Raw genomic sequence first — 138,171 nt, forward strand, 5'->3', positions numbered from 1 at the left:
CTAATTTAATTATTATGGCATCATTTTTATTCTATCTATATACTTTTACTTTATTTATTCAATTTTCTTAATACCTTATAGCAACTTCCTTAAAATGCAACACTAAGACCTGAGACGTGCATGTTACAATAAAAAATGTTGTGTTTGGTTACCAAAACACGAATTAATTTCAATCCATTAATTAAAAGATGACTTCTTCTTATAATAATTAATAGTTCGATATAGCGGTCAAATATTATTTTTATTCAATTTTTTATTATTACTCTAATATATCTAAAAGGTAAGAAAAAGTTAAATTATAACATAATAAAATAAGATAATCATTTTTTACCTCGTCGTTTATATTTTTATTACTTTTAAATTGGGTAACTCCAATTATATAAATTTCAATTTAATTATATTTTTAATTAATAAGTGATCTTAGAACATTTTAAACATAAAATTGATATATTTAAGTGTTTTAATAGCGAGTAATACTCTAGATTAATCTTATTAAAATATACTACAAATCTATAAAACTAACTAATTTATAATATAAGATTTATATATATATATTATGATTTTATTTATAATTGAAATTTGTTCTTGTTATTATCATTTTTGTTATAGCAATTATCATCTGATCATGGTTAAAACTATTGTTACATAATTATTGTTATTTTCATTCTAACAACTATTATATCATCAGTCATAAATAGCTATAAAATCAAACTATAAGGTGGCAACACAATGAACAAGTAATCCTCCAACACCAAAATGTGAAGGTTCAAGTTACCGTCAACCATCATCATAAAGAAAGCATTGGCTATTGTGAAAAAAAATCATTAAGGATCCCAAACTATTATAAAATAGAATAGAGATAAAAAAAAAACTAAAAAGAAGACAAATGATATAAGAATGAATATCACTAATATTATTCTATTGAGATTAAAACAAATAATTTGAATATGTACAAGCAGTACACTCATTCTAGGTCTAGTTAAATAGAGAAATCATCAATTAAATAAATACTAGAATCATAACAGACAAAACAAAATAAATGTTATTCACCTATATAAAGATAAACAACTAATAATTAGAAAAAACAACACAATTAATATTAAGATCTTCTATTTCTATAACTCTGGTATCCATATCCTTTTATGCAAACCTCGCCTCATGAGCTAGGCTAAAGTTCACTTTGTAATATGGTATCATATCCATTTAAAGCCTATCCTAGCGAGTATTTGTTGAGCATATCGTGTCACCCGCTATCGAGCCGGTTTTATGGGGTTGAGTTAGACTTAAAGTCCACTTCGTAATATGGTATCAGAGTCACTCTCGGCGTGAGGGGATGTGTTGGAGATCTCACATTAATTAGAGATTAAGACAATTCATTGTATATAAGTGGGTGTAGACCTCACCTCATGAACCGATTTTATGGGGTTGAGTTAGGCTTAAAGTCCACTTTGTAATACAAACCACATGTGAAATCCATCTATTGCGGAAACACTAAATAATCCCAGGAAGATGTGCCATATAAAAAAGTAATCAGGGTTAAGTGTTGGGGACTACATTGAGTGAGGAAAGTTGTCTCCACTAATGGCAAGCTTAGTTCAATAGATCAAAATTCCTTTTACATAAACAATCTTGAATCCCTAAGGGTACAAATTAGAATCTCAATTAGCCACAAAGTTGATTTAAACGAGATATCAAAATCAACGGATTTATTTACCATGTTGTGATAAGGGAAAAGAGTTGTCAAAAAAATGTGAGCAATTCACTCCTAGTTACTCTGAGTATTGTTTGGACATCAGTTACTCCTGACTAAAATTAAAAAATTTACAAATAAAATGATATAAAATATCATTAGTTTGTTCTCTAAAAGAGAAGTTACGACTTATGATGGATACAATATTTTGTTCACTCATTTTAGACTGTTCTTGAATGCAAACATTGTTCTTTCTCACAACTACAAAAGTTAAGGATAACTTAAAAACTTGACCTCATTCTTTTTTGCAAGAGTTTCATTAACATTTCTTCTTAAAAAAAATCTTTTATATAAAGAATTTGAGAAGAAAAAAGTTGTTGCACATTCTTTTTAGTCGTGTGAGCATTTTTTTTCTTTCTAAACATATCTTAAATTTTTTTAAGAAGCATATAATATTTATTATTTAAAAAATTTACAACACTTTTAATAAGAAATTAATTCTTATTATTTAAAATGTGACCAGTTAATATTATCCAAACAATTATGTAAAATAAACAGCATAAATATTTGTTTTCAAAATAAATATATTTATTAAGTATCCCAATTTCTAAAACCCACTATAGTTAAAAAAGAAGGGAGGTTTCATGTATAAAAATAATCAAGTTAAACATATAATCTCTTCAAATGTTTTGATTTATTAATAATGTGTTTTTATTTAACACCGACCTTGTTTTAATATTTCCCAGTACAATAAAATGTCAAATATTTTAAAGAATCAAGTTTAAACCGTCATTAAAAGGTGAAGATCCAAGATTAAAACTATTAATGATAAATATTGATGAAAATTATAGGTACTTAAGAATTGTCCTCTCTAAATATAATATCGTAACTAAAACTTATAGATACCCACTGAAATCTTAAGTCAGAGGTTTAATATTTTCAATCATATTATTTCAATAATATATATTTGGATATTTTATCCATTTCTTTTACTTTACTTCATTTTATTATTTAAATTTTACTTTAATTATTTCTTATATCTGATATCTCTAGTAATTTTTTTCGTTTCTATAATGTAATTCATGTACTTTGTCTCATTTTTCTTACATATTTTTTTACATAATCTTGAATAATTTTTTGCAAATAAATATTTATAAACATTCTATTTATAATAAAGATTAACACATAGATACACTATGAAAAGTCTATCATGAAAATACTTGTATATTTTTCTTTAAACGTTTGTTGATGAAAATTTAAAAAATAAAAAGAATTCAATTGAGAATTGGCATGGCTTTGCCAGTACTATAACAAGAGATGGTAATACTGTTCATGGGTTAAACAGTTACTTACGCCACAAACATCAAAATTAGAAACTGAAACTTACAAGCATATTTTTCATTGAAGTTCGTTTGACACGACAATTGTATGATATTTAAAGAAATCAATTTATAACTTCTTTTAAAAAGTTCATATTTTCATACAAAGTTTAACATTTCACTAAAAATTATTCTTTCTTTTATTTTATCTATTGGGTCAATATATCAGTAATATTTTCATTATCTATTGTGATGGACGGAGGTAATTTAACATATTTTTATCCAACATCTAGTAATTAAATTAGATATTATTTTTCTAAAAAAAATATTATTATTAAATAATTTTTAAATTGATATCTAATTATCTATCAAGATTTTAACTACCAATTATTTAAATTATAAATTTAGTATAAAAATCTTAAAAATTATTTAATAATAATAGAAATTAGTTTATAAAAAAAAATTTAAAATAATTTTTAATTTATTCATTATAGCAATTAATTATTTTTATATTTGAAATTGGTTTTTTTTTTTTTTACAGTGATAACATGATGCTGGTGGTGGTGACCAATCATTTTCCAATTTTATGTGATGAATCAGAATATGGAAAGCTTGAACTCTTCAAATGATACTGTTGAACCTGTGTTGCTAATTAATTGTACAAGCAGATAATTGGGTGTTAGGCACCGTATCTATGCTCTGACTTTGATTGCCACCTCTTTTTCTTCACAAACTTCAATCACTCACGTCAAAACAATTTTCAAAGCTTTACTCATTCATCTTTACCAATGCCCTTCACAGGTGAAACGGTACTTTGGTGGCCCCTGCAAAACTCACTGTCACATGCTCCAAGATCATAGAAAAATATATAAACAACCAAACTGTTGCAGGTGGATGGGGGAATAATTGTGAAATGGATACACAGTGTAATGAATCATTCTTTATCATGTTGCATAATAAACTAAGAAGCAAGGGTTAATACTTAATAATTTGAGACATGACATGTGACATACCACTTCTAACCCATATGACATATTGCATGATCAGATAACCATTAATGGAGATCATGTTATAATTAGAAACAGGCACCAGAAGTTAAGTGCTAATACCAGTGGACGTGACTTCAAACACTATATGGGCAAATATATGATACTTAATTGCTTAAGTAAGATTTACAAATATCTAGTTACATGTTACAATATTAAAATACCTTAAACTACTCATATCTAATGTCTCTCAATACCCAGAAAACAACATCAACCACTCTTTTTTTCTTAAGAATGTTGTGGTCTGAAGTTTATCTGCAATGTCCCATTGCCTAAAGTTAATGTTGATAACAAATGGGGCCACAAGACTAAGATTTATAATTGAGCAACTAGAAAATATAATATAATATAGTCATGTTTTCTTTATACTGAAAATATTTTATTAACAGGTAGTTTGGTAAACATTGTTTTAATTTTATCTGATATTCTGATATTTATAACAAGGAACAAGGATTTAGGATAACCAATTCAAAGTGGACGCAATCAAGGGAATGAATGAGTCATTGGATGGTTTCATAGGAGAACATGGACGGCTGTCTACTTTTGGTCTAGCTTTTAGTTTTAGTTAGATCAGCTTTAGATGTGTTAGGTAATTTTATAAAAAAATTAATAAGTCACTTTTAAATCTGCTATTTTTTACTACTATGCAAATGTTAAGGACACTTGTTAAAAATAAAAAGACTAATTTTTTTTAATACACATAAATTAATGAGATTTTAATTCTTTGATTGAAAAACAACAATTAGTAAAATTTTATATTTTTTGGTTGAAAATTATTATATATAGTGTGACTCTGCTTCCTATTTTAGTCCATCACTAGCTATTGATATTACTTTTTTTTCATTTTTATTTATTTATGTGGCAATATTTTAATTTTTTTTTTTGTATTTTAAGATTATAATTTTGGTCCTTTATAACTTTATTTATCAATTTATACGTGAATTTTATTGTGTGGTAAAAAAAATGAGAGGATAGAATAAATAAAAAAACTTCATAACTAACTATTTCATTAATATTAACATGTTTTATTATATTTTATTTCTACACACAGAAAAATTATATTTTTAAATAAATTTCATCAACTATCAATTTTGAAAAAGGCGAGTCTTATTATTAGGGTTTTTTTACAAGTTTCTTTAAGAATTTAAAAATAAATAAAAATGCTCAATAAATTAAAATTAACTTATACACATGTGATCTTTTTTTATATATAATTTTATGAAAAAATTAGTTTGTAATTTATAATGATAATTTTAATTCATAAAAAAATATTATAGTTTTTTCTTCTTGTTTTGTTTCATTCTAAGAGTGGTTACATTCTGGAAGCTCATTAGAATTTGATAAGAGACTGAGTAAAGAGTGGACTCATATAATAAACGTGTTGCTCACTTCCTGTCCTCCCTCCCATAACCCCCACCAAATGTTAAAAATAATCTTTCTTTTAATTTTAGGTATTATAATATTTGTGTGGAGTGTGCAGTGTGCAGTGTATTGAATGCAAACTTTGATTGGTGATGATGGAACCAAGTTTGATGAAGATTGAAAGGAAGAGTCTAGCATATTCAAATGTGTAGGAGACAAATTCATGATATATTTATTGGCTCATGCATTAATTATAGATCAAGTTGTTGATTTTTTTAGTTGCCCTTTAACTCACCAATGTAAGATAGATCTACATATAAAAGGTGCTTAGAAAACATTTATGAATTGTAGTGTTGATGACAGGGCCAGCATGTTAATCTATCTTCATAAAATCCCACATGTTCATAAGACAGGGAATAGTACATTAACTTTGAAATTGGTTCAAACAAGTGATAAACAAAGAAATCTATTATTCATGTTTTGCTACATAAAATCAGAATCTATATATCTCTATAAATGAAGAGTGTTTTTCTTTTTCCATGTTCTTCTCCTGTGGCATGGCTTTGGTAAAAGCAATGGCTTCAAGGTCTCATCAGCCATTGAAACGGCCAATAATTAATCCATTGTACAATTCAATGGGGGTAGGGCTCTGGATTACAATAGAACACATGTGCTGAGACTCCATTTATTGAACACCACTTTCCGAGTTCAACATTTTCAATACCCTTCATTTCAATCTATTTCTGAAAATCAGTTTAAACAAATTTTACAGCTTATAAAATCTTTTTGGTATTGTATAACTTAATCATTTTGACACTTGATAAAGTATCTAATTTTAGTAATATTTCATATATTAAAATATAGACACTTTCATATTAAAATATAAACACTTGTGAGTATTAATTACTAAAATAAATATAAAATAATCCATAATATATTTATGAATTTATACCTTTCTACATACTTTATGATCTTTATTTGAATAAGAATATTTTATTCCCAAATCTAATATTAAATTCGGGTTTTAGGAAAGAATGAAGATGATTGGACTAAAGAAGAATAATATAAGCTAAAAGAAGAAAGTTGGAAGGCCTCAAAACGCACAAGTACACGAGAAGTCCAAATCAGCATCAAAGCATCTTGCTCAAACGAGCTCATTCTCGCTTGAGCAATAATGCTTCAAAAGCATTGGAAAAAACAATTACGCTTTGCTTGCTCAAGCGAGCTATATCTCGCTTGAGCAAGAAAGCGCCAGAAACATTGGGCCTATGTTTTACTTAACGAGCCCATTAGTGTGACGTAAGAAGTCACCTAATCCTAGCAAATTAGGTTAAATAGGAGCACAACACTGGTGTGCCAGATTGAGAGGAAAATACCATTGAGTGAATTATAACCCAATTGAGGGAATAGGAAAGTGTGTGAAACATTAGAGGAGGCAGTCGTCATGTGTGGGTAGTTCTACCCTTTGGGATTGAGAGTAATTTGTTCAAACTCTGATGTATTGAGATGATATTTTAAATATAATATTTTGTTCTTAATTGATTATTGATATTATTGTTTTGCTCCTAATGTATTGATCTAGAATCTTAAATCTGACTAGAAAGTACTTTTATGGTTCTGACCTAAACATTAAATTGTTATTAACATCTATTCATAAAGCTAAGTTATAAATATGCGAGGAATCGATATTTAGGTAACACCTTAATAATTTTATATGCGAGGAATCGATATAAATGATTTTTATACGACATCAATAACAATCAGAAGAGCAAAATATTATAATGCTAATAAAAATACAAAAGAGTGAGAAAGATGAAACTCAATCCCTATTTTTCCAATTGAAGCAAAAACTCTTTGATTTGTTTTCTTGTTAATTCTTGTCATCATAACAATTCTCAAACCAACTTTAATTATTCTGTTTTTATATTTAGTGAATCTTTTATTTGAATATTCAACGGTTCCTTGTGGGTTCGATATCCGTCCTTAAGGACACATTATTACTTCTGATAATGCGATTCACTTGCCGTAAAAAGTCATTAAGTTTTTAGCATCGTGGTTGGGGAACAATTTGATTTTTGAGTATAAATTCCTAAATATTGTAAATATTCTAACTGTTTTTATTTTTTTAATAGTTCTCAACTTTTGTTTATATTAGATTATTGTGTTTATATTTGTTACTGTTTATATTTTGTTTTATTTACAGATTTTTTTAATTTATTTATTTTATTATATTACATACTTGATTTGATTCTATTTTAATTTGCAAATCTGTTTTAAATTTTGTTTATATTGCTTTAGTGTGTTTATTTTGTGTATTGTTTGTTTTTTTTATTTGCATATTTGTTTGAATTTGTTTTTATTTATTATTTTTATTTGTTTTTAAATTTTTAAGAAAAAAAAATATTTTGTTACTGCTAGTGAATCCTTGTGCTAATCTTTGAATTAGCAGTTTTATATGATATTGAGAGTTAAATTCCCAAAGACCAAATATTAATTGAATCAAAGATTGAAAGGGTAGTCAAAAGAAACAACAAGACAAAGACAAAAGAAAGACAAGGAGACACTAAAGAGTAATCCTTAACCACTTTTTATTTTCCCATTAATATTTTTTCAGGAGGAAAGCAACATGACAGAAGAACAAGCACCATCTCTTAAGAGGATACTTGGACATTATGTCATGTACCGAGGACCAAGACATTTTTCTAGTATTGTAATACCTATTACCAATAGGGCCTTGGGGATAAAATATGCTTTCCTTAGTCTCATCAGTACCCATCAATTCACAAAAATGGATCATGAGGATCCATATACACATTTGTCTACATTTTATGAATTAGTGGGAATAATGGGCTTTGAATCAGGTGATATTGAAAATGTTTATATGCGCTTGTTTCCTTTTTCATTGGTAGGAAAGGCTAAAGAATGGCTCAAATAACTTCTAAATCAGAGCCTCATTAGCTGGAAGGATGTAGAGGAAAAATTTCTGCAAGATTTTTACCAATCACTCGCTACATCAAAGCAAAGTCTGAAATTTCTATGTTCAAACAAGGAGCAGATGAATCTTTTTGTGAGACATAGAAGAGATTTAAAATTATGCTTAAAAAATAACTAAATCATGGGTTTGAAGATATTGTTCAACTGGACATATTTCTTAATGGTCTCAGATCTGACACTAAGATGCTCCTAGATGTTGCAGTTGGCGGCACAATGATGGCTCTTGATGTAGAACAAGCGACAAGGACTATTGATGCATTGTCATCAACTGATTATCAAGCCCAACATGATAGACAAGGTATTCAGAAGAAAAGGTTGTTAGAAAATGCACTCTTGTGTCAAAATAAAATTCTAACACAGCAAATTGAGCAACTAACCACACAAATGGCTAAATTGCCCCAACAATTACATGTTGTTCATTCATCTCAAAGCCAGAGTCATCCAATAAGGTGTGATTTTTGTGGAGGTGATCATCCTAATGGTCATTGTTCTTATCAGAACAATTCACCTGAAGCTAAGGTAAATTACATGGGTAATCAGGGAAGGGAAGGTGGTTTCTTCAATAATCAAGGTCCTTTCCAACAACAACAACAACCCCTATATCCTTCAGATACTGCAGGGTTGAATAAACTTGAAGATACCGTGGAAAAATTCATAAAAGTCATTATGGCCAGTCAAAAGAATAATATGGCAACAATCAAGAATATAGAAATTCAGATGGGACAGATGACCAAACAAATAGCAGAAAGACAAAGTGGTCAGTTTTCAGTCAACGCCCAAACCAACCCAAAAGAGTAGTGTTCCTCTGAAAGTGGTAGAGTAGCAGGAGAAAGGGATGGTAATAACCTAGTGGCTAAAAAAGAAAAAAAAATGAGACTGATGGGAAGAGATCTGAGAAAGAGAGAGAAAAGAAAAGAAGTGAGGAAGAAAAAAATGAAAACAAGGAGAGAGGTATTTTTGAAAAAGATTTATCATATCCTCATGCTCCTTAAAAAAAAGGATAATTTTGTTTTTGACAATTCGCTCCCTAGAAATTATTTTGTAGGAAATCTGAAGCACGATTCAACATATGAGAGATTTCTGAAGAATAGGAGCTATATTGAAGAGAGAAATAGAGAGTTGGAGGCTACGGACAGTCTCATGAATAAAAAAGGCTTGCCTAAAAAATTCAAGGACCCAGGAAGTTTTAATCTTCCTGTGTCTATAGGTGTTTTATCTGTGGACAATGCCTTACTGGATTTAGGGACGAGCATCAATTTAATGCCTTTGGAAATGCTAAGGAAGATAGGCGATTTGGATGTTCAACCCACCAAGATGCAACTACGGTTGGCAGACAGATCCATCAAATATCTTTATGGTGTGGTTGAAGATGTTCTTGTGAATGTGCAAAAGTTCATATTCCCTATGGATTTTGTTATAATGGACATGAAAGAAGATGAGGAGGTTCCCTTGATACTTGGCAGACCCTTTATGAAGACTGCTAGAATCATAGTGGATGTTGACAAAGGAGAACTTTAACTTAAAGCTCAAGATGAGGAGGTAACTTTTAATCTTTTTTATGGTCTAAAAAATTTTAATGCAGGGAAAGAATTTGTACAAAAGGATGTAACAAAGGGAGTTGTCCACCTTCAAAAAAACATTCGTCAAGCTAGATGACGTTAAACGAGCGCTTACTAGGAGACAACCTAGTCCACATTTTAATTTTTTGTTGTTTTGTTATCTTTGTTTTGATTTTACCTTTCAAAAATTTGGTATTAAAAGAATTTAGAGTCTATTCTTTATTGTTCTATCATCGCACCGTTATAGAATCACTCATAAATCTATAGTCTCACACACCTAATAAAAATATTAATAAATTAAACTTTCTTAATTATAAATAAATAGTTCAATGTCTATGCACTAGCGACATTTTTTATATTATTAATCAATTAAACAATTTTGTTAACATGATTCTTAAGATAACTATTACTAAAATTAAGAATTTTGTTGGATATTGATTTATAATTAAACAATAATATAAAACTGTTTCACACTATTTATTATATATATATAATATATATATATATATATATATATATATATATTCTGACAATATTGGTAATAATTGTTAGTGTCAAAAAGTTTTATCATGATTTTTTTTTTATTTAGCATCAGCAATATTGTAAAACAGATTGAATAAATTAATCTTTAAATTGTTAGAATTTTTAATACAAAACATTCATAAATTATTTTTGCAACTTAGAAAACTATAAAATTGATATGAAGATAGATCATTAGTATATGAGAAGTTTTTTAAGATATAAACTGACTATGCAAAATATTTGTATATTACCATCTAATTACAATTCATCATGTTTGTTGATTTTTATAATTAATTTAAAAGTTACAGTGAAGTATTTTTTTTAAAAGTAAAAATAATCATAGAAAAATATAACTTTCTTATTTAGCATACATTTAGTCAGTCTTAAAACACCATTCATTGATGACTTTACCAGTTTTTATGCTTTTATTATACATTCTACCTTAAATACTCCATAGACATAATCGAAATTTGATTCCACATTTTCTAGAATGGCCTAGAATCTAACAACTAATAGCGTGGCCCAACACGTAACTGGGAAGTTGTTAAGTTCTGATCCAACATGTATTTACAAGCATGGGCTTCTTGTCGAACCACTTACTAAAACAGTGTTCACGTTGTGCAGACGTGCAACTGAAAGCTAACTTCATTAGCCTCCAGTTAACATAGAAAAAAGCACGTTTGGTTAGTAATACTGTTGGGAACTCTGCTCACCTCAATAACAATTTGGCAAATTCTCTCTTCACATCCATACATTTTTCTTCTACTTTTATATTTTTTTTTTAATTCCAACAATCCTATTAGGTATTGTATTATGGAGAATCTGATGTATTTTTCTTCATCTTTATTATTTGTGGTGGTTGGTGGTGACTATCGTTAATGTTGGTGATTGAGGTAAGTTTTATTGTATTTTTATTAGTGGTGGATGTGTTTTTATTTTTTTTATTTTTATTTTTTAAAATCACAAAATTAGAGAATGCTGAATACAATGAACTTTATTGCAATAACTATCACACATATACTTTGATGGAACTATTCTATCAAACTTTGTGATTGAAAAAAAAATGAAAATGTTAAAACTGAAAGATATTAAAATGTGAGGAGACTAAATAAAAAAGATGATGTTACATTTTTCATTTAGAGTTATCTAAAATTTTTAGAATGATTCAAATGGGAGAATTTTCAGTACCAATTGATATTTTTGTCCCCAACGGGTTTTGGGCCTATTTTGGAATTCTATTTTAGCATGCATTAGATTTTGCTATTGGAACCCCCCTCGTTAAATTTACTAATTTCAAACAATATGTAGATTAAAAGAGTAACCACTTACTAAAATTCCAAAAAAGATTGATTAGTTGTGAAAATGATTAAAATTAAATTTAAAAATATATGGAAGTTAATATGAAGTTGGAATGGTTTGAGAGAGGAGAGGTGAGGGTGTGGATCTATAGCTTACAAACCATTGGTTGCTTTCTCATCCAAAAACCAAAACCAAAGATAAGAGGATAAGGCCACGTGGCAAAAACCCACTACCTCTTCTTCCTTCTCACAACCACAACACTAAAACTCTCACCTTTCGCTCACTCTTTCACCTTTCTCCAACGCCATGGCTTCCCCAACACTGTTAACCCCAACCTCCACCCCCAAATCACTCGCCCCTATCAAGCCCAAACCAACAACCGTCGTCTCCGCCACCCTCACCCCAACCACCGGCACCACCCAGCCACGCCGCCGCGAATTCTTGTCCCTGACCGCCTCCCTGGTCTCCTCCGTGGTTCCCCTGGCCCCGGCAGTGGCTTCCTCGGACGATGAGTACGTGAAGGAGACAGAGGACGTGATAAACAAGGTGAGGACGACAATCACCTTGGAGAAGAACGACCCGAACGTGGAGACGGCGGTGGCAGATTTGCGAGAAAGTTCAAACTCGTGGGTGGCGAAGTACCGGAGGGAGAAAGCGCTTCTGGGAAGGGCTTCGTTCAGGGACATGTACTCTGCCCTGAATGCTGTCTCCGGACACTACATTAGCTTCGGCCCAACCGCTCCCATTCCCGCCAAACGAAGAACCAGGATCTTGGAGGAGGTGGACACCGCCGAGAAAGCGCTTCTCAGAGGAAGATGAGTAATGCAAACAACATTTCCTTAATTGCTTCCTTTACTTTTTGTAACATCATTATTCTATTCAAAACTCGAACCACGGCATGTATGTATGTATGTATCTATGCAGTCATATCATAGAGTCAAAGTAAAGAATGGAGCCATTTTCCTATTATGACATCATGATGCCATTATTATTACTATAATCCAACCAATCACAATTATTATGCTCTCTAATTCTCTTTTATCTATCTCACTCTCTCTTCCTCACTTCTCATTTTTTATATCAGATTACGTTCTATGGTGTTCTTACATGCAGAGACATTTTTTATTTTTGTCCAAACTAGTATCAACCAAACTATATATCATCTATAATACCTATAGTTTTTGTCATTTATTTATTTTTTCATATTGTTTAATTATTCATTTAAGTTTTTTAACTCATTACTCATCACTTCTTATGTTTGTTATTCCATACTATATATTGCTTTAATTTCTCTCTTAATTTATATTTAGTTATTTTAGTCTCTGAAATTTTGGGATTTAAGGACTAAAGTTAATTTAAGGACTAAAGTTAATTTAGAACTATAGTTTCTACTTCCTAAGTATACTAATTAGAACCTTATAAAATAACAAGCTGTAGGTCTGATAAAATATGGTTTAGATAGATTTTACTTTAAAATAATCAGTTGTTTTTTAAGATTAGTTTTTATATTTCGCATCAATCAATTATATAATACTAAAAATAACATTTTTTAAAACTATAATAACCAAAAGATAAAGATTATGACCAAATAAATAATTTAGCATTCTCATAAATTGAATTTGGGGTGTATGTGATCTTTAAAGATGGGGTCACATGTTCTACAAAATGTTAAGTTAATTAGGTGTATTGTTTTTTGGCTAATGCAAGTTAAGGTTTTTTAACTCAATAAGTTATTTTTAATTTAACATTTTTTAGATTATTTATCCATTAATTTAGATTTATTTGTCGGCTGATATTTATGAAGGTTTTCTCTATTAATATTGCTAAAATTACTTTTTATAGTAAATGTGAGATGGATTTTTCCAATTAAAATTTATTAATGTTTGTAAAAATTATCTTTTGAAACACACTACTAGTATTACTTGGTGGTAACTTCTATATTTATTTATAATTGAAATACACTACTAAAAATTTAAATTTGATAAATCTAAACTAAACCCTAAACACAAATATTTAAAAAGTAAAATAATTTAGAATGAAATTGATTAATTTTTTTAGAACTTTGACAGTTTGTTAAGTTTCTGTCAACTTTCTAATGGTCTATAACAGTTATGTTTTTATGTTTCGATAAAAAAAAATTAACTAAATAGTTTATTTGTATCTTAGTTATTATCTACATACAATATTCACTATAGACGATTGAACGTGTACAACATGTATTCACTATAGATAATTTAATAAGAATAGTTGATTGCATAACAAAATTAAAAATTTAAATTGAATATCTTATTTGTTCTTTGAATTATATGTTTTATTTGTTATTAAAAAGATATAAAAGTGGTTAGTGAAAGTTTCATTATACATTAGATCCTTTGAATGTGTATAGTTTTATTTATGCTAAACAATATGATGAACGTGTTGAATGAGTAATAGAATTTTTATTATAACAGTTAAATGTAATCTTCTAAGTACATATATCTACTAAAAGCACATTCAATCAAAGAGATATTATATCAAAAAATGATTTCAATATGCGTATTTTGTAGAATGTCTCTATTTGACCTTGTTTTTTTTTATATATATCTAAAATCTATCTTTTCCTAAACAGATTTGTTCAAATTAAATCTTGCAAATATATTTTTAATATATTGTGAATATCTCTAAATACTTTTTAAATAGAAACAATTTGAATAATTCAAAATTTCAAAGACTTTGTTTTTAACATCACATATTATTCTAATGCGTTGATCTCTCGTTACACTTATTTTTGTTCATGCCTTAATTTTTACTTTATTCTTCTCATTAGATAATTTGTTAGACAGTGTAACTAGACGATTTGATTATACGGTCTATTAGACAATAAACAATCTATCTTTATCTACTCTGAAAAAGAATTCATGTTTCATTCAACCCTCTTTTGAAGTCAGTTGTACCTGCAAAATTGAATGCCTTTTAAGTTTTCTAAAAATTTAAAATTCTCTTTTCCAACATAATGTAAGGGAAATTTTTGTAAGATTAATAAAGAACATAGATTAAAATGAAGTTAGTATAAGTATAATTTGACCTATATTTTGTATTGCAAGTCTGTTCTTGGAGGTTTTGGTTTGTAAAGAATGGTGTGACCAATCTTTTGAGGAGAAACTAAACTTTTTACAGGCTGAAGGTCCAACATAGGCTTGCTTAGTTAACTTGGGTTGAGGATAGGGGTGGTAATGCGGGCTAGCCCGTCCCGCACAAGGCTCATCCTCCGTTTGGCCCGCAAAATACGTGTCGGGATGGCTTGCCCAGGGCAAGGAGTGTAGACTCATTTCACTAGCTCGTACCGCATAAGGGGTAACCCACGAGCTAGCCTGCATAAGATTTTATTTTTTCAAAAATTAAAATTTCATTAATTATAAAAAAAATATTTCTACTACTGAAAAATTAAAATTTTATTCGTGTTTCAATTCATTCAATTAAGATAAAAATATAAATTCAAGTATGAGGGTTGTTAGAAGGCTTGATTAAAAATAATTAAAGTTTTGCTTCGCATCTATTTTTTTCTATATATGTATGTAAATATATAAGAGTAACTTATCAAAGTTTTGCTACAAAATATTTTAATGAAGATGACTAACATTTTAACTATCCTATTGAAATCTCTTCTTTATATTATTTTTTTATTAACAAATTTTAAATATAAGATTTTATTTAAAAACTAAATCCATTATCACTCCTAATACTAACTCCTTTAGATTATTAAAATAAAACTTTCATTTTTTTTAGTACATTAAATTCAATTTTTCTAAAATAAAATAAAAATAAAGGTCACACTGCAATAATGGTTCAATGAAGTATGATTTCTTTTTTTACAAAAAAAAAATAATTACTTTTTTTATTTATGCAGGCTAGCGGGTCAATTTGTCACGCCCCGCTATTGGTCCGCGCGGGCTGCAAATTATGTGAAGCGAATCAAAGCGGGTCAGCAGACTAAATTAATGAGCTGGCCCACACTTTTTGATAGTTGGTTGCGTCATAGCTGAGAAGTTCTGCTATCCAAACCCCAAAAAAATAAAATAAAAAAACTAAAACAGTTAGTTCTTAGTTAAAAGAGAAGTAAAATATTTATGTATATAAGTGATAAAGATATCAATTAATCATTTAAGTAAGACATTAATAATCATTCACTACAAGAAAATGATTGAATGGTAACTAATTTAGAAACTAAAAAAAAATAGTTTCTATAGTAACTAATTTAGATACCATTTTATAAACTAAAAATTATTGGTTACTAAAATGGTATCTATTATTAATAAAAATTATAATATAATTAGATACTATATTTTTGGTAGCTAATAATAAAAAAAAAAATTATAGAAACCAATTTTTTAGTCTCTTGTTAAAATGTAACTGAAAACCATTTTTTTTTGTCACTTTTAATCTATTTTAGAAACTAATTTTTGTCTCTAAAAATAATAAAATTAGAAACTAATTTTGTAGTTTCTAATTATTTTCTAATTATTATATAATTAGATACTTAAATTTTTAGTCACTGAATTTAGATAATAATTTTAGACTAATTAAATTTTATAAAATTAATTATTAATTATTAATTTATAAAATATTTTAAATTAATATGAATAAATTTACTACTTTATTAATTTTAGTATAATATTAAAATAATTAATATAAATTTAAAAATTACATTTAAAATAGTATTTTAATTTTTTAATTTTATTTAAATGTAAAATTAAATTAATAATAAATTTGAAATATCATTTAAATTAAAAATTTAATAAATTAATTTAAATAAAGATGCATATTTTTTCAAAACTTATTTAATTTTTTTAAATTTGAGAGCAAATATTCTTCAGCATCTTGAATTTCAAAGTTTATCTCTCTAACTTTTTTACTCATCTCTCACTCTCAGCAAAAAAACCCTAAACACTCTGCAACCAGAACCGCACCCTGCGACGGCAACCTGCAATGGCAACGTACTCACGACAACAACGTACTCATGACGACAACGCACCCCGTTACGCCAACGCACTCTACTTATCACTATAAGTTTCATTCTCGCTCCATTAATTCATGCTCCATTTTCGATCTTTGTCTTTTATTTTTTTCTTGCTCATCGAAGCTTCACAACTTTACTCATTATATCTTCCCCATCTGAAAACCCTAAATTATGTTATCATGTTGTATTATCCAAAAATACCCATGGAGAGTTAGTTCTTAAGGAGAACTAATGTATTTTTTAATTCTTAAGAGAAATTAGATTTGATTGAAGATACAAATTGATAAAATGCACCATCAACATTATATCTATTATGATACAACTTGTGTTCATGGTGCTTCTTGGATGTAGCTGAAACCATTAACAGACAAAAATCTCTTTTCAACTCAATAGGGAATGATCTTCGTTCAAGAATAATTAGAAATTATGATGGTTCAAATGTCTAGTTTCATACGCCTGACATTTGATTTCAAATCATTTTTTCCTTTTATCTGTCATACAATATTTTTTCCTTTTAATTCCCTTTAATATTGAGTTTATTTGATATTACAAAGTGGACTTTAAGCCTAACTCAACCGACTCATAAGGTTGAGGTTTGCACCCACAATATACAATGAAATGTCCTAATCTCTAGATGATGTGGGATCTCCAACACACCCTCTCACGCCGAGAGTCACAACTCGTGCATGGGATAACATATTATGGGTGGTCCGATAACGGCCCAATAGCGAGTGGCCTAATTAAGCCCACCAAACACTCGCTAGGATATGCTATAAATGACTTTGATACCATATTACGAAATTGACTTTAAGCCTAACTCAACCTCATAAAACCGACTCAGAAGGTTGAGGTTTGCACCCACAATATACAATGAAATGTCCTAATCTCTAGTCGATGTGGGATCTCCAACATTTGATGTGTAGATTAAATGTGCTACTTTGCGGTGACAATCACTTTTTGATTCAGGATCTCCACATGTAATTTCAATGCTAGGAAATTCACTTTCACAAAGTCATGTTCAAACAGTAAATAACTTGAACTCTATGGGGATGCTAAATGATGTGAATTATGGTGACAGTTCACCTTTTGATATCAATGACTTCCCTCAACTGACCACTCATCCTATTTCTGCTGGTGGGCCTCAAGGACAGTTGGGTGTGTGAAGGAAAATGTTGTTTTGTTTGATACATTGCTCACCTTCCACACAAAAAAAAAGAATAATGTAAACTATAAATTTCAGGTTCTTTACGAAAACAGGGTCTTGGAGTTAGTCCCATTGTCCAACAAAACCAAGAGTTTAGTGTTCAAAAGGAAGACTTCCCAGCTTTACCAGGATTTAAAGGTGTTGTATGTACATTGTTTGGTTAATATATGTGAGCTTATGCATTCAGTTGGAAATTTAGCCAGCTTAATCATATTACTTTCTTGTTTTGGAGATTACAAGAACGAAAGCCTTATTTCACTAGGTGAAGTTGACTATATGAATCATACAATGCCATCTATCTAGATTAAAGACCAAATCTTCAGAGATATTATTCACCTTGAGATCTCTCTTAACAACTTTTTCTAGTGTCCTTTTATGTCTCCTTCCCTTCTTCATATGACTAAAAACCATACAATGTACTTTCCCTATTGGTGTTTTCGATGACCTTCTTTTAACCTGTCCAAACAACCTTATAACCAATTTTCTGCCATCTTTTCCTCAATTGATGCCATAATATTATTTGTATTTTCATTTTGTTTTCTGTCTTTCTTGTATGACCACATCCATTTTTAACATTCTCATTTCTTGGACCCATCTTTTTCTTTGCTCCTTAGAGTGCAAATTTATTATCAGAGTATAGGTAGAGGAATTGTGAATACTTGTATAATGAAATTTATGCTGCTTCTTGTGGAAGTGCTTCTGGATGTTTGCATGTACATTTACTATTTATGTGTAGCATCATTAGGGTTTTGCACTAGGTTCTTTACATGGTGCATTCTACATCCATGGTTTGTTCTCATGTTCTTCTGATTGATTTTTATATGAATAATGGCTCTTTTCTTTGTGTTTAGTATATATGTGTGACCAGTCATACATTTAGTAAGGATGCTTCAATCGTTTTTATTGTTGTTTGTATGTGATGACATATTTTAACGATATCTTCAAGTTTGCATTATGAATATTTGATTGCTTGTCGGGAATCACGTCTTAGTAGTTTTCTGTGTGTGATGTCATGAACCATAATCAAATTGTTCTTCAAGATAACAAAGATTCTGTTATCTTAGAGGCCAAACTTGAAGAATTTGAGTTTTCTTTACAGTTTAATCATCAAAGGTTGTTGCTTCCTTCTTGCTTCTCTTGGAAATTAAGCACTTGTTTGTGTTTTATACTGTTTGTGGCAAATTACTTTGTGCACTCTGACGGTTAATTATTACTATATCCACTTCATTAACCATCCATTTGTCAAATGCGGAGTAGTACGGGGGTTTCATGTAGTTATCATGTTTTTATATTAACTTTTAATAGTTACAGGATCAGAAAAACATATATAAGGCTCCAGAAGGCATCGATTCCTCAATTCTAGAAGATGATTCTTCAAATTTGGCTGCTGAAAATCTAGACAAAAATTTAGAGGTGTAGTTGACACTAACAATCCATGCTACTTTCTATTTATTTTTTCTTCTTGGGATTGAATTGAATTGAATTGAATTGGATTGAATTAGTTTCAAAAACATGCAAATTATATGAAATTTATAAAGATTTTTTTTTTCTCATATGTTGCAGCAATTTGAACTTGAAAATAAGATTGATGAAATGAAGTTGATTCTAAAGTCTCTGCATAATCTTCAATTCACAGTCAAGTGGTGAGTCAACTTTCACTTACACTTCAAATGCTTATCTGTAATTCTGTGTCACAACTTACTCAACTTGTTCCCTTGTTCAGGTTTGAAGTTGTCGAACAGATTGAGGATGCATTCACGGGTCTAAAAGTGCCTGCATTTGATGAGAATTGCATTAGGTTGTGATTGCATACTTATATACCAACATTTGAGGGCATTTCGTATCAGTTGAGTGTTCAAAAAGATACCACTGATGTAGTTGCGCTCAATCATGAGTTATTAATTGAAGTTACTTAGCATGGACTAAACATAAAAAATAAAAATAGGTGATAGTACTAAACATAAAAAAAAAAATAAAAAAAAAATAATAATAATATTTTATAATAAATTATATTATTTAGATACCAATATAGTGAACATTTTTTTATATTTATATATTTGGTACCTAAATGAGTTTTTATATTCTATATAATTGGTTGTTAATTTGGTTTCTATATAATTGGTTGTTAATTTGGTTTCTATATAATGGATCACTAAATTAGTTTCTATATATTTGGTCACTAAATTAGTTTCTATATATTTGGGACTATTAGTTTATAAATTAGTCTCCAATTAAGCTAGTGACTAATTTTATCATTTTAGAAACCAAAAATTTAGTATCTAAAAACACTTTTTCTTGTAATGATTTAATAAATAATTTTAATTCATATAATTGACTAATAAATTAATTGTGGATTAAATGTTTAATTTTGAAAAACTGAACAATTAAGTTTGCAATAAAAAATTTATAAGAAGAAAAGTTATATATTTATAGGAAAAAAATGAATTTAAGTGAAATAAGTATAATTATCGAAGATAATACTAGAATTAAAGTGTAATGGAGTTTCTACACTAGTAGTAAAATTTTCATTTCCACTTGGCATCGTATTTAAAGTAGAGAAAAGTTAATTTCCTTTTGCCACTCAAAGGACCTCTCAATCAAATGAAGGGCTTAACTATTTTATGTGAGATTTATGTGTCACCCTACAACAATGGTTTATTAACTATTTTATTCAATCTTTCTTTCTTTTTCTATTTTTTTTTCTATTATATTACTTAAATAGATTTTTTTTTCTTAAATAACACTATTTTTATTTTTCCATCCAACATCCTTTGTTTTTATTTTTCTTTTTAGTACAGTTTCTGACTTTTTTTTCCTTAGATAACACTATTTTCACTTTTAAATATTTATAAAACTATAATAAATTTAAATATTTCTAAAATTAAAATAGAAGAAAATTTTAAAAAAAATCAAAATAAATAATAGTAAAAATTAAATAAAATTGTTTGGATATTTTATAAAAAAATATTAACTAAATGATTTAAAAAATTATAATAAAAATTAAGTTATTCATTGATGATATGTATGTAATAATAAAAAAAAATTAAGTGAATAAATTTATTATTAGGTTTAATAAAACAAATAAATGTATAAATTATAATTTTAAAATAAAAATTAAGAAAAAAATATATTTAAATTGATTGATTATTATAAATAATGAGTTATATATAAATATTTGTCATAAATTATAATAACAAATATAATTTTATAATACTTCTTATAATTTTTTAGGGTTTAGGGGGGTTATGAGTTAGGGTTAGGGATTATGGTTTAGGATTTAGAGTTTGTGGTTAAGGTTTAGGGTTTGTGGGTTAAAGTTCAGAGTTTAGGATTTGTGGTTTAAAGTTTATGGTTTGAGGTTTAGGGGTTTAGAATTTAGAGTTTAGAATTTTCGTGTAAGATTTACATTTATTTTATTCATAATATTTACTTACATCAAAATACTTATAAAATATTTTATTTCATTCTCTTTGTATTGATATTTTTTCATAAAAAAATTATATTTTATTTTTAATTTTCAAATTTTCTTCTATTTCAATTTTATAAATATTTAAATTCACTATAATTTATAAATATTTAATAGTGGAAATAGTGTTATCTGAAAAAAAATCTCATAAATAATGCTAAATAAAAAAATAAAAAAAATGTTGAATGGAAAAATAAATGTGAAAATAATGATATTTGAAAAAAAAAGTTGTCCAAATATATTCAAATATTATAATAATATTACGTAGCTCTAATATTATGTAGCTCCATTAATTAAAGAAGAGAAGGTTGGATAGATTCATTGCGGTTTTCCACGAAAATTACTTATTTTTTTATGAAATTTACTTATTCGAGTAAATTTTAAAAATCATGGATTTGGATATATTGTTGTTGGACCGACTATTTCATTCTAAAAATTCATTTATTTTAAAAATTGTCACTAACCATTTAATTTTAGTTTAAAAAAGTTATAACTTGACTTAAATGGTGATTTTCTTTTGTATTATATAAAAAGTTGAGTTTATATTTGTATTATAGATATACAATTAAAATTATTGACGCAAATGAATTAAAAGTACTTGATTTATATATTTCAATTATAATAGTATTATTCTTAAAAAAGTATATTTAAATATTGAATTGTTTTTATAATGTACTTGGATTTTGTAACGATTTAGATTTTGAAAGTATTTTTTTAATTTGGACTTAGGTTATGTAATTTAAAAGAAAATATCGAAAATAAAATAAATTGATTAAAAATATTCAAAATTTATCATTTAAAAACAAATTAACTACATATTTTAAAAACTAAATCCCTAAACAACATTTAAAAAACAATATTATAATTTTAAAATATAAATTAAATGCTTTTAATTAATTACATAAAAAAATAATTTATGTATTTATAATTATTTTATAAATCCACAATTCTTTTAGAATTTATTTAAGTGCTAAGATGTAGACATGGTCAGGTGGTATGCTATCTACAAGTGATCATATTGCATTATAGTTGACTTATTGTAAGCGTATTTATTAAATAAATTATATTTAGGTCACTTTTAAAAAATAATAAAAACTATTTTTAGTTGACTTATTGTAAGCTTATTATAACTTTTAAAAAATAATAAAAACTATTTTATAAGTTATTAAAATAAAATAGATAAACTTTTTCATATAAATATAAATAACATAATGATAGTGTCATATTTTCACACCCAATTTGACATAACACAAGTGAACATCAAACAACGAGTCAATGATTTTAGTATAGCTTTACGCATTGTACAACTTGTATAATTATTCACTAGGAAGATTCATCACTTGAATAGTTGATTCCTAGTTGATAGTTCATGAACATTCTCCAAATGAAAAAGTTTATCTTTAATGTTACCTTAGCTTCACATAACACTTTACATGCTCTAGTATATTGATTAATGGATTGTTGTACTTGTAATAACTCCTATCACTATAAAAGAAAATATTAAATAAAAAATAATTTTAAAAAAAATATAATTAGTTTTTAATTGACTAAATTAAATATTATTTTAAAAATTAAAAAAAAATTATTAATATCTAAATTAGTTTCTATTATTATAAATAATTTTTAACTTGATATCTAATTAGTTATCAAAATTTTAGCTATCAATTTTAAAATCTAATTAGTTAATAATTAAAACTTTGGTAGTTAATTATATATCAATTTATAAATTATTTATCAATAATAAAAACTAATATAAATATTATTAATTTTTTTAGTCTACAAAATAGTATCTAATTTAGTTAATATAACAATTAATTATTTTTTGTCTCTAAAATTGATTTATATTTAATAATTTTCTAATAATGTATGCAAATTTCACACAATATTCTTCATTTATGGTCTTTTTTCCATTTTCACATAACTTGTTTTTTTTAACTTAATAGTCACTCTACTTAGGATATTTTCCAACTTCCTTAAACAAATAGTTGACATTGTTTTTGTTCCACACATTTGTTAGACTAGAAATTCACTTATTTCCATATCCAAGTTTTCTTGTAGTGTTTTCATCAAACCAACCTTTTTTTATTTTCTTCCACACACATTGTCCTTAAATCCTTCAATTATATAGAAGTTTGATGTGTATTTTGATTAATTTTACTCACATCCCACTCTCCATACTTTGATTTGGGGATCTTACTCCAAAATGAATTTTGTTGTTGCAATAAACCCCATTTTCATAAGCTTTTTCATAGTCAACTTTAAGTATTAAGAATTATTTTCTCTTACTCCATGCATTTTCCACTACTTGATAACAATCAATCTATTGTGTAGTAGATTCATTCCCCTACCAAACACACTATGATTTTGGTCAATTAACTTTTTCATTCTTCTTTTACCACCTCTCAAAAGTCCTTATCCTCCAACCAACAATCTAAAACTCTAAATGGTTTTGGCTCTCATCTTTAAGAGGATTAAGGAAATGGTTTGAATAGTCCCACTGCAAGACATATTGTACACTGGCCCTCCATGTGTCCAACCATTATGATGAAGATACCAACATTCTATTGATTCTACTACTTCCACTACCATTACGTACATTTATACCATATATATCTACGTCCCAACAAAGGTATATCTTCAATTTGTATTTCTTCAATGAAATTATTAATCATCTCACTTCCTCCATGCTCCCTCATAATCTCTCATCTATACATTCTTTTTCTTGTTTCTTTTATGCAAGTCACTTCAACCTTTTCACATTGGATAAGCTCTTATATTTTTATTTTTTTGATACATCTCCCCAATCCCCCTTACATTATTTAAATATTAAATTCTCATGATAAAGCTATTATATCCCCCTCTTTCTCTTGGCCACTTTTACCCTGTGTTTTGATTTTCCAATATACTATTTACGTCAATAGAAAAAAATAGTGAAAGTGAAAGAACAAGACATAAATTACGAAAATAAAATAAAAATTTTCTCTTATAAACATTTTGCTGTTAAATATTGTACAACTTTAATAATGATAATGATAAAATATTTATCACATAATCGATTATATTTTCGCTTTTAAATATTTTACAACTTTTACGTTTAACAATATTATAAATATAACTTATTATTTTTTAATAATTATATTATTAATATTTTATTTATATATTTTTTATATTTAATAAAATAAATAATTAAAGTATAAATAAAATAAGTCGAGTCAATCCAGACTCAAGTCGAGCTAAGTTGGCCCGAGTCAAGGTTTAGTCGAGTGGGTTCGAGTCCATGTTGAGCTGAGTGGATCTGAGTCCATGTTGACTTGAGTCAGCTTGATACCAGGTCGAGTTTGTTCGGGTCCAAGTCGAGTTGAGTCGGGTCGGCTCGACTCGGCTTGACCTGGGCTCGAAGAGACTTGGCTCGACCTGAATCTGGGTCCAAGTCGAGCTGAGTCAGCTTGGTACCAGGTTGAGTCGGCCTGAATCCATGTTAAGCCAAGTTGACCCGGGCCCAGGTCAAGACGAGTTGGTATGGGCCTAGATTTAGCTGAGTCGGCCCAGATCCAAGTTGAGTGGGGCCATGTTGAGTTGAGTGGGTCCGAGCTCATGTTGAGCTGAGTCAGCCTGATATCAGGTCGAGTTAGCTTGGGTCCAGTCGAGCTGAGTCACCCCGGGCCTAAATAGAGCTAAGTCCACTCGGACCCAGGTCGAGCCGAGTTGGCCTGGACCCATATCGAGTCGAGTCGACCTGGGCCCATTTCAAGTCGAGTCGACTTGGGCCCAGGTCGAGCGTAGTTGATCTAGGTTTAGGTCAAGCCGAGTCGGCCTGGTTCCAAGTCTTGCTAAGTTTACCCAAGTCCAGGTCTAGCGAAGGTTGAGCCAAGTCAACCCGTGTCTAGATCGAAATAGATTTAATCTAATTGACAAAATGTATTTAATCTATTTAAATGAATTTGAAAAAATCCAAATAAATTTGATATAGTTAAAATGGATATGGATTTTAAATCCAATCCATTTTATTGGATCTAGATTGAATCTAGATTGAATTTTGAAAAATTCAATCCATGACCACCGATCATCCTTTATGATCTCACTCTCCTTTATCTCATTTTACTCAATTCCTACAGCTTTCTGGCTTCCTCCTGTTTGTTTCAAGAATGGAGTAAAGTGAAACAATTCTTAATAACACTCTTAGATAACATATTACAAAGAGAAGGCATAGTGGAACAATTTCTATTACTTCTCGCACCCCTATGCTTTCACCACCCACTTTGTCCTTATATGACGACTTTTCTTGGCCCTCTTGTTCTGGCCCAAACCCTGACCCCTGAGATTCACAAATGGGTTCCTTTTCCTTCTTCCCTCCTTCCTTGATTCTACCTTATCACTACCTCTGCTCCTCCGTCATCTCCTCCCTTCAACTCTATCTTCTTCAACCACTCACCCATCTCCAACTTCCTCCCACCTTCTGCGTCTTCATTCCTCCAACTGTGACCTCTCATAACAAGTACGAGTCAAAACTCTCTCATTTCAACTGTTTATTACATTTAAGATACGAATTCGATATTACTAATTAAGCTAGAAAGATAGATATTTATATGTAATAATTGTTTACTAATTTAATAATATTTAAAATAAAGATAAAATAATTCATTAACATAATAATATAACAAAACAAATGGTATCTTATTTATTCCACCTTCCTTTGTGCTAAAACCTAACTCTGGGGCACACTTTATGAATGTAGAGTCACTCACTCTTCCCTTCTACTGAAAAGCAAACTGAAGAAAAGCAAGTAGACCACAGAGTTTATGGAAACCCATGTTTTCCTCTTTTGTTCCTGGTCCCCCTTGGATAACTTTTAAACTTTGAAAGGAGAGTGATAAAGATGAAATGAAGTTGACAGAATTAAAGTTACAAAATTAAACTTAAACATTTTGTCCACACATTCTTATTTATAGCCATAGGCCTTTACAGATACCAACTGGTTTTCTAAGTTACAAATCTAGTGTGTAGACTGAGTTAAGCCAACCAACAAAAGCATGCATTCCAAACTCAAATCTTCTTTAGTACATCAAAATTCAAACACAATTCACAAACTAGTGCTCTCCAAAACCTCTGCTCCTATTCCACTATTCCCACTTGTCCCATTTGATACAACATCACTGCCACATTATTTTTTGCAGTTGTTTCTACCAACAGGATCACAGCCACGGAACTAAAAAACAAACGGATATCTCGTGACAAAACATAAACCTTAGCCAGGCCAGCCTTGCACCAGCCACTAAAGCCAACATAGTAGAACCACACTCCTATATTTTTCTAACTATTCTTAATTTACTATTTTTTTATGTCTAACTTTCTAACCTTCTTACACTAATTATGGCATCTAAAATGTGTTCATTTTAAACAGATATAATATTTTACATGGAAAAGAAATAAAGGAAATGAATACAACAAACATTATTATAAGGTAGCATGATGTTTTTAATTATCCTCAGAAACAGTTGGGTTGACTTGCAGTGGTTGCGGGCTCGTGCTCCCTTATTCTATTTAATGGAACATAAATGACTAGGGTTTGTGGTAACTTCCCTCCTTTCATTTTCGTACTTTTTTCGGCCAATCTTCTATGAGTTGTATAATTGAGAGTTTCTCTCTCAACAAGGGTAGATTTAAAATTAATGTGACCATGCGCAGATCGGATCAAACGCTATTTACCTAATTCAAAAACACATCTCACCTCATCTCGAGAAAATTGTATATTAGTTACACCACCATAAAATTATTAATATATATTATTATATTATTAAAATAGGTTAAATTAGTAGTGTTTTTGTCTGTGTCAAAAAACATTTTTCTAAAACAAAACGCAAGTAAATTAAACATAAAGATAAGATCACCAAAATAAACAAGGAAAAATTGAAAATTTGGAAGATAGAAAGGGTTGCCAGAAACGTCATTATGCCATCTGAATTGGAAGAACCTGTGACAGAAATGAGAACAGATATTGCCCTCTCAACTTTGTCCAATTACCTTTGCTCTCTCATAACTTTGCCCAATTAACTCAATTAATTCACTCAATCAACCATGTTGCCCAATTAAGCAGTTTTAACAGTAACGTTTTCCCTCTTAATCCTCGCGGAACTCAAAGGCCCTAAATACTCCATCAAAACCATTCACAACCAATGCACAAAATGAAATTCACACCCAAACATAACAAAACACAAAGCTGCATTAATTTGAAATCACCAGCCAATAATCAACACAAACAAATTCCCAAATAAAATCACCTCTAAGCGAATTCCAACTTAGCTTTCTCCTCCACGACCCTCCACGCGAACAACCAATAATCAACGCTAACAATAAGTGATTCAAATAAGAGAATACTACATAAAAAATGTCGAAATTAGAAAAGCAATTACAGAATCAAATTAGAAGAATCCACAATCAGGGTTTCAATTTTAGGAGTTAGGGTTTGAATACTTAATTGCATGTCTTTGAAACACCCAAATGGAGCAGCTTGGATGGACCTTCGAACACCCTACAGCTGCCAACCACCAAACGTCGCTGCCAAATCTTGCGGTTAATTCCAAATCTTGCTGGAAAAGCTTGAAAAGACAAACGTACAAAAGTATTGAGAGTTTCACCTTTTTAAATATACTGTAATTATATATATAAAATGACCATTTTCAATTATTATTTATTTAGCATAGAAAGTCCTCTCTGGTCAACGAAAATAACCCTATAAAAAATAAAAATTAATTTTAGAAAAAAATAATTAATTATTATATTAAATAAATTATATATTATTTATACGTTAAATTTTTTATATTTAAATTAATTTTATTTATTAATAAAAAATTATAAATTAATTTTTAAATTGATATCTAATTAATTATTAATATATTATTTCATATTTTAAAATTAATAACTAAAATCATAAATACTAATGTTTATAAATTTTAGTTAATAGTAAAAATTACTTTAATACAATAATTTTTTTAATTTATAAAATACTATCTAATTTAATTAATATAATAATTAATTATTTTATTTATAAAATTATTTTTTATTTAATAATTTTCTAATAGTGACATGAGCAAAATATCCTGATAAATAAGTCCAGGTTCCCTACTTATTATTCAATCTCTATGGAATATTTAAGATTTTTTTATAAATCATATATTTATATAACTTCTTTTGATGAAAAAACATAAATAAAAAGAGAAATAAAAAAGATAAAAATAAAATTATGTAAGATATACAATTAGAAAAAAATATCATAAATAGTATTATATATATACAAAGGAAATAATAAACGAACTCAACTTATTACACTCTTAGCATATATATTTTTTACAATGTGAACAAACAAAAATCATAATATAAACGACTTTAAAAACAATATAATTAAAATTAATAAACTTATTATAAGAATAATTTATAAGTAAACAAGTACATATATTTCTCTCTCTTTACACTAATTCGTGGTACATACAATTGATTCTTTTATATTTGAATTGAATTTGAAAGTAAAACATGATACATTTAGGTGGATGTTAGTAATTAATTAGTATTAATAGCTATGAATAATGTTTTGTTTACTTCCCTTTTATTTATAATTAAGCAAGTACGTAGTAGTAACTACTTAGAGCATGGTTCTGTGCTTCATAGTTACTTCTTTTTTTACACTTAGCTTTAATCCACTATATGGATAAATTAAGTTAATACTATGTCCAATTTCGGATCCTTTCTAATTGGGAAAGGGTGTTGCTTTTTATGGAGAGGAAAACAGTTAATTATATGTTTAGAGACACTTTAGGCATGTAATATAAATCATATATGATAAAATTTTAAGAATTAGTATTATTATTTTAAACAGATTATTTCTATATATATATACATATATATATATCTTAAAAAACACTATTTTTTTTGAATTAGTTACTTACTTGAATGACGATTTTTTTCCAAAAGTACTATTTAGTTTTTGCTTGATTGAAAATAATTTATTTGACCAAAAATTAAATTGAAAACAACTTTGGCTATTATCTCAACTTTGTCTGAATAATAGATATCTCACTTGAAAGAAAATTATGTACATTTTCATTATTCAATACAAAAACAACTCATTTTTCAAAGAATTCAAATTCAAAACTTACACTTCAATTAAACAACTTTAATTAAATTCAATTTCTATATATACTTAATCTAATTTGATCCAACAAAGTTTATATATACTTAATCTTTATTCAAATCAAAATCTCTCATAATGAAATAAAAGTAAAATCAAAATAGTTTAAACTCAAACTCCAATACAAGAACATTGATAAACACTTCCCAACAATCTTTCTAATATTAAATCATAATTAATATATCACAATTATCATTTCTAAAACACAAAAGTCAACAATACACATCAAAATACTATTCCTACATAAAATATATGAATGTAACTAAGTCATTCAGATAATCTAGATCTTCTACCTTGTTATCAATATTTAACTAAATTTTCTTATCTCAAAACTCCATCTATTTCATCCAAATTCCAACAAGTCTTGGGCTTTAGGATATGAAGCTCAAACTTATTCATACAAATCCTAATAATCAAACTGAAGATATCATTACAATTTCAAATTAGTAGATTCATCTTTATCCATTACATCCCACATGCAATTTTCTACTTTTAGATTGCAAACAACCTAACATGCATGAAAAATAACAACGAGAAACTTACTCCATACCGAATTTTAATTGGTAAATTATCTTCTTTTATTTGGTAATATCCCTATAACAAACATAAATCTTGAAATGATAAATTGATCCTAAGAAACATAAAAAAAAGACAAAAAGTATATTTGTAAAGAAGTGGTATTTTTTTATAAAATTTAAATAGTTAATTTTTTTATTTATAAACTTTTTAACTTGACTAATAAAATATTAAAAAAAAACACCTCATTTAAATCACTATAATCTTAGACAAGTTAATTGAGTAGTTACACTTAACCTAAGAAAGAAAAAGGCATAAAAAAAGTAAAACAAGAAAAAATAGCAATTTTTTTAAAAAGAAATTACAATATATGAGTATTCTAATTTTATTTAATATAATCTATATAACTAAAATAAAATTAGTTTTTTTTAATATTTACAATTGCGTATACTTTTAGTTCCAATAAAAATAATTATTGATTTTAAATTTATAATATTTTACATTTTGAGGACGGTTAAATATTATATAATAAAATTATATCATTATTAGAAAATCATTAAATAGAAACTAATTTTAGAGAAAAAATATAATGAATTACTATATTGACTAAATTTGGTAAGGCGCGGGATGGTGGTTGAAAACCCTGCATGTTGCTTGTGTGGGAAGGTCGATGAGTCGTCGAGTCACTTGTTCGCCGTTTGTGACTTTGTTTGGAGGGTCTGATGCCTTTGCTTTGAGTGGCTTGGAGTGTCGTTCGTAATCCATTTGGATCCAATGCAAAATTTTATTCAATTCAGGTTGAGTCAGGCATCTGTTTCGGTTAATGATGTTTGGGGGGCAATTTGGGTTGGAATTGTGAGTGAAATTTGGAAGCATAGGAACTCGATCGTTTTTAATGGAGGAGTGGCGGATGTGTTAGAAGTTTTTGCCTCAGCACAAGTAAAGGTGTGGTCTTGGATTGCTGCAAAATCCCGCGAAGTTTATTTTTCCTATCCCTGTTGGGTTTTGGATGCTTTGGCCTGTATACGGCTGATTCGGTAAAGCTAGTTAGCGCTTGGTTTGGTTGGTCTTTTGACCGACGATTTTGAATGTCGAGTTAGGAGTTAAATTGTATGTGTGTTTGTAAAAGGGTTGGACCACCCCTGAAGTGGTTCTCATTTATTGATTTTTTATTACTGATAAAAAAAAATTACTAAATTAGATATTGTTTTATAGATTGAAAAATTATTGATATCTAGTTTATAAATTTACAAACTAATCTCTAAATTTGTATCTAATTAGTTAATTGGTATCTAATTAACTATCAATGATTTAACTACCAATCTTAAAATCTAAAGTAATTGGTAGTTAATTAGATACCCATTTAGAAATTAATTTAGAAATTTTATTAATAATAAAAACTACTTTAAATACCAGTAATTATTTTTGTCTCTAAAATAATATCTAATTTAGTCATGGCTAATTATTTTTTCTTTAAAATTAGTTTCTATTTAATAATTTTCTTTAAAAATAATCATTAATTTTATTTTGTTTGTATAATTTAAAACTAGTATAAAATAACTATAACTAATTTAGTACAAAATATCAAACATCAACTAACAAAATAGATTAATTTAAGTTCACAATTCAATTAAATAAATAATTACATATAATTTATTTTAAAACTAATTTATTATGAAAAATTCATTTAACATTTAGTAAAATTATAAAAAGAAATAGAAATGAAATTACAAGCGTCCAAGTAAATTTTAATTATTTAGAATAAAGAACAATGTTAACAAAGTAAATTATTTAATAAAAAAAAATGATCTTCTTTTATATTAAATAATCAATATATTACTTAATTAGTATAAAATTATAATAAGAAGTTATGTTTCCATTCATTCACTTTAGTATGATTTAGTTATTTCAAAAATATTTTTATGATATATTTTATTATAATAATAAGTTTTTGTAAAAATTCATTTACTAACATACTCATTAATATTATTATTGACATTTTGTATGGTTTATTAGTTAATTTTTAAATGGATTCATTAATATTACCGGCGTTTTCTTGTTATATTAGTTAGATTACTGATGAAACCCACGAATCCTTGGAGTGTGTAATATTTCCACTAATTTTCAAAAAAAAAACCCTTTTTAATGCATTTAACTTTTACTTATTACTAAAATCATCAATAGATATATCCGTTGCTATAAATGTACCGACAGAACCTTATTTCTCGATAAATTTCTATCAATAAATTAACATTTTCTTGAAACATCTTTATAGAACGTCAAATTGAAATTTTCCAACTAGAATAAAAGAACAAGTGTTTGATAATGAATATAGAAACTCGAATTTACACCTACGTTTAAATTTAGTCGAGTTATTATTATTCATAAAATACAATATATATGCTAATCTTAAACTCATTTTCCTTACAATTATGCATTTTTTAAATGTCTTAGTTTTTTTAATTAAATTTGCAGCAAAATAGCTAATAAATTATTTAGTATAATTTAGACTATTACATATTCTTTTATTATTTTCCCTAACGAAGGTCATTAACTGTGGTCTCAAGTTACTTTCTGGGTCTCTCGTGAGTGCATTAATGGAGTGTTGGTGGGGACCTTTGAGTGAGTCTCTCCTTCAGTTCTAAATTCCATATATTCTGGGACCATATTTTGATAATTGCAATGATTTCTTGTGCAAGATGCAATTGCATGATTAGTGTGCCAACTCATTTAACTCTTCCAATGTTTCTCTATAAAAAATGTATCCTAATCATAGATGTTCTATGTAAGGAACAACAAGGTGTGTGATTACAACTCCTATAACAAACAAAAGATATTTTTTGTAAGATTTAGTTTTATGTGACAAACAAGAGGATCAAAATATATGATTTAAAAAAAAATATAGATGTTTGTAAATATGTGGAAATAGATTATATATGTTTGTGATAATTTTAAATCCTTGGCATGCATAACTTTTACAATTTGTAATTGCTAGAAAACTAAACAAGCTTGAATATGATTTTATAGTGAGGTATGGAATAGGTAAGTTTTGATTTTGGTATTGATAATTTTCTTTATTTATAGTTTTTTAAAAATTTAAAATTAGTACTTTTATGTTTAATATTACATGAAACTTATGAAGTATTTTTGTGTTAAAAAAAGTTTAAATAATCACCTTAAGTGTTATTGTTTTAATATAATGTATGTATGTATTATGTAGAAAAACTCTTGAAATTTATAAAATAAATGTTGTTATTTTATTTTGAAATAAATATTAGAACTAAAAATAGTAATTTAAAGCTTTGAAGCAATAAAATTAAAAATAATTTATATAAAATAAAACTAAAATTCATATATTTTACAAGGAGTTTTATTTAGATTTAATTGATGAGAAACACGAAAAAAAAAATTGACCAAAACAAAAACTTGTTATGCTAAAAATATATTTTAAAAAATAATCATTGCACAATTGGTTTTTTATTTTTAACTTTCCAAAAGTTAAATTACCACAAAACGTCAGATTTTTTTAATATACGCTATCTTAAATTAAAGATAAGAATATTATTAAGTAAAAAAGTTAAAATAGAAAACCATTTATAACTTATTGTTCCATGATGACTAATAAATAGTTATTCTTATTTATTTCCAAAAGAGTGTCAGCAATAAATATTTTATTATCTTAATTCCACCCATTTGATTGAGACATATATTAAGAAATAATAATAGTAATAATAAATACATAACACATTTAAAAAGTTTAAACCCTCTAAAATAAGAAGTACACATGATAAAATACAAAACTATAGTTATTTACTGAAAAACAACATATTATCATAATAAAACAACCTATAAAGTGATTTTATAGAAAGTAAGATTATTTTAAAAATCATGAAGAAAAAATCATAAAGCTTGGGAGAAATTTATCTGCATTACCTCTTCCTGATGTATTACTGTCTTTCTCTGTCTGCTGTCTATGCAATCAATAAATTCACACAGCACACACCACACACCACACCACACCACCTCCCTCCCTCTTTCTTAACTCCATCACTTCATTCCCTTCTCTTCTCTCATCAACCTTGCCAACAAAGGTGATCAATGTATTTCCACCATTTCTATCTTCCTTTCTTTTCCCACTTTTTCAATCATTCAGTTCTTCTTCTCTTCCTAATTGCTTCCATCTAACACTTTATTGTATCTACTCTATCAACTTCTTTGCTTTCTTTTCGAGACAAAACCACCAATGCGGATGCAGGATCTGCATGTTCACTTTCTCTGCCTTCACACACTTCATTTCAACTTAACTCAGACAATTAAAAAGAAAAATCATTTTTTTTTCTCTTTTTTTTTTACTTTACTTTGTGTCTTTGATTCCTAGCTCTGAGCTGGGCTATTCATACTTCGCTTGCAACAAATTCTGCTGTGTTGTTGTAGATATTATTGTAATAAATTGTATAATTTTGGGGTGATTTTGATCCTTGTTGAATTGTTCACTAAGTCATTTCTCGGTCTCCTATTGCGACATTTGTTGTTTTCTTTTGCTTGTTATTATGATATTAACGTAGGGTTTACTTGATTGTTCTCTCTGTGATTCTTGGTTGACGAGATCATGTCATACCTTTATTTCGTCCTTTTCTGCTTTTACGTTATTCACTTTATCTCTTGTATTTCTCTGCTCAGGCAAACCAGAGTTTGTTTGTACTGCTTTTCCTGCTTTACTCTCTCTCTCTCTCTCTCTTTCTCTCTCTTAAGATCTTTTACCAAGTTTTCTGCTCTACCTGGTTGCAGAGGAGAAGCCGGAAAAAGGCTTAGAAAAGCAGAGTTTGTAACTACATACGCTTTTGGTCACGGAAAGTTATTCCCATTCAGCTGTTGATCTCATTCAGGTTAGTTAATCAAGTATGTTTGGCTAATTCTATACCTGTATTTTTCTCATTTCTTCATCATACAGTTAGATGTTTTTCACCTCTTTGAGGAAAATTGAATAAAATATCAAAAGGGTGTTTTGGTTTTCAATTGGAAACTCCATGGTCTTGATATATACTTGATCCTGAATTCTATAAAGATACAAATTCTAGGAAAAGGCAAGGTAGAGATTGTGGTGCTCTACCCGTTTGAAATTTGAAGATAGATTGGAGTAGGAGCGGTCTGGTGTGTTCACTGTCTTAGTTTACTTCAAAAAAAATTTATATCACAGTTTTTTTATTTAATTATTTCAATCTCTTCATTTCGATGCCGTCAATGTGAATCCTGACGAAACACAAATGTCCGGACAGAATTTTAGTATATTCAATTACTTGTTCACATGTTAGGATTTTTATATGCCTATTTGTTCGGGTTTTTGAGTCTTTCCTTCGTTTTGTTTTTTAATTCTTTACATGCAACAAGGGCTTGATTCTTTCAAAATCATATATTAGCGATAAAAATTAATTTGTCTTCTTTTGTTCAGCTGGTTTCACTATCCATTTGTTTAGCTTCCGGCAAATTGTGCTTTTGACCAAGTACCAAAGACCTCGGTTTTCAACTTCAAGGTTTATACTGTCTAACACTTCTATATGTTAGAGAATCTTTGGAGTGAGGACGGTTTACTCAGTTGACTAAAGTTGGAATCTGAGTTTGATATGAGATCTATAGTGAAAAGGGAAGGAACTTGACATTATTTTCACCTGATGTCTTCATTCTTGAACTGAGCAAATGGGCTGTTGTGTTTCAACAAGTAGTCAGAGTACTCGTACTACCAGGAGCACTGGAGACACAAACGTTCCGACGTGTCTAGAAATAGGATTCTGTGGTCAAAAGAGTGTGAGGAGAACATCCTCTGATCATGTGGTCTATCTGCACCAATTACCATCCTTACCCAACAGAATTTTCACCAATGGAAAGAGCAGATCTTCTTGCATATTTACACAGCAGGGTCGTAAGGGTATTAATCAGGACGCCATGATTGTATGGGAAGTAAGTATGCACATCTTATAGTGTTGAGGATGTATTCTTCTCATTGACTAAAGGATGATCTAGTTAATTTAAGAAGTTGACATTCATGGTTTGGACCTTTATTTCTGTAGGATTTCATTTCGGAAGATGTGACCTTTTGTGGTGTCTTTGATGGCCATGGTCCACACGGTCACCTTGTTGCACGCAAAGTCCGGGAAGCCTTGCCACTCAAACTGCTTTCATTTTTGCATTCCTCCGAATCAGGGCAAAATGGTTCAGGTAAAACTTGTTTCAGAGGCAGCATGAAGCCTGAAAATGGAGAGTCTGAGAAAGATGTTACTGCTGAAGATAAACTGAGTTCTATGTGGAGAGAAGCTTTCATGAAGGCATACAAGGCTATGGATAAAGAGCTGAGGTCTCATCCAAATTTGGACTGCTTTTGTAGTGGGAGCACAGCTGTCACTGTAGTGAAACAGGTATATCAACTAGCAGCATCTATCCTCAAGTTTCCTTTTCATTTTGCACATCTTTTATTTTCTTCATTTTCCAGGGTTCAAATTTATTCATGGGCAATATTGGGGATTCCCGAGCAATCATGGGATCCAAGGACAGCAATGACGTCATGGTGGCAATTCAGTTGACCATTGATTTGAAGCCTGATTTGCCAAGTGTGTTATATACCTTGATCATTCATCCTATCTATTTCCAATCTGTGTTTTTGCTGAATGTAAACATGTTCAATTTTGATGCAAATTCATATAGGAGAAGCAGAAAGAATCAAACGATGCAAGGGTAGGGTGTTTGCATTACAAGATGAGCCAGAAGTTCATAGGGTATGGTTGCCTTTTGATGATGCACCAGGATTAGCAATGGCTCGAGCATTTGGCGATTTTTGCTTGAAGGAATACGGTGTGATTTCTATACCTGATTTTTCTCATCGGTTACTAACAGACAAAGATCAGTTCATTGTTCTTGCCTCGGATGGGGTAAGAATTTTCAATTTCGTATTTAGTTTTATTTGTTCATTCATCTTTTTTATACTATAGAATATTGTTTCATTAATTTTTCTATGAATGTAATGTCAAAAGAAATGTTAAAATATGTTCCACAAGTGAAGTTCATCACAACTGAAAATATGCTGCAAGTTTGCAACTCTTTTCAAATGGCATGGTGTTTCTTGTTTAGGTCTGTGTGAAAGGCATCAGAATTGTCAAGTAACTTTAAACTGTGTAGAACCTATTGTTTTCTCTACATACTAATTCTGTCGTTTGTAAACAGGAAAAACATGTAGCCGTTAAGATAATTAAACATCCAGCAGTGGTATTGTAAGTCTAATATAATAGAAGTGAACTGCATTGTGCAAGATATGGTAATAAGAAAAAGGCTTATAGTACATTCTCACTTTTGATGAAGATACAGTATGCATTGCTGAAGTGGAGTTTGCATAGTCTGCAAAATCGTCTATCCCATTCCTACCATATATAATATAATACTTTCACCACTGGACAAAATTGTACATATTGCAATTGTTAGAGCACTCTATTATTGATTCCCTGCTTTCCTGTGGCTGTTGACTTTTCTATAATAGTTAACTTTAGAGCATCTGGTTTGCTTTATTTTGATGCTACGATCCACCTTTCAGAAAATTAATGCTAGGTTTGAAAACTCATATTTTCCTGAGCCCTGATAACTATATCTCATTGTTTTATGTAGATCTGGGATGTCTTAAGCAATGAAGAGGTGGTTGGGATAGTATCTTCAGCACCAACTCGATCATCAGCAGCAAGGCTTCTGGTGGATTCGGCGGCTCGAGAGTGGAAACTTAAATATCCTACTTCAAAAGTGGATGACTGTGCTGTTGTGTGCCTATTTCTGGATGGAAAAATGGATTCAGAATCTGATTGTGATGAGCAATGCTTCTCTTCTGCTATCATCCCGAGCAACCATTCAGTTAATCTGGTTGAGACAGATGATGGTCAAAAGTCTGAGCCAACTTTGCAAAGGAACTTTACTGTGAGATCCTCAGAAGAACATGGCCCCTACGGAGGAAGAGGAGGAGTATCTGTTGATGTTGTTGAAGATGGAACATCAGGGCCTGAAGATCAAAACTGGTTAGGTTTGGAGGGTGTGACACGAGTAAATTCACTGGTTCAACTTCCTAGATTTTCTGAGGAAAAGCCAAACTGTTGAGTTATGTTTGTTTGGTGGGTTTGTAATGCATGTTGCTACTAAGTGAATTCAACAAAGAAATTCTCTCTATGGATTAATAAGAAAATGATGCTTAATTAAGGTCACCAAAAAAATGGATTCAGCATCTAGTATTACTAAATATCAAACATGAATGCCACAGTCCACAAGCTAGCAAGTGTGGTTTGAAAGTGACATTCCTATTTCGCATACAAACGAACTCGATCTATGAAATTTGAAGGCCACGGCTACTGCAAAGAATACTCTGTTATAATCCATCGTTAGAGAATTTTTCAAGCTCAAGCATGCTATGTTGAGAGTTCATTTCAAAACTTTTGTTACTTTCATTTATATATATATATATATATATATATATATATATATATATATATATATATTAAACCACTTCTCATTACTACTTAGGATATGTTGGAGGGTTTATTTATGATTTATCTTTATATTTTTTTAAGGCATAAACACTTATAGTGTTTAGAACACTTTTTAAAAATATTGTATGGAATCTCTATAAGGATTTTTTTTTAAAATTTATTTTACTAACTTTTCCTTGTAATCTTTTTAAAATAACTAGTCTGAAATCTATATGAAAATAATTTATCAATTTTTTTAATGATAAAAGTAATTTATCTACATAATAAGTACTATTAGTGATAATAAAAAAAGATAAAAAAGATGATGTCACCCTCGCATTCACTTATTTGGAAATAGTCCTTAAAATTAATAGTGAACTCGTGAACCTCCCTCGAGTTCAGTTTTAATCACACCACTGTGGTAGTTGTATTGAGGTCGTGTTACTACTTCATTTAATTTTAATGATATTTCTAATCAAAGTCGTGCAACCATACAACAATTGGCAAATGCTTCCTACACCCAATATTTTTAACATGCACTTAACATAATTTTTTTAATTTCCAAAAATGCTCTTAATTCTGGAAATAAAAATCCGGAATAGAAAATAATATATTCCAAAAAAATAAATCCGAAAATGGTTATTGAGTTTCAGAAATAAAAATCTGGAAAAAAATTAAAATTTTATTTCGGACAAAAAAATCCGGAATTGAAAAATAATACATTTCAGAAAAAAAAATCCTAAAAAAAAATTATTGTGTTTTGGAAATGAAAATCCGGAAACAAAAATGAAAAACCTATTCCAGATAAAAAAATCTATAATATAAATTTCTTTTGAGAAAAAAAAATTCAGAACACATATTTTGAATTTTTTTTAGACAGTTTCGTCTTTTCCGCTAAATATGGATGCAGTAATATAGCAATTGCCAAAACAATTTTACATAAAATATTTTCAAATAAAATCGTGCCAACAAGACACGATTTATTTAAATATATAAATAATTTTTTACCTATTATCATAATATAATAAATAAATTGCACCGTTTTATTAAAAAAAACTATATTTTTCTAGGGTGATGATACACAAATACCCCAATTTCTACTAAACATATCAATACCAATAATATGACATTTTTATTTTAAAATATGAAATAATTTCAGATGAATCAACTAGAAAATCAAAATCTTATATTTTCTTTATTAGGTGTTAGAAAGGGTAGAAAAATTGATTGGTAATATTTATGTATATATTATGTAATATGATTGTTAATATTTATGTATATATTATGTAATTACATAATTCCGAATTTTGAGCATTCTCGTATTCATATATATATATATATATATATATTTATTGGAATTTTCATTAATTTTTAATATTGTATTATTTTTACTTACATGGATCTTGATAGAATGTTCAATATATGAAATTGATTTTAACACTTTATTGTATATAATCACATAATGCAACTAAATATACACTTTATTGTATGTAATCACATAATTCAACTACTAAGTAGGTTTGGGATATCTAAGTATCTTATGTAGGTGTAATTTATATAGGGATGAAATCCTCTTGATTCATAATGAATCTTTAGGCTCAAGTCTTTGTAGGCATGTGAAGAGTCTAAAGAAAGAAAAAAAAATATTTTTATTGATATTTTCCTGATTCTTCGTCGTTTTGGGCTCAAGAAATGAAAAATGACCAAGAGTTTTAAGAAAGAAAATTCATGTGCTTTTGCTAATATCAACTTGGTTCTATTTGTCCATTAGCCTTCGAGTTTGAGGGAGGACAAGTGACAATGAATCATCATGATGGTGCATATTGAGGTATGTGTTTTGACAATATTAACGAAAATTGCATAAAAGAGATGTGTCGTTTTAGAGAGTTAAAATGTTTTGGCTTTATGATCGTGTCATATGATCGATCTAACAATTGGAAATAGTTGTGAAACTTAGCATGGTTGTTCATATTTGTTTAGAAATATCATGTTAGTCAAAGTGCAATAGGGTCCTCTTACCATTTCTCTTTGTTTTATAAGTGCCTAGATTTCTTTATAATAATGTGCTTTTGTTAGGTAATCATGTCTTTGTCCATAGTTATGAGGAGGTGTTGGGTGTAGATGTTGTTGTCTAAGGTAGAGGGCATTGGGAATCATGTTAACAAGTGTGGTTCTAATGGTGATTATGGATCGAGATGCCCTTTGCTTTAAGCTGTGGTGGTGACATCAATGAGTCATCCAGTTGAGAGAATGACAACAAGGTTACAAAGGAATTGGCTATTGAGAAGGTAGAGAGTAAGTGATCATTTGTATTGGATGTGTTTGCTAATAACATATGTACATTAGAAAGTTAAGCCGATGACAACATCTTTGTTATCGATAAATGTTGTGTTATCGACATGTTTGTCATGGTTAAGAGGATTCCTTTGAGGACTTCTTTTTATAGTACACATGTGATGACTCTTTTTTACGGTAAGTATACCGATTCATAAGTAATAATTTGTTCCTAATGACGGATATCGAACCTACAAAGAATAGTTATTTAAAATTTTAATCATAGTATTCACTAAGTAAAAGAATATGTACAATAATTTGATTTGAGATTGACAATAATTTGCATGAAAATTAAATAAAAACAAAGTAATAAGTAAAAGATTTCAATTAAAAAAATTGGTAATGGGCTTGGGTTAAGTGACATCTATATTCATAGTATATTTATATGATCCATCTCTCCTTAAATCCTTGAAATAACACAAATTTGGGAATAAATCAATCTTATTCATCTCATAATCCAAAAATATGTAAAAAGGTTAAAATTCCTAAATTAGAGGTTGAAATATTATCAATTAAAGTCCATAAGTGCCTATATTTTTGTATGAAATATTACTGAATTATGACACTTATCAACTTCCCCAATCTAGAATTTTGTTTGTCTCAAGAAAAGAAAATGAATATAAATAAATCATATTTGAGTTTAAATTGCAAAACAACTTTATTTACTAAACAACGGATTAAATTAGATACTTATGGTGCTTCCGGTTGAAGAAGAGTTTTGATGACTCCAAATCTTTCACATGATAAATAACTCATAATTCATATTAAACACTAATATATCATTCAATCATATAGAAATTTAGATTCTTAAAGCAACTATAAATTATATAAAAAAAAGATAACACAAATACATAAAATAAATGTTTGTAAAATTAAAAAATTCATACAAATAAAATTAAAGTAATAAGCAATCATTAGCTTTAGCAATAAACAATAAGCAATAAAGTTTTAGCTTTAGTGAAAATAATTTAGCTTGAGTAAAAAAGGTCTCGCTTGAGAGAAAATTGCTTCACTTGAGCAAAAATAAGGTCAAGACCAGGTTCAATTCCAATACTATTTTCGCTTGAGCATAAATCCTTTCACTTGAGAGAAAATAGACCCGAGAGCAAGATTTCTAATCCATTTTTACTTGAACAAAAATCAATGTTGCTATAGAAAAAATGGACCTGAGAGCAAAGTAAATTTTCCAGTGATATTTTCGTTTGAGCAAAAATATTAGAAGAAAAATATGCATTCAAGTTTTTTAAATAGGATTTGACTCAAATTCAAACTCAAACAACCAACTTTCATTATTGTTTAAACTTTAAACAATTCATAACGCAGCTCAACAACGTGCAATAACCTTTTCAACATCAGAAACAACATTTAAATACCAAACTATCAAAATCTATTATCCTTGTACTTTCAAAAGATATAGATTCAAACAATTTCCATCATATGCCATCCCTCTAAGAGAATTTTGGAATTTGTGATCATGTCATTTTAATATCCACATCCTCTAACCTAGAGTTCTATTGAAAGATAAATCTTCCCTTACCAATTAGAAATATGAATACTAACAAAGAGCCCAAACTCCTAAAGAAAGAAGGAATAAGCTAACTTGCACCAAAGAGTCTCAATCAATAATCTGAATATATCACTATGATCCTAAACTAGCAAAGAAAAATTCTAGAGCTGTAGACAGGACATGCAAAGCACGTCTACCCAAATAATTAGGAAAACTGAAATTGACTCAAAGAAAAAAGAAAAAAGAAAACTGAGGAAAAAAAAGTTTTTCTAAAAAGATAATAATTATTTTAAAATAAAATCTAAATAACTTATTTTTTTACTTATATAAATTTTTCACTCTAATAATAGAATATTCAACTATATTTTAATTATATAACATTAACTCTACATTAATCAATTCCCTCAAATGTTTAACTATTATGATTTGAATGGCTAATTTGGTTTATCTAATGCTCACCCCTTTTCAGCCACTAAATATAACTTTTGAACGGGACGAAATTTAGATTAATTTATTAAGTGTGTTTAGTATTATTTTTAGTCGAAATTGTATTTTAATATCGACTTTGTAAAGGTTTCAGTGAAATACATCAACACAAAATATTAAATTAAAACTATAATTTTAATTAAAAACCTCAACATCACATACATATTTATATATATATATATATATATATATATATAGACTTATGACAATTTCATGAAATCCAATATAAATATAACATGTATGCGAATAATTTGAATATATCTTTGTATAAATGGAAAATACTTAAATTGATTAGGAATAAATATATGTATATTTGTTTTTTTTATATTCATATTTAGTTTAAATTATTGAAATATATATTTGATAGTCTATTTTGAATATTTGGTAATTATTACTTATTCTGTAGTGGTATTTGGTATTGAGAAGAAGAAAATTTGTTTTTTTCAACATTAAATTTTTTATAATATCTTTTTAAGATATTTAATATATTGTTTGAATAAATAGTTGGTCAAGTGTAAATACGGCTAAATCTCTTATTTCATGAGAATAAATATGTAATATCTAACACTATGTTTATGGGGGAGGGAAGTGGGTAGATTTGTTAGGATTTAAGAAGATGTATGAGGTTATTTGGATTAATGAAGGTTAAAGTCGGTTTGTGAGGATGATTTATTGAAGTTTACTAGTGACACTACAAGAAAATCATGAAATAAAAACCAATTTTTAGAGACATAAAATAATTAGTTGCTATAGTGACTAAATTAGAGACCATTTTAGAAACTAAAATAATTTTAGTTTCTAAATTATTTTATATTATTGTTAAATAGTTTCTAAATTGGTTTCTAATTAGCAACCAAGGTTTTCACCCCCCAACAAACAAGACAATTTGGCTCACTAACAAAAACACAAAATCGATTATATGAAGAATACAACAACACTGAGGATCGATGCTCTCTTTCAGCACAACCTAGGTCAAAATCGATTCTCAATATATTACAACGTAGTAGAGAATCGATACTCATTGCATGTAGAAACAAAAGTGCAAAATCGATTTTGGCCAAGAACAAAATAAAGAAAATTAATTTTTCTACTTAAAACATTGCATGCAAAATTGATTTGAGTCACATTGGCTCAATGTCACAAAAGAAGTAAATGCGTAGTAAGTGTAGGGAGGAGTTGTGAGTAAATATATTGAAGCTTACGTGACACTCTCTACAATTTGTCCATATCACAGAGGACCCACAAATGAAGTGCACAAACACCTAAGGTAAGACCCACAAAAAGAGAGTATTCAAAACTCACTCAACACATTGACAGAGTTTCTTTTCTATTCAAAATTCAATGTCCATTACAGTTCGATGCCACCATTGCATGGCATAGTCTAAAAACTCTAGGGAAGTTAACTTAACCTTTTGGTCCTTTTCGACCTCATACACATTTGTTCTACCTTACCTTCCCATCTTGAATACAAGTTAGGGTGACTTTTCCCACTAAAACTAGGTAACTTTACAAAAGGAAAATAAGGCTTTGGTGGTTGTGGTTGGTGTTGGTGGTGCCTAGTTTCCACATTTTGCACTCTCCATTCTTCTTCTTCTTCTTCTTCTTCATTCCTATAATGCATATGATACATTGTAGTGCATCTAGGTCCCCGCCTCCTTTCTCTAGCTAGCCTCTCTTGAGTATCTTCTAGCCTTTGCATTCTTTTCACTAGTTGCCTTATTTCCTCTTCTTTGTGGACCAAGCTCGTCTTGGCATTTGCAAGCTCCCCCAAAGATGTGCCTTTCGAGGAGATTGTGGTTTTGAAGACTCTTTCGAAGACAAATGAGCCATGATTTTGCACAAAAGAAAGCAAATAATTAGTGAAAATAACAATTTAATGCACTCACTCACGTGTTTCACTCAGCTATTTGGTAAAGGATGGAAAAATTTTAACTTCACTCAAGGAAGATTTAAACTCCAAAAGGTCTACACTTGATAACAACACTTCAAGTGAAAGAGGTCAAAGCTCTTAACACTTGCTCACCAAAGAACCCCCAACAAAACTTAAGAAAGATTTGAAACAAGCAAGAAAATTTAAGAGAAAGAAAGCTAAAGCAAATTAGAATTTAGATGATGACAAAACTTTTAACAAGAAAAACAAGAAAAGCACTTATGAAGACTCAAAGAAACTTACTTAAACTTTTAACTATGAAGTTTTGATTTTCTTAGAAATTGTAAAAGCAAGAAGGATAAAATTCCACAAATATGAAAACAATTTGCACACAAAAAGAATCCTCTTTTTAGCAATTTTGAACTTGAAAAGTGAATTGCACTAAATTTATTTTTGTCTTTGTTTTTGTTTTATGGATTCAAAATGTCCATAATCTTAACATGCATATTTTTAATTCACTTTCAATTTTCACAAATAGATTGAGATTCAATTCATATGATCACTTGAATTTTGTGTTTGGAACTAAATCAACTTCTACTCAAACAAATTCTTTTTTTTTTGTTCTTCACAATTAAAAATCAAAATAACCAGAATGGATTTAAAGACTCCTAGAACACTAAGAACATAAGACTCAAGCAAAAGAGGTAAGGAAGAAAAATTGACACAAAATAATTCAAAATCTGAATTTAAAGTGCTTAATGAATAAAAAAAGGAGGAATTGCAAATGACAAGAATTTACAGGCGAAATTGAAATTGCTTGAAGATAAAAGCAACAATTGAAATGTTATGAAAATTAAAGGCAAAAATCAACTCAAAAGCAATTAAGCACAAGATAATCATGCTCTGAATACCACATGATGTGAGTTGATTTTAAGATTGCACATTTTATGGGTTGCACTTTGTTTATGGTTTTTTGATTTTGCAGAATATGGTGAGAAACCCAAAGAAGATTCTCACTGGACTTGAACTTAACCAAGTGGTTAAGTAAGTGTGAAGGTTCACTTTTAGAGGACAAAGAGAAAACACAATTATATGGTGAAGATGATGATGAGGTGTAGAATTAAAAGGTATATAAAGGAAAGAAAACAAGATGAAAACCGAAGAGGAAATGAAGAACACAAAAACATAAAAATGGAAGAAGAGTGGCGCAAAGAAAATGAAGGAAAAAGATGAAGAGATGAAGAAAGCTTATGGATGATGATGGTGGTCATGCCACTTGGAGTGGTGGGAGACTCCAAGATAAGTGGTGAAGAGCCGCCACTTGAAGTGCACAAACACCCAAGAGAAGACCCACAAAAAGAGAGCACTCAAAACTCACTCAACACACTTACAGCGTTTCTTTTCTATTCAAAATTCAATGTGTGAAATACATGAGACAAGACACTTTATTTATAGGAAATGGTGTCTTAGAGAGCAAGATAGAGGGGTAGGGTTGTCATTTGTAAGAAACCTTCTAGAAGATAGGTCAAAGAAACCCTAAACCTAGGTGCACATGTCATGAAAGGTGGGTTTGGCACAAGCCAAAATTACTAAGCACACCATACTCTAACTTATTCTTCTATTTGGCACCCCTGAAGTGAGCAAAATTTATTTTACATAAACTTATCTTGTGAAAAGACTAGAAGGAAAACAACTGACATTCTGGTCCATGTTTGGTTCTTCTTCTGCTGAGGCTTTTTTGAGGGTCTGGTGGGGTTTGGTCTTGTATGTTGAGATGACTAACTTAGTTGTGAAGTCTCTGTGTCCTTGATCATCTGCTTGTCGAGTTGTATCATATTATAAGAACATGTAATATCTATTTCACTAAACACTAATTAGAGTTAGAAAATTAGAGTTAGAAAGTGATAGTACAAAGGTAGTAACTAAAATGAAAGTATAAACTTATATTTTGACAAACAAATGAATTTAACATCCAAATCATTCAAATAATATTGAACAAGATTCTAATCTTAAAAAAATCAAAAGTATCAACCTACATAATTAAAAATAGCAGATAATTATAATGAATAAATAATGATAAAAATTATAAATAATTTTTGTTGGTGAATTATTCGTGAACCTACTTATTATTCGTGAACCTACTTTTAATCTGAACGTGTTCAACCTGGTTAAAGGAGTTGGGTTCAATTTGATCTACATTTTAAAGAACTGTAGTTTTTTTCAACAAGAACCTGGTAAACCTTGTTGGCTTTGGTTTGAGTTCATTTTGACACTCTTATTTGTTTTCCACAGTGGTAACCAATTTATTTATAATATTTAAAAAAAATTTAATTTATGTAAAATTAAAATTAAAGATATATAATTTATTTGGACGAGTCCTTATAAGAACTAAATCAATTCATGCAAAGTTAAAATAAAACTTTTATATGTGAAACATTTAACAAATTAAGTTATATATAATCTAATTTCAACTTATAAAAGTTATTTTTTTTATACCAGAAACTAAGACTAATTATAATTTATTGCATCATCATCTGTACACTGTCTTTAACACAGAAATTGACTAGTCTGAGAAGCAAATGAAGGGCCATACTACGGCTTCATTTAATGGCCGCTAAATTGGTAACTATCTTCCCCAAATAGAAGGTAATTAAAGTGACACTAAATAACACCTTAACCATTCTCAGAAATAAGTGTCCTCAACCAACAACCAAAGAGACACTATCATATGCATTAAGCTGCTTTGTAAAAACTGTTTATATATTTGAAAATGTAATGGAGTAATAGATGGAAAACAGTATCTTTTGCTAAAGAAACCTGCACTTAACTCACCGTCATATTACTCACCAAACTCAGTACAATCTGTGACTATAAAACACACCTACAGCTTTCAACTTCATCACAAAAACATATATCAACCAAAATCATCTTAATATGGCTTCCAAACTTTCCTCCCTCCTTGCCTTTCTTCTCATCACCACTATCCTTCTTGCCACCACATGGCAAGGAGTTGCAAGACGCCACACTAAACCAAAGAACTCACACAAAGCAGACAAGAAAGAACCTCAATTTTTGTTCCCTCCTGATGGCTATATTCCTGGCTTTGGGAGATTAGGGTTTCCTCCTTTCTTTGGCTTTACACCTCAAAATCCTAACACTGGTGGTGGTGGTGTAGTAGAGCCAGAACCAGTTTCAGGTGGTGGCAGTGGATTAGAGCCAGCTCCAGTTTCAGGTGATGGCAGTGGAGTAGAGCCAGCACCAGTTTCAGGTGGTGGCAATGGATTAGACTCACCACCAGTTTCAGGTGGTGGATATGTTCCAGGTGGCGATGACACCTTTGTCCCAAACCCTGGCTTTGAGGTTCCAAGCCCTAGAAGTGGCGGTGGAGTTCCAGTTCCAGTAAATCCGTGAGCTACCATGCTGTATGCATGATGGAAGTAGTTAGGTTTAGTTTTGAAGGATGTTATGTTATGGTTTTACAAAATTGAAGTACTAGTCTACTGTTTGTGGTGTTGATGAATAAGTGTTGTGTGTATGGTATTTGATATGCAGAGCAGAGCCTTTCTGCTACTTGAAATTAATGAATCATATGAGTAATGCTGGTTGGATTCGTTGCCCTTCAATCATTAGTCATAACTCATCTACTGTGTAAGAAATAATATTTTAAAAGAGAATCATAAGGTGTACCCCAATGAGAAAAATAAAAGTGATAAAAAAAATTAGAAACCGAAAGAATACTTTTTATAACCCTTAACAATCAACTTTAATAATAATATATTAAAATATTATTATTCTGAGTTTTTAAATGAATATTTTTTTGTCTTTTAGTATGTGAAAGTATTACCACTCATAACCCAAAATAATCATTGCACATTTTAATTAAAAAATTATGGTTAATATCTACTAAAAACTAGTTTCATCGGCATTTGTTGAGAAAATTCTAATAAAAAAAATATATTCGAACAAACATTTAATGAGAAATAACTTTGGTCTAAAAAATAATTTATATTAACTCGTTGTTTAGGTTTTAATAAAAAATTCTAACTAGCATTAATCGGGAAAAAAATCACCCTATTTTAATAAAATACCATGATTAATATTTTTAAAAAATAAATTTATTTTAAATTGTGATTAAATATGTTTTCGTCTTTAAACTTCATCGAGTTTGTCATTTAACAAAGGGAGTTTTAAATCAACAAAGAGTTTAACTATTGTCTATGTCACCATAACTCTTTCATCTTCTTTAACCACTTCTTTTTCTCAAAATTCTACTTTCCCAATTCTCAAACTCTCTTACCCACTTCCAATTGTGATAATTCTGAGAGAACATACCAACACGGATTAACAAGTAATTCCCAACATTCCTTGTATATAGTGTTATATACATTTCAATAATACTTCTTCTTACAAGGACCTAGAAACAAACTATCTTCGTCTTCCACCCGTTGACCTCTCGGCCTTCGCTTCCGGACTCCCTTCTCGGTGTGATCTTTCGGCTTACTTGTTCTTGGTTTGTATTTGGTTCGAAAATCTTTCACGTTTTATTGAATTGCTTGACTGACACTTCCCGGTCAACTTTAATTTACTCCATTTGATCTTTCGATTTTTGGTCTCGGCTTCCTCTCACAGATGGGTGTGCGTACCTGAAAGGTGCTCCGATGCCAAAGTTAGATTCAGTTTTACAGGATATTAAAATGAATTCAACCTCCTTACCTCTCAGGATGACCCTCTATTTATACTACTCTTTTATTGGGCCCAGAAGTTATTTGGGCCTTTTCTTTTTGTATTAAACATTTACTACACATACCTACATATTTGGGCCCAGTTTCATGGGCTTTTGCTTAATAATAATTTCCATTTTATTTTATTTCTTTCGTTATTTAGTTTACTTTCGGGTTGAGCTCTCGGCTTAGTACACCTTGCTTTCGGTCGGCTTAGTACACCTTGCTTTCGGTCGGCTTAGTACACCTTGCTTTCGGTCGGCTTAGTACACCTTGCTTTCGGTCGGCTTAGTACACCTTGCTTTCGGTCCAATCTCTCGGCCCAGTACACTAAGCCCCCCAGGCATAAGGAAGTGTAGACGACGAAATGTCTATTAGAAGATAAAATGCTACCTCTTGTATTTTTTGGGGGGAAAGTCAATTTTGAAAGAAAAGAGAGAAAAACTTGAATGGTGTATTAACTATGAAAAGACAAGCTGATGGGACCGCTTGACAGGACAAGCTGGAAGTGCCAACCATCGGATGTAAGTAAATCCGACGGTCACTATGCCATGACTCTTCAGATTTCACCACTCTTCCACCACTATAAATCTTCACTTCTATTCACCTTATTTCACAGTTTCTCCCTGCATTATATATTAAAGCTGAAGCAAATATTCGCGGAAGGTATAATGTCTTCATCAAGTTCTGTTTCCGTTTCTTCTGAGTTTACGGAATTTTCGAGCACGAGTAATGAATCTACTGGGAGAGTGATTGAGTCCAATAAGAATGCCAACCCTGCTTTGTCACCTGAAACGGTTTCGTGTCTGAATTCGTCAAGCAAGGATGGCGTAGATGTTGAGGTCGAGGAAAGAGAAGAAATGGCCGAACAAAAATTAAGCCTTCGGTGCGGGTACGAATGGGTTAATCCAAAAGTTCGGGAATATTTCTCTCGGTACCAATTTAGTTCAACCCTTCGTAACTTCCTTTCTAAAATTTATGTGTATTCTCCTGATGCCACTGAGGAAATCATTTCTTTTCGGCGAACTTGTGCCATTGATAATGTTTGCCATGGCCGTGAAGGCGACGAACACGAATTTTTTTATTTTTATGAATGTCTCTTTACTGATCTCCATATTCGATTTCCGTTAAGTGAATTTCAGATGGGTGTCCTGCGTTTTCTTAATATTGCCCCTACCCAACTTCACCCCAACGGTTGGGCTTATATGCAAGCTTTCAGTATTTTGTGTAGATACCTTTCTTTAATTCCGAGTCCGAAAACCTTTTTATATTATTATAGCTCTCGGCCCGGCAAGAAGCCTAGTTGGTTGTCCCTGATCAGTAAGACAAAAGTGTGTTTTCTTTCTCCATTTACTTCTTCGTATAAAAATTTCAAAGGAGGCTTCTTTAAAATTCTAATTGAGGAAACCGGGAGAAAGTACTTCTTTGATGGTGATATTCCAAAATTCCCTTTTTACTGGACCCGTGCTCCTGTGAAATTCAACTCTTGTTCGCACCATTCGATGACTACCGAAGAGAAGCATGGTATTGCGGTTCTAGGTCACTTCTCCCATAAGATTCCAACTCGTGCTCTGCTTCGGCTAGACGTTTCTCGTAAACCCCAAAAGGATTTCATGGGTATGTGATTCTTTCGGATTTTCTCTTTTAGTAATAATAGAATTTTAACTTTGCTGAATCTGTTGGTGATGTCCAGGTTTAATGGCGGCCACAAAACCGAAGGATCGTGCTTATTTCTCTAAGCTGTTTAATCAGGCTGGAGGTTCAACTCCTCGTTTTGAGAATGAAGCTCCAGGAACAGAAAATGAAGTTGTTGAGCCTACCCCTCGCTTAGAGGTTGAAATAGCTGCGGACGCCGGAATAGGACCTTCTAGAAAGAGTAGGAAACGAGACAAGAATAATAGAAGGTCACACTCCTCTAAAAAGCATCGTCATGGTTCTGGGAGTTCTTCTCAATCGCTTTTTGAAACAATGTTCACATCGTCCACACGCTTTTCAGACTTTGTTGACTGCAATCTTGATTCCTCTGCTCGGGATATGTTCAAAGTGGTTTCTGTTCCTTCTCTAGCTGATTCAATGTTTGAATTGACTAGCCGTGCTTTTTTGATTAGTGAAGCGATAAAGGAAAAAACAAAGAGCCATGTTACTTCTGCTGAATTTGAGAAATTGAAGAGAGAAGCAGCTGAATCGAATGAGAAAATCGCGTTACTAAATTCTCAAATTGATGAACTTTCTGCGGTTAATAACCGACAAGAAACTGAGAAAGAAAAATTGAAGAGTGAAAATGTCAAGCTCTCGGTCCAAACTTTGGCACTTAACTCGGAGAATCAAGAATTGAAGGGAGACGTTGCTAAACTCACTGCTGCGAAGAAAATCGATGCTGAAGGCATCTCTCAATTGGAAGCAGAAGTGAACAAGTTAAAGTTGAGAGTTGGTGAAGCTGAGAGTTTTGTTATCCAACAACACCAGTTGGGTTTTGAGAAAGCTCTTCAACAAGCCGAATACTTTTACAAGATTCCGTTAGATGCCGGTAACTTTGATGTCGGCAAAGACTTCTATAAGGGCGAATTAATTCCAGTTAGTGATATTCCTTATGACGGATCTCCAGAAGATGAGAGGGAAAATGAAGGATGAAAAATGAATGACGAGGCCGAATAGTAATCTAATTAGGATGTTTTTTGTTTTTTGTAATAGCTCCGAGTAAAAACTTTCGGACTTTTTAGGACGTTTTGTCTCTGTAGTAATAGGAATTTTGGATATACGACATCAAATTATATGATAATATTTGGTGTACTTCGTGCCTATTTTACTTGATCGGTTCCAGCTATTTATTATCTTAATTTCATACGATAAATGTATTCTGTTTAATCGAACAAGAACGGGCGATCGACCATTTAATTGTGATCTTTAAGCGAACAACTAAGGATAGGTGGCCAGCTTACTTGCGATGTTAATCAAGCAAATTTGGTAAGCGTTCGGCCGGCACTTGCGATGTTACGTTCAGCCAATATTTGCGATGTTAATAAAGCAAATTTGGTGAGAATTCGGCCGGCACTTGAGATGTTACGTTCGGCCAATATTTGCGATGTTAATCAAGCAAATTTGGTGAGCATTCGGCCGGCGCTTGAGATGTTACGTTCGGCCAATATTTGCGATGTTAATCAAGCAAATTTGGTGAGCGTTCGGCCGGCACTTGAGATGTTACGTTCGGCCAATATTTGCGATGTTAATCAAGCAAATTTGGTGAGCGTTCGACCGGCACTTGCGATGTTACGTTCGGCCAATATTTGCGATGTTAATCAAGCAAATTTGGTGAGCGTTCGACCGGCACTTGCGATGTTACGTTCAGCCAATATTTGCGATGTTAATCAAGCAAATTTGGTGAGCGTTCGACCGGCACTTGCGATGTTACGTTCAGCCAATATTTGCGATGTTAATCAAGCAAATTTGGTGAGCGTTCGGCCGGCACTTTAGATGTTACGTTCGGCCAATATTTGCGATGTTAATCAAGCAAATTTGGTGAGCGTTCGACCGGCACTTGCGATGTTACGTTCAGCCAATATTTGCGATGTTAATCAAGCAAATTTGGTGAGCGTTCGGCCGGCGCTTGAGATGTTACGTTCGGCCAATATTTGCGATGTTAATCAAGCAAATTTGGTGAGCGTTCGACCGGCACTTGCGATGTTACGTTCAGCCAATATTTGCGATGTTAATCAAGCAAATTTGGTGAGCGTTCGGCCGGAGCTTGAGATGTTACGTTCGGCCAATATTTGCGATGTTAATCAAGCAAATTTGGTGAGCGTTCGACCGGCACTTGCGATGTTACGTTCAGCCAATATTTGCGATGTTAATCAAGCAAATTTGGTGAGCGTTCGGCCGGCGCTTGAGATGTTACGTTCGGCCAATATTTGCGATGTTAATCAAGCAAATTTGGTGAGCGTTCGGCCGGCACTCGCGATGTTACTCGAGCAAGCGGGCAACCGTTCTTTCGGGAAGGATTTCACCTGGAGTGAAAACATCCAAGACCGAGAGTTTCTAGTTAACACTTAGAACTTTCAACAAAAGATCTTAATATACAATAGTTAGTGTTCTTAAATACAAGCTTTAACTGAAATAAAATTTTAAGTGACTCATATTCCAAGTTCTGGGTATTAGCTTTTCGTCTAACGTTTCCAACCTATAGGCTCCATTCTTCAAGTTTTCTTTTACTCTGAACGGTCCCTCCCAGTTTGGTGCTAACTTCCCTTGTGCTGGATCTTTTCTTGCATCAGTTCTCATTCTCCATACCAAATCTCCTTCACTAAAAGTTCTCGGTCTTACCTTCGCATTGAACCTCTTACATGCTCTTCTTTTTACTGCTTCTTCTCTGATTTTGGCTTTCTCTCGAAGTTCTTCAATCAAATCTAATTCTGCCTTTAAACATTCATTGTTAACACTCCAATCTTCTATTCGGCTTCGTAATGTTGGTTCAGTGACCTCTATGGGCAACATAGCATCTGTTCCATATGTGAGATTAAATGGTGTTTCTCCAGTTGATGTCTGCGGTGTGCATCTATATGCCCACAATATTTCAGGTAACTTCTCGGCCCACAACCCTTTCGCACTTCCCAATCTTCTCTTTAGTTGACTGAGAATGACTTTGTTAGCTGATTCTGCTTGCCCATTTGTTTGCGGATGTTCAACTGAGGTAGTTGTAGACTTGATTCCCAAATCCGCATAGAATTCCAGAAGCTTTTTATCAGTAAACTGTCGGCCATTGTCAGTTATAATAGAATGTGGAATACCGAATCTACAAATTATATTCTTCCACACAAATGTTTGAACTTGTTGAGCTGTTATTTTTGTCAATGCTTCAGCTTCTATCCATTTTGTGAAATAATCAACCGCAACAATCATGAATTTTGTTTGTCCTCGGCCTAAAGGGAATGGGCCAAGGATATCCATTCCCCATTTAGCGAATGGCCAGGGAGAAGCAATGCTTTGCAACTCTTGTGATGGTATATGGTTGAGGCTTCCAAATTCCTGACACTTCTTACAGGTTTTAACGTATTGATTGCAATCTTCACGTATTGTCGGCCAATAATATCCGGCACGACAGATTCGTGTTGCCATTGTTCGCGCACCACAGTGCAATCCACATAGTCCTTCATGAAGTTCTCGGATTACATGTTCAGCTTGCTCATGAGAAAGGCACTTTAACAAAGGAGTTGAAAACCCTCTCTTGTACAGTTCATCCCCTATGAGGATAAAATTAGCGACTTTTCTAGCCATTCTAACATCAATTTCAATTCCTTGTTCTTGATTGTTAATCACTTCTTTGTATGATCGAATCCAATCATCTTTCTCTGTGGTAACAATCAAACATTCTTCCACTCCAACTGTCGGATTGTACAAGGTTTGTTGTAAAATGGAGTTGTGCTGAGGTTGTCTTCGTTGACTTGCCAACTTGGATAGAGAATCTGCTTTTGTGTTTTGTTCTCTCGGAATATGTATGATCTCGGCTGTGATAAAGTTTTCCATAATGCTCAAGACTTTGTGATAATACCTTAATAATAAGGGATCTCTGACCTGGTATTCACCTTTCATATGTCCCACCATTAATTGAGAATCACTCCGGCATATAACATTTTGTGCACCCATGTCTTTGGCTAAAACCAATCCTGCAATTAAAGCTTCATACTCGGCTTGATTATTTGAAGTTTTGAATTCAAATTTCAGAGCCATTTCCAAATGAAAGTTCCCTGGTCCTTCTAGCACGATTCCTGCCCCACTCCCTTTCTTGCTGGATGATCCGTCAACAAATACAATCCACGCTTCATGATCGGCTTCCGTTGTCGGCATTTGGATAATAAAGTCTGCTAATGCTTGTGCTTTGATTGCTCCTCGTGGCTCATATTTGATTCCAAATTCTGACAACTCTACTGACCACGCTACCATTCTTCCCGCAAGTTCAGGTTTTCTTAATACTTTGGCTATCGGGCAATCGGTTTTGACAATAACCTGATGATTCTGAAAGTATGGCCGGAGTCGCCTTACTGTGTATACAAGTGTTAAGGCAATTTTTTCAACCCGTTGGTATCTGGTTTTGGCGCTTTGGAGAACTCTGCTCACAAAGTATATAGGCTTTTGTTCTGGATTTTCTTGTATCAAGGCTGCTCCTATAGCTTCGTGAGAAGTGGCAAGGTAGACAATGATAGGCAGAGTTGACATAGGTTTGACCAGGATGGGAGGTTTGGCTACCGTCTCTTTAATCGTTGCAAAAGCTTGCTCGCATTGTTCATTCCACGTGAACGTTTCGGCCTTCCTCAACAACTTCACTATCGGTTTGGACTTCTCGGCAAGTATTGGCAAAAACCTTGCCAATGCATTTAACCTTCCTATTAACCTCTGAACTTCTTTCAAATTTATCGGATTCCTCATATTCATTATTGCTTCACATTTATCTGGATTTGCCTCAATTCCTCTGTTAGTCAACATGAAGCCGAGAAACTTCCCACCTTTGACTCCAAAAACGCATTTTTCCGGATTCAATCGCAAGTTATACTTCCTTATCTGTGCAAATATTTCTTCAAGATCTTTCACATGGTTATCTACCGCATGAGACTTGACAATCATATCATCCACATACACTTCCATATTCTTTCCAATTTGTTTTTTAAACACCATATCCATCAATCTTTGATATGTTGCTCCAACATTTTTTAAACCGAAAGGCATGACCTGATAGCAATAGTTTGCCATATCGGTAGTGAATGCAGTCTTCGGGATGTCAGGTTTATACATTTGTATTTGATTGTAACCGGAATAAGCATCCAAGAAACTCATCATGGCCTGACCAGATGCCCCATCAACCAACCTGTCAATACTCGACAAAGGATATGAATCTTTCGGACATGCCTTGTTCAAATCTGTATAATCAGTACACATTCGCCACTTTCCGTTTGCCTTCTTGACGAGAACTACGTTTGCTAACCAAGTTGTATATTGGATTTCTTTAATGAAACCCGCCTATAACAATTTTTCAGTTTCTTCAAGAGCATCTTTTCGTCTTTCCTCTCCCAACTTCCTTCGTTTTTGAGCTATCGGTCTTGCTTCTCGGCAAACAGATAATTTGTGAGAAATGATGTTATGATCGATTCCCGGTATGTCTGATGCCTTCCAGGTGAACAAATCTTTGTTCATTCTTATTACTGCCACTAAGTTATCAATCATTTCTTCGGGCATACTACCCCCAACATATGTACATTGCGTTTCATCTTCGCCTAATTGAACCGATGTAATTTCTTCTCTTGGCTCTATCCTTTCGTCATCATTCATTCTGGGATCCAAGTCCACCATTGCAACCATGTTTCTTGCTTCCATACTTCCGGTCGCCACTCTCGGCTCTTGGACCATCTTCAATCCGGTCGCATAACACTCTTTCGCTGCTTTTTGATCGACATATATGGTTGCTATGTCTCCCCGTTCAGTTGGAAATTTCATTGCCAAATGTGGCGTCGACACTATAGCTCCCAACTTATTCAACGAAGATCTTCCTAACAAGGCATTATAGGAAGTACGAGTATCTACCACCAGGTATCTGATTGTAATTGTTTTCGTTGCATTTCCTCTACCAAAAGTTGTCGGCAAATCAATATATCCTTTGGTGTCAACCTTTTCACCTGAAAACCCAATTATTTGCTCCTTCAAAAGAACCATGTCTTGTTCTTTCAAATGTAATTTTTTGAAGGTTTCCCAGAACAGAATATCGAATGAGCTCCCTTGATCTACTAGAGTTTTCATTACCGCGTACCTGGCAATTTCAATTGTTATCACCATTGGGTCTCGTTGATCAGGATCAATATCTTGGAAATCTTCATCAGTAAATAACATAGGTGGCAAACTTATTCTTTTGAAAACATAATTCACGGTCATGGCACCTCTCAAATATTTCTTTCCTATCGTATTATATGTTTCCTTTTCCGGAAAACCTCCAGAGATGGTATTAATGAACCCCCTGACTGGCCTTCCCAAACTGCGTTGTCGGCTCCTTCTCTCTTGAGAATGGAGGTGACTTCCTCCACTTCTTAGATCTCTTTTTTCGTCTCTTCCTCCTCTTCTCTCCTTTCGATCGTTTTGTATATCAGTCGTTCTTCCAAATTTTTCTCTTCTATTCCTGACATCTTGTTCTGGACTTTGACTAGCCTTCATTCTTCCGACTCTAACAAAGCGTTTTAATTGCCCTGTCTGAATCAACTCTTCAATTCGGTCTTTCAGCGCTATGCATTCTTCAGTGTGATGGCCATGATTTTTATGGTACTGGCAACGTTTGCTATGGTCAGCTCGATCTGGGGTTCGTGCTTTCCTTGGTGGCGGTATTACTTCAGTTGCCATCGCCTCTTGAAGTATTCGGGTCCGAGTTGTGCTCAATGGTGTGTATTGTTGAAACTTTCGGCCACGGGGTTCCTCTCTGAAACGTCTGCTTTGATATCCTGCCTCTCTTTCATTTGTTTTCTTCTCGTTCTTCACGTCCATCCTTGCCTGATTCCTAAAGTCCCTTAACTCCTCCATCTGCATGAACTTTGCTGCGCGCCGTCTTAATTCATCAAGGCTTACGGCTGGTTTTTTGCATAAGCTATCGGCAAATGGTCCCGGTCTCAAGGCAGTTATCATATGATGCATAGAAACTTCCGGACTGAGGTTTCTAATACTTAAAGCCATCCTTCCAAAGCGTTCCATAAAAGCTCGCAGTGACTCATTCTGTTCTTGTCTTGTGTTTACGAGAGCTATAGATGTTAAGTGATGTGGTCTACTTGTAGCGAATTGAGCTCCAAACTTTTCTATCAAAGTGTCAAAACAATCAACAGATAAGGGTGGTAGCCGGGTAAACCAGCTCAGAGCCGCTCCTTTCAAGGTAGTTGGGAAAACCCTACATAGAATGGCGTCATTCCACGTGTACAGACTTATTTGAGTTGTGTATATTGCAACATGTTCATATGGATCTGTGCTCCCATCATACTTCTCTATTGTTAGACTCTTCCAATTGTCAGGTAATGGGGTCTCTATTATAGTCTCAGAAAACGGGTGTCTTCTGACTGGCGTTTCCACAGCGACACCGGACGTCTCAGGTATCTTCCTTTGTGTAACCCCGAAACTCTCTTCCTTGTTCTCTCTTTCATTAACAAAGTTTCTCGGGGAAGTATTTAACGCTGTTTCTCCATTCAATCTTTGTCTCATGTAAGCATTCTCAGCTCTCAACATGCTCAACTCCTCTTCATTACTCTTCTTCAGTGTCTCAAGTTCCTCTTGCAATTGCATTAACATGGCCATAGTCGTGGCGTTCTGACAATCTTCTTGTTCTCTAGAATGTTCTCCTCTTTCGTTCATTTTGTTTCTCGGCCCCACGGTGGGCGCCAAAATGTTCTTACAAGGACCTAGAAACAAACTATCTTCGTCTTCCACCCGTTGACCTCTCGGCCTTCGCTTCCGGACTCCCTTCTCGGTGTGATCTTTCGGCTTACTTGTTCTTGGTTTGTATTTGGTTCGAAAATCTTTCACGTTTTATTGAATTGCTTGACTGACACTTCCCGGTCAACTTTAATTTACTCCATTTGATCTTTCGGTTTTTGGTCTCGGCTTCCTCTCACAGATGGGTGTGCGTACCTGAAAGGTGCTCCGATGCCAAAGTTAGATTCAGTTTTACAGGATATTAAAATGAATTCAACCTCCTTACCTCTCAGGATGACCCTCTATTTATACTACTCTTTTATTGGGCCCAGAAGTTATTTGGGCCTTTTCTTTTTGTATTAAACATTTACTACACATACCTACATATTTGGGCCCAGTTTCATGGGCTTTTGCTTAATAATAATTTCCATTTTATTTTATTTCTTTCGTTATTTAGTTTACTTTCGGGTTGAGCTCTCGGCTTAGTACACCTTGCTTTCGGTCGGCTTAGTACACCTTGCTTTCGGTCCAATCTCTCGGCCCAGTACAATAGTTATTTGGCTCAATAAGAAAGAACACAACTATGAGATTTGTGGTCTGGTTGTGTACAGAAATCCAGAACCCAGAATTTATCATTGTTGTCTACTACTAAAATATATAGGCCTTAACCAGAATGTTACCCTCTAATTGTGGTAGTAGTTTAGGTGTTGGAATGCTTTTCAATGTTTTGAAGATGCTTTTTACTTTCTTTCACTCTTTCTTGTATTGACCTACATATTCCAAATTACTAAATTTCCTAGAATATATTTCATGTTCTTTTCCAATGTTTGATTTGATCTGCTTGGTATAAGTGGAAATTCGTTTTAGTGCCATGATAAAAATAACATAAAACTGTAGACCCCCCACCCCCTATTTTCTCTTGATGCAGAAAATGGTGCTTATGCAGATTGTAGACTTTCCCTATTGCTAAAGATGGCTGAATTGCAATATTCATGGCTGTCCATGAATAATAATTTTTATACAATTTTCCATAACGAAAAGATATGGTTGAACTAGATTAAACCAACTCTTCCAAAATTTCAAGTTGTTCATCCATCATGAAAAGAATTATGTAAAGCTAATCTACTATAGAAGAAAGATAAAGAAAAAAAGTGTGAACTGAGGACCATTTATTCATCCTTCTCAACCTTTCCTAAATCTTAAATCCCGAAAAACAAGAATAAAGTATGCATTGATTCCTATAACCAAGATTTGTGTCACCAATCAAAGTGCTTTCCACGGTGGTGATGGTGGCAATGTCTGTGTTAATACACCCAAACACTGCATAACATTGGTAACATGAGACAAACATGCAGAAGTGGTTCTTCGAATCACGCAAAAGCTCCAGAGTTCAATTACTAGCTTAATTTCTCAGGCATTGTCTTGTGTGTTATTATGATTTTAAAAATTGTTTTTGATGAGAGAAAGTTGAAAGAGATGAAAAGAGAGACTGGGTACGAGGGTTTAAAGATTGAAAAACTACGATTTTGGAAAAAAGAAGTGGTTAAGTCCAATTCTTAAAAAATATGATTATATTTTTAATAATAGATAAATCATAATTCTTCATAAGCGTTAAATACGAAAAAACACATTTAAACCTAATCAACTCTAAAATGTATCAAGTAAAAGTAAGATTTATTTATGTTTATAAAAAAAGTTGTATTTGATGACATTAACAAAAAAACCTAACTAAGAGAACATTAGCTTATATTTTATCTAAACACGATGCTAATGTTACTTTCTCTATCACGGAAATCATTTTACCCAACTTCTTAATATGGAAAATATTCGTTTCCTATGGATTTTTTATGCTTGGAAGTAATTTTGAATTCTGTAACAAATGTGGAAATACTCATTATCTGCTCATTTACAGAAATAGGTTAAACATATCTTAAAAGATACGATCTCTAAAGATATTACTGTAACTCACCGCTGTCAGAAGTCAATGCAAGAATAAGATCATAAAGAGCATCATTATTATGAATTCATGTAAAGATGAACATGAGACAAATTGAGTTGAGTTTAGAAGAAGAAAAAAGTAACACCTTTAATTAACTAGATAATTTATAAAAATCATACAATCTACTCTCTCGTCACCAATACTTTTAGCAGCTTTCTTCGTATCGGTCTAACCAACTTTTACTGATTTTCTAATCTTTTTGTCAATCATCTCAACATTAATATCTCCTTGAATACAATTATATTGTACCATATGATTTCTTGTATCATCACACATTCATCTTAGCATGTTCATTTTATTTTGCCAGTTCCAACTTTTTTCTCTTTTCCTTTAAATGTGCAGTATTGACTAAGAATACAGTAAAACTTCTCTTTGAACTTTACTTCACAATTACAAATACCTCTCGATTGCTTTATATCCTATGTGTCACCTTTTCATTAACTTCTCCACCATTTGTACTATTCATCTCATTTAAATGTTTTCATAGCTAATCCCAAACCTCAAACAAAGAAATGAATTATGTTATTGTACAGCCAGGATAACCACCTATATCATCTTAAAACTTTCTAAATGCAACAAGGTCATGTCTGATCTCCCAATGCATGAAACTCAGACCAAAGAAAAAGCCTCTTCTATTAGACGCTTGAAAATGGCTAGATTCATCATTTTTTTTTCCCAGCAAAATTATGTTTTATGTTTTTAAAATCTTTCGATTTTATAATAGGACATAACAACTCACATAAATGCAGAGTTGGTGTGTCATCAATTTGCAAGCGACCACACCAAACCACTGATAAGTGTGTCGCATGCAAAATAGCAGTTTGGGGTCTTCACTCTGCTGCTCTACCCCATCCAAATCCACCAACCAGAAACAGAAAGTAGATAATAAAAACACATAGTCACGTATTCGATATCCCTAGGCCCCTCTGAGAAAAGGAAATAATTAGTTGCCAAAGAAAAGGGAAATTACTCTGCCATCACTATCAGCTTTTAATCTCTGCAATGTACTTTGATATTGATCTTAGTTGTCATCCTTCTTACCACAGTCAAGGGAAAAAGAAGTGAAAGTGGAAATCATAGTGAAAAGATAAATGCAATAAGAAGAAACAAATGAAAGACAATAGCTAGGGAAGATGAATATTGTGAATTTTTTAGAGTAAAACTGGAGAAAGATGTAAAATTCAAGTATTACAACATAGGATCTGAGATAAAAATTGTACTTGCTAGTTGACCCTGACTTCAAGCTTGTAAGTAGGTCTGTAATGGAATCATACCTATGTCACGCCAAGATCCTGCCAAATGAAGTGGGGATGAAGATAGAGTACAGTAGTAGAAGAGTGAGAACATAATACAACTCGTTACTTATGTCCCTAGATAACATGATAAGGAATGACTCACAAAACTCTTTTAGTCTAAAGTCTAAAAAATTATTAGCATTCATATCCTCTTTTTATATATATATCATATCATTTATCAGAATTATACTTCTTTTATCTCTATCCCTTCTAATAAACTTGGAAGCTCCACAAATCAATTTTCGAACACAAGTGTGTGTTGGAAGCATTAAGTACATGTACTAGCACGTGTATGCACACCTACATACAAACTTACACGAAAATTGAGTAACAATGTTAGAAAAAAATAACAAACTACATTCACATCCTTTATGATTTCTTAAGACTGAATTTGTTAAGACAAAAATCCCAGTTAGAAAATCAGTGTAAATGGTAAAATATGGAATTGAATCTCAAGAAACTAAGAGAATGTCACTATAATTAGCTTTAAAAGAAATCTGCAAGAAAACTAAAATTATATATAAAAAAAAAAATAAGAGAAAATTTATGACTTTGCCCAAAATTCTAGTCTTTTACTTTTGAAATCTAATAATAGGCAATAGCTTCATCTTTCCAAACAAAACAATAACATTCAATACTTGTACTTCTAAAACACTCTTCCCCATTTATTTAATACTTATTTTAAAAATGAAAGAAATGAAAAGGTTAATTGGGGTGAAGAAGCATCTCATTAGCAAAGAGCGCATGGAAATAAAAATCAAATCTTTATGAGCGCGATTGGAGAATAAATGAAGTGGGTGTGCATAAAACGGTACGTACCTAGCCTCAGAACACAGGGTGGATTGGGAATCGAATCAAATGTCGAGAATCTTGAAAACGACGAAGCAGAGGAATCCCAGGAAGATCAAAATGAAAAGGCAATCAACAAAGATGAAGAATCTGGTTGAGCCGTGATTCCTTTTGGTCTTTGATTTGGCCACGGACTCGTTCAGTTCTTTGATGTTGGCCATTGCAGAACGGAGAGTGGTGAATTCCGATCCTCACCTATGCGAGCCGCGGCTACTGCTGAATGACCCAAAGGCTACGCCTAAGGGTGTCACTGATAATCCAATATTACCCAAAAGGCCAATTGGTCAATGTTTTCTCTTTATGTTTTCTTCTAGATAATGAATAAATTTGAGATTGAGAAAATGGAAAGAAAACAAAAGTTGAAGAACAACAAAGTGGAAACAATATATTATTTTTATAGAAAAAATAAAAATATTCTTGTTTATGCTTAAAAGTCCTATAATTTTTCAAATGAGTAATATTAGCTTTTATAAAATTTTAATTATAGATTTTATTTTTCAGTTTTTCAAAATTTTCACATATGTTAGAATATTCGTGTAATAACATATATTAATTTTATTGTTAAAATTTTACTTTAAGAAGTAGTTAATACTATGCTAATTTGCGTAAAAAATTAAAAGATATACAAACAGTATATTAAAATTGCTTAATTTTAAAAATTTGAACAGCCAGATTTACAAATAAAATTTTATAAAGATTAAAATTGTGTAATTTTAAAACTATAAAGAATGAAAGTGAATTTAATTTTTTTTTTATCTATTTAGACGTGTAGAAAAAATATTTGTATTTTTCATTTTCTTAGAAAATAGAAGTAGTAATTAGTTAGCTAAAAGTTAAAAATAATTTTACATCATCGTATAATATTCTCACACTAATTATTTCTTTATTTTTCATGTCTAAAATCAGGAATCATGATCAGGCGGAGACCGATTAATTACTTGTGAAACATACATACTAAATTAATGTGTATAATAAACATGATTCTCACAAATACATTTCATGCTATTGCTGCTTGAGTCATTCATACTAAATTACACTTTTCTAATCTAAATCTTCTGAAAATGCTCTCCCATTAGTCTTCTTTTAGATGATGATAAATATGGAATGCATTTTATACTTCCAAGATATTATATCCATTTACTATTTTCATTTTAGTTTTTATTATATTTTTTGGTAGTTATGTGGAGGGGTAATGTAAGTCAAAGCTTAAAAACACTGGAACAAATGAAATTCCAAAGAGAATGTTTCCAGCACTGATATGAGATGAATTTGTTTTATACAGAATTATGGAAAAGAACTAACTTGTGTTCTGAATGCATTATAATATTAAATATACAATCAATCATCTATGTATTTATTCTGATAACTGCAACCTAACTAGCCCTAACTAGCTCTGATCATAACTAAAAGCAAGCAACACGAGCTGGGTAAGTGTATAAGTGTATAAGTATATCCTGTATGACAGCAGATAACAACCTCAGGTCCCTAAGGTCGCTCAATGACCTTCAACTTTACATTCTTCGTAATCTTTGCGAGGTTGATCTTGTAATTGCCATGAAATCTATATAGTTTTTTTCTCCACTTTTCAATTCATTTATTCCTGGCAGTACACAACATAAAATAGACAATAAAAAGAGAGAAAAAAGTTATTAGCTTAATATGTGAAGTAGAATATTGATGAATTATCTTTTTATTAAAACATTAGACTAAGACAAGGTATAGAATATGGTTTGTTTTTTTTTATCTCAATTTGAAAAATGATTTACCATATCATTCTCAATCATAGGCGTGTAAGAATATGTCCCAGTGGAAGGGCCACAAGCCTTACCCTGAAACCTTAAAACAGACCAGTGGAAGAACACAGTCTACTTACCTCAGAATTTTGGTTTGAAGTGGATGACGTTGTTTCTGATGCTGACTCGGATATTCGGGTTTCTGATTTCTCATTTGAATAGCTATAAACAAAACAAGATTGTGTATGAATGAGAATCCTGTTGACAATGTAATGACGATCTGTAACACGTTTTTAATGCTATTTCTTAGTGTGATATATCCTTGTATAAAATGTCACTGTCAACCATCTATGGTTAATCATGTGTAATAATTTAATACGACATGATAATTTTAGAAAACTTACGTTGAAAGTATTGTGACCCAGACGAGCTCTACACAGTCCACCCAAAGAAGCCTTTGTTCCACAGGAATCAGACCATAAGTAATCAGATGGGCAAAAGGCCAAAGTTTCCACCCTGCCTGGGAAGCATATGAGAGATGTTAGCTGTCCAAAGAGGAGAGTTTTTTCTAATTAAAGAATATACATTTCATTCATTATACTATTCTTCATCCTTGCATTGCTAGTGCTTAGTTTAGCTGTATTAACTGAATTCCTATTTGACCCCTTTCTTCCTTCAATTTTCTTGTTTTCCTTTTAGGTGTCTATAAGACCAAATGGGTAATCTGTAACAAGGCCATTCCCACAGTGGACACATAGCAGGTACACCACCTTCTCTAGATTCTATTTGTTCACTTTTCTATAAGCAAACATAGGCATCGGATCATTGGTTCTTATTATACCCGCTTGCTTTCCTAGGGCCCTTTGTTTTGCTACAGAAATATTATTAATTAGGGGTTTAGGACTGAGCACATTTCACAGCCTTTTTATTCAGCACCAGCTTCAACATAGCTACAATACTACTCGGCTCATGAACGGGAGGTATGAGGCACAAGCAAAACACAATGTTGTGACACTTGAAAAAACAATATGGCATAAGGCAGATTTCACCCCGCACAATTCAAGTAATTCATAGTTTAAGAGCGAGGTACAGGGATACACAAGCTTGTAATGAGAATAAGATGGAACTACAATACCTGAAAATTTGAATTCTAGGTTCACTCAAATTGTTACTATACCTACTACATACGCAACACTATAGCAGTTTACCAATTTGAGCCTGAGAGTATGACATAGTCCAAGAACATAAGCTCAATTTTTATCTTGAGACATCTCCACAACTTCACAATGATGCAGATAATTACATTTAAAATTAACATCTAAAAGCAGCATAAGGAAATAAATCAAATAACTACTCACAGTAAGCAGGGGGAAAAATGTTGACTTCAGTTCACCATATATGTTAGTCAAAGATTCAAACCGTAATAAGCCCAAAACCACAAAGTAGATGCTGTTCCAAATTGCAGACCACACAGTTTGGTCGAAAGCAACTTTAGCAGGGACAACCCACCATTCTTCGAAAGGAAAAAGAGCCTGTGAAATCATGCAATCAATTTCAGTCATTCGTAGAATATCACCAAATAGTTCCAACTCAAGAAGTCAAAATAATCACCTCACAAAGTTGATAGTAATAATGAGAAAGAGATCCATGGAGAGTAAACCCAACAAGACCTGATCTGAGTAACCGCGCCCGATCAAACTCAAAAAGAGGCTTTCCTTCATAGCACTGTATATTTTGGTTAAAAATAGCTGAAGTGTCATAAAACTCTATGTCCAAAATTAGTATTTCACATTTTGAGAGTCAAAAACAAACCTGAGCAATCCAGTCTCCAATTGAGTAGACAATCCCACTTATTGCCATTTTAGCTAAAACCGGGTTAGCTTTCAGAGCTTGCTCATAGGCAATCCAATTGTGCTCAGGTATATACCTTAGAATCTCATAAAGGGTCCAACCCTGAATAATAAAACACAAATTAGATGTTAACTTCTTCTGTGTCACACAGAAAATACACTTCAGTTTAATCACTCTAGTATTAAACATGCTCTTCTAGTTTCTTTACCAAAGATCCTACATTGACTGGAAATATAGGCATACAGCCAAAACAATATAAATAAACATAAGTAGTAGGAGGCAACCCAAATCTCCTGGACAAGCTTTTAGAGTTGAATTAGCCTCTACTCTACACCAAATTCTAATATAGTATTAAAGTTTATAATAATGGTTGTTGTTACTTGTTAAGCCTATCAGACTACATGTTACTAAACATTTATCAGACCCGTCGAGGATGTCCAACAAAACAAACTTTAGATGCGAGAGATGTCCCGCCCTCATAATAAGGGGAGGTGTTGGATTCTACTAACTAGTGATATATAAGTGGAGGCAACCTCTATCTCAAGAACAGGTTTTTGGAGTTGGGTTAAACCCAATTTTAAATTCTAAGAACTATTAAGTTAGCGATCAACTTGAGTAACCAACAAGAACATGACTGTATAAATTGGAACAATGTTTAAGCTCAATGGGTCTGTGAAAAACAACAATTGGGTGGTAATAATAATGACAATAACAATAAAATGTAAGAAAATTTAATATTGAAACTGACATGCCAGTAGTCATGGTCAATGGTGAGCAACTTGGTGACAGCAAAAGTCCCAAACCCCAAAACGATGATGGCATTGATGGTACTACTGCTTGTGAGGCCAGGATGAAGCTCTGCCTCTGTTTTGGATTCCAACGGTTGAAAGCCCTCAACTTGGGTTCCTCTGTCTTCAGACACCGGAACTATTTCTCGGTCCTCAGCAACAGAGGTGATGATACGACTTCGTTTAGGGGTTGGAGAACAGAGGGGAACGAAATGGGGCTTGGAGAAGGTTGATGTGAGTATGGGAAAGACGGTGCAAAGAGAAGTAACAGTGGCCATGGAAGAGGGTCCGAGGATTGTGTTTGTGTCGTGTGAATTTGTGAAGTGAGTGGGGCATCACCTCTTTCCTACTACAACCAACCCACCATGTAAACGCAACTACGCATCTCTGCAATTTGCCAACTTGACTCTGTCTTGTTCATCGGTTAAAAATATACTCTTCTACTAAATTACTTAAATAAGGAATATTTTAGTACAATTTTTAATGTTTAAAATTTTAATGTTCTATTATAATTAATAATAAAAACTTAATTAGTACTTTTTAACGATTTAAATTATATATTATTAAATTTTTAAAAATATAATATAAAAAATTATTATTTTAAATTACTTTTTATTTTTATTTCAAAGAAATCGAACCCGTAAGACCCATGTTATTTCTACAGCTAGATCAAAATAGGTTGTTTTTTTCCTGGACCTCTGTTATAACTTTTGCTCTCACCTATAAATGAAACAAAAGATATTTTGTCTTCAAAAAAATATATTCTAAATTTTATAGTCTAAAAATATATTATATAATTCAAAATATATTTTTAAATTAAAAATATTTTTTAATTATATAATTCAAAAAAATTTAAAAAAAATGCATTCTAGATTATAAAATTTGAAAGGTATTTCAAAATTTAAAAATACTTTCTAAATTTCGTAATATGAAAATAGATTTTTATAATGTGGAATGTATTTAGAGAAAACTTATTTTAAATTATAGAAAGTAGAAAGTATTTTCAATATCTTTCAAATTTTATAATCAGATTTTTTTCCGAATTAAACATTACAAAATAAAAACATCAATAAAATAAAAAAAAGTTTTTATATTTTAAAATATGGGTGTTAAAAGTTATGAAGCTACAGGATGAAAAATCCTTAAAAATACTATTCCGATCCAACCCATTTCGATCCTTAAATAATTGGTAACTTCTTTCTGCATCTCTACAAATTTCTTACTGCACCCCTCACTTCCTGAAAAGACTGTTTTGCCCCCTTTAAAAAATGACTTCTAAATTGTTTTTTTCCAAACTATTTCTGGAACGTCTTTTCCAAAACATGTTTTATGAATCCCGGATTTATAAATTCGAAAATAAATAAAAAATGTATTCTGAAAAAGATGTTTCAGAATGATTTTGCTCTTTTTGAAGAATGTAGGGATGCAGGAAGAAAAGTGTAGAGGTGTAGGAATCGTTGTTATATGTGTGGTTTTAAAAAAAAAATTATTTCATATATAATCACCTTAAACCTGCATAAAATATCCAATTTTCAGAAAATAAAAACATTTAAAATCATAATTTAATTGTGGAAAATATATACAATAAATTATAACATTCTACAAAAAAAAATTGCTAATATATGAAAAAGTTTTATGTCATTCTAATAATTTATCTATCTTAAGGTGTTATACGTGGTTACAAAATACTTTGATCATGTTATCCTCACATACTCCAATACTTCCGAATCTAGAGGTTGTTGGTCATTGAAAAACTATGACATTTGAAATTTTTTGAAATAAACCCTGAATTTTAAAGTGTTTTTTGTATTGAGGTATTACCTGATCCCAACCTCTATCAATTTTAGCTTGCACAATAATCGACATTCATTGCATAACATAATAACCACACTCATAACTTCGAGATTGGTTGTTGGATTGCATGTGAAAATATATGTATTAAATGAATAAGTGAGACACATTAAATTGAGTGAACAAAATACTTTAAATACTTTAAGGTACATCTAAGTGAGTTTTTGTGCGTTTACACTTCTTCTCCCACTCAACATATTATATCCATAGTAAACACTAAAATAATAAGATTTCAGGTTAGAATACATAATATTATATAATGTATAAGTAATAATAAATGTTAAATGAAATTGTCGTACCTATCTATAATGTGTTTAAAATAGGTAGTTGGTTTCTTATGCAATGAGCAAAACCATGCAGCGGTATAATCTTGAACATATATGATCAATAGTTGCCAATGACACCTATATAACAAATCAACTAGTTTATCTTATTTCAATAATTTAGTATAACTTATTTAATAAATATGGACTTACTCATAGATGTACGGGGCAAAATAAATTTGTTTTCCTCCATTCTTTAAGGCAGTGGTGATGTATGTTTGTGTTTTTGACTTCTTGTTTCCAAGTGATTCAATGAGTTGAGGGTCTAAAAACTCCTATATACCTAAATTTCAATAAGTTAGTACTAATATGTTTAATAAATCAAAAGTATAAAGATTAATATTTGAACTTACAGCATCCATAATTAAAGAATTGTTATGTTAATCTCTTGATTTTCGGATGCAAGGTCCAACAAATCAAACATGTGAAAGTACAACGACGGTATATCACTATGCCTTCCAAAAACATTGGCATCCCATGGAACCTTTACGACGATTGTATCTAAAGTTGTAGCAACTTTCACCAATGTTGCCATAGGATCATCAATGGAGAATTTTTGTTTCTTTTGCAGAGGCAATTTTGTCTTAAGTTCCTGCTACTCATCAACAAATAAATAAATAATTAAATTAGTTAGAATGTAGTATATCTTATATGTAATCCTATTAGTACAAAGATATACCGTAGAGTCTATAGGTCTAGCGAGATGTTTAGGCCAGGCAACAAAAGTATGTAATGTCTCTACTATAATTGTGACCTCTGATGTCGGCATAGGAACTGCAACATCACCATAAAGGACCTTCTCCACCATGACCTTTATGAAATTAGAAGGAAGAGACACATTGTGTAACATTGTCACCCCTTCATAACACTTACCCAGGGCAACGAATCGGGTTAAAGAATTATACTCAACATATAATTCGCATTGGCTAGTTTAGCCAAAGTCATCCCCCAATTGATCAATCGCCGAACAACTCCCTTTAATGCTGACTCTCTTAATATGAGGCGAGTTTCTTCATCAAGGGATGCATATGGTGTACAAGGATTTTCTTCTTTCCTTTCACCATATATAAAATTTGTTGTCAATTTTGATTTAAACTGATGAAACTTGATACTCACACTAGAAAGAACCTTCACTCTCAAGGTTTCCACATTTGGGATCTTGTAATGCGTTTACAAAGTATAAATATTTGGGATAGTTAGTTCATAAACAAGCTTTAGATTGAACAAAGTATAAAAGAACTTTAGATTGAACAAAGTATAAAAGAAATTTAGATTGAACAAAGTATAAAAGAACTTCAGATTGAACAAAGTAAAAACAATTACATACCAGAATATCTTGCCAAATCATGTTTCTCTCGTGCTCGGTCACGTGATCCCAAGACTCAATTAAGATAGAGATCCTTTCACGAGCAAATATTTCGAGATAACTGCTAAATTTCTTTGCATATGGCCTAATGGCCACACTAGTGTTAACATCAATAGCCAATGGTATTTTGTCATCTTTATTTATCTTCTTATACATATTTTTTAATCTTGTAGGTCATCTACCAGTTATTGAACGAGGAACTTTATTATTTTCCATGTTCTTGTTATCAAACAAATATAATAAGCATTAAGAATATGAAATATAATAAAAATAATATATTGTATAACTAAACATGAATCACATGCACATACAAATATATATTCCTTCATTATGATCATTTCGAGTTGCATGTACAACATCAACAACATCCTCGTACTCTTTATTGATGGTCGTTCTTGCAAGTGATTCAATCTCACAAATGTCATTGTTTGTATCTTCTGGGTCATTATGTTGTTTTTCTTTCCATGTAGCACAACAAAACAGTGTTTAGACGTAGGATCTTGGATATAGAAAACTTGGGAAGCTTGATGTGCCATTATGAATGGTTCGTCATGATAATCTATCTTTTGAAAGTAAACCAAAGTCATTCCTGATTCATTAACTTTGACACCAGTCTTATTGTCAACCCACTTGCATTTGAAAACAGGTACAATAAACTTGGTATAATTAACTTCTCAAATCTCTACTATGAAATCATAATAAGGCATTGATCCCACAACAGGATTTTGATCCTTTGCAGTTGAAAACTGCATAGACTCTGCCTCCAAGGTGACTCCGCTATTTTGCATTGTACTCCTATCATCTCGAGACTTTGTGTAAAACAAACAACCATTTACTTCATAGCCAGAACAACATAAAACATCAAACTTGAGACCGTTTGCAATCCATGTTAATGTTTCAGATGCTGATGGATCATTCATGATTTGTTGCTTAAACCATGACATGAAAGTTTTGTTATGCTCAATTAACACCCATTTTTTTGATTGTCTTCGATTCTTATATTTGACAAAGTCTAACAATTCATCATACCACGTCCATGTTGTATAATTTTTCAAAAATCCATCACACAAAAGATGTTCTCTAACTTCGGAAACACTCAATATCCTTCCATTCAAACAATTGACACATGGACACCTTATTCTTACTCCATTATGATTACTAACGACATTATGTTGCGCAAATTGTAAGAATTCTTCAACCTCTTTTTCGTAAGCATCACTTATCCGTGGTGTATTAATCCAACTCCGATCCATAGAACTGGTAAACTAAGAAAATTTAAATCAAAATTGCCAAGAGTTGGATACCCTCAGACTCGGAATCAATGTCTTAAACAAATCAAATGTGTCGAGGGTCGGACAATCCCGAACTCAAAATCAACGTGTTCAATAAATACAAATCCTATAACTAAATCAAATGTATCGAGGGTCGGACACCCCCGAACTCATAATCAACGTGTTCAATAAATACAAATCTTATAACTAAATCAAATGTGTCGAGGGTCGGATACCCTAGACTCAAAACCATCGTGTTGAATACATACACATATTAATCATTACTAATCAACACATGCATGCAAATATTTATTATAAAATTAATTAAATAAATTAGAATACTAACTATTATCAATATAAATGCAAATATTTATTATAAATTTAATTAAATAAACTAAAATACTAACTAATATAAATATACACACAAAATATTTATTATAAATTTTATTAAATAAATTAAATACTAACTAAGATAAATATATATGAAAAATATTTATTATAAAATTAATCAAATAAATAAATAAAAATTAACCTTTTTGGCTCACACGGCAGTGGAGTTGAGGAAAAGGGAAGTCTGACGCGCCGATGGAGCAGTTCGGCGTAATGGCAGCTAAGGCAAGACTCGGTGGTGGTTGGTGCAGCCCACAAAGAAGGCTAGGCGGTGGCAGCACTCTGCGGTGGCACTCACGACCTTGTGGCGGTGCTGGTTCGTGAGAAGAGTGGGCTGGAAACACGTGGCCACAGAGGCGAGGGCTGGCGTAACTGGTTCGCAATGCAGTAGCGACGCAAGGATAGGTTCGTGAGAGGGAATGGCGGTGCACGTCAAGCGACACAGTGAAAAGCTCCGGAGCGGCGACTGTTGCAATGGTGAGGAGTGAAGACGAAGGAGAAACTGAAAAGTGTAAGAGTGAAGAAGGAAAGCGTGAGTTTTAAAAGTGAAATTGAAGGAGAGTGGAAAGAAAAGTTGGCTGCAGTATAAACTGAAGCATATAATGACGGTTCAACCCCAACCATCTTTATAAATGCCTCAAGCACACCATTAACGACGATTCATTTCTAGAACCATCGTTATTGCTCATGACCAACAAATTAACGATGGTTCCTCTCTAGAATCATCGTTATAGATGCCTCTAATTGCTTTAAAATTACAAGTTTGTCACCGTTCTTTTTTTAACGATGGTTTTTGTTGAACCGTCTTTATATGCCGTCGTGGTATTGATATTTTCTACTAGTGAATCCTATTAGTGCAAAGATATACCATAGATTTTGATATAGGTCTGACGAGATGTCTGGGTTAGGCAATGAAAGTATGTAATGCCTTTGTTACAATTGTCACCTTTGATGTCGGCACATGAATTGCAGCATCACCATGAAGGACCTTCTCCATCGTGACCTTTATTAAATTAGAACGAAGATGCACATTGTGTAACATTGTGACCTCTTCATAACACTTACCTAGGGCCACGAATCGGGTGAAAGAATCACAATCAACATACAACTCACATTGACTAGTTGAGCCAAAGTCATCCCCCGATGGATCAACCATCGAACAACTCCCTTTAATGTTGACTCTCTTAATATGAGGCAAGTCATCTCGTATCACAACAGGTGGTTGTTGTGAGAGTCCTAAACCCTCCAACCGCTTTTCAAACTTCTTATCCATCCACTTATCAAACTCCTCCATTAACCTTTCTTTAATCTCTTGAGTGATCTCAACCTTTATCTGTTTTCGTAATTGTAGAAAATACTCCTAGTTAGGTTCACTGAACGAATGTTCCTTGCACTGTGAAGAAGGTCCAAAGTATGAGTGAATCCCCACCCCATATCTAGCAATACAAACACGTCCAAGGTGCTCAGGTCGTTCAATAGCAACCGTAAGAATATCGTTGCGACCATAAGGATTAAAAGTTTTATGTCTTGTTTGTTCAACAAGAGAATCCTACAATAAATGAAAACAAATTGTCAAACTTCAACACACACATTGAATTTAAAATAACACATATAAAACATATTTCTTACAATTCGTTCAATTGTTCGTTGTAATTCCTCAGAAGTCCATGTCCCTTATTGCTTTAGACGGGCATTCTTCAATTTCTCATGTCGGGATGGTGGGGATGGAGGGTTCAAATAATCTACATTATTCTCTTCCTCAATAGAAGCAAAATGTGCTTTAATCTTTTTTTGAATAAACTTTTGCTCTAAGTTCTAATAACCACCACGAGACAATAAGTGTGGGGTCTCATTACAAAGGAAACTTGGTCTTGGGTTACGGTAAAGGAAACATTGACAGATTTTTCATACTCGAATTGGTGTTTGGAACCTTTATGTTGTATGAGGTATTTGAAAAAATGATGTTTGGAAATTTTTTTCTAACGTTTTGTCCAATATTGGAAGTTATGTTGTTTTCAATGTAGGTTATTTGGTTTTCGTAGTATCTCACATGTCTATTTTGTATTTTCTAGTTCTCAAGTGTTTGAATAGCTTTCAAAAGGTTGTAGGGTGGTTTTTTTATTGTCTTTTTTTTTGTTAGAATTTGGCTAGAAGGTAGTAGGGTATTTTGGAAGGATATTGTATTTGTGTTTTGATATGATCATGTCTATACCAGTCTAGTTATGTTTATGACATTTTAGTTGTTGCTTTGTAGAGTTTCTTGAAACTCCAGTTGATTGAGTATTATATAGTTTGGTTTGGATTTTTCTGTGTAAAGATTAAGATACTCGGAAGTGTATTATTTTATTTTATTTATTTTTTATTGATAAAAAAATTTCTTAAAAAATTAATAACTTTTTTAATAATTAATTAGTATATATTTATGAAAAAATAGTTAACTACCTATACGTAACAGAAGTCACAAAAAGGTATTTCCCTCTCAAAATGGCTTATCACCAACCACATGAAATACATACATAATGACAGAAAATGAATTATTCATTCTCATCAGTGATACAATTTTATCCTCTTATCTAAATAAAACATAGAATTCCTATGGATTCTACCAATTTTGTTCTTTAAAATTATTCCGAATAAGTCCCACCATTACTAAAATTTAACTTCCGAATTGACAAAGCGTGGGGAAAATTTTGGTGCGTAGGCCCAGGTACACCCACCACATGAGACATTAATGAGAGAGGGACCCTACTACACAGGATTTGAGGTAACGACATTGCAATAAGAGAAGAAGAAGCCCTGTGATGGAGACCAATGCCAGTTAGACAGAAGGAGAAGACCAAGACCAAAGCCTTACTCCATCACATCATCGTAAATTAATACATCTCTACGCCATTCTGTTGTTAGCTCAACATTGTTTTCTTTAATAATTAAAAAACAAAAACACTTCCTCCTCCCATATAATAGTAAAATTATTTGCTAATTTTATTTTCTTTAATAAAAATATAGTTATTTTACAAATTCAAAATGATGTTCGTAATATTTTCTAATTATATATATATATATATATAATTACATTAAATAAAAAAAATGTACTTTACAACTATAATTTTAAGATGGAGGAGTTAAGGTAGGTTGGGAATCCCTCATTAATTTTGGAGAGACCATGACCAATGAATATTGGTATTGATTTATTAAATATATTTGTTCTAGTGTGAAAGTTAGAGTCTAGAGAACTATTGAGAGGATTATTCTATCACCTTCTATCGGTTAATCGTACTCTCTACAAGCCTCCTTCTTTCACTCTTCCTTCTTAGTCTCGACTCTCGGTCTTCTCGTAATCCAAACTCAGAGGGTACCTGCAGAAGACACTCCGACGCTCAAGTCAGCAAAAATGTTCGGTACTCGGTTCTTAGAGCACAATATATGATGATGTCCCTGATTCTTGGAATATGTGCTATTTATATTACCTTTGGCGGACTTTCCTTATTGGGTCAGGTTAAGGAGTTAGACCGTGTTTATGGCTGCATTACCTAGCTACTAATCACGGATTAGCTTTACTGACCTTGGTTGAGCGTAAATGGACTTGAGCGATCGGTAACTAACTTCGGTCAACCCAATGATGAGCACCGAGACGTGATATCAGTCATACGACTCTCACCGATACAATATGATGATCATTTCAAAAGTTGTATTGTAAAAAATTATGTAAATTAATTTCTATAAAGTGACTCACATAACTTAAAGTTTGAATTTTAAACCCGAATATAATTTAATAATAATAATAAAATTAAAGAGCACATTAATTAACGTGAAAAAAAAAAAATATATATATATATATATATATATAATAATATAGCTAATGAAAACCTACCTAACGCATATTGCACATAATATTTCGATGGAGATTTCGGAGAAATCAACTTACGAGTATGTTTGTGAAATATTTTATGTTGTAAATATTACCATACATGTGAATTTTATAGTATTTTTCTTAATTAATACTTTTTAAATTAATTAACAAATGAGTAATAGCTGATGGTATATATATATATATATGTATATATATATATATATATATATATATATATATATATAACAACAATAAATTATAAGAACAAGGATCTATATGTTTTTAATAGTAAACAAAAATTTATTTATAATGTAATAAAGAAAATGAGTAATATAGTTTCTATTTAAACTTTTTTCACTGCAACAAATATAACTTCAACTTTTCTCACTACAATAAATATAACTTAAGAAAACAACATAAAATCATAATTTAAAATATAAAAATTGTAGTCTAAAGTTTAGATGTAAGATATATTTTTTTAAGTATTTTCAATTCAGTGTCTATTATTTTATTTTATTAAATATTTAAAATTTATATTTTTCAATTGAGTATTTATTGTTTAATTTTTTATTAATTAGGTGGGATGAGTGTTATATTGTCTAATAATCTTCTTTATTTAATATAAAATAAAATTTTGTAATTAATATAAAATGATATTGTTATTATTAAAACGATAAATATTTTCTATTAATTTGATTTGAATGCATTTTTGATAAAAATGTCAATCATGTCATCACTAGTGATTAAGGGATCATCGATTTTATTATCTTTGATATAGATGACAAAAATGATTTTTTTGTTATTTACACATTTTCAAATTAAGACAATAAAAGTTAATTATGATTTTAATCGTAATATTATTTTATATTAATTACAATACGAGGAGGGAGAAGTAATTAAAAAAAAATTATATGAAAAAATTCAATTAGAAAATATGAAAAACATAAAAAATTAATAATATAAAATTATTTAAAAATACCAAAATTAATGATTAATTTAAAACTTAATTAGATTTAGTTATTATTTATATAAAGCTAAACATTACATTACTAAGACCACACAATTTTAAGGGAACATTTAGACAATATTAATAGATAAATAAAAATAATTAAATCCATAATAATTAACATTCACACGAGTATATTAAAATGTTAGTCTTCAAAGTACATAATCAAAATAGTTGTGTTCAAAATTATAATAATAAAATTAAACCTGGCAAAATCAAGACTACACATTTAATTAAAAACATCAATATTTAAATTTTTTCTTTACTGTGTAATAAAAATTTCATTATTTTCAAAATTGACTTCATTATATTAATTCTGAAAATAATAAAAAATCCAATTATTAAATAATTCATACTTATTTGAAGCTGTATAAATAAAAATATTAAACAAAATAATGTGCCCCTTGCCCCGTTCCACAACCTTCTCAGGATGCAACCCTACCTATCAAATTTTCAGTTCTTCCTTTTTCTCTTTTTTATTTTATTTTATTTTTTTCTAAATGTGTTATCCTTCTTTTATTAATTTTCGAAAAAAAAAATAGAAACTTCAAAATTTAATTATCTGAATACCGAATTTCAAGTGAGATTATAATATTTACCTGTACTATTTACAACTGCAAATTTGATTTCACGTAGACAAAATTTTATGTGGGTTTCTGATGTATAAGGACATTAGTTCAGAGTTGAAAATTTTGGTCCCAAAATTTGAATTCAGAATAGTTAATGAATTTATTTAGTTAAATATTATTAGTTGGATTACATTTTTTACTTTAAAAAATATATTTATATAAAGTAGGTTTAAGTTTAGCATTTTCGATAAAATTTACTTGTAAAATAAGGATTGTGGATAACACAATTCTCACATGAAGACGTTAGTATTTTGTACTGGAATAGATATTGGATTAAATATTTATGAGTGATTTAATTATTATTCAATTACAAATAGGTTTAACAAATTTTTTAGAAGAAATTTTGATATTATATTAAAAATATATTTAAATTTAATTCATTTTGATAATATCAGTTCTATTAAGATAAAAAGTTATTTTCATTTATATATTATATATTAATTTATTTTTAATTGGTATATAAAATTCTGACATATTGAATTGTGAATAATGACAAAAATTAATTAAATATTATTAGCTGGATTGCATTTCTTTGTTTGCTTTGTGGAAAAAGGTTTATTGGAGAAACAATTTCTGACACATTTCAAGTAGACTAAGATAAAGAGAGGGTGGCAGTACCTGAGCCTCATAGTTTGGTGGGCACATACAGATTTTTTCAGAGAATGGGTCGATATGTTAGGTGAACAGGTCAAGTGTCATACCACTCATCATCCAACAAAGACTCCTTCATATTTGAGCCAAAAATGTTAAGGAGGGTATGTGTTGAGAGAATAAATATGTAAAGATATAATTACTTTATTCCTTCTTATATTTAGGTTTATATTTAATTTAGTATAATAGTTTTTTTTTAAATAATTTCATCTTTATGTTTTTTAAAATTATTTAAATTAATCTTTTTCGTTAAATTGCACCTTACAACGTCAAGTGCTACTTATGTAGCATAGAGAAGTGAGATTGAGAGATGTGAGGTATCAAGTGGTATGGATTGAGAGATTAGTTTAGTGAAAAATCAATTGGGGGGTATGATTTTTGAATTGCAACTTTGATATGCACTTTCTTCCACTTCCCCCATCAAATTCGTCATCAATGATATCGATTTGCTTATAGGGTTTGAGATTATGGTTGTGGTCCTTCTTGGAGAAGCACGTGGAGGAGGAGTGGCACAAGTGGGGAGGGGAGGCAACGAGCTTAGAACAAGGGTGAAGTGAACCGATATACCTGTTCTTCTCGTTATCGTTAGGGATGGCAAAGCGGGGCAGGTCGTGCGGGCCGGCCCGCGGCCCGCTGGTAAAAATCGCGGGGCGAGCTGATCTTTTCAACCCGCTAACCCACATTAGCCCGCCCCGCATTAGCCCGCAACCCGCGCGGGCCAGTAGCGGGGCGGGGCGGGCTGGCCCGCTAACCTGCAAGAAAAAAAAATTGTCACTTAGTAGCAGCAAGGCAACGTACAAAAAAATCTACCACTAAAAAACCCGTACAAACCCGTACAAACTCAAAACAAACCCAATACAAACTCACTGCAACCATAACAAGGGGCAAAAAGAACAACAACTTTTATCCACCAACCCAACAACCATCGAAATAGAGATACCTATCACCCTAAACTGGGTCATGCCAATTAAATCGATTTCAAACACGATAAAGGAGCAAGACACCAGTCAGAAAAGGAAAGCAAGCAGAGGGTATTTTAGAAGTTACCCATGACCAAGCCTTCAATTGAGCCAAAAGTTATCTTATTTTTATTGTATTATTTCTATGAAAAATGAATTAATTAATTGTCATTGTTTTAATATATGCAGATGATGGGGAAGATTATAATTATGAAAAAATGGATGAAAGTTCTTCTAAGGTGGCATCCAATGTTATTGAAATGGAAGAATGTTAATAATGTTTATGTTTAATATTTTGGAATTAGGTATTTTTAATGTTTTGGAAGTGGAAGAATAGTGATATTTGATATTTATCTTAATGCTTAATGTTTTGATGTTTGACTATATTTGAAAAGGAAGAAAAAAAAATTAGGTTTGATAATAACAAATATATAGGTTTAATTTGACAATTTTTTAATAACAAAATGTAAAAAAAAAAATATTTAATTATAAAAAAAAATGCGGGCTGGCCCTCGGATTTGCGGGCCAACTCTTATGCGGGGCAGGTTGGGAATTCTAGCCCGCAATAACTTTGCGGGGCGGGCCAACCCGTCCCGCATCTTTGCGGGCCAAGCGCGGGGCGGGCCAATGCGGGGCGGGCTGGCCCGCTTTGCCATCCCTAGTTATCGTGGGAGTCCCTAGAAGAACTCTGGACATAGTAGAGAGTGCGGCGAGGAGGGGAGCGCGTGGGGGAGGACACGATGAGGCTTGTTACCTCAGAGTCTGTTTTGGCATGCATTTTCTTTCTATGTGTTTTGTGTTTTCTATGTTGTTGTTATTGTTTGTCACAATCTGTTAATGGAAGTGGTGCTTATGGAACTTTAGCCTACATCTCTATCTGGTCCAACCTTCCTCACAGGAAAACAGACTATAAGAAAATGATAAAAAATAAAAAATGGTAAGAGGAAGAGATGTTTCTTATTTATGTGTATTGTTACATCACTTCATGTATAGGAAAAATATAGAGAGTTTCTCTCTCCAAATTACAATCTAATTAAGTAGGGATACTAATCATGAGATTCTATAATTATTAAATTAATTGCATATAATTGGGTACAATATTGTATACAATAATTGCATATAATTTGATAATTATTATTTCCTTAATACTCCCCCTCAAGTTGGTAGGTGAAGATCATGAACTCCCAACTTGTGTTGTATCGTAAAAAACCGTTCATTGTCTAGTGTCTTTGTAAAAATATCTGCGAGTTGATACTGTGTCGGTACATATGAAGGACTGATTATCCAGCTTGTAATTTTTCTCGCACAATGTGAAAGTCTATCTTAATGTGTTTTGTGCGTTCATGAAATACTAGGTTTGCTGTTATATGTAATACCGCTTGATTGTCACAGAAAAGTTGAGTTGGCAAGTTACATGACACCTTTAAATCCTGCAACAGATATCGCAACCAAACTATCTCCAAACAAGTATTGGCCATCGCGCGGTATTCTGCTTTTGCTTGATGATCTTGATACGTTTGTCTGTTTTTTTGACTTCCATGAGATAATAGAAGAACCAAGAAAAATGCAATACCCAGATACTGATCTCCGAGTTGTCTGACAACCTCCTCAGTCTGAGTCCCAATAAGCTGTCAATGTCAGATTGTTTTCGGATGACAATAGTAATCCTTGTCCTGGTGACCCTTTAATGTACTTTAGGACTCAAATTGTGGCATCCCAATGAGGTTTCCGTGGATCCTGTATATATTGACTTAGGGTTCAAACCGAAAATGCTATGTCAGGCCGAGTAAGGTATATCAGTCGTCCCACGAGTCGCCTGTATTTGACTGGATCCTTTAATAACTCTTCATCGTCTGGTGTGAGTTTTAAGTATTGTTCCATTGAAAATTTGTCTGGACGAGCACCTGTGAGTCCCGTATCCTGTAAAATATTAAGCGCATATTTTTTTGGGACATGTAAATACCAGCTTTGGAACGAGAAAATAGAAAATATTTTAGGTCTGCAAGATCTTTAATGGGAAATTGTTGTAATAGACAATCTTTAACACGCTGAATTTCTGTCAAATCATTTCCTGTCAAAAGAATCATCCACATAAATCAAAAGGGCAGTAAATGATGAGTTATTTTGTCTTGTGAACAGAGAGTAATCTAGAGAGTAATCTGTCTTGGACTGTTGAAATCCTACATATTTAATCACATGAGAAAATGTTGAAAACCATGTTCGAGATGCTTGTTTGAGACCATAAAGGGATTTGTTGAGTCGACATACAATGTTCTCCCCTGTCAATGATGCCCGGGTGGCAAGTCCATGTAAATAATTTCATGCAATGTGCCATGTAAGAAGGCATTTTGCACATGTAGCTGGTGAGTAAACCAATTTCTAGCTGCTGCAATGGTGAGGAGACACCTCAAAATTGTTAATTTTGCTGTTGGTGAAAAAGTTTCAGAATAGTCGACACCTTCAATCTGAGTGTACCCCTTTGCAACAAGGCGTGCCTTATATCTGTCGACGCTACCATCTGAGTTGTACTTTATTTTATAGACCCATTTGCACCCGATGGGTTTCTGCCCAGTGGGTAACGGTGTCAAGGTCCACGTTTGATTTAGTTGCAAGGCGGAAAGCTCTTCGTCCATTGCTTTTTGCCAATTTGGATCAAGGATAGCTTGAGCATAAGTGTGAGGTTCTTTGGGGGTTGTGATGTTAGCAAGATATGCACTATGTGTAGAAGAAAATCGTGAATTAGAAAGAAAATTATGCATAGGATACCTGGTTCCATTCGGTCGGTCTTGGGCAGTTGTCGAATGATTGGCTTGGGATTCCGTTACGTAGTCTTGAAGCCAGGAAGGTGGGGTTGATGTGCGACTGGATCGTCGAACAGGAAGGTCGGTTGGAGAAGGTTTGGTAATGGGTGCTAGACTTCTTGGCATAGGAGAAGAAGGTTGGTCTACTGGCGGTTCAGGTGTATTATGACGAGTAGGAGAAAAAGGTTGGTTTGATGGAGGTTCAGGTGCATTGTGACGAGTAAGAGAAGAGGGTTGGTTTGATGGAGGTTCAGGTGTATTGTGACGAGTAGGAGAAGAAGGTTGGTTTGATGGAGGTTCAGGTGCATTGTGATGAGTAAGAGAAGAAGGTTGATGGAGTGAATGTTGGACAGGAGTGGGTAAGTCAATGTCAATAGTGGCAAAATACCTTGTTAAAAAAGTGCCTGCATCTATATCAAATAATTTGTATGCTTTTTGACTGTGAGGATAACCAACGAAGATGCATTGTCGGGCGTGCAGATCAAATTTTTGCTTAGGTGAAACAACAGTTGCGTAACAGAGGCAACCAAAAGTTTTTAGGTGAGAAAGTGAAGGTGGTTGATTATATAGTAGCTCAAAAGGTGATTTATTTTTTAGTAAAGGTGATGGCAAGCGATTAATGATATATGTGGTGGTTAAAACACATTCTCCCCAAAATTCTAATGGTAAATTAGACTGAAATAGGAGGGCTCGTGCTGTGTTTAAAACGTGTCTATGTTTGCGTTCTACTACTCCATTTTGTTGAGGAGTGTAGACGCAAGTGCGTTGACATTCAATACCTTTTTTGAGAAAAAAATCATACATTGAAATAAATTTCAATCCGTTGTCAACGCGGATGATTTTAATAGATGCTTGAAATTGATTTTGTGCAAATGTAATGAATGACTCTAAGAGATGTTGGGTTTCAGATTTGTGATTCATAAGAAATAGTCAAGTACATATAGTATAGTCATCGACTATAGTGAGAAAAAAACGTTTTCCAAAATGAGTTGGGGTTTTATGAGGACCCCAAATGTCACAATGCAATAGATTAAATGGAGAATGAGATTTTATTGCGCTTAAAGGAAATGGTAGCCTTGTCTGTTTAGCTTTGGGACAAATACTACAATTATTATGAATGGGAATGAGATTTTTACTGATAGGGATAGGTAGTAAGGAAGATACAAGTTGTAGACACGCCGGAGAAGGATGTCAGAGGCGCTTGTGCCATAAATCAGGGTCGGTCGATATTTGAGATGTGTGGGCTTGGTTTGGAAGAGGGGACATGTAGTATAAGCCTGCGTGTTGTTTACCCGAGCCAATCATCCTCCCCGTAGCCAAGTCCTGTAAAACTCAATCATGTGGAGTAAAAACGACACAACAATTTAGTGAACTGGTTATCTTACTAATAGACATGAGATTTAAATTAAAAGAAGGAACACAAAGAACATACTCTGACGAGTTTTGCATTCTGGGGTTCCCTCAAAGCTATCGCTTCCATTGTACTCAATTGCATAAATTTCTAAGACAAGCTGATGATGACACTAATGAATGGTCATAGTTCTTCATTCCAACAATTGCTCTTTATATGAAGTTCAACAGATGGATTTGCAACACGGTTGAGGAGATGGAGCCTTTGGGGTTTCAACTTCTAAGGAAGTATCTTCAAAGTCTTGTTTGACTGTGGGGCGATAAAGCCTTTGGGGTTGTAGCTTCTCAATCCACGCCACTTGACACCTCACATCTCTCTGCCACATAAGTTGCACTTGATGCAGTAAGATGCGACTTAACAGAAATGACCAATTTGAATACATTTTAAAAAACATAAGGACAAATTTGTTTTTTTTAAAAAACCATTATACTAAATTGAATATTGACCCTAAATGTAGGGACGAATAAGGTAATTATACCATATGTAAATATTTGAGAGAAAAGTACGAAGAAAGTGAGTATGTTTGGATTTAGGTATGTTAAAGTAGATGTGTGAGTTTGTGAGTGATGTGAAGGTTGTAAACGAATTTTGTAATTTTTTCAAAAATGTAAAATATAAGATTATAAATTTATCTTTGTTTTAAAAAATATTTGAATAATAAAATATGATGTATTTTTGTGTTAATTTGAGTTAATTAAAATTTTATAAATTATTTCCGATACGTTAAATAATTATTTTTGGATAAAATATAAGTTAGTTGAAAAAAAATATGCGGATGTAAAATTATTACATGTAAAAGTAGTAAATTGTTATATAGAAATAAATAATTTAAATATTTATAAATTTAAAAAATATAGTTTTGTATTAAATGTAAATAATATTATTATATTTATAATAATTATTATTATTATATAATTTATTTTTTATAAATAATTATATATCTTTGTGTTATATTAAAATTTTATTATTATTTAATTTAATTAATAATATCATTAAATATTTGTGTTAGTTAAATTTATGTAATATTTAATATTTATATTTGAATAATTTTAATATTATTTAATATTATTTTATTTGTATTATATTAGGTTATCTTTATTAACCTACAATAAAAATAAGAAGTAATTTGACATTTTTATTAAAAACAAAAATAACGTTAAAATGGGAAAAGCACACCTGTTTATGTGATTTTTCACAAAATTCTTCGCAAGTGACGGAGGGATTTCGAAAACACTATTTATATTGATATATCCCTTACTCTTCTGTATACATCAATAGATCTAAAGTAAAGATATCAATACACTTCCGCAAGTGAATAGTGTTTTTCGATTAGATTCTGGATTTGAGGGAGTGAATTTGAGATGATTTGAAAGGAATGTGTGATAAAAGTAAGGTTGTTTGAATTATGATAAATAGAGTAGAAAATGTAGTAAAAATTTATAAAAGTTGGTGAGTGATGTGATATGATGGATAAATTAAAGTTGTATTTCTTTAATTGATAAGTTTATAAATTTACATTTCTATTTAAAAATTATTAAAATTAATTTAATGGATTTATCTATAAATTATAAATCATAATTATATTTTAATTAAAATATTATTTTCAGTGAAATACTATTTTTGGTAATATATTAGAACTAAATTTTGAAAAAATACAAAATGATATAAAATTTGATAAAAAAATATTTAAATATTTATTATTATAAATATTTGATAAAAACTTATTTTTATATTAAATAAAATTATTATTTTTTATCTTTATTTTTTATAATTAATATAAATATTATATAAATTTATTTATTTTATTATAAAAAATATTTATTATTATTAATAATAATTATAATTTTATAATAATTATTAATTATTATAATATATTAATTAATAATTATTATATATTTTTTAACGTAAATTTTTTTAACATTTTTATTTTTTAAATATTATTTTATATTATATTTAATTGTTTAATTTTATTTTAAATAAAAATGAATAATGTTTAAAATAGAATAAGATAACTGAATTAAACTATAAATAATTATATTTATATACATATATATATATATATATATAATTTTCTTCCAAATTTGCTCTTAAAAAATTAGAAATTCAAAACTGTTTTCATTTTTCGTGTTCTTTTATATTTTATTATCTTGATATTTTTTTGTGTTTTCTTTAAACGGAGTTAAAACTCTCATTTCTCACAGACCATAAAAAGATTATTTCTACTCCTATTTTTATTAATTATAATTTAAAAGAATTATTTTTAAGTGGACGACATAAATTTATGTTTAAAGCTTTTGTTTTTACTAATTATAATCTGAAACAATTAACCGATATGTTATCACAAAGATTATCTCGTCTTTAACCAAAATACATTGTTCTAAATAACCCATAGTCCCACCCTACTTAAATCAATCACAGACTTTTCTTCTGCAAATTTGTGCCTCCTGCTCAGCACTTAAAATCTGTGGTCTTAAGACTTCACAAGGAAATCCAAAAACATTATCCTGCAATTATTTTCCATTTGGTGTTCAGACGAACCTAACTTAAATAAATACTTTGTTCAGTAGTGGCTGAAGATACTCAAGTAAGTCAAATATCACTGTTGTGATCAGAATACTGTCGGATAACCAGTCTTCCAACCCAAAACGGAGGAGGATCACTTCAAACTAATTAAACCCACCGGATATTTCATTGCATGCCAATAATTACAGTATTTACATATGCATTAAAATATTAACTGTTATAATTAATCATGCTCTATATATAAACTATTATTTTAATATTTAATTTAAAAATTAAGTGATTGTTTGGATTGAAAAGTCAAAAAATTAAGACTGTAAGAAATTGAAAGTGTGAAGATTTGAAAAAAAAATGTAAAAAAATTAATTCATTTTCTTCAGACTTTCACTCCTCACACCTTAAACTTTTCACTTCCCCATCCCTCTAGTCTAAACAAAACCTAAGAAAAATGGAATCATCATAATATATTTGATGATTAGGTATTAATGAAGATTATTGTATTAGTTTTATAATTCGATATAATTATAGATTAACATATATCAATCAATAATTTAGATTAGTCAACAATAATATTTTTTAATTTTTAAATATTAAAACTAATGACCAATAAAAAATATATTAAAAAAGACATATCCATATAGAAAAAACAAATACATCCAGTAAATAAAAGGATAAATAATATAAAAATAATAGAAAAACCCTAAAAAACATGAAATAAGAACTAGGAATTCAAAGATTATTATACCAGGTCAATTATTAATAATAAGTTTATATTTATATAAAATAGCAAATTAATACAACGTATATAAATTGTTGGGACTTTCATAATATATGTGATAGCAGCTTTAAATTATATTATCAAGTGTTAGTTTTATTTTCTAAAAACACGTCATCCAACCGAGGCATGCATCCACGGCAACCAAAAGAAATCGTTTTACTCTACTGTTATAATTAGGTTTCTTTGGGGAATATGAACAATTTGCTATGTAATTGGGATCTTAAGGATTTGTTAGAGTGCTAATTGAATAATAATATAATAATCTAAAAAAATTATTAAAAATTTGAAAATATTTATTTCAAACACATGAAGATCGATTGGAAAAAATATTCATTACAAAGTTACACTGTTGGAAAATATAAGAAAAGTTACTTTTATCGTTTATCTAATAAATAATGTTGGATTTGTGTAGTATATAGAATGAATTCTAAAAATATGAATGTTAATTTATTAATATTGATTTTGAATGTTAAAGCAATATATTTTCAGCTTAATCGATGCTATATCAATTATTGATGTGGTACCAGTTTGGCCGATTCTATTTATTATTTTGTTATAAAAAAAATTAAAATTAGGTAAGTTATGCACACAACCATAAAAACATTGACATTTGAGAAAGTATCTCTCATGTTAGAAACATGAAATGATGAGAGTTTCTTAACCATTATTGTCGCCACCACCTACCAATACAACTTGGAATAATAAGCATTTATACGTTGTTGATGACAATAAAATTAACTCCAAAGGAGAGGAGGCAGAAATCTTTGACAAGAAAACCAAAAATTCTGGCAAGAGAAATTGAAATGTGTTGGTGAATTTATTCTTGACATTTACTTTTGTCATCTAATGATAATTATTATTATTATTATTATTATCAAAGAAACTCAAATTAATTAATGATGTTAAAATCAATGTTTTTCATCTTTCGTTAAACATGATCTACAGTACATATTTTAGTTTTCAAGAACACACAAATTTGTAAGATTAACAATAATTTAATTCATACATTGATATTAACGTAAATAAATATTCAAAAAAATATAATATTGATTAAAATAATATTAATTTAAATAAATATAAATATTAAAATTAAATAAGATTATAGTTGATTAGGGCTATAAAAACTCTAACATATTAATTTTTTATTTTTTTTATTCTAGTTTCAATGTAACTTTTTTTTTTTTTTTAACTTTTGTTTTAGAATAAACCGTCTATTAAACTAATGTAAATTCTTTACATAATAAAATAAATAAATTTTATAATAACTATATTCTTTAACTCATTAAAAATAAATTTAAATTATTTGTCTCGGTAGAGTAGTTTAAGTCTGCTCCAATAACATTCCATTCTATCCCACACTTTTGTTGCTAATTTATTATTTTTTATAGTGGAACTTGTAAAATACAACTTAAACACTTAGCTATAATACTTTAATCTCAAATCAAAAGTCTTTTGGTGGGACAAAGTCACATTAACTAGTTCTTAAGTAATTTTTTTTTATCATGAAAACAAAAATTACTTAATATACACTCATTATTTTTGGACTATTATAGATTATGTTGTCTTCTACTTATTCGATATTAAGGAGGTCTATGACTTAAAAGACTTTGCTTGAATAAAAATATAGGGAATAGACAAACAAAATTCGAGAACGAAGAGCATGGAAGTAGGACGACCCAAGTGCCCTTCGAACTGAAATTAATATCACCTTCAAATTACGCCTAAATATCGGGAAATGCAAAAACATGGTTTATTTTCTTATTAAACACGCAATAACTAATGAAAAGGGAGGAAAGATGGTTGAGAAACACGATTCCAATTAGTTAATTGAGAAATTCTCAGAAAAAAAGAGAAATTATCTATAAGCAAGAAAATTAAAGAATAAAAGAGGATTGAAAATTTATTTCGGCTCGTTCATGTGAGGAAAAGAAAACCCTAATTTCCATAAAACTATAGTGAGTTAGAAAAAATTGACACCCACCGTGGGGCAGATAAAAGTTGTTCCTACACCAATATTACATTAGAGAAGATTTATTGGGCACAACACGATGAGGAACCCAAGGAAAATGTTGATATCAAGAGGGTCATAACCGCTCTCCAATGAATCAACGATATTCCTGATGGCACCATCACATCATTCTGCACTTTTGCGAGAATATTTGAGGAACAATTCTCTTGCCAACAAGATAAAACCTCCTCGAATGACGAATTTGTTTGACATAGAGCAAGGGGTGCCCTTCAGCTTGTTCATTGGGTTGTTGGATCCGTATCAATCGTTTTTGCGAGGTTTTTATACGGATCCAACAACCCAATGAGGAGATGATGGTAGATGCATTTGTGAGAGGTTTGTGTGTTAACCCATTTAGCGAATCATTACTCATGAGTCGAGCAAAATCGATGGCTTAGGTCAGAAAGTGTTCCTCAACCTTTGTGGAGGCCGAGGAAGCCTTGAGGAGGAAAAGAGACGAGGAGAAACAGACACGCACCGGGTATAACAGAACCGAGAGCAAGAAACCTACAAAGGCACAGGGAGGAAGAAAGTTCGAGTGGCGTTACGTTCCATATGTCACCCTCCAAGATAACGAAAGGAGGTGGCCCTTAATGTCCCCCATGAACGTTTCCCGAAGGCAACTTCTAAGGTACCCTGAAGTCTCAAACAAACTAAATTTCCCAAAAGAATCGAACGACAATTGGGGCACCACTGGGAAGCTTGGTGTGAATTTCACCGAGCACATAGTCACGACACATAAAGTTGTTATATGCTGACAATACAGTTAGCTCAGTTATCGGGCGAAGGAATCCTATAAAAATATTTGCAAGAATCTAGCGAGCAAAAACATACTACACCGGGAAGGGACATCGCTCCTAGGGAACCTGCTCATGGACCCCAATTCTCGGGGACTTCAACACCATCGCGAGTGAGTTCTCAAGAGGTGGGATCACTTCATCAAGTCGAAAATGCTATGCAAGAGTCGTGTTGTCATTAGAGGCTTGAAAACTGCCTTAGATTCCCTATATCAGTTTCTCGGTTGCTAACCTCAAAGATGTAGAAGATAACCCAGTTGTGATATCTGTTATCGCCATTGGTCACAACGTGGACCAAATCCTGATCGATTAGGGAAATTTGACAGATGTCATGTTCTTAGAGACTTTCCTGGGCTTAAACATACCACATGATCAATTGAAGCCTTTTGATGGGACTCTGGTCGGTTTCTCGAGAGAGCAAGTGGAAGTCTGAGGCCATTTAGAACTCCGAACCACCTTTTCAGATGGAAGGACGACGAACACCATTCTGATAAGGTACATAGTAGTGGATGTCCCTTCTTCATATAATTGTTGCTTGGACGACCATCTTTGAATAAGCTTAGGGGTGGTGGTGTCCACTTCCCCTCTAAAAATAAAGTTTTCCTCTCGGGAAAGGGAGATTGTAACTCTGAAAGGTGATCAGAAGATGGCAAGAAAGTGTTATGAAAATAGCCTAAAGATTCATCGCGGAACATATATTATTGCCACATTTGAGCCAGACACAAGTTTAGAGGAAAATCCACGCGAAGAGCGAAATGATAGGTGCCCCAAACCCGTTGGTAACACTCGGGAGATAATTTTGGAAGGGAAAAAAATTCACATCGGAACATCCTTGAACACAAAAGAGGAAGAGGAGTTGAATGATGTCTTGAACTTGAAAATAAGTGCTTTTCCTTGAACCGTCTCGGACATGCCTGACATTGATCCTAACTACTTATGTCATCAATTCAACCTTGATGCTCAGGCAAAACTAGTCATGCAAAGGAGGCACACATTTAGTGATAAAAACACGTGTCACCATCCAGGAAATTCAATATCCTTAATGGCTGACTAATGTCGTTTTCGTTAAAAATTCAAGCAGAAAGTGGAAGATGTGTCTAGACCTATTGGTAGACAACACATCGGGTTGTGGCCTCCTTCGTTTCATGGACGCATTTTCTCGATATAACCAGATAAGGATGCATCCCATGGACGAGGAGAAAACCTCATTTATGGCCGAGACAACCAACTATTGTTACAAAGCCATGTCTTTTGACTTGAAGAACACATGAGATTGATGGATAGAATCCTTTACCCATGCTTGGACGAAATGTGTAGGCATAGGTAGTGGTAATCTCAAAAACTACCCGCAAACCATTGCCAAGAATTAGAGAAACTTTTCAAGACCATTAGATAACATCGCCTGAAACTCAACCCTGAAATATGTGTGTTTAATGTCCGAGCAGGTAAGTTCCTCGATTTCTTACTGACCGAAAGAGGAATCGAGGCGAACCTGACAAAGTGTTCGACGATTATTGATATAAAAAGTGAAAGAAGCTCAACGGTTAACCGGTCATATAATGGCCCTATCATGGTTCTTATCTACTAGAAGAGCAAAGGGTTTCCCTTAATTTCAATGTTTGTAGAAGAATGGTAGTTTTGTTTGGTCATAACAATGTGAATAAGATTTTATCAAGTTAAAGTAATACCTCACACACTCACAGATCCTCAGTAAGCCCGAGCCATGATACCTATATGACTATACTTCTCGGTAACCGACTGAGCCATTAGCTCGATCCTCGTCCAGGATGCGGAGGAAAGGCATAAACCAATCTACTATGTGAGCAAAGTCTTACAGGAAGTGGAAATGCGGTATCAATCAATTGAGAAAACAACATTGACAATTGTATTCACTGCCCGGCGATTGAGGCAATATTTTCAGAGCTGCTAGGTAATGGTTATGACTGACCTTCCCATTCAACAAGTCTTGGGCAAAACAGATGTAGCAAGGAGAATGATAAAGTGGGCAATCGAGCTTTCAGAGTTTGATACTCAATACGAATCGCGTGGACCTATCAAAGGTCAAGTATTAGAAGACTTCATCCCAAAACTCACCCCTACCACTACATCATCTTCGCCCAAAGTCAATAGAATGGGTCCTCTCGGATGATGGAGCTTCTAACACAAATGGCTGTGGAGCCAGAATAATTTTAGAAGGACCAAATGACCTGATTTTAGAACAATCATTTCGATTCTCTTTCAAGGAAATAAACAACCAAGCAGAATATGAAGCGGTCATAGCCGGAATGTTGCTCGCAGAGAGATGGGCATATCACAACTTATCATAAAGAGTGATTCACAGTTAGTGGTGAGAGGTAATTGGCAGGTTTCAGGTTAAAGATTCGCATATTGAATTGTATCTTAGTAATGTAAAAACTCTCGTTGATTTATTCATTTCTTTCGAGCTAGCGCATGTGCCCAAGAGCCAAAGTTATAGAGTCCATTTACTCTCCAAGTTGACCAGTTCCACTAAGGGAGAGTCTCACCACACTATGATACAGGAGACCTTCAGAACACCGAGAGTAACTGTGGGAAGCTCATAGAATGAAGTTTTAGAAATATTTCACATCTGAGAAAAGAAAAGATGAATGATACCATATGTATGTTTCATGGTCGACGACATCTTACCGTTGAATAGGCAAGTTGTTAAAGAACTACCTTGCAACGCCAACAAATTCACCTGATAGACGAATACTTGTTTCGATACAGGTTCGTCCACCTAGTACTCAAATGCATAGATGAAGAACAAGCTAAAATGGTTATGACCGAGCTACATGAAGGGATGTGTGGAAGTCACTTTGGGGGCTGAGCTTTATCCCTTAAAGCCATCTGAACTGGCTACTACTGGGAGACCATGAAGGAAGAAAGCATGGCTTACGCCAAAAACATTTAAGCAGTGCCAACGACATGCCAATTGGCATCGGGCTTCCCCCGAAGAACTACATTTAATCCTCAGTCCTTGACCTTTCCACACTTGGGGAATTGATATCTTGGGATCTTTCCCATTAGCTAGGTGCTAACTAAAGTTTTTAGTAGAGCACTACTCCAAGTGGATTGAGGCCAAGCCTTTGGCGATTATCTCTACCCAAAAGATTCAGAATTTCCTATGGAAAAATGTCATCTACAAATTTGGCGCCCCTAAACTCTTAATTTCTGACAATGGAACTCAGTTTGCCAACAAGTCGATGGGTCAAATGTGTCGGGAAATCGGCGCAAGGAAAATTTTCTCTTCAGTAGAGTACCTCCAGACAAATGGACAAGTCGAGGCGGCAAATAGGATACTCCTTCAGGGGCTGAAATGAAGGTTGCAAACGGAAAAAGGATGATGGTCGAGGAATTCTTACGAGTGCTTTGACCTTACCACATAATACAACCCAACTCAACAAGCAAATGACCAAGGACACAACAGACACTTCACAACTGGGTCATCCATCTCAACATACAAAACCAGACCCCACGAGGCCTCATAAAAGGCTCAGCAGAAGAAAAACCAAACATGAACTAGAATATCATTTGTTCTTCCTTCTAGTCTTTTCACAAGACAAGTTTATATAAAATAAATTGGGAGACAAGTTTATGTAAAATAAATTGGGCTCACTTTAGGGGTAAGAAATAGAAGAATAAGCTAGGGTAAGGTATACTTAGTATAATATTAGACTTGTGCCAAACCCACCAAAAACACCTAGCTTCTATAACCATTTCCAAAACCACCACTTAACCTAGTTTCTAGAAGATGTAGGCTATCTTGGGAGGCACTCCACTTTGACCTACCTTCTAGAAGGTTTCTCACAAATGACACCCCTATCCCTTTATCTTGATCTCCAAGTCACTGTCTCCTATATAAATGATGTTTTTCCTCATGTATTGGACACATTGAATTTTGAATAATAGAAAAGAATCTTTGTCAGAGTGTTTAGTGAGCCGAGTCTCCTAAAGGTTCTTGAGTCTTATCTTGTGAGTATAGTGCAGTTCAAGTGGGGGCTTTTCACCACTCATCTTGGAAGCTCCCATCCTTCCAAGTGGTGTGATCCATCTTCCACTCCATAAGCTTCCTCTCATCTCTCTCATTTTCTTTCTTCCATTACACCTTCCATAATTCCATTTCCTTTTGCTTATTTGTTCTTCATTTCTTTTATTCAGTCATCATCTTGCTTCCTTCCATCTTATGTCATTTTAATTTTCGCACTTCATCATCATCACCTTATATTGTGTTTCTCTCTTTGCCCTCTAGAAGTGAACCTTCACACTTACTTAACCACTTGGTTAAGTTCGTGTCCGGTGGGAATCTCCTTTGGGTTTCTCACCATATCTTGCTTAAAACAAAACTCATAAACAAAGTGCTACCATAAAATGTGCAATAAAAAAATCAACTCACATCATGTGATATTCAGAGCATGGTTTTAAATTATGCTTATCTTTTATGAGTTGATTTCTACCTTTAAATTTTAGCACATTTTAATTTTGCTTTTATCGTTAAACAATTTAAATTCCGCTTTTCAATTTAGCACCTTTCAATTCAGTCTTTAAATTCTTGTCATTTACAATTCCACATTTTTATTCATTAAGCAATTTAAATTCTACTTTTGAATTATTTTGTGTCAATTTTTTTTACCTTACCTTTTTTTCTTGAGTCTTATGTTCTTAGTGTTCTAGGAGTCTTTAAATCCATTATGCTTATTTTTCTTTTAATTGTGAAGAACTAAAAGTAATTAGAGTTTGTTTAAGTGGTAGTTGATTTAGTTCCCAACAAAGAATTCAAGTGATCATATGAATTGAATCCCAATCTATTTGTGAAAATTGAAAGTGAATGACAAGTATGCATGTCAAAAATGTGGAAATTTTAAATCCATAAAAACAAAATGAAATACAAAAATAATTTGAATGCAATTCACTTTTCAACTTTAAAGTACTAAGAGGATTCTTTTTTATGTGTCAAATTGTTTTCACATTTGTGGAATTTTATCCTTCTTACTTTTGTAATCTTTAAGAAAATTATCCTTCATAATTAAAAGCTTAAGTAAGTTTCTTTGAGTCTTCATAAGTGCTTTTCTTGTTTGTCATGTTTAAGTTTTGTCATCATCTTACTTCCTTTTTGATTTAGATTTCTTTCTTTCAATTTTTCTTGATTGTCTTTAAATTCTCTAAAAGTTTTGTCGGGGATTCTTTACATGAGCAAGTGATAAGAACTTTGACCTCTTTCACTTGAACTATTGCTATCAAGTGTAGACCCTTTGGCATTTTTGAAAATATTTCTTGAGTGATTCTACCTTTTTTTCCACCCTTTACTAAATAGTCGAGTGACACACGTGAGTGAATGCATTATTTGTTGTTAAAAACTAATTGTTTAATTTTTGTTGTGTGCAAATATGCATCAACTCAAAAGGAAATATGCTTCAGGGGAATCTTCCAAACCACAATCTCCTCAAAAGGTACATCTTTTGGGAGAGCTTGAGGATACCAAGAGGAGCTTCGCCCACAAGGAAGAGGAAATGCGACAATTAATGGAAAGGATGAAAGGCTAGAGGATACACAAGCGAGACAAAACCGCGAGAGGAGATGGGAGCCTAGAAGAGCTACAAGACATTACATGCACTATGGAAGTCAAGTAGAAGAAGAAGATTGGAGAGTGCAAAATTATGAAGATAGGTGTCATCATCAACAACTAAAGAAGACCCTACCTTTTGTAAATTTGCCTAGTTTTAATGGAGATAGTGACCCAAATGTATATCTAGGACGGGAAGCTAAGGTAAAACAAACTTTTAATGTGTATGAGGTCGAAGAGGACCAAAAGGTTAAGTTAGCTTCCCCAAAATTTGAGGATTATCCCATGCAATGGTGGCATCAAACTATAATGGACATTGGGCTAAACAAGATGTCAACCATGCTCTCTTGGAATGATTTAAAGTTATGCATGCACATGCAGTTTGTTCCTCCTCATTATAGGAAGGAACTCTTGTTGAAGCTCCAACGGCTTCATCAAGGATCTAGGAGTGTAGACGAGTATTTTAAAGATTTGGAAGTAACTTTGACTAAAATTAATATGCATGAAAGTGAAGAGTCAATGATTGCTAGATTTGTGAGTGGATTACGGTGAGAAATATAAGATGTTGTAGAATTATATAAGTGTACTTTTTTGGAAAAATTGGTTCACCTAGCCATCAAGGTTGAATCACAAGTTTTGAAGAAAAATTCTTTTAATACTTATAATGATGGCTTTTAGAAATCATCTTGGAAGGGCAAAAACAAATTTCAAAACCAAGACTCTTTTTCCAATTTATCAAAAGAAACCATTCCACATCATAAGGATTATAGAGATAAACCTTATACTTCTAAATCAACCACCAAAACCTCAAATAAAAAATGTTTTAAATGTCTAGGTTTTGGGCACATTGCTGCAAATTGTCCAAGTAAAAGAACAATGATGGTTAAAGAGGGAATAATTGTAAACATCAAGAGTTAGTTCCCCTTCCTCTTAAAAATCCCCAAGTAAGAACGATTGTGAAATACCTTGTGAAGGTGACTTATTGGTAGTAGTGCGGATGTTGGGTACTATTCAAAAACCTTTTGATGAAACCCAAAGAGAAAATATTTTCCACACCCGCTGCCTTATCAACAACAAGTTATGTTCCCAGATCATAGATGAGGGTAGTTGTGCTAATGTGGCAAGTACAAGAGTAGTGGAAAAACTTGGATTTCCCACTATCTCTCATGCAAAGCCCTATAAATTACAATGGCTTAGTGAAGAGGGTGAAATAATGGTTAATAAACAAGTCCTCATAACATTTTCCATTGAAAAATATAAAGATGAAATTTATGTGATGTTATGCCAATTGAAGCCACACATGTGCTTTTGGGAAGGCCTTGGCAATATGATTATCAGATGTTCTTCCTTTTAGTTTTTTCACAAGACAAGTTTATGTAAATAAATTGGGCTCACTTTGGGGGTCCAATTAGAAGAATAAGCTAGAGTAGGGTGCACTTAGTATATTTTAGGCTTGTGTCAAAGCCCACATTTCATGACAATGCACCTAGGATTAGGGGTTTTAACCTAGTTTCTAGAAACTAGACCTAAGGGGGTGACATTAACCTAGAGTCAAACCCTAGGCCGACATCTCCTCTCCCTTTCCCTCTCTCCTATCATCTTGCCCATCAAGGCACCCATCTCCTATAAATATGGTGCATTGCCTCATGTAATGACACATTGAATTTTGAATTGAAGAGAAACTCTGCATAAATGTTTAGTGAGTCTGAGTACTCTAGAATTTTGGGTCTTATCTTGAGAGTAGTGCACCTCAAATGGCGGCTCCTCACCACTCATCTTGGAACCTCCCACCATTCCAAGTGGCATGATTCCTTGCTACATTTTCCATAAGCTTTCCTTTCTCTTCATCTTTTATCTTTTCTTCATTTGTGCAAATTCCATTTCTATTTATGTTCTTATTTATGTCCTTTACCATTCGGTCATCATCTTCATTCTCTGCTTCATTTTATGCTCTTTAATTCTGCAATCATGATCACCTTATATTGGGTTTTCTCTTTTACTTTCTAGAAGAGAACCTTCACACTTATTTAACCACTTGGTTAAGTCTGTGTCCAATGGAAATATTCTTTGAGCTTATCACCATAATTGCGAATCCAAAATCATAAACAAAAGAGTAATGCATAAAATGTGAAATCCTAAAATCAACAGAGGCGGAACACCAAAGTGATAACACATAATACTAAATGTTTAAATAAAAGCTTAGGTATTGGGGTGCAATTGGGTTGGGGAGACATTCATTATTGTTATAATTTCTTTTTGAATCATCCATAACTATAAACATAAACATAACTTAATAAACAAAGTATCATACATAAAGTAGAAGAGACCATCATTGTTAGCACTCTCATCAGCTCACACTAGCTCCCCTTCGTTCCACAGTTGAACCTTTACCTAGTTTTGTCAAGTCTTACTAAGAGCTTGAGATTCCCTTAGTTCTCAGAGCTTTAACCTAGTAGTGTAAACAATGTTTTCTTCCAAAAGATCATCTCTTGTCGTGGGTACATCGAAGCATAATCCATTACAAAGTTTCTATTTTTCGAAAAGTATCCACTACAAAAAAACATCAAAAGAGTTCCCTTCTAAGATAATCGATTAGTTCAACAAAGTTTTTTCGAAAACAAGAAGAACAAAAACAAACAATATATTCATAAGAAACCCAGAAACACAAAAGAGAAGGGATCAACACACCTAAACATAAGAGACTGAAATGGGTTTGTGAAAGAAAGAAACAAAGAGAATCTAGTAAAGTGCAAGTGTTTTTTTAGAGTAAAAGTAAGTTAAGAGACATTATGAGAGGTTACAAGGAGTTATATAGCATTTCGAAAGTGTTAAAATCGTGAAAACGCTCAAGAGTTGACACGTGTCTCATTTAAATCGCCACGTTGGTAAGTCTTTGTGCCTTCTCGGCTCAAGGTTGGAGGGTGTGTGTCGTACTGAGCCTATTCGATTTTAAGGAGGCCCATGACCTAAGAGACTTTGCTTGAATAAAAACCTAGGGAGTGGATGAACAAAATCTGAGGGTGAGGAGTACACGACAATAGGGCAACTTGAGTGCCCTTCGAACTGAAAATAATACCCACTTTTAGATCTCGCCCAAAATATTGGGAAATGCGAAAACATGGTTTACTTTTCTATTAAACGCACAATAATTAAAGGAAAGGGAGGACAGACGATTAAGAAACACAATTCCCATTAGTTAATTAAGAAATTCTCATAAAAAAGAGAAAAATTATCTATAAATAAGAAAAATAAAGAACAAAAGAGATCAAAAATTTATTTTGGACTAATTCATGTGAAGAAAAAAATAACCTAATGTTTAGAAAACTATAGTTAGCCAGAACATAGATGTATACCAACTATTTGTTAGAATTAATGACTTAAACAAGAGGGGATGATGGTGAATTGTTTGTCAAAGATTTTCATAAAGATTGAATAAGAATAAAGATTTAACACAATTCACAGATTAACCAATCAAACAATGATTAAGAAACTGTTTGCAGAATTTCAATCAGTTGAAACTTCATTACCGATTGTTTATAGCAGCAGGAAAAGCATAATTAAAACAAACAATTATAAGGAGTGAGAGAGAGATTTACTCACCCAATTTTATACTGGTTCACTCAACCTTGAGCTACATCCAGTTCCTAGAACAACCATTGGGTTCCACTAGTAATCACTCACAGAATACAAATTACACAATCACAAAGAGGTGCTCTTGAAACCACAAGAACCACTCACCCTCTTTGCAAACACACACCTTTAGCCAGAACAACCTCTGACTTCAAAGGATTTCCACACACTTACAAGTTTATGAAAGAACAATAACAAGAATCATGAAAAAAACAAATTACACTTGAGTTTACAGGAATCAAAAAGCTCATATGATCAGACCTTGAACCAGTGCACAACTATTAAGCAATCTTGCAAAATTTTTGGAAAACTTCTTTCAAAACCAATCTCAATCTCACTGTGTTTGATATAAAACTTATGTTTTTTTGTTTTAAAAGAAAAACCATATTTATAGCACATAAAACTAGCCGTTCTAGGCAACATTTATGAGCCAAAACAATTTTGATTCACATCCAAAATAGATTAACAGGTTTTCAAAAAGCTGTTATGAAATGTCATAATCAGTCGGTTGAAAAGTCATTTTAACCGGTTGAATTGGTTAGGCAATTACTTAACCAAGTCAAAAACAGTTTTAAAACCTTCAAACAAGCCAAGTGACAAGCAATCGATTATTTCGAGAATTCCACCGGTTGTTTTTCTCTTTGCTTAGAAAAACATTTTTCTCTTTTAAAACAAATTGAGCAAGCTTGTGTCCGACTAGGAAAGATCTTTACAAAGATTCTAAACACCCTAGACTAAACCCAAACCAAAAGCAGCACAACTTCAACCTTCACCATAGATTTGAAACATCAAACCTCCCATGTTCTACACTATTTCCTCATTTCATTTTTTTTATGTATTTTCCCTATAATTTTTTTTATATAATTTATCATAACTATTATTTTATGTTTGTTGTTTACATATATTCTATCTCTCAAATATTAAGGTTAAATGAGATGAACATTAGTAATTTATTTAGAGAGAAACATAATAGTTTTAAGAGAAAATAAAGTGTTGATTGAAAAAGGAATTAAAAAATAAAAAGAAAAAAATAGAGAAAAAGGTAGAAATAGATAAAAAAAAATTAGAGTTAAATTGTGGACTCACTTCACAATAATCAATCCTCACTTATATGTTAAATATGTATATTTTTCCCTTATAGTCTCTCTCTTTATCCATAGCTGATTATCACTACTCTATGAATTTTTTTGAAAAGGGCAAGTGAATTTTCATCATGTTACAAAGTGTTTTAAGATTTTCAAAGCTGATAATAAAATCATCTTTGATTTAAATATTTATATACTATAAGAAAATTATAAAATAAAAACTAATTTTATATAAAAATAATAATTAATTACTATATTAATCAAATTAAATACTATTTTAAAAATTTAAAAATATTTGTATATATTTTTTATTATTAATAAATAATTTTTAAATTATTATTTAATTATTTATTAATTATTTAAAATTTAAAATTAATAACTAAAATTTTAGTAATTAATTAGATATCAATTTAAAAAATATTTATCAACAATAAAAATTAATTTAGATATTAATAATTTGTTTAGCTTTTAAAATAATATTTAATTTAATTAATATAAAAAAATAATTATTTAATAATTTTCTTATACTGATGAATCAAACGTTTTAATAAAAAATAAAACTTTTTGCATGGCGATGGTTCTATATATGAAAACATGAGATTTGGCATAATGTGAAAAATTTCAACTGAAGGTATGATTAATTAAATGTGTGGCCTTAAATTCTGAACCTAGAAAGATATTACCTTGAGGCTAAAAGTGTTGAACAAATTAGGATAGAAAATGATAAAGTTAAAACCAAAAAAAGAAGAAAAGAAAAGAGTTTGGTACTGTACTGTGTTACTGTATGTATTGCAGAGGGTACATAGCGTACATGGTTAATAATAATGAGAAGAAAGTAACTAAAGTAAGAGATCCGGCCAGCTGGGAACAGACCCTGCAATAGTTTCTGGACAAACATAAAAAAAATTGTAAACACGAAAATCTAATTATTTTTAAGACTTTAAAATTATATATTTACAATATTTTCATCTAAAAAAAATACGTATTTATTTTATATTATTTTAAATTTATTAATTAATTCTACCATATATTTTTAGTTTAATAAACTAATTTATTAATTTATAACTGATAAATTACGAGTTTCAAACTACTTTACATTAGAATTATAAAATATAAATCAATTTTTTTTTAAAAATAATAATTAGTTGTTATAGTGATTAAATTAGAGACTAAAAAAGAATATGGTTTCTAAATTAGTTTCTATTATGGTTAAATAGTTTTTAAATTGATATCTAATTCGCTACCAAAGTTTTAACTACCAATTATTTAGATTCTAAATTTGGTAACAAAAACTTTGGTTGCTAATTAGATACCAATTTAAAAACCATTTAACTATAATAGGAACTAATTTAGAAATCAAATTTTTTTAGTCTCTAAAATTGTTTCTAATTTAATCACTATAACAATTAATTATTTTTTGTTTCTAAAAATTAGTTTCTATTTTATGATTTTCTTGTAGTGTTATAAACTAATTTTATTTCATAATCTAATATATTTTAGACACAATAGTAAAGAAAAGTTATGTAATAAAGATAGAAAAAAAATAAATGATTAGCCTCAATTAGATTATTTAGATATAAATTAGATTTTACAAATATACAATTTCTTTTAACATATTTTCATTTATAATAATATTATAGAACCATATTTTTTTTCAATTACTGTTGCCAACTATGGAGATGATTTTTTTTTTCTTCTATTGTTGCCATCTGCAGAGAAGGTGGAAAAATATAATTTTTTTATGTAATAAGTTTATAAATAAATATATATAATAAAAAGTAAATTTATAAATAAATAATATAAAAAAATAATATTAAGAGTATTATATAAAAAGTTTTGTAATTAAGAGTTCTCAATCTATCATTACCATTGTTTTTTACATATTCGCTGACTTTCATGGGATATCAATGATGTAAAGCTTTGTTGTTTTGATTAAATTTGACATAGTTATATCATGATCCAAATAGTATTATGATAAGACTATGATTATTTATAAATATTTTTTATTATAATAATATATAATTATAAAAGTAATCTAAAAAATAAATGATAATAAATATTGTTCCTATCGGTTGACCAAAGCACCTTCGTGCGTCTACGAGAGTCTCACGTCCAAGAATTCCTACTTTCAATCGTGCTTTCCTTTCGATTGAACACCTGAAAACACAAAGACAGAGGGCGTTCTAGAGGCCGTTTGCACTCCAACACTAAAGTCAATCTTAGGGTTAGGAAACACCAAAACTGTAACTGTGTGTGTTAAGCGGCGCAAATGAATAGCGTACCTTGCCAAGTTTGTTACTTCCCTTTATATAGACTGAAACTAGGGTTTCCACTGTTTCCATTACCCAAAATAGGCTTCCTGAGGGGGTGGGCCCCAGCGTCGTAGTTACCCACTCTTAGGATAACCTAGCGCGTGGGGTTTCCTAAACTGGAGTGCAACCTCTGACAGGATGACCACTTGGATGCCTCCTCGTGCACCTAATCTCTGTGGTCACCCGTCTCGAGAGGGCCTTAGTTGTTCACGTGCCATGCATGCAACTCACCGCTGGAACGTGACCCTCACAGATCGTATCCTTTCCAGTGGCTCTATACTTGTGTTACACCTAAACGTGTCATCCACTCCACACGCATGGACTCTCGTGACCTAGGCTTCTCCATTACTGATAATTGGTGTGTGGTTTGGGATCCACCTCTTGTGGCCCAGCTCTGTTGTTCGAGTCCCCGATGTCCGACCTCTCCATACTGCCTAGTGGCACGTCGGTACATCCTGGTGACCGATATTTGACCACTCTTTAGTTCCTTGGCGCACGTGCTTCATGAGACACTGACCCATGCTGCTCGTGGGACCCTGCTTACGTGACCCCAACATTACTAGTGGTCAACGACGCCCAAAGACTGGTCGATACAAATATAATTATTAGTAATAAATAAAATAAATTTGTTTTTTTTTGTTTATTTCAACTCATCATCTTTTATAAGGGAAAATACTTTCAAAATGTTTAAAATTATTTTAAGCAAAATTTAGTCTAGAAGGGAATTCACATCACAATAAAAATTGCTTTAAAAATGGAGTTGTTTGTATATGCAATCTTACTTGTAAATAAAGGATATTAACTCAATAAATATTATTATATATTATAATTATTTTTAATAAAAAAATATAATATAATAATTTATTTGAAATTATTCAAAAAGGAATTTGTTGAAATAAAACTAAATGTGCGTTATTTGAAAATAATAAACTCTTGTATTTTCCAACACGGAAAATCAATCATAATAGTTGCTGGCATAGGACATACCATAAACTTCTCTTCTTACTTTATTTTTTATTTTTACTCTATTAAAGTATGTAAAGTAAATACTTAGCCTTAAAAAGCACATGGTACAGTTTTGTCCTTTATGATAATGAGAAGAAAAATTATTATAAAAATAGATAAATTGTAAGGTAGAAATATGACTTTATGGAAAAAATAAATTCGTGAAGAAGTATTTCTATACATATTGCACAATTTATGTGGAAAAAATATTGTGAAGAAGTCCTATGTATATGCACATGTACTATTTATGTAGAAAAAGATTGTGAAAGTTTTCACGCATGACTTTAGTTTAGCGGTATGAATTGTACACTGGAATCGTACAGGTATAGTTTTACAGGCTTATCCGTGTCGGATACACGTATCGATGTCGATACTTGTTGATTAAGTGTTCAATTCAAAAAATATTTGTTGGATTTTTGAAAATTCTAACACGATTCTAACACCATTTTAAAAGGTATAAATATAATAATTTTCTAAAAACTCAAATTTATTGTATAAATTTTTATTATGATTATAAAAATAAGGAACAAATTCTTTTGAACCAGTCATGAAAAATATATTTATAATCCAAAAGAATCTGAAACATACTTTTGCACATAAATATTTATTTTTAATTTATATAATTTAAAATTATATAATATATAGATTGGTGTCCCTGTATCCCACATTTTAGAGATTATACGTATCTTCGTGTGTCCGTATCCGTGTCGTATCAATGTCCGTATTCGTATCTGTGCTACATAGATAGTAAGACTTTCAACTTTGTGAATTATTTTTATAAAAAAATTGTTTGTTTTTTGTAATTTTTTTTAAATGGTCATATTTTTTTAAAGAGCTTAAATTGATGTACGTTATAAATGAAAGTTATTAAAAAATGAGAGCATGACCTTAAATTTTGTTGATTTTTTTTATAAAAAAATTGTTTATTTTTTTAATTTTTTTTTTCAAATGATCATAATTTTTTAGAGAATTTAAATTAATAAATGTTGAAAATAAAAGTTACTAAAAAATTAGATAAAAAATCTAATAATCAATAACATCCAGAGAAAATTGAAAATACTAAAATTTCAAAATCATTTATTAACAGTTTTTTAGTATTTGAGGTACTTTAGTATATTTTAAGCTTTTAGTTTACCTTTTAAATTCAGGGTTTAAGTTTATATTTTTATTTAGAGTTTTTATCTTTGAGTTTAGGTTTAACTGTGAGGTTTTCGTTTAGAGTTTATACTTTTATAATGTTCGATTTAGGAATTAACACCATTTTTAACTAAAAAGTAAATAAATCTTTTCTTACTTTTATAAAATTTGTCTAATTAAACATTTAATTAATCATTTCAATTTAAAAAAAACAATATTTTCTAGAAAAAAAAAATCAAACAAAACTGCAATAATATTATCCATGCACAATTTTAATTTTAATGTAAATTTCATACAAACTAAAATTGTAAAGGAGATGACTTCTTCATAGTATTTTTTTCACTTATTATGCTTCACAGTTTTACAATTTTTTTTTCAAAGTCATACTTTTGTCTATTAGTTGTCTGTTTTTCGTAATAAAAACATTTTCTATTAATTCTCTTAATTTTTTAAATTTGAGTACAAAATATTAGTCACTATATTATAATAATATAAATACAATCATTCAAAATAAATATATATACTCCACATCTTAATAAATTAATATTTTATTATTTTTAATTTTAAAATATTATTATATTATTATAAACTGTGTAAAAAATATATGTTTTTATTATTTATAGTATAAAAAAAAATTAGTTTATTAAAGTATGACATATAAATTTTTATTATTGAGAATGTTAATATATGAAGGAGAATAATGTTTTGAGAATCCTTATAGTGTATATAATTTTTTTTATGTGATGAGTTTAAAATAAATATATGTAATAAAAAATAAATTTAAAATTAAATAATATAAAAATAATAAAATAATAATATTAAGAGTTAGTAATGAAATTATATAAAAAATGTTAATTCTCAAGTAACATTATAAATACCCATATTTAACAGGTCCCTGCTGAAGATGTAAGTAGGTCTCATTTTCCAAGGGTGGCTCACAATAAATTTGGGAAGGAAAGTTATTGGCTTGTCATGAGTGATGTAGTTTGGTCCCCATGCTAAAAATGATAATTGATAACCCTATGTCTTGTGGTCTATAACTCTTCGTACCATTCTTCTGCAACACTAGGTTTGTTGAACGAACTGTGTGAATACAAACCGGAAAATTGCCTTCATTCATAACAAAAATATAAAAAAATATATATATATTTCAATGGTGGGTTGTCTGTTTTTTTTTGTGGAAACAGATACCCAACAACACTAAATTTTTTTCATTTTTATAGCAAAACTTGCCAATGCCCCAGCACTGGTAGCCCTTTTCAATGGAACCTCCTGTTCTCAGTTGCAATACTGATGCCACCACCTTCTCCAATGGCAACTGCATTAGTGACTTTGATATCATTACCTGGTTTGAAGATGTTTCCAAGAACGCTGGTTCTGTTCAGACTCAGACACTTTGCAATATTCTAAAGCAGAACTGTGGGGTTGAATATCTGAAGAAATGGTTGGGGAGCTACAATATCTCAGACATGGATGCTTGTGAGTTGGAATCTCTTTTCACTTCTCTTGTTCCCCTTGCTTCGCATGCAGATTTCGAGCCATATATCCAAAAAATTGCAGACGGAGACACTACTCCTATACTCACACAACAACCTATGACCACTCTCTCCTTAAGGTATCATTGCCTTTCTCTATTTATACATGTGAATGTGAATGTTTTATTAGATTTCTTTCACATTTCCTCCTCCTTTCCCCTTTGGGTGATAAACACTATTCATGGACGTACTATTAGTTTTATGTTCTTTCCTTCCTCTTTCGGTGATGAGAGGAATGGGTGGGTCAGAATACAGAATGGTTAACACTGTCTATATATGGCTCCTTGCCTCATTCTCCCTATGACAAGGTCTAGGTGCAATAATTAATAGACAAAATCAGTTGATATATAATGGCCCAAGTAAAGTAATTAACCTTGGCAATCTTCTTATGCTCATGCATATTGATGATGATATACTAGGATTATTGTTTTTCTTTCCTGTCTATTTATGTTAGATCTTCCTTCACTTTGTGATAAGCTTTTTTATTTTTCTTCAAAATATAATCTTATAAGATAGAGGTTGTGCAGTTCTGGAACGACAGAGGGGAGGCAGAAGTTCGTACCCTTTACCCGCCATAGTGCTCAAACGACCCTTCAAACTTTCACTTTAGCAGCAGCCTTTAGATCAAGGTGTGCTTTTCTCAAGTCTCATCATTTCTTAACGAGTGACGACAACCTAGCTAGCTATGAGATAGATAGTTAATCCTTTGGAAGTTCTTATGCCTTTTTGTTTTTATCACTGTTTATAGGGTTTATCCCACAAGGGAAGGAGGTAGGATTCTTGAATTCATATACAGCAGCAACCAGTTCAAAACAAAAGGAGGTTTAACAGTTGGAACAGCCACAACACATTATTATGCAAGTGAGGAATTCAAAACCAAACAAGAGAAAACAAAGGCATTCATTTGCAGTCCCTACGAAGTTATATCGGGAGGGGATTACAAACAATCCACGTACTGTCATCTCCTTCTTGGCCTCTTCCTCTCTGATTACGTAGAGTTTATTTCCTCGGCTTTTGTCTATGGCATAGTGCAAGCTTTTTGCACCTTCGAAGAGGTTTGGAAAGACCTTTGCAATGACATTAGAGATGGGACTTTGAGTTCAAGAATCAAGTTACCCAAAATGAGAGAGGCTGTTTTGTGTATCATCTCTTCAAACCCCTCTTTGGCCTCAAAACTAGAGGCCTCTTGCTTGGAGCTAGAAGTGGTGGATTGGTTTGGTTTGGTTCCCAAACTTTGGCCTAACGCCAAGTACGTTTGTTCCATAATGACAGGTTCTATGCAACCTTACTTGAAAAAGCTTAGGCATTATGCAAATGGGGTGCCACTAGTAAGTGGTGACTATGGTTCAACTGAGAGCTGGATTGGGATTAATGTAGACCCGAGTTTGCCTCCAGAGAAGGTAACCTTTGCTGTGGTACCCACGTTCTCTTACTTTGAGTTCATACCACTTTATAGACACAAACAAGATTGCTGCTTAGTACCTGGTCATGATTTCATGGAAGACGACCCAATCCCTCTTTCCCGCGTTAAAGTTGGCCAAGAGTACGAAATAGTGCTTACAACTTTTACTGGTAATTATTCATTCACTCGTTCATTCTTCTTCTTCTCTTGTGTATAATGCTTGAACATTGAAATATTTAATTTAACGCAAGTCAATCATGTCCCCACTGTATATCTTTTGACTTTTTATAGTAATAAACTATTTTACAAACAAAGCATTAATCAAAATCTGCTCTAAACATAAACTTTCTATAGAGCCTCTAATCATTAATTTCAGTAAAGCCCATCTTATAGGAATTTATTTTAGATTCGGTTAGGTGTGGCTGATTAGAACCTCTGTCTTTACATAAAATAATGTCTAGCGTGGAGCATTAGTCATCATTTATCTTACAAGATATACATCATCGTAATTGCACATGAACAAGGACATGTACCCAAAATCTCCTTCAACCCAATCTCTTATCTCTATATGTTCAAACCATCTATATAGGTTTTGAAAGATTGGGTTAGATATAAGTCACATGCATTGTTGAAACACAATATTCTGCAAAAGGGTGTTGAGAACATAGTTTTGGTGGGTGTTGGTCACAATTTGGGGCTGTGAGCTCACATCTCATATTTGGCTTTTTGTTAATTTGCTTGATGTTATGTACCTGTCATTCCAGTTTCTTCTGAGTTCTGACAAGGATTTACCATGACAATGTCAGCATTTGCCATTTTCAAAATTCTAGCCTAACTGGAATTTTTTTCAAGGATAATAATAATATATTATTATTTTATACAATAAGATTTTAACGTTTAATACTATTATTTTAATATTTTTATATATTATTTAATTATAAATTTATTTTTTATTATATATATTTATATTTAAATAATAACATGGTTGTCAAGTATCATTTATCTTTTCTCAATATTTCTATTTTGCATAGCTCCAACTTGTTGAAGTAACAACAACTTGTACACAACTATAATTATAATGAATGGGTTGCTGCATAAAAAATTAATGTAATTTGGTGTAACATAAAACAGTTTTGGTTTCTAAACACCCAAACATTTATTGATGTGCCCTTTACTTCTTTTCATTTTTTCTTGTATTATATTAATCACTTATCTCTCCTTTCTTCCTATTTCTCGTTAGGTGTTCAAGGATTTTTTTTCCTAACCTAAAATTGAAGTGAATTGATATACCCATTAGCAGCAGAATTGGTTTGAATGAATCAGTAACGTTTTATGTAATGTTTTTTTTTCCTCTTGATATGTTTTAGGTATAGTATAAATTTTTCCTCAAATGAGACTTTGCAGATACCTAATGAGACAACATTGGAATATATAGAAGTAAGTCCTGATATGCAAATGTTCTTAAATATCATCAAACAATTCATTAAAACTTTGTTCGATTTTCTGCTATATGTTTAGTCTATAGAGTGAATAAAATATTTGAACTTTCAGGGTTGTATAGGTGCAGACTAGGAGATGTTGTGGAAGTGGGAGGTTTCCACAATGGGACCCCAAAGTTGAATTTTATATGCAGAAGAAAACTAATTCTAACAGTGAATATAGACAAGAACACAGAGAAAGACCTTCAAATAGTGGTAGAGAAAGGGACACAGCTTCTAAACAAGGCCAAAGCTGAGCTCGTTGATTTTACAAGCTATGTAGATGTCTCCAACGAACCAGGCTGTTACGTCATTTTCTGGGAGGTGAAAGGTGAGGCTGAGGATAAGATACTTGAGGCATGCTGCAGGGAGATGGATGCGGCTTTTGTCGACCATGGTTATGTGGTTGCAAGGAAAACCAGTTCAATAGGGCCTTTGAGGCTTTGCATAGTAGAGAGAGGAACTTTCAGAAAGATTTTGGATTATTTCGTGGAGATTGGGGCAGCACTAGTGATGAATATCCACTAGGAGAGGATTTTATTAATGAAGGAAGAGGATTTTCACCTACACATTTGAAGTTCTTCCTTCTAGTCTTCTCACAAATTAAAAGAAGTCAAAGAGAAGATCAAGCCTAAAGATAAAGAAGTCTACAAACTCTCAAATAATAGGCTTCATATTAAATATCTCTCTTTATAGTTTCTTTTAAATTGTAAATAATATAGAATAATGTTTAGAAAGGTGCTTAGAGGGAAACATGAGACACCTCTTTTGTAAAAGCATCTTTAGGCTTTAGTTTAGCAAATTCTAGGAGCTTGGGGAGTGAGCTTAGTAAGGGGGGTGTGATCTTAGGAGTTTTTTGGGTAGCTTAGGGAATAAGCTATGTAAATGACCAGCCCTTACAATTCAGATTGGAATTTTATAGTAGAGAGACTATACTCAATTTTGGAGAGAATTTGTGAGTTTTGAGTCTTCCTCTTCTTTGCCTTATCTTGTGAGCTATGGTGAGCTTCAAGTGGTGGCACTCCATCACTTATCTTGGTTCAAGGTTCCAAGTGGCGTGAATGGCTTCTTCCAATTCTCAAAATCCAGCAAGCATCTTCTTCTATAAGTGTTCTTCTTCCCTTTTCTTCAATTTTCCATTCGGTAGTTTTGATTCCTAGAGTTTACTCCTTTTTCTACCGTTTAATTTTGTGTTTCCAGCATTGTGTTCTTAATTCTGTTTTGGTTCAGTAGCTAGCTTTTAAATTCTGTCCAGTTTTAATTCTTGTTCTTCTTTCCTTTTGTTTTGATTCAATTTGACAATACATGGACTTCCATATGAGTCTTGGTTGGTGCTTAGTTTTGGTGAGTTCTTGAATTTAGAACATTGATCCAATTCTAAAGTAAAGTGCCTTTCAAATCCAGCTCAAGTTGTTCCTAAGAATGTCAAGAATCATGTGTTCTTGTAGTTACATTCACATCATGTGGTATCAGAGCCTAGGCTTGTTCTTGCTTAAATTTTGAGTTGTATTGCACTTTACTTTCAAGAGCTCTTTAATTCAAGTTGTTTACCATTCTGTTTTAGGATTTATTTTGAGTTTTCTTGCTGTTTTCTTTTGTTACACCATGTGTTTGTGAAAAGGACTCTAGCACTCATTGTTCATATGAGTATGGCTGCTCTTTTGGAATGGCATTCTCCTTCCTAGAGCTGACCTTAAGCTTCCTTTCACTTGAGGTTATATCTTGTTATGTGTCTTTTAATTTTGCAATCATGTCAAGTTTTGTCTTAGTCATGTTATTCCATAATTGTCATTACTTCTAGTAGTACTTTTATTGCTTTAATTGTTTCTTGCTTTGGTTTACTTTCTGTTTTTTGAGTTTATTGCTTGATCCTTTGTGCATTTTCATTTTTAGATTTGAGTTCATGCTTGTATTTTCATTCTATACAAGTTCCTTTACACAATTTCCATTATGTCTTTGCTAGTTCATCATACTGTTTTTCATTCCTAAATAGGCTCCTCTGTTTTCTTACAAACGTGCTACTGTTTTCAATTTACTGCAATTAATTGGCTCATAGGAAATTTGTGAAAATTTGTATTTACATACTTCAAAGTGTTACAAAAGCATAGAAAAAAGAATCACTCAAAAATTCCAAGTACACAAAAAATGATAAATAAAATACGAAAAGTGTACAATACTGCCGAAAAGAATACGGTAATTGGGCAGCAATTTTGAAAAATTTATTTCTCTCAATTGGCTTACTGTTTTTACCTCATTCCAGTGCCTTTTTTGAGTTAAGACATTGAAGTTTCTGTGGTTAATTTTTCACATTCCAGTTCGCTTTCAATCGGTACAGTTAAATCTGTAAACATAGCACAGTTTGCTTTAAAAAAAAAAAAAAACAATTTCCAGTAGCTGTTTTCTGTTTTCTTTCATCCACTCTAGCACTTTTCTTTAGGACTCTTTTTGTGTGCCTTCTTTATTCATTGAGTTCCTTATTTTTCTTGATTGTCTTTCATTCATATTCTTTCTAGTTTGTCATACATTGCTCTCTGTTTTTGGTTTAGCTTTTATTGTTTACACCTTTTCTTGCTTGTCTTTTTGTTCTTCTTAAAGTTGTGTGGAGACTTGTTCTTAAGTAAGTTGGTTTGCTGTGACATATTTCACTTGAAGCTACTCCATTCCACAAGAAAGGCTTGGTTGAGGACAGAATATTTTCTTGGAGTGGTTTGAGTGCTTTCTTGGGCATTTTCCAGCAACCTATATCTCACTGTTTTTTAATTGTCTAACAAATTTCTTTCACTGTTTTGTTTTCTGTTTTTGTGTATTTTCTGCTCATGGCTCATTTCTCTAGTGGAGAGTCCTCCAAACCATGCTCACCACAAAAGGCAGCCCTTTATGAGGACTTAAAGAATGCCAAGCAATCCAATGCTCACTACCTTGAGGTGATAAGGAAGATGGAAGCACGACTCCAAAGTTTGGAGTTAAACCGAGAAGACATGCATCAAAACCGTGAGAGAAGAACTCCTCCTCCTAGTCGGCATTCTTCAAGGCACTCCCATGGTTATTATGAAGATAATCCAAGGCCAAGACATCATCACCATGAAGAGAGGCGCCAACATGTGGCTGGCCCTTGTTCTCCTAATGTAAAACTTCCTAGTTTTAGTGGTGAAAGTGATCCCAATGTATACTTAGGATGGGAGGCTAAGGTTGACCAAATTTTTGATGTAAATGGGGTTAGGGATGAGCATAGGGTTAAGTTAGCTTCTTTAGAATTTTTGGACTATGCCATGCAATGGTGGCATCAATACCTCATGGACATTGACCTACACAAGAGGCCGCCCGTGGTCTCTTGGAACGATTTGAAAGCATGTTTACGCGCTAGATTCGTACCACCACACTTTAGGAAAGACCTTATGTTGAAACTCCAACGGTTTCATCAAGGCGCGCTAAATGTGGATGATTACTTTAAACAACTAGACACGCTTTTAATTCGAGTTAATATGGATGAGAGTGATGAAGCTAAGATAGCTAGGTTTGTGAGTGGCCTTCGAAGGGACATTCAAGACGTGGTAGAGTTACAAGAATATTCTTCTTTGGAAAATGTGGTGCACCTTGCTAGCAAAATTGAAAATCAACTTGCAAGGAAAAATGCTTTCAAAAATTCTTCTAAGGATAACTACTACCACTCTTCTTGGAAAAATAAAAATAACTCTTTTTCAAATATCCCTTCTAAGGACTCTACTTTCAAACCTAGAGAGTCTAAGCCTTCCACTTCCAATTCTAGGCCTAAATCACCACCTAAAACGTCTAGTAAGAAGTGTTTTAAATGTTTAAGCTATGGACATATTGCTTCTAATTGCCCTTCTAAACGAGCTATGTATATGCATGATGGGGTAGATAGTAGTGAGCATAGGTCCGAATCTTCTAGACATTCCTCACCTTCTAGATCCCCAAGTGAGAGTGAAAGTGAAAGCCCACATGAGGGTGACCTATTAGTAATAAGACGCATGCTTGGACAAGTGTTAAAACCTTTTGATGAAACTCAAAGAGAAAATATATTTCATTCAAGGTGTCTTATTAGTGATAGAGTATGCTCTTTGATTGTAGATGGGGGGGAGTTGTGCGAATGTGGCAAGCACAAGAGTGGTAGACAAACTTGGATTGCCTACCATCTCTCATGCCAAGCCCTACAAGTTACAATGGTTGAGTGAGGTGGGTGAGATAGTAGTGAACAAACAAGTCCTCATTACATTTTCCATTGGCAAATATAAAGATGAGGTCTTGTGTGATGTTGTTCCAATGGAAGCTACTCATATACTTTTAGGTAGGCCATGGCAATTTGATAGAAAAGTTTTTCATGATGGCTTTACCCACAAAATTTCTTTTCACTTCCATGGGCACAAAGTCACTCTTAAGTCTCTCTCTCCAAAGGAAGTACATGAGGACCAAGTTAAAATGAGAGAAAAAAGAGAGAAAGAAAATGATATAAAAAGTTCCAAGAGAAGCCTTCTCATGTCCACACAACAAGTTAAAAGGGTAATAGTTACTCAAAAGCCTATTTTTTTAGCTATTCCTAGGACTATTGACTGTGAGTCGGCTAAGGATAGTCCCACATGTTTGGACAATTTGGTAAAGGACTATGAAGATGTGATTCAAGATCCTCCTAAAGGCTTACCACCTCTAAGAGGGATTGAACACCAAATAGACTTAATGCCCAGGGTTTCTTTACCACATCGTCTAGCATATAAGACCAATCCCAAAGAAACTCAAAAAGAAAATGAAAAGGAAATTGAAGTACATGATAAACCGAGTCTTAATACCTTCTCAACTCAATCACTTTTGTTGACTCGTGCTACGCCTACAAGGTCTTCTTCTTCTTTGTCATTTTCATTACCTAAGGTTCCTACTTCCACACCATATTGGATAAAGAATGTTAAGGATGGTTTTTTCATATCTCCTATTTTACCAAATAATATCATTCCTAAACAATCTTTTCCAACATGGTCTGTGTATAGACCATCTTTTTTTGAACTCCCACCATTTCAAAGTGCTAAGTCATGTTTGCCCATTTCTTCTTGTCTTCTCTTATATAATAGCAAACTGACTTTGTTTTATGCAGGAGTACTGAATTCGTGGACAAATTCTCTCCAACTCGGGGAGTATGATGAATATCCACTAGGAGAGGATTTTATTAATGAAGGAAGAGGATTTTCACCTACACATTTGAAGTTCTTCCTTCTAGTCTTCTCACAAATTAAAAGAAGTCAAAGAGAAGATCAAGCCTAAAGATAAAGAAGTCTACAAACTCTCAAATAATAGGCTTCATATTAAATATCTCTCTTTATAGTTTCTTTTAAATTGTAAATAATATAGAATAATGTTTAGAAAGGTGCTTAGAGGGAAACATGAGACACCTCTTTTGTAAAAGCATCTTTAGGCTTTAGTTTAGCAAATTCTAGGAGCTTGGGGAGTGAGCTTAGTAAGGGGGGTGTGATCTTAGGAGTTTTTTGGGTAGCTTAGGGAATAAGCTATGTAAATGACCAGCCCTTACAATTCAGATTGGAATTTTATAGTAGAGAGACTATACTCAATTTTGGAGAGAATTTGTGAGTTTTGAGTCTTCCTCTTCTTTGCCTTATCTTGTGAGCTATGGTGAGCTTCAAGTGGTGGCACTCCATCACTTATCTTGGTTCAAGGTTCCAAGTGGCGTGAATGGCTTCTTCCAATTCTCAAAATCCAGCAAGCATCTTCTTCTATAAGTGTTCTTCTTCCCTTTTCTTCAATTTTCCATTCGGTAGTTTTGATTCCTAGAGTTTACTCCTTTTTCTACCGTTTAATTTTGTGTTTCCAGCATTGTGTTCTTAATTCTGTTTTGGTTCAGTAGCTAGCTTTTAAATTCTGTCCAGTTTTAATTCTTGTTCTTCTTTCCTTTTGTTTTGATTCAATTTGACAATACATGGACTTCCATATGAGTCTTGGTTGGTGCTTAGTTTTGGTGAGTTCTTGAATTTAGAACATTGATCCAATTCTAAAGTAAAGTGCCTTTCAAATCCAGCTCAAGTTGTTCCTAAGAATGTCAAGAATCATGTGTTCTTGTAGTTACATTCACATCAACTAGGCCAATTCAAGACTCCTAGATGCACTAACAACCCTGTCCTCGTCAAAATTCTTAGTGCATGCACCATTAAAACATTTCGCAGCACTGCTTATAGTTCAACCCATTCATGATATGCGTCATTGTTCTTTTCTTCATGCACATCTATCATTTTTAAATATTCTACTCAATATCCATTTTTTTTTTCTTTTATGTAACATTATATTATCTATATTTTTCTCAAAATCTAATGGTTTGTTTGTTTTTATGGATGTACTCTTCACAAGTAAAGATGTGAGAGTATATCCCTTATTTGAATTCATGGTTTTGCGGAGAAGAGAAGAGATGATATAAGACTTTAAAAAACGAAAAAAATTGATTTGCTGAGGAATGAGTGATTACTGTTTGTAGGGACTTATCCGCGGTGTATTGCGCAAGTCCCTCAAGATACAACAAGAACTTCTCAGAAATTCCGAGGATAAGAACTTGCAAGTTAGTCTTAAAAGAGTAAAAACCCAACAAACCCAGAAAAATTATAAATTAAAAGAAAAAGAATAAATGAGTGAAGAAAGGAAGAAAATAAGAAAGGAAGAGAAGAAGCGTGAGTGAGATTATGATTTTCGAAGCAAGGGGAAATGATATTTATAGATGAAGGAAGAGCAACAGTCCACTGCCAAGATATGAAACTGGTCCATATCCAACTGCCAAGGAAAACAAAATTGTCCTATTGCTGACCACCGGAAGCGGAAGGGACCACCAGAAATGTGGGAAAGACCGCTGGAAAAAAGGAACACATAGAAAAGAAGGATGTGAACCTACCTGGTTGTGCAACCACGATTCTGGGTGGAAAGGGCAACGTCGCACGTCAACCCCGGAGTAGATCCAGTCTTCGCTGCACTTCCGAGATCCCCTCCAATGACACCGAAAAAATGCTAGGGTTTTTTTAACACAACCTGTTTTCGTTTTTCAACATTTGTTGATACAACTTTACAACAATCCCCCACATATTGCAAAAGATAAAACATAGAGACAAAGAAAGAAAGAAGAAAATCCTGGGTTCCTCTAAGATGTAATACATTGGAGCTGATATAGCAAGCTATATGAACCAGTCTTAGATTGATGAACTTAACACATAGTATAGTTGGTATAGCAAGCTATATGAACCAAGACACTTAGTATGTGTCAGAGGTTTATCAATCACAATATACCCCCACATTACTTGCTATTATCATTGTGTTGGCCATGCGTGTGGTCGACATTCATAAGTGCTATAAAGATCTTGTCAAGATCTCATGCAAGTGGTCCCACTTGACACTTATATAGATGATTTCATCAAGTGTATATGCTGCAAATCATACACCACTATAAGAGATATGAAAATCATTAAAACTCTTTTACCTCAAAATTTTAACCACAAAGTTTATCCTCTCGATAATGCAGTGTCTAGCACTTTCACACACACCATAGGAATTGACAAAGTTCATCTTAAATCAATTTTAGTGCTAACAGAACTAACAAGTGACTTGTTTTACCCATATGAACATTATTCATGGGATCTCCAATCACAAAGGTTGGGTTTCTGTCACTTGTTCGTTTGCAAGTGGCTTAAGTTTCATTCCCCTCGATGTTTCTAAAATTATTTTTCTTCCTAAGGGTTTTGTCAGAGGATCTGCCAAGTTCCGTTTTGATTTAACATATCCAATAGAAATTGTTTCACTTTGTAGCAATTGCTTCACTAAATTATGTATCAATTATATATGTATGTTCTTTCAATTGTAAGTTTTATTTTTAGCTATGGCTATTGCCAATTGGCAATCACAATGCATTGGCACAGATGGGATTGGTTTCATTCCTAACGGAAAGTTTGCTAAGAAGTTTTTCAACCACTTAGCTTCACTACCAGCCATTTCGAGAGCAACAAACTCATATTCCATTGTTGATCTTGCAATAATAGTTTGACTGGCTGATCTCCATGTAACTGAACTATCCCCAAGTGTAAATACATAACCACTAGTGCATTTTGTCTCATTTGAATCAGAGATCCAGTTAGCATCACTATACCATTCTAGCACAGCGAGAAATCCACTATATTCCATGTCATAATCAATTGTACGTCTCAAGTATTTTATGAGTCTCGTAAGCGCATCCCAATAATCATGACTAGGACATTGAGTGTATCTACTCAGTCTACCTACTGAATAAGCAATATCTGGTCTAGAAAAGCTCATTAAATGCAATAAGCTCCCAATTATCTGGACATACTGAGTTTGAGAAATAGATTCTCCTCTGTTCTTCTTTAATTTAGAGTTAGCATCATAAGGGGTGCTCACTGACTTAAAGTCATAGTAACCAAACTTCTTAAGAAGTTTCTCAGTGTATTTTTCTTGGGATAGTAATATACTATCTCCCTTCCTTATAATTTTAACTCCTAGAATCACACTTACTTCACTCATGTCTTTCATCTCAAACTTAGTAATTTTATAGATTTTAAAAGTTTGCATACTTTTTCCTTTTGACCTGGAACTACACATCCTTCAGGTTGAGTCATATAAATTTCATCTTCTAGTTCATCATTCAAAAAGGTTGTTTTAACATCCATTTGGTGAATTACTAACTTATGGATAGATGCTAGGGCTAGCAACACACGGATAGAGGAAATCCTAGTAACAGGGGCAAAAGTATCAAAGTAATCTATGTTATCTTTTTTAGTAAAACCTTTAGCAACTAATCCTGCCTTATATTTCTCTATGGATCCATTAGGATGGTACTTCTTCTTAAAGATCCACTTACAACTAATCGGTTTTGCTCCTTTAGGCAAATCTACTAGGGTCCACGTATTATTTTTCTTAATTGAATTAAGCTCAGTTTTAATGGCCTTATCCCAATGTTTAGCATCAAGAGCACTAGTAGCTTCTAAAAAACTTATTGGATCATTTTCAACTAGATAAGTGTAAGAGTCATCTCCAAATGAGGTTTCCTTTCTCTGTCTTTTACTTCTCCTAACATCCTCACTCATGGCATCACTAGCACTATCAATAGGTTGTTTAGAGGAAAGATATGTTCAAAGAACTCAACATTTTTCGTCTCTACTATAGTGCTACGTTCAATTATATCACTATTAAGAACTAGAAACCTATAGGCAACACTATGTTCTGCATATCCTAAGAACATGCAATCAGATGTTTTAGAGCATATTTTCCTTTTCTTAGTATCAGGTAACATCACTTTAGCTAAACATCCCCACACTCTTAGGTATTTCAGATTAGGTTGATAACATTTCCACAACTCATAGGGTGTTTTACCAGTTTTCCTATGTGGTATCCTATTTTGCAAAAAACACGCGGTAAACAGAGATTCACCCCATAGATTATCAGGAGCATTAGAATTAATAAGCACGGTATTTATCATTTCTTTAAGAGTCCTATTTTTCCTTTTAGCTACTCAATTAGATTCAATACGGTGGGGTTACTTCATGAATAATACCCTTTTTAACATAATAATCATTAAATAAAACATATTCACCACCTCTATCTGATCTAATTCTTTTAATTTTCTTATTCAATTAATTTTCTACTTCCGCTTTATAAGTTAAGAACATTTCAAAAGTTTCATCCTTATGTTTAATTGAATACACTTTGGTGTATCTAGAAAAATTATCTATAAATGTTACAAAATAGTTTTTACCACCTCTAGACATGCTTTGTTTTAAATCTGCAAGATCGTTAATTAAACTAAGAAGTCCAGACGTTCTACATGTTGGGTCTATTAGTGTCTAAGTTCAAGAGGGGAGGGGTGAATTGAAGTTATAAAATTTTCGCAAACACAATCTGGTTTACAGTATATCAGAGGAAAAAGAACAAATTGAATTTAGAATGAACAGATTAATTCTTTAAAACACTTTAACACAAACAGAACTTATCCAGATTAGGATTGAGATCAACAGAGAAATTTTAATAGAACAAGATTGATTGATATTTAAACAGCTTGAAGAACACAATTTATACCAAGAGATCAATTAAGTTCTTACACCATAAACCTTCAAAGAAAATAAATTTTCAACCAAGATTTAAGGAAGAAATAGTTTGTTCTTAAACCAATTAAAAACTTAGATTGAAAAGACTTTGTTTATCATTAAAGAGATTTTCCAAATCAAGAAGAACATTTAAGTAAACCCAGAAACAACAGGTTCAATTTTAAAAGAACAGATTTCTTTCTTGACAGATTATACGAAATATCATAAATGAGTGCAGGGATGAGAACAATTAGGCAAGCACACTTTATACTGCTTCACTCATAATGAGCTACATCCAGTTTCACCTTACTCCAAGGTGGAATCCACTAAAAACCAGTTGCAATCAATTACAACACACAGCAGTTCTTGAACCCTACAAGAACCATACAATCAAAGATGAAAAACTCTATTTCAGCACACCTTGCACTCCAAGAAACCTTATCAAAGAGTGACTAACACTTACACATTTTACAAGAAAGAATAAAGGAAAGATAACACCTGAAAGAAGATGCAAAAACAAAAACCAGTTGTCCCAATTGTAGCAAAAACAGTACCAGCACCTTCACCAAGATCAAGGTTCTCCTAGAACAAGCACACTTGAAGATCCCTTTGGAAAACCTTTCAAAACTCATTTAAATCCTTCTTCTCACACAGAAAAAGTTTAATCTCTGTTAAAATCGTGATTCTCAACAACCTTTCATGTGAGAAAAGCCTTTCATTATATAGAAATCAGTTTCTAACAACTTTTCAAAAAATAGTTAAAAAGCTCTTATAAAAAACAACAGGTTGATTTCAAAATAAACAGATTGTTTTTCAAGAGAAGTGTCAGCTCAGCTTAACTGAAATAACTGACTGAACTGCATATTTGGTGCCCTAACAAACTTTCGAAAAACCTTTCAGCAAAACAAAAATAAACCTATTCTTTTACAGAGAAACATATTTATTTTTGTGCAGTATCCTAATTTTTGAGAAAACTCTAAACAGCTTTTTGAAAACATTTAATCACTTCATGTGCTTGATCTTACCACCTTGATTAGGCATCTAGAATAGGTCATGTAGCAAAAGACAACCTTAAACACTCACTAGCCTAAAATACAAGATCAACTAAAACACATTACAACTTCAAAGCAAGCTAGCTATTTTCTACATCAAACACACACTAAGACTAGGTAGGGAAGAAGCTTTATCCATCTTCAACAATCTCCCCCTGTTTGATGGAGATAAATCCCCTTTGCTTTGCATAGCTTTGAAGGAAAGTCATGATCAATACCTGTACTGCACTAGATTCCAGAATATGCACAAAAATCTTTAGATGTAAAACAGAACATAATAGATTTGAGTATTGTGCTACCTCCCTGCAGGTTTAATTGACAAAGTGGATTTAATCTAATTGACAAAGTGAAATTAAATTTGATCTAGTTAAAATGGACATGAATTTTAAATCCAATTCATTTTAAAAAATGTAATAAGAATAGATAGTCATCGATAGGCCTACACACCCACTTATACAATGAGTTGGAAATGATTTGTGAGGGCCTATTATTAGTATATTCATGAACATGAATCCAAAATAACCTTTCACCTCCTTTTATATCTATCTCATACCCCCTCAAATAACCATTTAGAAAAAATGCTACTTCAAGTAGTCCATACAATCATCTTTTAAAAATAATTATTTCTTTAGATTATAGTCATCACAATTATCATTATCATTTACAATCACAAAAAAATTATATCCACAGGTTTACATGCACTAAAATTACTTGCATGTCCCTATTTTATACAAATAAAATTTCATTTTTATAAAGTTTTAACAACATAAGGATTATATTAGGAACATCACAAAATTAAAAACAATCACAAATTATCATAACACTTGAGGGGTAGATTGTGAGAAATTAAGTATAGAGTGAAGGAGTTTCACATTGAGTGAAAATGAGTGAGGTGAGAAATGTATAAAGAAAAAAACTCATAAATTCATTGCCTTAGGCTCCGTTTGTTTCTGGGAGAAGAAAAGAGCTGATTTACTGTTGGTGGGTAAAACACGAAAAACGAAACGTTAAATAATATAAAACACGAAAAACGAAAAGAGATTTCCTATTAAAACTTTCTTCGCGTGGAAGGAGAGAATTGCAACGAAAGTTGCTTTATAGTTTAGGTTAGTTTTTTTTATATTTTAAACTAAAATTATTATTATTTTTATTTAAAATAAGATTATAATTTAAATATAAAAATATAATTAAAACTGTAAAAAAATATTTTTTATAAAATAACATAATTAATTATTTATAAGAATAAATATAAATAATAATAATAAATATATATATTTTTAAATAAAAAATTATATAATAATTATATTAATTATAAAAAATAAAGTTAAAATAATAAATTTATTTAATTTATAAATAAATCAATCCAATTAATTTTTAATAATTTTTAAATATAAAAATAAATTTATAAACTTACATTCTTATCAACTAAAAAAAATATAATTTCAATCACACCCATCACATCACTCACAAACTTTCATAAACTTTCCTCACACTTTCCACTCTATTTACCTTAATCCAAACACCCTAACTTTCTTTACACTTTCTCTTCAAATCATCTCAAATTCACTCCCTCCTTTCCACTCCCTCATCCAAACAAAGCCTTAAGGTTTTGGGCTGGAGGTGGCGATAGATCTCTTATATATGAGTTGACTCATGGCTCAAGACATTAGATCCACTTCTCCTAGGTTAGACACTAATTCAGGAAGAACTGAAGAAAGTCCTTGTAATATTCTTTCTTGTTAAGGATATAAGTATTCTCTTACCATTACTAGATTGAATTAGATAAATCTTTTAAAATAAAATTTGTATCCCAAATATTATACAATACAAAACACAAAATTTAAATTATATTTCAAATTTTAGAATTTAAAATACAAATTTTTTTACTCCAAATTACACTATTTAGAATAATTCAATATTCTGAATTTTATAATCCATTATGAAAAAAATTATAAATATTAACTTTTTACATTTCAAAATTTAAAAGATAATAAAATATAAAATAATTTTGGTATTTTAAAATGTATGAGTAGAGGAAGAAAATATGGACTTACTGGAGTCAACCATGATTGTAGGTCATGTACCCCACATCTCCATGCAAAATTCAAAATTGGTACACTTCAAGGCACATTAGAGGAGACATATACATTATTTTTCTCGGGTCCAACCCACTAAATTGGTTTCTATACTAAATTTTTAAGGGGATAAAAAGATTATAAATAGAGTGGTAGGCAGGGATGAGGAAGTATATAAGAGGCTTCAACACATTCATGTCGATTCGGCACAGGGCTTTGAGTTTCTCCCCGATAATTTGGTAAAGGCGAAGCCCATTGTGCCAATCCTTGCACCACCTTTTCAAGTGAACAAAACAGGAGCGGCGCAAGAAAAAAACGAACAAGACACAAATTAAGAACAGAGATACATGAAAAAAAAGGGACACGTAATAGAGGGATTGGCACCATGGAAAGAAGAAATAAATGCAGAAAAAGGAAAGTTCGTTTCTTTCCATCTCCATTTTCTAACACTTTCTCTCACTTTTACCACTTTCTATTTTTATAAGTAATATGCATTCTCTATTCTCTATTCCTGTTAGGGAGATGCGACCTAGATAACTATTGAAGTCTTTGTCTTCCTTCTTCGGTCGGACAGGTTGTTAGGGCTCTACTGGGATCTTTCTTGCCTTCGTGTCTCTCCTTCGACTCTCAGTCTCGGGTAAATGCCAAATGGCGGTACCTGCAGAAGGCACTCCGATGCTCAAGTTAGTAAAGCAGATGATCGACACTCGGGTAGGTGCACAATAATATAAATGACGTACACCGTTCCTTGAAATGTGTGTTATTTATATTATTTTAATGGGTTTACCTTATTGGGGTCTGATTAGTGGAATGGATCACGCTTAGGGTTGCATTACCTAATCCTTAATGGTAGTTTAGCTCACTGACCTTGGTTTGAGCGTTAATGGTTATATGTGTCGGTTGGCCTGGTCGTGCGTGGTGTATCGGTCAGGTAGACCGAGTCACGTCAGCGTGTGTCTCGATCATCTCAGTCAGAAAGATCGAGACACATCATAGTATCGGTCAACCATACCGTACTTCTCTTATTGTCTTGCATCTCATGGTGATGGAGAAAACCCTTCCTCCTATTCCAGTTTCTTCGAAATGTATTAAAGGATACGGATACTAGAGTTATAGAAGGATCCTAATATTAATTGGGTGTCTTTTCTAATTATCAGTTGTTTCTCTTTATAGAGGAGAATAATTTGGTGTCTTTTCTAATTATCAGTTGTTTCTCTTTATAGAGGTGAATAACCTTTATTTTGTCTTGTGTGTTATGATTCTATTATTTAATTATTGATTATTTTCCTCTTTAGTTAAACCTATAATGAGTGTACTACTTGTATATATTCAGACCATTTGTTTTGATTTGAATAACAAGAAAGAAGAGATATTCATTCTCATATCCTTTGTCTTCAGTTTACTCTTTTGTTCATCTCTGTTCTCTTTTGTTCATCTCTATTCTATTTTGTAATATGGTATCAGAGCTCTGATTAGAGCTCTGGTTGCTACATTTATCTATGGGTGAAATTGTTGATCCCTCACAAGATCTTGTTTACCTTACCATGTTAGTTTATCAGATAATTCATCCTTGAATAGAGTTTACTCTCTCATTACACAACAAGAGAGGCAAGTTTTTGGTGATCAATCCAAGGCAATGATTGCTACTAGCAAAGGAGGTTATAATAACAATGCTATGATCTATGGCATGGGTGGTGGATATGGAAGAGGATATACTTCCAAAATTTGCAGTTATTGTGGAAAGACATGGCATACCATTGATACATGCTATAAAAAGCATGGTTTTCCACCTTATTTCAAAATTTAAAAATCAGAACCATCATCAAAGTCATGCAGCCTTTCACAATACAAATTTTAACAATAATGAGCAGAGTCATGAAGGTTCAAAGTTAGAAGTGGAGTCTCAGCAAATTGGTTTTACTCCTAAGCAGTATCAAACATTGTTAGCTTTTTTACAACAGGTCAAATCCAGTGACAATGTTTCTAGTCAAGTCTCTGTTATTCCTTCCAATATGACAACACAAACTGATAATAATTATATTTCTTCTTCTAGTTCTTGGATTATTGATAGTGGTGCTACTGATCACATTTGTTCATCCTTAACTTACTTCACTTCGTATCGTTAAATTGATCTTATTTATGTCAAATTACCAAATGGAAATCAAGTCATTGCCAATTATTCTGGAAGTGTTTTTCTCAATCAAAATCATGTCATAGACAATGTTTTGTATATTCCTTGCTTCACTTTTAATCTTCTTTCAGTAACAAAATTGGTTGATAGACTATCTTGTGTTCTTACCTTTGATTCTAATGGTTGTCACATTCAGGAAAAAAACTCCTTGAAAATAATTGGTTATGCTAAGATGCAAGATAGACTTTATATACTCAGGATCCCATCTTACCAGAAATTTCAAATTAAACCCCTTGAATCTACACACATCATCAATATAGTTAATGTCAGTGCTAGTGATCTAGAAACCCTTTGGCATTTTCGATTAGGTCATATTTCAAATAAATGTATTGATGTTATCAAGAATAAATTTCCTTTTGTTAAATATAACAAATCTTTTGTTTGTGATGTTTGTCATTTTGCAAAGCAAAAAAGACTTTCTTTTCCTATTAGTACATCTAAATCAAAAAAATGTTTTGATTTGATTCATGTAGATTTTTTGGGACCATACTCAATACCATCAATTCATGGCCATAAATATTTCTTGACCATAGTTGATGACTATTCGAGGTACACATGGATTTTTCTTTTGAAACAAAAATCTGAAGTTGTTAAGGTTTTGGAACATTTTGTTATTTTTGTTCAAACACAGTTTGAGACAACAATAAAAATAATAAGAAGTGATAATGAAACTGAGTTTGTCATGACTAATTTTTTTGTTAGTAAAGGAATAATACATCAAACATCATGTGTCAATACTCCACAACAAAATAGTATAGTTGAAAGGAAACATGGTCATTTATTAGATGTAGCAAGAGCTCTTATGATACAATCTCATTTACCCAAAATTTATTGGTCATATTCTGTGATACATGTTGCGTGTATTATAAACATGCTTCCCACACCTGTTTTAAACTATTCTTCCCCTCATGAAATGCTTTTCAAAACTGATGCAGATTTTAACGGATTAAAGGTGTTTGGTTCTTTATGTTATGCTAGCACTTTGTCAACAAATAGAAGAAAATTTGATCCAAGAGCATCAAAATGTGTTTTTATTGGTTGTCCAAGGTGGACAAAAGGATATATTTTGTTGAATATTCAATTAAGAGAAATTTTTGTGTCTAGGGATGTTGTCTTTTATGAACATGTTTTTCCATACCAAAGGGTTCAAGATACTAGTAATGAAACTAACAGTCCTGGTATTGATGATCAAATTTTGTTTGCTGAAGATTAAATTATGTCTCTTTCTTCACATGTTGAGCCAAACACTTATTCTGAAGCTGTGAAACATGACTGTTGGAGAAAAGCTATACAATGTGAGATATCTGCTTTAGAGTCAAATCAAACTTGGGAGACTGCTCTTCTACCTAAGAACAAAGCTGCCATAGGTTGCAAATGGGTATTCAAAATAAAATATAAGGCTGATGGGACAATTGAAAGGTATAAAGCAAGGTTAGTGGCAAAGGGGATATACACAAACAGAAGGCATTGACTACCTTGATACTTTCTCTCCAGTAGCAAAGATGACCACCATAAGGTTGCTTCTTTCTTTAGCTTTTATTTATAATTGGAAATTGAAACAATTAGACATAAACAATGCCTTTTTACATGGAGATTTGAAAGAAGATGTATACATGGTTGTTCCTCCTAGATTGACTTCTATTCCACCAGGAAAAGTTTATAAACTAAAAAAGGCTTTATATGGTCTTAAGCAAGCTACCAGAGAATGGTTTGCCGAACTGTCATCATTTTTGCTTTCTATGGAATATACTCAATCTATGAATGATCATTCCTTGTTCATTAATTCTTCTGAAGGATCTTTTACAGCATTATTGGTATATGTGGATGATATAATATTGACAGGAAATGATAAAGAAGAGATTGCTCGAATCAAACTAGCCTTGAATCAGACATTCAAGATTAAAGATCTTGGGAATTTAAGATATTTTCTTGGTCTAGAAGTAGCAAGAAGTAAGACAGGAATAATGGTAAATCAAAGGAAATATGCATTGGAATTATTAACAGATGCAGGTCTTTTAGCCTGCAAACCTGCACCCACTCCTATTGATAATCATGAGAAATTCTCTTCTACTGGAAGTGTTCCTTTCACAGATATTCAAGCATACAGAAAATTGATTGGAAAACTTATGTATCTCACTAATACCCGACCTGACATAACATTTTTTGTGCAACAACTTTCTCAACTTCTTGCTAAGCCTACAATTGCTCACTATAATGCAGCGATTAGAATTATCAGATATATCAAAGGGGCTCCAAGTCTTGGTCTATTTTTCTCTTCCACTACCTCTGTTCATTTGAAAGCCTTTTGTGATAGTGATTGGGGCACCTGTAGTGATTCAAGACAATCAGTGACTGGTTTTAGTGTGTATCTTGGAAATTCTCTCATATCTTGGAAGTCAAAGAAGCAAGGAACAGTATCAAAGAGTTCTTGTGAAACTGAATACAGGGCAATGGCCACTGTTACATGTGAAATTCAATGGCTAACTTATCTTCTTCAAGATTTCAAAGTTCCTTTTGAGCAATCATCTCTTTTATACTGTGACAATGACTCAGCAAGATACATTGCAGCAAGTCCAGTGTTTCACGAGCATACAAAACATATAGAAATAGATTGTCACGTGGTCCGAGAAAAATTTAAGAAGGGTCTCATCCATTTGCTTCCCATTTCCACCACAGAGCAACTAGCTAATATTTATACCAAAGCTTTAAGTTCTCAATCTTTTAAGAATATTTGTTCCAAGCTGGGTCTCATCAATATTTGCTCCCCAGCTTGTGGCGGGGTATTCAAGGATACGGATACTAGAGTTATAGAAGGATCCTAATATTAATTGGGTGTCTTTTCTAATTATCAGTTGTTTCTCTTTATAGGGGTGAATAACCTTTATTTTGTCTTGTGTGTTATGATTCTATTATTTAATTATTGATTCTTTTCCTCTTTAGTTAAACCTAGAATGAGTGTACTACTTGTATATATTCAGACCATTTATTTTGATTTGAATAACAAGAAAAAAGATATATTCATTCTCATATCCTTTGTCTTCAGTTTACTCTTTTGTTCATCTCTGTTCTCTTTTGTTCATCTCTATTCTATTTTGTAATAAAATGACAAAAGAAAATCATTTGTGGTCCAAAACTCTGAAAACTGTAACCAAATCCTACTTGTTCACATACCCTACAACAACCCCTCATTGAGATTCCCTTCGACAAGACACTCGCCAAAGTCATCCCTGGGGAATCTAAAATCTGGGAGAGTCACTGGTTTTCGAGGTTACCATGAAGGATAATGGTGTTTTATAGAACTTGTCCGTGAACTATAGAAGAGATTGAACTAATTAAGGATATTTTTGCAGCATTAATGGTCGTGAGAGTTTTTGCAGAAGAATGTGAATAATGAATCGCATTGAATAAAGATGATGTAGGAGACTGTAGATGAAATTGAGAACCCTGAGATGGTTTTTGATCAATTACTTACCATTCTCTAACAAGATGGGTTTACAGAGATGGGAAATCCTCAACGTGCCTTCCGTTTATTTCTTTAAGGTATAAAGTGGCTCAAACCTTAGGTTGTTTCTAACTTCATTTAAGTAATTGAATTCACAATTTTTCATGTATACATAAAAGGATTTTCATATTTAACACTTTAGATATATTTAATGAAAAATTGATTATCATGTTAAGTGTTAAAGTTGTTTCAAAATTAAAATTTTATTTATATAAATTTTTTAAAATTGTTTATTTATTATATTTAATTTCGAACTTATTTATAATTGAAAATTTCATTCTTATAAATTTTGAAAATAATTTATTAAAAAATAAATTTGTTTGATGATTCAAATTTTCAATTATATATCAATCTTGAAAATATTTCTTATCATGTCTTTAAGGATTAAAAAATAATTTTAGAATAAATGGTATATTTTAAATGACACCGAAATATTTATTATTAAACTAAAAAGAGCATATAAATGGAAAATTCAGTTATTCAGACCCTAAACCACCATCTCTCTATAAGTTTCTTTTTTCCTTTCCTCTCCATTCTCTTTAAGATTCTGACCTTCTCACTTATCAGTTTGATGATTGGAGTATGTCAATAGACTCCTGGCAACTCCAATTTTTTCTTGCAGGATTGTCTCTTTTAAGAGTAAAGTAAAATATTGACTAAAATGTGATTTTGAATATTATATATTGATTTTTAAGGTAAATAAGTTATTGAAAGTGTTTGTGATTGAGAATTTAAATTGTTTGAATGGTAATATAAATTAGATGAATTGTATTTGAATAGTTGTTGAATTACTTAAAATGTGATGTTTGATGAGGATTGGTTGTTTGATATTAAATTATGTATGTAATAAGGTGAAAGTGTGATTAACACATAGTATTTTCAGTAAAGGAAATAGCATGTTGAGATTGTTATTACGATGTACTGATTTGTCCCGACTCTACTAGTATAATGAAATCATATAAATGAAGTTATTCAGTTGGTGAGAGTCAAAGGAGGTTCATTTGACTGAGTCTGAGGTTTGAAAGAGTTTATCAGAGCAGATCAAATGGATTTACCCTGTCATATGAGATTATGAGATGACTATGCACATGTCTGTGTGAATTCACAATGAGTAGTATGACAGGTGCAAGTCTTCTGGAAGTAGAGTCAAATGTCTGAGTATGTGAGTCATTAGAAATATGACAGGAGTAATGTGGATGATGAGCGTGATAAACATTTTATGAAATTGTGAAAATGTGAGAATATCGAAGGTTTATGTTGATATTGAAAGTTTTAAAAATTGCTAGTTTATCCTGTGTTTGTTTTCTTTAATATATGATGATCGTGTTAATTTACACGAGAGCATATGAGGTTACACGTAATAGAGTTCATCAGTGAGCAGTTAGAGGATGAGATGCTTTCATTTTAGATGTTTTGTTTTTCAAACTTTTGTGTATATATTAAAATCCCTAAGAATAGTGATATACTTTGAGATACAATATGAAAAGTAGTATATGCTTTATATTAATTAGATATTGCAGGCATAATATATTATCAAATATGAGTAAAAATAGGGATGTTATAATGTCAAGACTTGAAGTTGATAAATATAATTTTCATTTATATAATAATAATATTGAAAATTATTAATTATCAATTTTAAAATTTAGATTTATTTGATAATTAAATTTTTTATTCACACAATAATTTTGAAAAAAATTAATTATCATTAGGACTTGTTTGATAATTATAATTTTCATTCACATAATAATTTTAAAAATTATTAATTATCAGTGGATTTATTTGATAATTAAAAAAAATTTATATAAAAATACCCATTAAAACTATTGAAGCATTAAAACACTAAAATATTTTCACAACAAAACATCTTTACAAAAATAATTATGTCACCCAAATTTTTTTTATTGTTAATAGAAATACTTACGAGTAAAGTAATCATTTTCAAACTCAAATAAACATTCTCGTAATAAAATTTATTTATATAAATAATTAAATAATATTTATTTTCTATTGTAAATCAAATGAGAACCAAGGTTATCCTTATCGACTTCAGATTAGCATTTTCATTACAAAATTGTTTTTATATAAAGAATTATCATTCCAACAAAATCAATAGAAACTAATTTTAGAGACTAGTTGCTATTTAACTAAATTAGATATAATTTTATAAATTAAAAAAGTTATTGGTATCTAAAATAATTTTTATTATTAATAAAAAATTATAAAATAATTTTTAAATTGGTATCTAATCATTAGCTACTACAGATTTAGCTATTTACTATTTTATATTCTAAATTGATCTCTATTAGTCTTTTAGAGACTAATTTAGAATTTAAAATATTAGTAGTTAAAACTTGGGTAGTTAACTTAAATATCAATTTATAAATTATTTTATAAATTTTTATTAATAATAGAAACCACTTTATATATGAATAATTATTTAGTCTCTAAATTAGTATCTAATTTAGTCAATATACTGATTAATTATTTTTTGTCTCTAAATTTAGTTGTTATTTAATGATTTTCTTGTAGTGTATGCAACATTCCCTGTTAATGAAAATATGTAAACGTAAAGTTAACCCTTGTCGGACCTAAATAAAATACTTTCACCAATATTGTCTCTAAATTTAGTTGTTATTTAATGATTTTCTTGTAGTGTATGCAACATTCTCTGTTAATGAAAATATGTAAACGTAAGGTTAATCCTTGTCGGACCTAAATAAAATACTTTCACCAATATTTTCTTGTTTCTAAAAAAGGTAACTAAAATATTTTATGGAAAAAATAAATATTTTAAAAATTACATTAATTTTGCAAATTTAACTAAAAATAATCATCTTAATATGGACTTCTTAGGGTGCTAACATCTTCCTTACTTGTAATTGACTCTTATACTCAATATTCATTTTAAAGAATATATTTTCTTAAAATATTTTTTCATAATTTTCCTTAATAAATAATGGTAGTGACTTCATTATCTTTTTCAAAGATTTTCACCATCTCATTATAACCTTGAATGCAACACCGTGAATGTCATAGTTTGTAGAAAATTGAGGAACAAGTAACATCAAAATCATGAGTGTCTCATAAACAAATTGAGAATGATCATAACTTTATCTATAAATTGATTCAAGATAATACAAAATATAAGATGACTATTGAATCTTCTTGTTCAAAACACTTGTGTTTTTTTATCAGCAAAAAATTAATAAAAGTAAGTAAGACATTTTATGAGTGTCTCAACCCTTATACAAAACTATCCAAAACCTGCTCATCATCTACCCACAGAAGGTTTCAAAACACATTACACCACCACCTAGATTTAAACCACAGAGCATTATACAACATATAGAATTGATGTTGCTAAAAAAAATTGAACCCGCATGAGTTCCTCTACTGCCCTCACAACACATTCCAGCTTTATTGGTCTTGCCAGTAGCTGTCCAAACAATTTCCAACTTCAAACTCATCAACTAGAAATTCATTTACAACCACAAGCCCCGAATACCCACTCCCATCTTTGTCTTCATTTAGTTTCCAGCCCCCGACTCAAGCACTTACATCCTCCTGAATAATTATCTAGCTCCCACCCTTGTTACTGTTAAAGTTGTAGGCCTAAAACAATAGGGGGGTGATGGAGAAAGCCAATGAAGAATCAAAGCCAAAGGAATGTAAATGCTCAAGCTACAAAACTGTTTTATCCAAAAAATCAACCGGTTGTTTTTGCGATTTAACCGGTTGTTTTTATCAGCAGTTTATAAAAACAACATAAAACAAATATAATTGAGATTAGGGAAAGAGAAAATCACACAAACAAATTTATACTGGTTCACTCTTACACCAAGAGCTACATCCATTCCTCAGAAACCACTGGATATTCCACTATGTAATCAACCACAGATTACAACCACACACACACATCAAAGAAGTGATCTTGAATCCCTCAAGAACACTCACTTCCTTTGGCAATACAACACACCACAAATCAGAACAGCCTCTGATTTTGTGAATCACAGTTCTTTACAGAAATATAGATCAAAAGAAAATAAAGAAAGATCACACCTGATACAGATTGAATTACAAAAGATTACACAACAGTCATATTCCACTCTTAGCAAGTTCAATCAAAGCTTGATGTAAATCGTGGAGAAAATTGTTTTCAAAAGATTAATCTTAGATCATTTCTACCAGAAGCGTTAAACAACCTATTTAAACTCCAAAAGACAGTTAAAAGCATTTAATGAAGGAGCCAAAAAAGTTTTGAATCAATTAAAACATATTTACCAAACTTAACAGATTATGTTAAGAGTTTTCAAAAAACAATCGATTGAATTGTCGAAACAACTAATTGAATTGGCTTGACTAAGTTAACCAATTTAAGCTTTGTCAAACTTGTTTCAAAAACACTAAGTACCAAACAACCGATTGAAACGATAAAATAATTGGTTGTTTTTCCACTTCTTTGTAAAACACTCTTTTTTCAAAAGGATTTGATTTAAACCAACTTTGAATCCTAATTAAGTGGATTTACAATTCAAACTACCCAAAACAAACACACACAAGCTACATCCAGTCTTCAAGCAATCCATAGAGATTTGGAGACATTAAAGCCTTGTTCAATAGTTACCTCCTAACTCGTGCACCCGTACCTATTACCTAAAAAAGAAACACTCACCTTTTCCTAGCTTGCTAGGCGTGAAATTAATCGTTTAGAAACATAATTTATTCACTTTTAAGATATCTCATACGACACTTGGGGTCTAAACACCAATCTGAATAAGAAAAATCTGCCAAGTGTTCTTTCGAAATGATCCATGCCTAAATCTTAAGTTGAGGAACAATGAAAACCTCCACCTTATCAACTTTGCCACTTCTAAAGATACAATTATTTCTATGTTTCGAAATCTCCTCAATTATTTCCACTCAAACACTTCTCCAAACTCTATTTACCAATTTGCTCTTCCCTAACATCCTAAATAGTAACAAATGTGTTTTAGCATCATAATGGGATAGTATGCCCAACTAAGAGTAACACAGTCTAGATTGATCAAACTATCTTCCATTTAAAGAACAGATGACTTATTGACTCTACTTCCTCCCCACACAAAACACATTAATTACTTGCCAACATTATTCCACGTCTCACAAGGTTATCCTTCGTAGCAAGATTGTTTTCCAAAACTCGTCAAGCAGTTACCTGGGTCGAAGGTGTTGAAGATGGATGAAGCCTCTTCTCTACCTAGTGTTAGTGTGTGTTTGATGTAGAAAAATAGCTAGTTTGTTGTAATGTTTGTAATAGGTTTAGATGATCTTGTATGTAGGCTTGTAATTGTGTAAGGTTGCCTTTTGCTGTATAACCCATCCTAGATGCCTAACCAAGTCTAGATCAAGCACATGATGTGGTTAAAGGTTTTTTGAAAAGCTTTTAAAAGTGCTCTTAAAAGTTTTAAATCAGTACAAAAATAAATCTGTTTTATGGAGAAAGAATCGGTTTATTTCTTCTCTGTTAAAAGGCTTTTCTAAAATTCTGTTAGGGCACCACAGGTAAAGCTTAGTTAGTTATTTCAGTTAAAGCTGAGCTAGCCTGTTTGCTATCTTTTAATTTGTTTCACTGAGAAAGAACAGGTTTATTCTTTGGTCAGCTGAAAGGTTTTTCACAAGTTAGTTAGGGCACCAAAGGTACAACTCAGACAGTTATTTCAGTTAGCTGAGTTGGCGGTTTTCACAAAATAAATCTGTTAAGTTCAAAAATGAATATGTTGTTTTCATAACTGCTTTTCAACTGTTTTTTTAAAAGAAGTTAGAAATTGTTTTCTATATAAAGAAAAGTCTCTCTCACATGAAAAAGAGTTGAGCAATTACGTTTTTGACAGAGATCAGACATTTTCCATGTGAGAAGAAGGATCAAAAGATTTTTGAAAGGTTTTCCAAAGAGATTTTCAAGTGTGCTTGTTCTAGGAAACCTTTGATCTTGGTGAAGGTGCTGGTGCAGTTCTGCAGCAAATTGAACTACTGGTTTTGAGTTCTTGCATCTTCTTTTCAGGTGTAATCTTTCCTTTATTCTGGTTTGTAAAGGTGTAAGTGTTAGTCACTCCTTGATAGGGTTTCTTGGAGTGCAAGGTGTGCTGAAATAGGGTTTTTCAGCATTGATTGTGTTGTTCTTGTAGTGTTCAAGAACTGCTGTGTTTGTAAGTAATTGGTACTGTTTTTAGTGGATTCCACCTTGGGGTAAGGTGAGACTGGACGTAGCTCTGTATGAGTGAACCAGTATAAAAACTTGTGTGCCTTTTCTTCTCATCCCTGCACTCATTTCTGGTTTTGCTTAATTCTGTCAAGAACTAAATCTGTTCTTTTGAAATTGAATATGTTAATTCTGGGTTTAAGTAAGAACAGTTCTTCCTGATTTGTTAAAGCTTTCTAATCACAAACAAGGCAATTGTATATGATGGTTTAAGTGATCTGTGAACAAACAGTCTATTCATTAAAATCTGAGAAAGAATCATTCTCCTTAGAACCTTGTGTTGAGTAAATTTGTTTGATCTCTAAGCATAGCTGTATCCTTCATCCTCATAATATTCAGCTGATCTGACTCTGTTATAATCCTCTGTTGATCACAATTTTATATTGAACAAATTCAAATTGTGCTAGACTGCTCTGGAGAATCAATCTGTTTCATGTAAAAACAATCTGTTCTTTTTGCCTCTGGTATACTGAAAATTGTGTGTTCTTGCGAAAATTTTATAAGCTCAATTCACCCCTGCCCTCTTGAACTTAGACACTAATAGACCCAACAGAAGGGATAGTCTTTATCTTCCAAAAAATTTCAAAAAATAGTCGATGTTCACTTTCTAATTCCCTCCTCAAAATTTTATAAGTTGATTTCACTGTATAGATCAAATTCTCTCTTTCCTTCCAAACCCACTTACCTTCTACACCCTCGCCATCCACTGACACCTTCTTAACAACAAAAAACTCAAAAACTTTGGTGAGAATAGAATCCATCATAAAGAATGAAAAAAAATGAAGATAATAATAATTTTAGAAAAATTGATTCAATTAATTTATACCTAAAATGTATAAATCTAATATTTTAATATTTTTTTGGAATAGTATAATAAATTTTTCAAAAATTGCATATAATGATATTTCATTACACATATAGTAGGTGATCTCCCTTGAGAGAAGAATGTTATTCGTATGAGGTGGAAAGAATGATGTTTTGAGATATTTGAGTTGAGTCTTCTCAAATTTGGAAGCTAAATTATTTTATAAAAGTCAAAGAAAGGTCCACATGTTAAAAGTCTTGTATTGCTCCTACATTCTTTGGTCCTTGATTGGGAACTTGTTTCGATACACCTAATATTTTCACATTACTTAGGAGTCGAGACATTTTTTAAGGACAAAATCATGATGTAGTCACTGAGATTTAAAGCGGGTAATACATTTGATGAAGTAATTGACCATAACAATGTTATCTTAATAAATTTGAGGTTGGAACATTGATGTCGTATGTGAGAATAAAAAAGAAATTCAGAAAATGAACCTTTATTTTCCTTAGTCATCGACCTAGGGACGTGTTTCGGTACTTAATAGTTCCATATTACTTAATTATCGAGATCAAGGACAATTATATACATCTTCTTCCTTTAATCCTTCAAATACATGAAAAAAATTTGTGCTAGAGCCATCAAACTTCAAAGTGGTCAATACCTTATAACTATTTACTTTAACAATATTATTTTAATAAACTTGTGGTTAAAACATTAGAACTTGTAACATTGGAATTTGGTTTATTAGAAACCAAATTATATCCTTCGTTTTGTTTAGAGTTTTCCTTTTGAGAAAAAAAAAAGATAAAAGTACATAAAAAGTAATAAAATAATTAATTAAAAATGTATGTTAACTCACAACAATGTATGTATTTGAATCATTTAAGGATTTAAACAAAAATTTGAACCAAAATTAATATTATGAGTCTTGGAGACTCTATTTTTAACATAATTTATTTATTAACTTATTTAAGAATAAAATTTGGAAATTTAAGTAGTAATTTAAATAAATAGTTTAAGTGAATATACAATTAAGTTAATTTATTAACTTAAGTAAATAATATATGAATTAAAATATACATATTTAAGGAATAAATTATAATTAATTATTGAAATAAATATGAAGAAATTTGTTTAGAATTATTGTGATTTCAAAGGTTAATCTAAAATATTTAAATATAAAAAAAATTAATGGTGGTATTTTGTTTGCAATATCATTTTTTTTTCTTTTTTAAAATAGAATTTCGGTCGATTATCGGATATGAAGATAACAAAACAAATACTAAGTTCCTTAAAGAAATAGACTCATATACTTTGCATAAAAATGTTCCGTTATCTTATCTGCCTAAGTATTCTTATAAAGCCTGCTATGTCAGCAAAATTTTCTAATATAATCTTTGCCATTATTTTTTTTTATTATGTTTCAGTTTTTTTTAATTTAAAGATAAGTGGTTCAAAATAATAACTTAATGATAGAATAATAATAAGAATTTATAAAAAAAAAAGTGTAAAGAAAAAAAAAAGGAAATAAGATAGGTATATGACAAAATAAATGATACAATAGAGTTTTCAACAAGTACATAAATATCAGCATTTAGTCAAAATAAATCAAATAACAATTCTAATAAACAAGAAGAAAAATGGAAAAAAAAAATCCCAAAATAGAATATTGGCAGTGCAAATAACCTTTCATATAAAAAATACTTAATTTTTTTTCTTCTTTCTCTGTTGTTGTATTTTTCAAGAATGAGTTTTATTTTCTCATAACCTTATAATTTAATTTCTCTCCCCTTAAATATTTGAAGACAAATAAACTTTATATATTTAAACTTATTATCTCCATGTAGAAAGCTCCAAAAAGCAACACTCACCACTCCCCTGAAGCCAAATTAATTATTTCTCATCACTATTTTTTATAGTAAGGTAATAAGTATAGGTTCTTAGACTCAGGAAGCAAGCAACAACTGCAAGTTCTGGAAGGAAAACACAATCTTATCGTGTATACTATTATCATTGATATGTCTTCATCTCCGATTCTTCTTTTTCTAAAAATGTCATACAATTATTGTAAGATGAGATGAACTAGGATGCTCTTTTTATTACAAGTTGGTACAGCTATAAAAAAAACCACTTAACTTTTACTGTAAGTTTTGAATGAAACAAAACCAATATTTTTCTTCAAATAGAATAAAAAACAACATGAATAAATCGGTATCGGATGTTCATCGATCAGCTGGTAAGAATACATTAACATAAGAAAAAATACACCATAAATCAATTAATACAATCTTTATAATTATACACATTAATTACATTATAAATGAGAGAATCCTTTATAACAATATTTATTTAAGCGTCGAATCATTATTTTAAAATATACTTTTAATCAAGAAGTTTTGGACGACTGATTACATGTGTCGATCCTCATCACTAGGCCGACCAATATCATGATATGCTTCAATCACTAGTGCAGAAAGGCAAAACAAGTGCGACTATTTTATATTTATAAGTGCGGCTATTTAGCCGCATTCGTAAATACGATTTATGAATGTAACTATGGTAAATAGCCGCATTCTTATTTAATTTTATAAAAAAAAAACTATAAACCCTAAGGCAGCAATAGCGGTGGCAGCAGCAACAACGGAGCAAATACGGCATAGCAAAAACCCAAACTGCATGCAATGAAGCAATGGTGACCTTCGTCACTACAAGAAAACAAATAGATAAGAGAAACGAAAAAATATATATAAACCAATGGTGAAGAAGAAAGAGAACTCGAAACGAACTTACAATGGCACAAAGAAGACAATGAAGGTCTATAGAAAATGAGAGGAAGCACGAGAGCATAAACAAAAGAGAAAATGAAGCGTCAGAGAACCCTTCGCCAATGCAAGAAAACAAACAAATAAGTGAAACGAAAAAAATTTATAAACCATTG

At 31.6% G+C, this 138,171-nt stretch overlaps 5 protein-coding genes and 3 long non-coding RNA genes across 13 annotated transcripts; 5 read left to right on the forward strand and 3 right to left on the reverse strand.

Moving 5' to 3' along the window:
• The first annotated feature begins 11,886 nt into the window (after positions 1 to 11,886).
• Positions 11,887 to 12,822, forward strand: PSB27 (photosystem II family protein). Its single transcript, XM_068643996.2, has one exon. It carries the CDS (start codon positions 12,098 to 12,100, stop codon positions 12,608 to 12,610), a length of 513 nt encoding a protein of 170 aa, XP_068500097.1. The 5' UTR covers positions 11,887 to 12,097; the 3' UTR covers positions 12,611 to 12,822.
• Positions 12,823 to 19,311: 6,489 nt separating this feature from the next.
• LOC150027582 (uncharacterized) lies at positions 19,312 to 19,764 on the forward strand. The gene is made up of 3 exons (XR_016520898.1): positions 19,312 to 19,404; positions 19,555 to 19,634; positions 19,715 to 19,764. It is a non-coding gene; the product is annotated as an uncharacterized LOC150027582 (long non-coding RNA).
• A 5,614-nt stretch (positions 19,765 to 25,378) lies between these two features.
• LOC137835474 (uncharacterized) lies at positions 25,379 to 28,093 on the reverse strand. 3 transcript variants are annotated; one of them, XR_011085091.2, is made up of 2 exons: positions 27,736 to 28,093; positions 25,379 to 25,933 (listed from the first exon to the last, which is right to left on the reverse strand). It is a non-coding gene; the product is annotated as an uncharacterized LOC137835474 (long non-coding RNA). The 3 variants fall into 3 exon arrangements; XR_011085090.2 differs by having other exon boundaries at positions 25,379 to 25,979; XR_011085092.2 differs by lacking the exon at positions 25,379 to 25,933 and adding an exon at positions 26,345 to 26,663.
• Positions 28,094 to 34,066: 5,973 nt separating this feature from the next.
• Positions 34,067 to 38,600, forward strand: LOC137835473 (putative protein phosphatase 2C 52). Of its 3 annotated transcripts, none has more exons than XM_068643997.2 (7): positions 34,067 to 34,246; positions 34,944 to 35,041; positions 35,605 to 36,110; positions 36,221 to 36,565; positions 36,640 to 36,757; positions 36,852 to 37,075; positions 37,803 to 38,600. In XM_068643997.2, exons 3-7 carry the CDS (start codon positions 35,850 to 35,852, stop codon positions 38,277 to 38,279), a joined length of 1,425 nt encoding a protein of 474 aa, XP_068500098.1. In that variant the 5' UTR covers positions 34,067 to 34,246; positions 34,944 to 35,041; positions 35,605 to 35,849; the 3' UTR covers positions 38,280 to 38,600. The 3 variants fall into 3 exon arrangements, with proteins under 3 accessions (XP_068500098.1, XP_068500100.1, XP_068500101.1); XM_068643999.2 differs by having other exon boundaries at positions 34,129 to 34,255; XM_068644000.2 differs by lacking the exon at positions 34,067 to 34,246 and adding an exon at positions 34,674 to 34,853.
• A 9,120-nt stretch (positions 38,601 to 47,720) lies between these two features.
• Positions 47,721 to 48,464, forward strand: LOC137835475 (cell wall protein precursor). Its single transcript, XM_068644004.2, has one exon. The coding sequence runs from the start codon at positions 47,776 to 47,778 to the stop codon at positions 48,250 to 48,252; it is 477 nt and encodes a 158-aa protein (XP_068500105.1). The 5' UTR covers positions 47,721 to 47,775; the 3' UTR covers positions 48,253 to 48,464.
• Positions 48,465 to 62,061: 13,597 nt separating this feature from the next.
• On the reverse strand, positions 62,062 to 63,501 carry LOC137835476 (uncharacterized). Its single transcript, XR_011085093.2, has 2 exons — positions 63,099 to 63,501; positions 62,062 to 62,276 (listed from the first exon to the last, which is right to left on the reverse strand). It is a non-coding gene; the product is annotated as an uncharacterized LOC137835476 (long non-coding RNA).
• Positions 63,502 to 64,353: 852 nt separating this feature from the next.
• On the reverse strand, positions 64,354 to 67,923 carry LOC137835477 (protein SYM1). The gene is made up of 7 exons (XM_068644005.2): positions 67,461 to 67,923; positions 66,674 to 66,814; positions 66,473 to 66,586; positions 66,220 to 66,393; positions 65,266 to 65,381; positions 65,002 to 65,083; positions 64,354 to 64,728 (listed from the first exon to the last, which is right to left on the reverse strand). The coding sequence occupies exons 1-7, from the start codon at positions 67,776 to 67,778 to the stop codon at positions 64,723 to 64,725; spliced, it is 951 nt and encodes a 316-aa protein (XP_068500106.1). The 5' UTR covers positions 67,779 to 67,923; the 3' UTR covers positions 64,354 to 64,722.
• A 37,860-nt stretch (positions 67,924 to 105,783) lies between these two features.
• LOC137835479 (indole-3-acetic acid-amido synthetase GH3.10) lies at positions 105,784 to 115,543 on the forward strand. Of its 2 annotated transcripts, XM_090302703.1 has the most exons (6): positions 106,007 to 106,476; positions 106,924 to 107,025; positions 107,145 to 107,968; positions 109,350 to 109,786; position 110,437; positions 115,377 to 115,543. In XM_090302703.1, the coding sequence occupies exons 1-6, from the start codon at positions 106,124 to 106,126 to the stop codon at positions 115,484 to 115,486; spliced, it is 1,827 nt and encodes a 608-aa protein (XP_090158829.1). In that variant the 5' UTR covers positions 106,007 to 106,123; the 3' UTR covers positions 115,487 to 115,543. The 2 variants fall into 2 exon arrangements, 1 of the variants encoding a protein (XP_090158829.1); XR_016521146.1 differs by lacking the exons at position 110,437; positions 115,377 to 115,543 and adding an exon at positions 109,166 to 109,235 and having other exon boundaries at positions 105,784 to 106,476.
• Positions 115,544 to 138,171: the final 22,628 nt, after the last annotated feature.

The sequence above is a fragment of the Phaseolus vulgaris genome, chromosome 5 (assembly GCF_051622355.1).
Source record: "Phaseolus vulgaris cultivar YP4 chromosome 5, ASM5162235v1, whole genome shotgun sequence".
Taxonomy (NCBI): domain Eukaryota; kingdom Viridiplantae; phylum Streptophyta; class Magnoliopsida; order Fabales; family Fabaceae; genus Phaseolus; species Phaseolus vulgaris.

Coding starts and splice junctions, on each gene's coding strand:
- LOC137835473 (XM_068643997.2), top strand. CDS start 35,850: ATGGGCTGTTGTGTTTCAACAAGTAGTCAGAGTACTCGTACTACCAGG. Junction 36,566..36,639: donor CTGTCACTGTAGTGAAACAG/GTATATCAACTA, acceptor TTCATTTTCCAG/GGTTCAAATTTATTCATGGG. Junction 36,758..36,851: donor TTTGAAGCCTGATTTGCCAA/GTGTGTTATATA, acceptor AAATTCATATAG/GAGAAGCAGAAAGAATCAAA.
- LOC137835477 (XM_068644005.2), bottom strand. CDS start 67,778: ATGGCCACTGTTACTTCTCTTTGCACCGTCTTTCCCATACTCACATCA. Junction 66,815..67,460: donor TTGACCATGACTACTGGCAT/GTCAGTTTCAAT, acceptor TTTATTATTCAG/GGTTGGACCCTTTATGAGAT. Junction 66,587..66,673: donor TTGGAGACTGGATTGCTCAG/GTTTGTTTTTGA, acceptor CAAAATATACAG/TGCTATGAAGGAAAGCCTCT.
- LOC137835479 (XM_090302703.1), top strand. CDS start 106,124: ATGGAACCTCCTGTTCTCAGTTGCAATACTGATGCCACCACCTTCTCC. Junction 107,026..107,144: donor GCAGCAGCCTTTAGATCAAG/GTGTGCTTTTCT, acceptor CACTGTTTATAG/GGTTTATCCCACAAGGGAAG. Junction 107,969..109,349: donor AGTGCTTACAACTTTTACTG/GTAATTATTCAT, acceptor TTGAACTTTCAG/GGTTGTATAGGTGCAGACTA.
- LOC137835475 (XM_068644004.2), top strand. CDS start 47,776: ATGGCTTCCAAACTTTCCTCCCTCCTTGCCTTTCTTCTCATCACCACT.
- PSB27 (XM_068643996.2), top strand. CDS start 12,098: ATGGCTTCCCCAACACTGTTAACCCCAACCTCCACCCCCAAATCACTC.